Source organism: Castanea sativa, chromosome 8 (genome assembly GCF_040712315.1).
Source record: "Castanea sativa cultivar Marrone di Chiusa Pesio chromosome 8, ASM4071231v1".
In the NCBI taxonomy this organism is placed as follows: domain Eukaryota; kingdom Viridiplantae; phylum Streptophyta; class Magnoliopsida; order Fagales; family Fagaceae; genus Castanea; species Castanea sativa.
In genome coordinates this window covers 47761797-47905975 of record NC_134020.1, presented here as the reverse complement: position 1 = coordinate 47905975, position 144179 = coordinate 47761797, and the positions used below count along the sequence as shown (strand labels likewise).

The window sequence follows — 144179 nt, the reverse complement described above, 5'->3', positions numbered from 1 at the left end:
GGCAATAGGATTTTTTCGTTTGATTTTTTTTGGCTTCGGCTCACCTGATTTAGAGCTGTTTGGCTTCATGGTTGAGCCACGAACACGGCTATAATGATCTTGACTATCCATATCAACCTGGGGTGAATTATTTTCTGGATGAGCTTGGGGTTCTTGTTTTGGGACTAAGAGTGGGGGTGAATTATTTTCTGAAAGAACTTGGGGTTCTTGTTTTGGAACTAAGAGTGGGGGTGAATTATGTTCTGCATGAACTTGGGGTTCTTGTTTTGGGACTAACATTGGATGTGAATCATTTTCAAGAAGAAGTTGGGGTTCATGTTTTGGGACTAACATTGGGGGTGGATCATTTTCAGGAAAAATTTGGGGTTTTTGTTTTGGGATTAATACTGGAGGTGGATCATTTTCAGGAAGAAATTGGGGTTCTTGTTTTGGGACCAACACTGGGGTTGGATCATTTTCAGGAAGAGCCTGGGGTTCTTGTTTTGGTACTAACACTGGGGGTGAATGATTTTCAGGAAGAGCTTGGGATTCTTGTTTTGGGAATAACATTGGGTGTGAATCATTTTCTGGAAGAACTTGGGGTTCTTGTTTTGGGACTAACATTGGGGGTGAATCATTTTCTGGAAGAACTAGGGGTTCTCGTTTGGGAACTAACAATGGAGGTGAATTATTTTCAGGTAGAACGAGGGGTTCTCGCTTGGGCTCTAACAATGGGAAATTGAATCGGTTGCTAGTGAGGCTTCCATTGGTGCAAGATGATGATTGAGGACCAACATTTGACATGATTGAGAACTGATAAACCCTATGTGTGGAGCCGTTTGGATTTTCTTGTTTAGTCACAAGGCCAACCTTTAAGCAAGGCAAGAAGGGCTTTTTAAGCCCTTGAAAATGGACTGTTTGATTTGTCATATGCTTTGATTTGTTTGGACAAACCTGAGATGAGTTGAAGGTGGTACAAAAGTTGGGTTGCTGGTTTGTCATGGGGAAGTTGATACCTGCAATAGAGAAATTCAAAGAAATGGTATTAGAAATGGTACACAAGTTGTTGATTTTTACCTGAAAGATAGAGTTCAGTACCTTTTGGTGTTTGAAGAGGAAGATTTGGTTCACATACTTTCTTGTTTTTCGTCATGAAATTGACAACCGACCCAATTGTAGGTGTGGATGCAAGATGAATTTTAGTACTGCATGAAACAACCAATTCAGTTTCGCTGATAGGATTTTCAAAGTTATCTTCTGGTAGCTTGTTGATGGTATAGATCAATTGGTGGTTCATGGTGTTTGATATATTTGGTAGCTCAAATTCTTTTCCTATAGGAACATTGATGATATCGAACCATTCATCACTATATTGTTGTTGATCAATGTCCATTAGAGGGAGAAAAACTCTTCTGCCTCTTAGGGTAAAGGGGAGCTACACCGAGGAGAGAAAGGGGAGATGAGGCTTAGTTGTGGATGAGAACCACACCAATGCTAACATATATATATACACATTCAAGGTAGCAACACGCCAATGGCAATTCTGCCGTTATTTAGCGTTTTAATGGCTTCATATAATTTTTACCATACATAGAAGTAGGTTTTGCTGGCCTTATTCAAATGTATTCATGAATTTAAAAGGGATGAAAAAATATTTGGTAATTAATTTGTTACCATATCTAGGGTTGCCCAACATCCAACCAGACCTAATAAACCTACTAGACTCGAAGCCATCTAACCTAAAATTTGTCCAATCCAAGCGATGGTGTGGTTGACAACGGGTGTTGATCTACAAAAACTGATTTTATCAATTCAAGTAGCATGCGGGTTCTTCATGCAAAGACCCGATCCAACCATCACAAGCTATTCATGGTTGTCGCTTGTTGTCCTCCCCCACTCTCCATTGCTCTTCTCCATTAAAGTTTTCATCTTCATTAGATCCGTGAAGAACATCACCAAATTCAGCAAAAATCTACTAAATTTAATGAGATCTTCGCCAAATCTAGCAAAATATCATATTTGACCCATCAATCAAGTTTTTTTATTGGTTCGTAACCCATATTCCTCTAGTTGGCAATAGGTGAGTGTTTCTCAAACCCAATCCAATCGGGTAAAGCGTAGGTTTAGGGGAAATTGACTGGACCCAACCCATGGACACCCCTAACCATAACTTGGGCTCCTGAAATTCTAGTTTTAAATTCTTTAAAAATTGTCGCCCTCTTTAGCTCTATGCAATTCTCCTTACTAATTGATTTTTTTAATTTACTTTCTAAATTTTCTAAATTCACACTTTCATGATTTGAGTGAATTCTATTTATTAATTGACTTTCTTAATTAATTTCCTAAATTCACATTTTCATAATTTTGAATGGATTCTCTTTATTAATTTGCTTTCTTAATTTCATAAATTCAACACACTTGCTTAATTATTTTCTTTATTTTTTTTTTTCAAATAATGCTAGCTTGCTTAATTCCTGATTGAGCATTAAGCTAACTAAATTGTTAAATACATGACTCCCACTATGTAACTCTATAACATCAATATATACTTCCTTAATTTGTTTAGGAGTGTAGTGAGCCTTAAACCTAACTAGAACACAGAATGAGTCTACTTTAAAATAAGTCTATTACATAAAATTCTAATGTAGTAAAATTATGTATAGTGGTATTAGACACAGAATTGAATCTACAAGCTAAAAGTTGTTGCATTAATAACTTAAAAAGTGGTAAGTTATTAGATCAATAATAATATAATTTGCAATAACGTATGTATTTTTGATGCAATAGGGTTCTTAAAATATCTTATTATATTAAGAAAATTTATTAAAATAATTTAAGACAAATAAAGTGTTGTAATAACCAAATACTAATTATTTTGGCAATATAAAATTGAACAATTGAGAATTTATATTTTTAGCTCTCCTCCTCCTCTCTTTCAATGTCTTTCTCATCAATCCACACCTTGCTCAAAAGGGAGACATAAAACACAATCCTCTGCTTAAATACAACTGAAACAAAATCTCTACTCACATAAAACTAGAACAAAAGCAAAAACAAAACAAAATGAAAGAGTATCGATCTGAACCAATCTAGGTTGCTTGACCTTGGTGGTTGAGGGGACAAAAACATAACAGAGACATTGATGGAGGGGATGATATCCTAATAACGGCTTAAAATGTATACTTGTTATATATTTATGTGGACGTTATCTCCTTATTACTATGCTTCATTTGTATAATTAAGTCATGATTTGCATTAGTCTCTATTATTTATCTTTACATAATTTCTTGAATAATATGTCATTCATTGCGTGTAATTTTCTACTTTCAGGAAATCATGTAAAAAAAATGAGTTTATAAGAGTCTGTGAAAGAATGGAGGCCAAACTAACTAGAATTAAAGATGAGCTAAAGGATCATGTTTAAATGTCTAAGGGGGTGCAGCTGTAGTGCTTGGGTTGTCTACCATATTTAGAAACTTCAAATAAGGAAAGAAATCAAAGAGGCAAAATATGAAAAGGAAAAATTAGATTTAAGCACTAATCAGTATTTTGGTCGTATCTCTCTTCTCAAAAATCCAATTGACACAAGGTCATATGAGTTGGAACCATAACTTAAATATCTACAACTTTCCAGTTTTGGGTTTTTCAAAATTCTCAATTTTTGAAAGCCAAAATTAACTCACAATTTACTATTGTAAATCTGGACGAAAATTAAAATAGTAAAAGTTTTATTTTTTTTGGGACATTTTTTATGTTAGGGCTTTGAAGGGAGGCTATGTAGAACGAATTGGGCAAAGAAAACCTTGTATTTTTCTTTCTCTAATGGTAGCCTAAACTCTTTGTTAGAGCTAGGGGTTATGTTTCTTCTATATGGTATGAATATTCAATGTGTTTCTTTTTAGGATTTAATTTTATCAACAACATATTTGATTGTTCAATTAGATTTTTTTTGATGTATTAGTTCTTCTATACTTTCAATAAGTTCAATGATGTTTTTCTTATTGTTTAGATAAATTTCTAATAGTTTCAAATAGAAATTAGATTTCAAAGTGAATGAGTTTTTCTGAAAACTTATCTAACCGCATTATTAATCTAGGTTATCATGCGTTCTTTAATTGTCTCAGTTCAACCGAATCATAAATATTTAATTGTATAAGAATAATCAATTATGAAATAGATAATTTCTTATATCACAAAGAATTTCATATCGATATAGGGAAACACCCCGATGCCTTAATATTTACATTATTGAATTAAATCAGTTATCATTGTTATTCTTGTTTACAATTAGCAAGCAAAAATTATTCTTCATCTTCACCAATTTTTTTTTTAATTACATTATCTTTGAATTTACTCCGCTCCTTGTAGTTCGACCTCAATACTCCGAGAATTATATTGCTACAATCTCTTGCACTTGAGAGTGAGCAAGCATATCCACAAAGACCTGTGAAGTAGTCTGATTAGTTAAATAGTTTTAAAAATCTTGACAATTCTATAAGTGAAAGTGTTGATTAGTTAAATAATTGAAAACAACTTAAAAGAGCATTGACAATGTCAATAGTTTTTTTCTTTTAAAGAGAGTCTTAACCTTTAGCGTCTACTTTTGATGATAATTCTTTATCATCAGACCAAAATACTAATCGGTTTTTTATGTAGGCAGGGATTAAACTCTAAATCTTTTATTCAATCAACAAAAACTTTACTAGTTGAGCTAATTGAAACCCACAAAACAATGTCAATAGTTAATTTTCCTATTCAAGGACAAAAAAAATTTATGAAAAACTTTGAATAACACCTTCAAAGCTACACAATTTACCTTTGACATTATGTCAAAACTTAACACAATTTTTTTAAGCCTCATAAATCAAAAGTATTCGAAGTCATCATTTTCACAACTATACATTCAATATATTTCCGAAACATTATCTAGCGAAACTCTTCAAAGTAAACTTTCCATTAATTGCACTAACTTCTTGTGGATCATTATATGGTGCAACTCTCTCTTGAAAAAAAAAATAGTTTACCTCCAAATTGATTATGGAGAAAAATCCCCCCCGACCCACTATATATATATATGGAGGGTGCGTTTGGGAAGCGCAAAACACGTTTCCCACATTTGCGTATGGCTGATTCTTTTTTTTTTTTTTTAAGTCTAGCGCTTTTTGCATTCTTTTTTTTTTTTTCTTTTTTTTAAGTCTAGCGCTTTTTGCATTGTTCATGGGACATGAACAATGCAATCAAGCATATGCACAGTACTTTTAAGTATGAATAGTAATTTTTTATTTTTTTTATTGTTTTCAGTTTTCAGTTTTTAGCAAAATAAGCAATATTCAAATGCACACATAGAGTCATGTGACTTGTAAAAATAGTATACAATATTGATAGTTTTATAAATCGTCACATAATAGGCTGGAGAAAATTCTTCATAACCGGTAACTTTATCCCGAGCAAAAATACAATTAAATTCTTCAAATGACAATGCTCAGCTCTAAACCGGTTTTGACTTATCCACTCCAACTCTCTGTATGACAATTTATTAAACCAAAAAAGTTTAGTTTTAAACATGTTTGGAGCTATTTTGTTCCAATCTATTTAGTGACAATTGAATAGATCGTTTGTGTATAATACACACAAATTATCTCTTCTCATTGCTAAACAAAATTGGTTCTGAGTTTAGTCTTTCACACACATATACAATAAATTAAAATAAATAAAATAAAATTTAACATTGGTAATCTACATTCTTCTGAACTTTCAGGAAATGATGTCAACCTATAGCAAATTGAGCTTCTTAAATAATGTTAACGTGAAAGTGAATCTACACACTGTTTTTCTTGCTTTTGTTGTTGTAGTACATGTTTCAAAAGGTGAGTTTTTTTTTTTTTTTGGTTAAATAAAAAGTGAGTATTTCAATATTTATATCGTTAAATATCGGTTAAATAATTAAATTCATTCTAATAATTAAAATTTTTGGTTTAATTGGTTTTTTTTTTTTTTTTGAGAATCAATTGGTAATTTTTTTTATTTGAGAATCAATTGGTAATTTTTTTATTTTATTGTTAACAAAGAAATAGTATTAAATTTGAACGTGCTCCTTCTTATGCTAGACAAAACTGGTTCTGACTTCTGAGTTTGACTATACCTAATTGGAGATGAGTCTAATCTATCACCCACCAATACACAAAAAATAACTACTTCAATATTGTTAAAGGAAGGTGATTTACTGAATTGTTAAAATAATTACTTTAATCCAAAAGGGTTCCAATTTCCAAAAGGTGCAATATCGGACCTATATAATATTTATGCCGCGCTAACATCTGCGAGCAAACTAAGTCAATGAAACAATGCAAAAGTTTATATATATATATATATATATATATATATATATATATTATAAGTATCTATCTATATTATTAATAACAGGATTCTTGGTTTGATTTTTAATTTTTTGCGTATTAAAATACCCTTATACAAATTATTAAATTCTCTATAATATCTCTATCATTTAGTTAAATAGTTTTCAATTAAAAAACACAAATTGGTTAAAAGAGTAATTTTATTTTTCTTAAGTTTTAGGAATTTTCTTTTATCTTCCCCATTTAGCCTAAAACTTAAGACACTATCTCTATCTCATTTTTAAACATTATTCTACATTACCTTATCTTTTTCTTTAAAAAAAATACACACGATTATTTATATATCACTTTTAAACATTATAACAATAAATCAAGAAATCCAATAAATAAAAAAGAAAATTATTGTACAAGCAAAGCGCATGTGATGAGTTTAGTTATTAAATAAATAAAAAGACAAATATCTCAGGTAAAAAAAAGAAGAACTTGATATATTTGGATATGGTGTGTTGTTTAATCCATGTTCCAATTTGGATGCTAATTATATTTTTGTGTGAAATAGGATTAATTTCCATCAACTTGTGAAAATAAGGATAAGAGATTAGAGATGGAAATAGGGCGGGGCGGGTCGGGGCTGAAGGATGGGGTCTTCGTCCCCGCCCCGCATGGTTTTGTTTTGCCCCGTCCCCGCCCCACCCCACCTGACGGGAAAAACTTTCTCACCCCATCCTTGTCCCTTGGGGCCCCACAAAACCCAACCCCACCCCGTAAAATTCTACTTTTTGTTAACTTGCCCTACAACTAATACAATTTTTTTAATGAAACCTATTTCATTAATAAAAAATAAACTTGAAATTATAATTAAATTCATCCCATCAAAGCAAATCGATTTTTAGAAAAAATTGAAAAATATATCCAAGTGTTTAACTAGACAATCATAAATAAAAAATAAAAAACAAAAATCTCATAGTATAACACATAACAAAATAAATGCAAAGATTCACATTGAGTAGGATAAAATAAGCTAATATTGATATGTTTGTTAAATAGTAGGGCTTTTGGAAATAAAAAATTTACAATTATAACCATTAGCAATGCAGGGCGGGGCAAGGACGGGGAGGGGCGGGGCGGAGTGGGTCTAAAAGGTCTAAATCCATCCCCACCCCACCTCGCCCCGCCCCGTAGTGCAGGGCTAAAATCTTGCCCCATCCCTGGCCCACACATTTGTGTGGCGAGGAAAACCCACGCGGGCGAAGCGGCGAGGGGCGGCTTAAGCGGGGCGAGGCGGGGCAAGGAAAAATTGTCATCCCTATAAGAAACTATCCTTATAATTCAATCATATTATATGCTCTCCTTCACAAGAAGAATCAAATTCAAATCTCCTCTCTCCTAGATATTGTGTGTGTGTGTGTGTATTGAATTGTCCAAAAAAAAAAAAGATAAGAATTTTGAAAACGAAAAGATTTTAATTTTAATACTATCCACTTAATAAAGTTTTCCCTAAAAAGTATCTTTTTGTAGAGAAGATGGAAGAAATGAAACAAGATGGCATGACCTAGTATCAATATGAAACAATTTTTAATTCGTAACTATGGGCATGGCTCATGAGGCTATGATACATTTAATACCAATAATTATCGACATTTAACATTGCGTCCTCCTTTTTATAGTATGTCAATTTTCAAACCCTCCTTTTAATAGTTGGTGTTCCCCACAATTTTGTATGACCCACATACTATAAATGGGAGATGCATATCTTGATGCATGAGACACTTCTCATTTAATACGAAGAGGGAATTTCCAAGTTATAATATAAATTTGTGTTCCATGTAACTAATGCAGGCAAAGATATCAAATATGTCTTTCAAAAAAAAAGATATTAAATTTGTTTTATGAAATATTAATAATGGCACATGAAACATAAAAAAAAAAAAATTAATGACACATGATTAATGCTTTAATAAAAGACCTACCAAAATATCGTTTTGACCTCAAAAAGTAATGAGAATAATAATAAAAGATCTACCAAAATGAAATGGTTCTTATCTCATGAAAGATGAAACCTATAACCAGAGCCTTAATTCCATTGGAATATGGCATCAATATATTTCCATAAATTCTTTTTTGTGCCTCTTGATTACTTACCATATCAAGGCTCCATATATTGCAAGTGCAATTGTAACAGTCGCAAAGTTTCTATAGATGGCTACATTTATTGTCATAGGGCCTATAAGGCTATAATTACATGATCCCTGAGTTAGTGAACAAATAAATTATATTAAAGTTTTTTTTTTTTTTTTAGAGAGTTTCAACCAATAACATCCACTCCTGATAAGCGCTCTTTGTCATCAGACCAAAACACTAATCAGTTTTTGATATAGGCGGAGATTGAACTCCAGATCTCATATTCAACCATCAAAGACTTTACCTATTGATTTAACTGGAACCCACATATTAAAGTACATGTAATAAGTCATTAAATAATAGAAAGCCTAATTTAATTTGAATTTGTGCACACAAACACATAGTACATTTAATACCACAATAAATTTAAATACACAAGAAATTTTACGACTATTAAAATGGTAAGATGTGAATAGTGTAAATATAAGTGACATTGTATTAACTGCAATGAAAGTACTAGGGATACAAAAAAATTCACAATTTTTTTCACAGTTCATTACATGATGATTTGTAAGTGGTGAAGGTAAAATGGTGGGTCACACCTTCACGACTCACAAATTGTCACATGATGAGTTGTGGCAAAAGTTGTAGACTTTTTTGTGTCCCTAACATTGCTCAATTACAATCTACCACCTATGTGAAAAAAAAAACTGCTAAATTTGTTGTGTCTATGCATTATTTTTTAAAACAACAATTAAGAATTACTCAGCTATTATCCTAGAAAACGCATTGTATAATTGCAAAATTTTACAAGACTATAGTAATTTTGAATTAGAGATTAAAGATTAGACTTTGTAATATATCTACAATTATTAGGATAAAGAATTTAAAATATACATATCATTTAATTTTGAGGTATAAAACAAACACATCTATTGCCATTCATTGATGTATTATATTTTCATATATTATAATAAAGATGTAGGTCTAGTATGGTAGTCCTGATTACAAAATAATTATACTAAATTGAACACTATATGGATTTTCTTTGTTTAATATTTGTCCTTTTTTGAAGAAAAAAAAATGCATAGGATATTATTTGGTAGACTATGCAAAATTGGATTGCTTCATTTTAGTAAGAAAAATAAGATAATTTATTGACCTATTTATATACTTACTAATTCTTAACATAATTTTTGTTATTATTACATAATAAATTTTTAAATGGTGATTACATTTTGCAAAGGAATTATTAAAAGTTATATGAAAAGCTATAAAAGGCACAATTAGTTTTTTGGAACATTTGTGGGTTTCATTTAATTCAACTGGTAAATTCAATAATAGTTGAATAAAAGATATGGTGTTCAATCTCTGCCGAGCAACTGGCTTAAAACTCTCTATAAAAAATTTGGAACACAGTATTGCAATAAACTTTTGGGTAAATTACGATTTAAATCTCATAATTAATTTAAGAGTAGTTTCAAATAAACCTTGTAATTTCAAAAGTTTCAATTAAATCCTACACTTTCAATAACATTTCAATTCAAATCATAAATCCTTTTTTTCATGCTTAAACAAATGATGTCATGTAGGTTGGATTGAAATAATGTACATGTGTGAAATAATCATATAGAATTGTTTGTTTAAATAATTTCCATTAACGGTGTCACTTGTAAATAGGTGAATAATTTGAATTTAAATGTTTTATAAAGTGTAGGGTTTAACTTGAAACTTTAAAAAGTGTGGGGTTTAATTTGAAACTACCTCTAAACTATAGGTTTAAATTTCATTTGTCCTAAAATTTTCATTAAAGTTCGTATTAAACTAAAATAAGTTTTAGAATTCTAAGCAAACTTACATTAGTTTCAAATGGATTGTAAATAATTTCAAATTTGAGGAACGTTAAACATAAAATTAGATTGAGATTAAAATTTAATTTGAAACATTTGTTACAAATGGATTAACTTACTCATCCTTTTTTTAAGTTTCTACTCAGTTATTAGTTTAGACTTTAGACTAACTACCCTTAGAGTTAGTCATTCAAGCTTTCTATAGATGGAAGTGTACCAGCTATCCCAGCACTTACCATGGTAACTCTGCAAAAATTTGGCCTAAAACCAAGTGACATTGCATGCTAGGATTGCTCTATATATTAGAAACAATTTAATTTGTATAGGGTAAATTGATAACCGAAAAGTCCAAACCAACTAACCCTCATGCCCAAAGAAAGTTTAGTAAAACTTGTATTTGTCATAAAGCCTACAACGCCTCTGTACAAAAAGCATCAATACAGGTCATAAAATATTGACTCTAGACCAAATAACTGATAACGAGATAGTTTAACTCTAAACCGCTTTAAAGTTATCTTCCTCAAACCTATTACATAGCAGTTGGAAAGATTGTTCATGTGTAGTTTTAATTATATGAATTTTTAAATGAATATGTAACTTTTTAAAATTATATATATATATATATATATATATATATATATATATATATATATATATATATATATAATCTTATAAACCGCTACATAATGGGTTAGAAGAGAGTTTCAAGTTAGTTTGGAACTAAACACAAGTAGATCAAGTGACAATATATTAAGGTGATACAATCTCATTTAGAGCTCTTTTTTCTTTTAGTAGAATCCCATCAGAGCTCTTATAAATGAGGTTTAGTGCCAAACATTATGCTACAATTAAATGCAATTAAAGCATTTAATTATGGAGCCTTGTTAACATGTATCCTTGTTAAGGAATATTAAATGTTTAATTATGAATTACATTAAATATTCTTCAAATATATATTTCAACAATTCTTTTTAATATTTTGATAGTTACAATACTAAAAGATGGTATATTCGAACCTTAATTCTTTTAATAAAAAATGCAAACTATACCATTACACTACAAAACTATTGGCATATACACTTTATGTAAACAAATTCAAAGCAAGTGTATCAAAAAATATATATATATATATATATATATAAATTTTTTTTTTTTTTTTATATATAAGAGTACTATATAAATTGACTCTATTTTATGAAAAATATTTTAAAATTTTATTTTTTAACATATTAAATGCATCTTTACTTTTACCCTTAGTCCTTTAATTTACATGGTACTCATTATTAAAATTAATTACTTTTTCACCTCTTTGAGGATACACTCATTAAATCTCACAATGCAAAAGCCAATGCCAGCCCATGCATGGGCGTTAAAAGCTAGGCATTCGAAATGTGCAATTACTCCTTGCCATCTATTCTCAAAAGGCCAGATACGCTCATTGAAGAGGCAATGAACATTTTTTGGCCTTATTCGCTAGTCAAATATGCACTTTTTAACGTGGTCTTACTAACATGGCAAGGCCTAGTGAAACTTCTATCCCTCAAAAAGGTATCACTCCTCTTTATAAAAGGGAGTCCATTAACCCAATGTACATCACAACAAGGTAGCCCTTTTCACCATTCTTGCCAACCCTGAATTTCCTTCTCTCTCTCTCTCTCTCTCTCTCTCTCTCTCTCTCAACCATGTCGATGCACTTCAATTCTTCCCAGTCTAACCAAATTGGTTTAGGCTTTCAAAACAATTCCATTGATCATGGCCAATTGTTTTCACAACAATCGAATTTTGGCCTCAATAACCTTGTGCAGCAAGGTGGTGGACTCTTTAGTTCTCATCAGCTAATGGGTGGTACCAATAATGCTAATAACCCCTCCATTGGGCTTCACCAAAACCGTGAGTTCACTTCCCATGTGAACCAGCCAAGTGCTCCTGGTCTAGGCCAACTTGGTCTGGGTCAAAATGAAATGGTTCCCCATGTGAATCGGCCTAGTACTAATAGTCTAGGCCAACTTGGCCTGGGTCAACATGAGATGATTTCTCATGTGAATCAGCCAAGTACTAATAGTCTAGGCCAACTGGGTTTCGGCCAACTTGGTCTGTGTCCAACAGTGACTGAAGTGAGAAGAACCTATGTGACACCACAAAGGGTACAAGTCCATAGTGTTGTTGACTATTTTCCAGTCCAAAACCAAGCTCCTGTTGTTCATCAATCTGAGATGAGTATCGCTGAGTATAGGACAACTCAACTTCTAACTGCAAACTCAACTAGGGATCGTTTTTTCAGCCCTCCAAATCCAAATGATCTAATCCACATCCAAGGTCAACAACCCAACTTCCAAAGCCTGAATCGTTTTCCTATGTCCAACCAGCAGCAGGTGAATCATCCATTGATCACTGAGAGAGACCCTCAGGGTAATCATTTTCGAAACCCTTTTCAATACCAACACCCCAGTTATTATCAAAGTCACAGTCAGAAATTTAACCAATACCAAAACCCTAGCTACAATAATCCTAGCCTTATGCAAAACCAACCAGTTTTTGGTAGCAATGTGCAAAACCAATTCTATAACCCTAGTTATAATTTTCAAAACCAACCAAGGAAAGCTACACTCCAGCTTATTGAAGAAGATGAACATTCTGATCATAAGGGCAAAGTCAAAGAGGTTCTTGATGCTGAACCACTGAATTCATATGTGCCAAACACAATGGATCAAGATCCCAAGGAAAACCAACCACCAAATGATACCATTTCGCAAAACCAGTCAGCTGATACAGCAAATGCTGTTTCTGATGATTCTGATGACAATGATGATAATGAAAGTGAAGATGACGGCCGCATTCATAGCCTCCCTTGCAAGAAATATGGTCCATACACATGCCCAAAATGCAAGTCTGTGTTCAATACATCACAACTATTTGCAGCTCACGTGGGAACTCATTACAAGGATGAAAGTAGGGCTGAGAAGAGAAAAAGACAAATAGCCAAATACAGGAGGAAAAATCTGCGTCTTGTCCAGGTGGGTGATGCACTTACTGTAGTGCCTGTGTCCTTTGATTTACCACCAAGGAAAAATCGTCCCAAGCAAAAGAATGTGCCTAAGAAAGCAAAAATGGATTCTGAGGAGGTTGAAGATGAGGGAGCAAAAGTGGATTCCGTGGAGGATGAAGAGAAAGATGCAACAATGACTTCTAAGGAGGCTGAAGAGAAAGACAAGGCTGAGATGCAAGAACAGGTTGCACTTTCAGCATTACCAGACAAGAAGGGCATAATTGCTGTTGTAAAGGATGAGCCTTTGGAGCTGATGGATTAACCTCATTGATGTATTAGAGTTGTTCTCGGTGTTTGCCTATCTAGAACTTTATTTTGTTTATGCATTAGAGTTGTTCGAAAAATTATTAGATAATTATAAATGTGCATTCTCCCCTCTCACATGAATTGTGGATCTAAGCATGAATTTAATTAGTAAGACTCACAATTATGTGAGAGAATGGAATATATATTTATTGTACTCCAAAAGTACTAAATAATTTCCTGAGTTGTTCTTAGTGTTTGCCTGTTTAAAACTTTTTATTTATGCATTAGAGCTGTTCTTGGTGTTCAGCTATTTGAAACTTATGATGTGCTAAAGTTATGAACTCTAGAGAATTTAATAGAACATCTTTTAACTTTCTTGGAAAAAATATATATTTGTGTGTATAATTTGAATTGTGTTATAAATTCAATTGCTGTGTTTTTCTTGATAATTATGAACATTTCTTTTTCTAAGGGTAAATAAGAGGATTCGATGCTCTTCTAAGCATATCATAAGAAGAAAAGGTCGGTGAACATGAGTGGAATTGGCGCGAAAATAAACTTCCATAACCACATCATGGAAAAGTTCAAAAGAGAATAAATATGATTAATTAATAAAATTGGCAGCGCTAACAACCATTAGTTATATTTTCATTAAAATGAGAGAGAACCAAAAAAAAAGGGAAAAAGAGAAGAAAATAAATATGATTAGTTTATAAGATTGACTGGGCTAACGACCATTACTTATATCCTCCTTAAAAAAAAAAAAAAAAAAAAGAGAGAGAACAAAGAAAATCATATATATATATATTAGTACTCATTGTAATTAATTAATGACTATTTTGTTGTTTCTTCACAATCATAAACATTTATTTTCCTAATTATAAATAAGGGGATTTGTTCTTACAAGCATATTACTAGGGGAGGGAGCCGGGGAAGAGTTTTTTTTTTTTTTTTTTTTTTTGTGTGTGTGTTAACAAAGAGATTGTTGAACATAAGTGAAATTGACGTGAAAATAAACTTCCATAACCACGTCTTCAAAAAGTCTGAAAGAAGAAAACAAAGAGAATAAGTATAATTAATTAATAAAATTGGTGGTGTTAACCATCATTAATTATATATTTATAAAAAGGGGGGGAAATCAATGCCATCTTTTAAAAATAAGAGGAGGAAAGATTTTTTTTTTTTAAGTAAGAAAAATGCATTATAATTAAGTGGTGACTATTGTGTTGTTTCTTCACAATCATGAACATTTCATTTTCTTAGTATAAATAAGGGGATTCAATTTATAAGAATATTATAAGAAGAAAAGATTGTTGATTATGAGTGGAATTGGTTTGAAAATGAACTTCCATAACTATGTTATAAAAAATAGTCCAAGAGAGAAAAAAAATAGAATAAGTATGATTAATTAATAAAATTGGCGGCATTAACCATTATTAGTTGTATCTTCATTTAATAAAAAGGAAAAAATGAACCACAAAAAATCAATTTAAAAAAAAAACAATGCCATCTTGAGCCAATTTACCTGATTTTAAAATGAAAAGAGAGGAAACAGTTTTTCCTTTTCTTTTCTTTTAAAAGGGCATTGAAATTAAATAGAGACTATTGCGTTTTTTCTTGACAATCATGAAATTTCTTTTTCTAACTATAAATAAGGGTCCTCTAAAAACAACTATAAATAAGGGGATTCAATGCTCAGCATATTTTAAGAAGAAAAGATTATTGAACTTGAGGTGATTCATCATTCATAAAAGCATTATTCGTTCATAAGGGTCATTTTCTTTTTCAAGTCAACAATTCACCGTCGAAACTTGAAGCTTACAACAAACTGATTTCATTCTTTATTAGAACTGTTTGAACATGAGTGGAATTGACATGAAAAATGAACTTCCATTACCACGTCATTGAAAAGTCCGAATGAGAAAAAGAAAAATAATACTTATGATTAATAAATAAAATTGGCAGCATCAACCACTGTAAATTATATCTTCATTAAACGAGAAGGAGAAAAAACAGGGGAAAAATGGACTTTTGTTCTTATTTTGTAAAAAATCTAGCGCAATGTTCCTGTTTTGAATCTATTAAGCACCGTATTTTTATTTTGAAACTCAATTTTAAAAAAATTTAGTTACAAGTGGAACTCGATAGTTTAAAAACAGAGACACGGTGTTTAATAACTTCAAAATAGAAACATTATGCTAAATTTTTAAAAAAATAAAATAAAGGCAAAAGCCCATTTTTCCCCAAAAAAAAAAAAAAAAAAAACAGTGTTACTTGAGCAATTTTAGTTGCTTTTTAAAAAAATGAAAATAGGCAAAAGAAAATTTTTGAAGGCATTGTAATTAAATAGAGATTATTGTATTGTTTCTCAACTATCATGAACACTTATATTTGCAAGTGTAAACAAGGGGAATATTTGATCATTTGAACATGAGTGGAATTGGCGCAAAAATATATTTTGGTAAACACATCACGAAAAAGTTTAAAAGAGAAAAACAAAGAAAATAAGTGTGATTAATTAATAAAATTAGTTGCGTATGTTAACCATCTGCCATCATAAATTATGTGTGGACACTTTTTGTACTTCAAGAAAACTGATTTCGTACTCCTTGAAAACTTTATTTTGTCCCACATCGCCAAGAGCTTCTCCCACTTTCTCTCTTATAAGCCTGAGCTGAAAAGAGTAGTGTACCATCAGTTATTAAAGGAGAAAGTGGGAGAAGCTCTTGGCGATGTGGAACAAAAGAAAGTTTCCCTGGGTACAAAAAGTGTCCACACAAAACTGTACTAATTCTCTTTGGCAGAAAATTGTATTGAATTAACTTGATGCCTTACACAAAACCCACATTTGAGAGTTGAAAAATGATGGATTTGCCTCGCGGTATGTCAGCAATCGGGTCTATAAAATCAAGACTCGAGTAATGGATCAGTGAAGCGCTTCAAAACTCACTCGGTTGTCAAATGCCAAGGACTTTACTCAAGAATGGTTTTGATTTTGAGGATACTTTTGCTCCTATTTCTAAACTAAATTCAGTTAAATCATTACTTGCAGTTTCTAATAGCATGTTAATAGAAGCCACAGAAAAGTAACTCTAATAGGAAGCATGTTAAAATATAAAAATAATTATAAAAAAAAGGAGATGAAAGAGAGATAGAACACAAAGGATAAATTGTCTACGTCCACAACGGAAAGCCTTAAACGACTACATAATTACCATTGGACTCACTATATTACAATGTGATCATTTAAAGGTATTCATAGAATACTAACCCTTTGCTAATCCTAAACCAGGCCTAAAGTTAATACTACCAAACAAATAGAACAAGGATAATACAATCAGCTTCAATCAGCTGGACTCATATTTCTATCTACTACATCGATCACCAACCCCTCTTGAACCCAAATAAAACTTACAAATCAATAAAGTCTTAAAAACAAAAAAACAAAAAATCTTTGTTATATATATATATATATATATATATATATATATATATATATATATATATTTTTTTTTTTTTTTTTTTTTTTTTTTTTTTTTTTGAGGGACCCTGAAATGTCACTCTTATGTTCTAATATGTCAATGACCTTTCCAGGATGTGACTCTTTCCTCCAAAAAAATTCACTCTAATGCAAAACTGAGGAGATTCTAAGCAGCATTATATATATATATATATATATATATAGACACACACACACACACATATATATATATATATGTTCAAGCAATGCAACTTTTGTGAAGGGTGATATATAATGCTAAGATCATCACCCAAGGCCAGAATACCAAGAATGCTGGAAACCTCAGAAATTGCTGGTATTTGCCAAAAAAGTAAATCATCTTTCCTATCAGATTACAGATCTTCTCCAGATATATTCGCATATAGCTGCTTCGCAGTCCATGTTACTTCAGCTAGGCTTCTTAGAGGAGCTGCAATCTCATCTGCAATTGTCATCAAAAGAACTCTGCATTCTGCAACAGACCAAAAGTTTTATGCATTGACTAAAGCTGCACTACATTCTGCAAATAAGTCTGATAAATTCTTACATGATTCAAACTTAGAATCACATGCTCAGCAAATACCATGAAAAATATCACTTATCTCCAAAGTTTAACCTATTAGGAAATGGTACATTTATTTGTTTAACCATTATTCTAAAAAAGGTACAAATATGCCGTGTGTTCTTCTCAGCTAGAAACTTGGGACCTCACTAGCCACCACCTAGGAGAGATAAGTGGTGAAAAATAATATGATAAAAATGATTGTAAGCTAGTTGAGAGTAGGAAAAAAAAATTTCTTTAAGTTGGAGTGGGCAAATTACTGATCCAGATCAACCATTCTGGATTTAGAATCCTTAAGTGTGCCCATCTAGTTTGGATTATGCACAAGTTAATGCACCACAAGAATATGCATTGATATGGATGTGAACACACATATATGAATATGAATTTAACACCTAAATACACAGGAGAAAAAATAGCGTAATGCCTGTAAGATAAAAAATTAAAATTAAAAAAAAAAAAACATCATACAACAAGATCCTAAAATATTAGGACCCATTGACAAACTATATGACTGTAAAAGAAAGGACAAGGTGATCAATAGTTTCTTTCCTAATAACTGATGCTAAGAAGTACCTCTCAAAATAAATAGAAGGATTCCTAGAAGCAACTGTTGTGCACTTGGACACTAGCATCATTACAATAAATTGTGTATGAACAGATTCTTTTTTCTATTTCAGATGTAAGTTCAATTATAAAAATTATTTGTGATTATAAGGGGCTAACCTGAGATTTTGCTGAAATTGAGCAGACACATTGATGCAAGGATCTTATGCTCAATCTTCTCACCTTTCTCTAGACTTTCTTTCAGCCCAGAGATGAGAGATGAGAAGGCAGATAGCTGGAACTCAGCATCAGGTAGTGAAGGAAGTGCACAGCTCAACCATGCCATGGTTGTTAGGCAGACCCTTACCATGTCCAAATTTCCAGAGGCTAAACATTTAGAAATGGTGTCTAAGAGTGACTTTTTCCCATTACTAAGCAGTGCTACCGACAAGTTCCTCAACCACTCTTCATTCTCCTGCTCTTCATCATCCTATATTTGAATCAGAATACAAAAGAATACTATAAGTGACCATTTAAAAGATTGCAAGTTTATAAGTTTATTGCCATTTAAATATGTAATTCACAAGTTAAGGCTCAAGTTTACTATAAAATTTGACTTCTAATTAAATTTTAAGATTAAAGATTCTTCCAAATTTCTACAGTAGATCCAGTTTAATAATAGACTGTCAAAACAATTTTGTGCAGGTGGAGACATGTATAAGAGAAATACTATGTTGAAAGAAATGCCAAATCAGCTCTATTGCCTTCAAATTCATTTTTCCATTATAAACAAGAGTTCTCTCCTTCTCCCCCCACCATGGTGGATTACAAAGTCTTTCATTAAATTGGACGGCTATAAAGAACCATTTATAGGTTGATTTTGATATGCATTATAGCATGCACTTCATGACCAGTTTGAGATGAGAGAATAAGTTAACAATTTAGATCCAGCTTAACCTTACATAGGGGTCAAGATTTAGGAAATTTTATTTAATCTTATGGTAAAAATTACCTTCAACTGTAAAGAATATATGAAAAAACAGATAATAAGAAAACCTGGACAAGTATCATTAGCAATTAAAGAAAAACTGTACCCATGAAATAGTGTCATCGACTAATAAATTCTCATCTTCATTTTCAAGAGAATTCACTTCACAGCTATCTTCAAATCCCGTTTGCTTTAGGATCCAACTCTCTGTCAACAACTTCCCAGAGAATGAAAAACGCCCTCCTAAGATATGAAGTGCTCTGCAACACTTTTCTCGAACTTTCTTATTTACTAAGCTATCTTCAAGAGCCATTACAATGGCATCAATTGCCTCCTCTCTATATATGCTTTGTTTCTGAGGTTCTGCCTGCAACCACCCGGTTGTCTCAGCCAACATTTTTTTAAGCCCTCAGACACAGAAAATATCCACACAGTCCAACTATATATAGAGAGTATTTTCAGGTTCATATTAACTTGGCCAAAGTTTTCAGGTCAGAATCAAAGCAATTGACATAGAAATAAGAAAGAAATTGCAGAGAACAAAGATTAAACTTAGGGGAAAAAAAAAACCTCTGTGAACTATAGGAGCATACCAGAAGATCCAAGTGTAACAGAAGTACAGCAACCAGAGGCCTGTGCTCCTTTGGAGAACTCTGAAGATAAAAAAGTAGAATATGCAGGGTATTCACTATCCCTTCATTCAGCAAGCCACTCACAAATAAATTAGCATCTTTCCTCCTGCAATGACAAAGACCACATGCTTCAACAACCACTCCAAACTTGGCACGCATTAATTAGCACACAGGCAGAGCCCTAAAGAAGAGACCTAATAATATATCAGGTCAAAGTATGCGATGCCTTGTATCAATTAATATTTCAACTGAAATTTCTTTCATCAAATTTTTTTTTTTTACTGTTGTCAAAAGGTTTTAACTTCCAGAAAATACTTCTAGACTATGTGTATGTAATTTAAAACCAATTAAGGTCATGTAGTGCTATGTTTGTTTTTACTCAAGAACATTTCTAGGTACATGTTTCCCTACCATGTTATCAATTTCAACTTTTCATTCAATAACAATTCTACAAATTTGTTAAAACTTAATAGAAACTTTGAAACCAGGACAACTGATCAATTTTAGATTTATATGATCCTTAATTTCCATATTAAATGCATACTAAGAAATCTAATTCAGTCATTAGTCCATGTTTAGAACTTCCCTTTCAAATGTGTCTTTACTAAATCCCCATTGATGTTTCTTGTCATTACAGGAGCACAATAATCGTTGACATGATAAAATGGCAGTGCAAATCATAAAACAAGAAGGGGACATTTACATAACCAATAAGAAGCAAGGTGATAAAGAAGCAACCAAAAAGGCTCTGGCAAAATTGACTACCAACAATTAAAAGTTACACACCTTTCAAGGCAAACCAGTTCAGTTAACAATGACACTGCATTCGTTATCATCTTAACCTGCTTGCTCTGAAGTAGCTCCAGAAGACACCGTTTGTTAATATTTCTTGCTATCCGATTTCTGCAACTTGCATCTGCTTCAATACAATAGGACAATAGTGCTACTGCATGTGCTTTCTCCTCCATCTTTCCCAATTCGAACCTTTGAAGAAGAAAATGCAAGCCACCAAGTGATATAAGATGTTTGGCATTTGTTCTTTTCCCCTCTTCACTGAAAGCTGTGAGAAGCTGCTCTAATATGACAATAACAGTTTCATCCAAGTGTTTAAGACCATGTTCTCCTGAGTTTTCCATTACTTGAGAGGAAAAATCCAAGAGATGCCTACAATATTCCAATCTCCAATTGTCAATTACACGCTTCAGAACAAAATTGGTAAGTGGCACAGCAACATATTCCAAAGTTGTTCCTGTTACTGGACATGTTCTGTTTCCCTTATCAAACCATGCCTTGGCAGCCACTCGTTCAAAGGTTTGACCTGTCTGTAGGGTCACTGGATCTTCAAACAACTGTCCAGTAAGTGGGCAAATGAAGTCTTGAGGAATGCTTGAGAAAAAAGAAAGTTCATCAAAGTATTCATGGCTTTCTTGTAACTCTGTGCCAAGAAAATGAAAAAGTTAACAATGGATTAAAATTTTTAGTTTGAAAGGAGGATCTTTCCTAAAAAAGAGTACCTTTTAACTCACCCTGAAGAGAGGAACTTATTCTGATTGGCTGCCCTTAAAAGACAATAAGTTAATGAAGTAACTATCAGAAACTAAAAACTGAACAATGAGAACATAGCTATGAAATAGAAACGGTTGAGAATTCAGTACATTTACAACTGAGCAGGAAGTTGATGCCTCACTAGAATTGGAAAGAGAAGAAGCACAAAGATCAACAGAACATTCACTTTGTTGCAGTTCAAAAATAGATTTTGCTAGGCTTTTGAGTGTAAGCTCATCTATGTCTTTTGTGTGCGCTTCTGCATGAGGCATTTTGATATTGCCTGTGGTTTGCTGCCATATAGTAGAGTCACCAAATTCATCATCAAGATTACTTTTCGGTGAAGCACTCAACCCATGCAACATCCATCCTTCATCAGCCGCCGATGAGAGTTCAGTTTCCTACAAAAATGTAAAGCTTCTTGTGAGCATTAACTTACTCTGTCCGTGTATGTTTGAGAGAGACAGAGAGAGAGATCTTTCTTGCATGTAAAAAGAGAAGTGAAATTTGATGAGACGATCATTATTTGTTGAAGAAATATTATCTCATATCTGCCAATATAGCAGTTAGTAGACAGAGAACCAAGGATGCTGACATCTATCAATCATAGAATAACATGCAAAATGATTTATTATGTACCATCTTGACATTTAGGGAAAACTGCAATAGCCAAGCAACTGACAACAGAAATCAACCTAAAAATGACCAGAAACTAGCACAAAACTTTTCTGATGGGCAGACTTCATAATATCTTTCACTAATACAAAATTCCTGCAGTTCCTTTAGATTATTTGTGGCAAAATGGCAGGTAAGTATGCATCACGTGAAGCAGATTATAGTACAAGAGAAAATAAAAGGTAGCAATGCTAAACACTCCGAAAGCTGTTAAAGAAAAAGTCATAATTTTTTTACCAAAAAAACAAAAAGATATTCACATTTTAAAGTAGGCAAACGAGATACTCCTTAAATGTTGTTTTATGTGCTTGTTGAAAGGATCCATTCATAATTTCTTATTATCTAAAATAGAAATAATGTAAAGAAAAAGAATTAAAGACAATGGCGTTAAAAAAAGTCACTCACAGAAAGGAATGAATCATCCAGCACACTCTTGTATGAATCTTCTTCAAGATCTTGATCTGAATATTTAATTGCTTCAGAAGAGTACGTTAATGTTTCTTTAACGAGATCAGAATCGCCAATACTTCTTGTACAATCATCAATATTCTCTGCCTCCCCACTATCTTCAGCTTCATTAACTCCTGCTTTAGTGGAAGAGCTAAACACAGCATCATACAGTCTTTTGCTGACCATAGGCTGAGGAGAGAATGGACCCCTTGAACTAGATAACTCTGAAGAATGACTAAATGAACTTCCCTGCCGAGCTCCCCAAAGAGAGGCTGATGGGATGTCAATGGAAGGAACGGAAGGAGCTTCAACCCCTTCTGTGAGCCAATCCTTGTAGTAAACTGCAAACTGGTAAGTACCAGAATCCAGAATCTCATTATACACTTTTTCAAGAAGCTTCAGTTTCCTTGTCCTTCTTAGTGCATCTGCTAGAGAATCAGCTTCTTTGTTGTACCAATACTTCAAATGTGAAAGATGTGGAAGAAACAGATAGTCCCATAGTTCAGGCAACAATATTGTTCGTGCCTGAAAAGGTGAACCACAAAATACTTGCAAAAGATGCTGTGCTGAAAACCTGTCTTTCTTCTGTAATTTATATATTACACTCAGGTAGAGATGAGCACAAGCTGACAACTTTGCAGTAGGAATTTCAGATGTGAACCCATCCTTCAAATTATTTGAATTTAACCCCGAAATCGCACTCAGCTGAAACGAAGCCTTTTTCAAGTCCTTAGCACTTGAAGAGTCCTCAGCAGCTTTTTCTACTGTTTCAATTGCTTTCTCAAGGCAGGCTATGACTTTGCTCTCAGTACTTTGCCCTTGTTCAAGTTCAAAATTAATAAGGGAAGAGTAGCAGTTGTGTCGGAGCATTGTCCGAAAATCTTCATCATTTAGAAAGCGTTTGATATATCCATTTAGGATGGAAACTATGGCTTGGATAGCAACTTCATCAATAGCAGGTTCAGAAATTAGTTGTACATGATTATCTTTAAAGCTTTTACTATTCTCTGAACCCCTATTAGATCTGTTATAAGAGGTTGTGGGCTTTTTAATGCTTTTCTTCTTGTTAGCAATTAAACTCATATGTCCAAGCAGCTGTATTCTCAAATTGTAGTCATGCCTCTTGTCAACTTTTGTCTGCATACCTAACCTCTCTTTGTGTACTTCCTTTTCCCTGGCTCCAATAGAATGCTTATCTTTCCCTACCTCTGACCTATACATTTTATTGGAATATATATCCCTAAATCTCTCAGTATTATGCTTACCAACCTCATCTATTTCATTTCGTGGCATATCTTTTGATAAATTAGCACTAATTCCTTTACCTTTGTTTATATCTCTAAAAAGTCTCTCCCTAGTTTCTTTTGTCAATTTTTCGTCATTTTTCTCTTTTCTAACTGGATTATCCCTAGGTCTTGGATCCCTAACATCTTCACTTGATGATGATTCCCTTCTTGAACTGTATCGAGCTACATCAGACCTTGCGCTGACTGTCCTACTCCTATGATCCAATGTCAAATCACTCTTGACTGAATCTCGGAAAGTGTAGAATGACATACGTGCACCAACTGCATTGGAGGATGAACTTGACCTATTCATTGATCTTCTTTTAAACCCTTCCTCTGCAAGAAGCTCCTCCAAAGATGATGCCATTTCCACTGATATTAGAACCTCGACCTCTACACCAGATCCACTAGGAAAGATGAATGAATAGTACTATGAAAAATACATGCATACACACGTGAATTGATATTAAATCTCTTCTTTATATGAAAGAATGTTTATTAACCAAGAACATCCAGACAGGGTCAAATTTTGCTACCAAATGTAAGGAAGAAAAATATCATCTTGAAATTATTCATTTAAGACTAACTACAAGCAGATTTATTGCAATGAAGGTTTAATCCATCAAATGCTAAATTTACTTTGAAATTGCCATATAGCCTACCTATAATATCATTCATGTAATATGAAGCAAAGTTTTATGAATCCTGTACCTTAAACTTTAGAATTTGCATAATTTCATGAAAATTGGACGAAAATAATGAAGCTAGAGTCAACTGCATTAGCCAATTCTCCCTACTTTATTAGTTCCATGTTACAATTCAAAACCAAAACAACTTGAACATATTTAGAAGCCTATAATTGAACCTATTGAACTCAAATAATACCATATTCTCTCTGATTCGTCAATTTAGAACCAAAAAAAAAACAGAGAAAAAATGAAAGAAAAGAAAAGGAGTTATAGAGGCTAAATGTCCACTTTGTGAACTTTTTTCTTTTCTGCCATTTTGAGCTTCTTTTAACAACATAGTAAGGACCACAGAATTCAACTACTATTCATTAACATCCAGTAATTTCTTTCAACACAGATCCACTAAATCATTAGCATAGAAAACTATACAAATATACAACACACACCATGCCAAAAAAATGTCACTCGTATACCTTTTTAGCTCCTTTTTGTAAAGCAGTCCAGAGACAACAAAAGTTCACGCAAAACCCAATTCTTCAAATGCTAGCCAAGGCCATTTTTTTGTAGGAATATCCCTACTCAATGAAGTTTCCACTACAAAAACCTCAAAAACTCAAGCTGGGTATATTTTTTTCACAGCTGTGGATTTGATCGATGTTTCTTAGAGAAGAAACAAGGAATATGGAGGAATCTTGGGATACGAGAAAAAAAAGAAGAATGTAATGTTGGAGATGCTGGTGAGGAAAAGACATGAGAGAAGTATATAAAAGGACTGCAAAGGAAGGTAAAAGACAAAAACAAGTGGAGGAGAAAGTGATGGAGGTGGAGAATTGTAGCAATAGGGCAACATGGGGAGTGACAGTAGGTTATTATGGAGGGAGACAAATGAAAGTTGACAAATGAAAACTGTGTTTTGAAGAAATGGAGGTTTGGTGTGTGTGCTTTTTTCTGATTGTTTCAATGTCCAACTGTTGTTGCTTGTGTACGTGTTTTTGTTTTTGTTTTTGCACTTCAAAAAGGCTCTTTGGTGTTTCCAAACGTAACTGTTTCAACTGCCGTCCTTTCTCTCTCTCCCTCTCGAGTCTATGGTGGGTCTTTGAAAATTAAGGATTTAGTAGGAAGGGTGTCATTGTCATATTTTTCTACTACCATTCAAACTCTTGCAGTATTCCACAATTCCTAGCTATTTATAAGTATTCTATGACATTTGGCGTGGGTGGTGAGTTTAATATACTTAAGGACATGCCCTAAAGAAGGCCTCAAATTTCTCAACCACATTATCCTTCTTGCCAGCATCTTGGGTTATCTCATAGGATTCCTTCCTATAATAATCTGGTGCATGTGAAACAGGAAAACTAGTACGGCATATACTCGAATGAATAGTCAAATATTCAAAAGTCTTGACATTTTTGTTTGTAAATTAAAAAATTAAAAAAAAGGCTTATAAACAAATAAATAGTGGAATAGTTTTGAGAATATGGGGCCTAAGCCCAATCTCTCTGCTTAAGTAATTTGAATGGGATCAATGGAATTGTTCATTTTTTCCATTGTTCATTTTTTGAAGTGGCTGAATTTTCATTTAAACAGGATGAAAACTCAACCAATTTACTGTGGCCGATGTCTCAGCACCGTTTTTTTTTTTAATTATTTGTTAAGGTTACTTCACCAATTCACTTTTAATGAAAATCCAGCTACTTGAAAAGGCAAATTGGGCATATTTGGTATATATGTTTAAATACACGTTTTCAGTTTTTAAATAATATTACACGTATTTTTACTTACTTTTTCACTTATTTTTTCACTCGCACTTATTTTCAGAAAAACTAAAAACTGTTGTTTAAACACACATACCAAACGGGCCCAACTTCAAGGTTTTGTCGAATGTTAAGCTTTGTGGGGCTATTGGCCCAACCACTGCACCGCCTAGCATATTTATATATAGACAAAACTTAAGTACAGTATTTTAGGTGTTGTTCCTTAGATTTTTCTCTTAAGATTCAGCCATGTAACTACTTAAATAAAAAAATATACTTCCATCCTATGAGAAAAAATTCACATAGCAAAATCTTAAAAGAAGAACTTAAGAAACAGCACCTAAGTACTATACCTAAATCTTGCTCATTATATATGCATTATGAATTTTAGATGATTGTATGGTTGAGGTGGATAACGAACACCTGCTGTAAAAATAGAGCAAACTTCATTGATACATTGCTATAAACTTGGACACTAATATATCACTCAAATTCAATGTGGCAAATCTAAGACTACCTTGAGTTTGGAGCAAAGCATATAGAAGTGACCAAGAGCAAGAAACATAGTGAAGATATTGGAAATAGGTTGAAGTGGGAGAAGGTCGTGAGGGAGATAATGACTAATAAAGTGACAATTAATCTCAATATGCTCTTTACATTCATAAAAGACATTGTTGTCAGTGACTTAAATAGCACTATAATTATTACAATAAATCAAAGTGGCAATAAAACTAAGTACTCAATTTAAGTACCTTGGGCTGGCTCCACTAGTAGATAGGGGGAAAAGGAAAGCTTTTAACCGGATTAAAGACCAAGTGGGACGAAAAATCGCTGGGTGGAAGGGCAAATTGTTGTCCAGTGCAGGCCGAGAAGTCCTTATCAAAGCCGTTGCACAAGCAACTCCCACATACACAATAAGTGTGTTCAAGTTGCCCGAGTCACTATGTAAGGAACTAAACTCGTTGATGGGCAATTTTTGGTGGGGGCAGAAGGAGAAGGAGAGGAAAAGGGCTTGGGTTTATTGGGAGAAATTATGTACGACAAAGGCTGAGGGGGGCTTGGGTTTTAGGGACCTAAAGGCCTTCAACTTAGCCCTCTTAGCTAAACAAGGATGGAGAATTTTGAAAAATCCAAATTCTTTGGTGCATAGAGTGTACAAGGCAAAATACTTTGCATAGGCTTCTTTCCTACATGCTCAGCTGGGTCGAAGACCCTCCTATACTTGGCGGAGCATAATGGCAGCAAAAGAAATTATTGTAAAGGGATCTCGGTGGAATATTGGGAATGGACAACAGGTAAATATCTGGGATGATAAGTGGATCCCAAGACCAGAATCATTCAAAGCATTTAGCCCAAGGCAGCCCCATCAAGAAGCAGTGCTCGTCTCGGATTTGATTGATGCTGATAGAAGATGTTGGGATATTGCTAAGGTCAGGCGCTCTTTTCTCCCTCATGAAGCAAAAGTGGTGTTGGGAATCCCGATAAGCTCTCGCCTGCCTGAAGATTCTCTCATATGGGCATGGACCAAATACGGAATGTTTACAGTAAAGAGTGCTTATGTGGTTGCGCAAAAATGGTTAAAAGAAAGGAACTCCCGACTCGCCAGTGGTGGTAGCTCAGATAGTTCAAAGATGAGGTCCATCTGGAAGGTAATTTGGCAGCTGAGTTGTCCAAATAAAATAAAGCATTTTATGTGGAGAGCTTGCAAAAATATCCTCCCCACAAAGAATCGGCTTATGAATAGGGGAGTAGGGTGTGAAGATCAATGTGCTCTGTGTGGTCAAAGCGAGACTTCGGGCCATGTCCTGTGGGGCTGCAAGTTTGCAAAAGATGTATGGAGTGGAACTAAAATTAAACTCCCATGGTTGCAAGACCCACAAGGCGAGTTCATCGACGTTGTATGGGAGATAATGGAATCCCACCCGAAGGTTGATTGGACTAAATTCGCTGTGACTACGTGGAGCTTATGGAGTAATAGAAACTTGATTTCTCATGAGGGGAAATGTAAAAATAAAAAGGAATTGATTAGGTCTGTGGCTGACTATGTAGAAGAAATTAAGCAGGAGGAACAACCACAGTTGAGGCCCACTTCAAAGTCCATTCGTCCATGGCTCCCTCCTAGGCAAGAATGGTATAAAATTAACACAGATGGTGCTGATTTCAGTGAGTTTGGAAGCTGCGGCTGTGGTGTGGTGATAAGGAATGAAGATGGTCTAATTATGGGAGCAATGAGTAAAAAATGGGAGCTGCCGCTGGGTGCATTAGAGATTGAAGCTAAAGCAGTAGAAGAGGGGGTTCAGCTTGCTTGGGATCTCGGCCTTAAACGAATTATCATTGAGAGTGATTCTCAAATAGTGGTCAACTCAATTCGGGACCATCACTCAGCACCGAGTAGCATCCAAAAAGTCATAGAGGGCTTAAATGTGGATCTCCAATGTTTTGAAGAGTGGAATGTTTCTCATATTTGCAGAGGGTCAAATTCTGCAGCTCACATTATGGCAAGGCATGCCAAATTTGTAATAGATAGGGTCATATGGGTGGAGGATACCCCACCTATAATTGCTGCACTAGTGCAGCATGATGTTCTCTGTATGACTTCTTTCCGTATTAATTGAAATCTTAAGTTGAGAATCAAAAAAAAAAAAAATTTAAGGTGTTGACGATGAAAATATTTATGTTTATGAGGTAACGATGAAAATCAATCACCACCACAAAAGCCAATGACAACCAAAGTTGTCATCACAAAACTCCAAATTCATCACCTTAAATACACAAAGTCACTTCTACCCATAAATTTATAGATCAATATCTTTTAGAATTCTTAAGGTACTCTATCTTATATAATTCATTAAATCTTCATCCTCCGTTACCATTAAAATGTCCAAATTATGTCACACCATCCTTCCACTCACTTACCAATAAAATAATGCCTAAAAATAGTCATTGAACCAAAATTATTGATCTAGTTAAAAAATAATAATAATTAATCCATGGTAAAAAAGAAACTATAATTTACTAATTTTCTCTTCCTTCCATGGCAATCTCCTAGAACACTTTTCCATTTTCATTTCTCTCTATTTCTCTATCTCTTAGCCTCACCTCCCAATCATTGGTCCTCCCAAGCTCGATTCAGCCATTGCCTTTTCCTTGGAAAAGTGCCATGGCAATAATGAGAGAATTAGTGGTAAAGAAATTTTGGTCTAAATTATTTGTCATCTCAGAATCATTAGAATCCTTGATTCCAATGTGTTTCACAAGGAATGGTGATGTTATAATGGTGGTAAATCAAAAGAAATTCGTCATTTTTAATCTTAAGGAAAATACTCAAAGTTCCACAAAGAAAGAAAATATTCAGAGAGGTGCTTGGAAGTGCGAAGCAGAATCCAAAAGTGTTTGCTTAAGTGTTCTTAACAAAATATCAATAGACATGGTATTTTAATTCTTTATGCATTTCAGAAAACAAAGGCTTGGGGGATTTTTTTTTTTTTCCAAAATACATTTTTAGAGTTGTTGTGGGGGAGGATTTTTTTTTTTTCAATGAATTTTTTAAGCATTATTTTATTGTTAAGCCGGTGGAATAATGACATGGCACAATTTTCACATTTTATTATAAAAATGAGGGTGAGGAATTTTAAAAACTCTATACGGTAGAGCATCCTAAAATTTCTAAAAGATCTTGTACGTTTTTAGACCCCTTAAAACACCAGTTGTTTAACCTAGTTATTTAGCCAAGTGATTACTTAGATAAATTATTCAGATCTAGGTTAACACATTCAAACCATATCTTGTAAAAAGTGCAGAAAAGTAAATAATATGATAACCTAGGAAAACCAAACTAGTAAAAAACCTGGGGAGGATTTAACCTAACTATCCTCAAGGTAAAACAAATCCACTATGAAAGAATTGAAGTTTTACAAAAGGACTTAGACCACTAATATCCTAATGCTATCTTGAGTAGAAAACTTACTACCACGACCATGTGATAGCTCTGAGTCTACGAACTATTTCTTTCTTAGATCCACAACAGCCACAAGTACACCCATTTGTGTTTTTCTTTAAGTTCTTGAAACGGCAACTGAAGAGATCATTAAGTTCTCAACATCAATCTTGATCTTGATAACCTTAAGTATGTATGAAAGTAAACACCTCTAGATCTCACAAAAGATTCACACATACAGCATAACAACAACCTCTAAAACGTGGCTAGAGTTTTTCTTTTTATATGAGACATAAAACATTAAACCCTACACGTCAAACGAGCTTGAGCTGAGTTGAAAAATTTTGCAGAAAAATAATATGCACGAGCTTCAATCGATCGAGTCTAATTTTCGATCGATCGAGCCTTGCAGATTTAGTCCAATAAATCCTGCAATACACTCGATTTCAACTTTACAATAAACACACTTTGAGCAGCTTAAAACTAGGCTCTAAGTTTTGATCATAGTTTGCCAACATTACACATTAAAGTTCTAAAACATTTAGATCCTAAACTCTTAGAACCTAATAGATCTAAATCCTAAACTTACTACTAATCATTCTCGACTACCCTCCCTAAAACGTGGATTCAAATCCAAACTAACCATTAGATCTCTTAAATTCCAATTACTAAGGGTCTGTTTGGATTGAGGGAGATAGAGTAGAGTTGTTTGAAAATAAGCTAATTTTTTGCTAAATCTACTCTACTCTACTCTCTCTCCCATCTTCCTTGGGAACCTCAACAAGCACCACTAAATTTACCACTACTAGCCAAACCCATCAACGCCCCCCTCCACCCAAAATAAAAATGCCTTCATTGGCTACATACATATATGTAAATGCAATGAGAAAGAAATGAAGGGTTTTTTGTCCTCATTTTTAATTTGTGTAACTTTTCAAGAAGAGTATGCATGGAATTTTTTAGATATGATACTCTAAGTTTATAAGTCTAATTGTATCTTGCCTAGTCATTTTGTGATATAAATGTAGAAATTACTAGTGCTTTCTCGATTGTGACATTGCATATGGCACAAATTTTAATATATAAAATTTAAGAGCTTAGTAAAATTTCCTAACCACATATTAAAATTTGTATGTTACCCAACAATCAAATGTAATAATTTTCAAATAAGAGGGGGATTAAAATATATTGTATTATATATATATATATATATATATATATATATATATATATATATTTATGGTTTATGCATAATGCTCATTATATGATAAAATATTTGGGGAATTAATTTCAGTTACATTACATGCATTAAAAAGAGAAAAAATGTAAATTATTAAGATTAGTATAATAATAAAAATTAATGTATTGCTTGATTAATTCTACAAATATATGATTATTTAGAAAAACACAAGCACACAATTTTTTTGTTTTTGTTATATTATTGATTAGTGTATTACTAAATTTGCTTTTATCTTTTCTTTTTTTTATTTCAAATTTTTTAAAAGCAACTAAATCTAAGGAAGAATGTCATATTCCAATTGAATTATTTCTTATAAATTCTCGAGTAAATTGCAAATTACACCCTATTGAGAACCAAAATTTGATAAGAAAGCCTATTCCATGAAAAGTAAGAAAAGATCACGGGCCTTAACAAAAAAAGACTCAATTCATGAAGTTAAGAAGGACCATGAAGGCCCAAAGTCCCAAAAAAAAAAAAGGAAAAGAAATAATAATAATAATAAAAGAGGACCCATACTTGGTCAGGATAGAGGACATGCAGCAAGAAGAGGGATCTCAGTCAAACCGGAGGACATGCAGCAAGAAGAATCAACATCAAGGCTGTAAGACCTTGATGTGTCCTTTTGAAACCTTGAGAAGAGAACCTTAGCTGACACATGGGAAAGCCAAGGTATATGTTCAAATTTCTAGCAAAAACCATTAAAAATCCAACAAAACCAGGTATTATCTTTGTAACCAATGGTCCAAGCCCATGGGATCTCGAGTTGGTAGTAAGAGAGAGGTGGTTTAGTCAGTAGGGGAGTGATTTCTAGTGAAAGGAGAATCCTGACGATTTCCCTTAGTTCATATATTTGCTTGGAATGCATGAACCAACGGAAAACTCAGTTCCCCCATGTGCATGACACCTCCCCATAATTTCCTCTCAATTGTCACTTTTAATTAAAGCTGTCATTCAATGCATTGAACAACTCACCCACTCCTTTGACTTTTCAAGAAAGAATCTTCAATTTATAGTTAAAGCCAAATGCTCATTTTAAATTATAATTGCCTAATTAAGCTAAACCTCTGCCTAATGCACTTTTTTAGATTCCAGAAAACATGGTTTTACCTAGCAGATCAGGGACGTCCTTGCTCGGGGTACTAGACTATGTCCACTATAAAAGGAACATTAAGGCATAGCAGATGGGGAAAAATGGGGATTCAGATGGAGGGAAAAAATGAGAGTTCAAAGGTTCAAAATGATAATTCTTAGAGCTTTAATAGCCCACCAATGGAGAGAAAAAGGAACAAAATAAAAGAGCCAAAAAAGAGGAATTCGTCCCATATCCTTGAAATCATTCAAAATATCACTTAGCCTCCAAAGAAATATATACCAAAACATGCACACATCAGATATCACTCTCTCCCACAAAAATCCTACTCACTTGACTATCTTTAAAGGCATTGCCCAAGCAAAGCTACTTAGACTTGAGTTCCAAATCCCACAAGTCTTGTGCAAAAGTACTAAGTCTGTGAGAATTATGGCCAGGATCCTCATAGTTAACTCATTCTTATGAAATTCATTTACATATATGTATATGTATTAGAATGTATATCCTAATTTGAGGAACTAATAATTATTTGAAGACATGTATATTGTATAGTTGTTATAATGCAGGGCCTATAGAGGTAAAGGGAAAGGACAAAACTCCATTGCATAATAAGTGTGGAGAAAGATCATATAATTCAAAGAATCAACATTCTGGGTTCCATGGATTACAGGCCTAATACCCCTAAAAACCACGACATCCCGTTCAGGGTACAAGGACATCACATTCGAGGTACCACTACATCACGCTCAGGGAACCAAATGAATGAACTCTTTTGAATGTTCACACAATAAAAGATAAGTCTTAAATATTCTATTTCAATTTCCATCTCATTGTGAATATTATAAATAATAATTTTACTTATCTCGTAAGAGTAAAGGGTCATTTCATGACACTAAAACACTTATAAATAGTATTTTATTGCTTAGGAGGAAATCGCATTTTTGCCTTGAGGAGCTTTATGTGACTTGCGCACAAACCGGTTCATATAACGACCCCAATAGGCTGCAGAGAGTCGAACCTAGTCCAACCATCCATCCTTGGAGGCCTAGGATCTCTTGTCATTAATGGACTTGGGTACTTTCCAAAAAAGAAACCCATACACCCCTAAAATTTGAGGGTATTTAGATTTTATACCTTGGAATTTCAAATTTTAGATTTTACTCCTTGCAATTTGGGAGTATTTGAATTTTATACCCTAACATTTCAGAATTTGGATTTTACACTCCTAAAGTTTGGGGGTGTTTGGATTTTACACTCCTAAATTCAGAAATTTCAAAGTGTAAAATCCATACACCTCCAAATTTTAGGGGGCAAAATTCAAATTCTAAAACTACAGGATGTAAAATCCAATCATCTCAAACTTTTTTTTTTTTTTGAGAAAAAAAATCTCAACCTTTAGAGGTGTAATTTGCCATTTATCCTAAATTCTTAGTACCTTACATATATAAAATTAATGCATGAAAATAAATGCATTTATCCCCACAATAAATTAATACATCAACATAAATTTCTTTTCAAAATATAATTATTACATTACCTATATGTAATTAATACATTAAAATAAATGCATTTACCCTGCAATAAATTATACATTGAAATAAATACAAAGTTTTGCTAAGGTGGAGAGCTAAACGAAGAGTATTTCATTTTCCTTCACACGTGCGCACGCGAGAGTCTATGGCAGTTTCAACCATAAATATAATATACTACAACAAAATGTATTTTTGATGACGAAATTTTCATCACCAAAAGTCCTAATTTTCATCACCAATGACTTTTGGTGACGAAATTTGTTTTTTGGTGACGAAACTGGTTTCATCATGTATACCACATCGCCAAAAGGTTGACTAAATTAAAAAATAAAAAACATTTGGCGACAAAGCCTTTGCTATAGTGCTAAGTGTAACACAAAAATTGAGTGGAGTTGAATTCTAACATAAGAAATGTAATTAATGCCTTTAAAACTAAATTATTAAGAAATAAATATTTCCTCCAACTTATTATGTGGTGATTTTTTTATATAAAAAAATATTACGTGGCGGTTCGTAAAACCATCTACATGTTATTTAAATAAGTCATATGATTCAACAAATATGTTATATGACTTAAAATAGTGAAATACACATAGATAGTTTTATTTATCATTACGTAATGAGCTGAAGAAATTTTCTTCCAAATTGATTTAGAGTTAAGCCTTTTCCATTATTAATTATACCAGGGAAAAAAAGAAAGAGAAATAGTGATAATATTTTAATTATCCATTCAAGAAGTATGCCACAAGTCACTTACGAAGAAAACATATTGACATGGAAAATTGTGGTGAGAGTATTTCAATTCTCGTTTTATATATATATATATATATATATATAAAACATAACACACGATTCAATTAAGTCTAGAGTTTTGTGATTCAATTATATTGTTCAATTCACTTTTGAAATCCTATATGACAAAATAAATTATTGTATGATTAATTTATTCTTGTAAGCATCCAACTTTGTGTGGGTTTGTTGCAATGCATCAATTAAAAGTACTTTTAGTGATGGAGAGATTTTAATAAACACAAAAGTCATAACATGCATAAGTAAATTCGATTGAAAACTAAGGAAGAAATATTATCAACTAGGAACTTGCTTAAATCTACTTGAACTAAATCGAAGAGCACAATCTCAATAAAAGCTTGAAACTAATTGAAGATCATTTGAATACAAATTAAAGATCACTAAATTGCCCACAGGACGATGCACTAGTGTTCCAATCTTCTCATATGATGCACAAGTATCTTCCACATGGCATAGCCACCAAACCAACACATGTTATTGTTGCCAAGTCATGCGTGTCGTTCTTTCTATGCTACTAATTAAATATTAATAACATAGTATAAAACTATAAATATCCAATTTTTTGGCCTTAAAGCAACCACATCAGCTTGTTTTAAAGATTTTGTCTATTTTACACAAAAAACCTACTTTTAAGATTTTACACATTTACTTTTACAAAACACCCACATCAATTCATCTATCCTACCACCTCTATTAATTAAATAATCAATTTCCTCACTTTTTTTATTATTTCTCTCAACTACCTATACGCGTGCCTCTCTTCATTTCTGATTAATTTCTCTCTCTCTCTCTCTCTCTCGCTCTCTCTCTCTCTCTCCTTCTCTTCATTTCTCTTTCGCTCTCTCTCTCTCTCTCTCTCTCTCTCTACCTAGATCAACTCTCCCCCCTGATCAACTCTCCGATCCGCCCCGATCTGCTCTGAGCTCCGATCCACTCCGATATGCTCCGATCCAGTCGCTCCGAGCACCGATCCGAGCTCCAATCCACTCTGATACGCTCCGATCCACGCTCCGATCTGCTCTCCCTAGCTCTAATCCGAGCTCCAATCTACTCTCCCTAGCTCTGATCCGCTCTGATCCAAGCTCCGACCGCTCCGATCCATGCTCCGATCAAGCGCCGATCTGTGTTTGTATATCTATGTTTTTTTTTTTTTTGAGCAAGTGTCTGTGTTGATTTCCTGTGTGGATGTGTTTGTGTGTGGGTGTGTTTGTGTGCATCTGAGGAAAAAGAAGAGGATGAGGAGTTGAGTTTTAGCTGGGTTGGTTGAGCACGGAAAGGAGAGAGAAAAAAATGAGCGAACGAAAATGATAAAATAATGGTATAAACGAGCTACAGTAACCGTGTTAATATACACGGTTACTCTAGCTCGGGGATGAGTTTACAAAATTTTAGACATTTTTAAACCTACTGATGTGGGTGTTTTTTTCTCAAAATATGTAAAATTGGTAGTTATGTTTATTTTAGAAACTTTTACATCCACTTATGTGAATGCTATTAACCATTAAAATTATTTAATGATACAAACAAATCCATTGTTTTTTTTTTTGTAAATTGTTTGTCTAGAGCTCTTGGAGCTGGTGGCCCCAATATCAGGTTAAGAGTTTGTAACAACAAAACCTCATTACATTTCCCCCAATAAGCTAAGGTGTGAAATTTGTTGTTCATAGACTTTTTCTTTGAACCAAGTAATTCATAAATCTCATGAGGCCTTGAGAGGCAAAGGTGAGATTCCAACTTTAGAAATCAAACACCTCCTAGTATCAATATCATTGGGTTACTACTTTTTTTTTTTTCTTTTCGAAATGATCATTGGGAGATCCAATGGAATAATTAGGGCTATTGCATTGTGCAATACTCTCTAAATCATTCACAAAAGGTTCAACTTTCTTCATCTTTTACCTCTTATAACTTTTAACTTCTTCTACTTTTTAGACTTCATTGATCTAATGGCTGATATTAAAAATATTTTTTCTTAACTTTTGATCACAACCATTAAAAGAGTATTACATGGTGCAAATGATCCCAATCCATCATTGGGCTACTACTATGTTTTTTTAAAGATCATTGGGCTACTTGGGCTAGTACTTGAACCCCAATGCAAAAGTGAATTTAACGACCAAATTAAGAAAATAAAGAAGAAAAAAAAAACAGACTAAACCCAGCGCTGATTCCAGTTGCTGTAAACTTTGAACACCCACAATACACTCACATGGACTCGAGTCCTTCCCGAATGTCTGGCTTAAACCTCACCAAATTCACTTGGACCAAAAGATAGAAGGTTCATATACCCACACGCAAAAGTGGGCTCTTTGCCATGAACCGTGAAGAACAGATACTGAAGGTAATGCCCCCATGACCTGATGAAGGTCCTTCAAAGACTTTCTTTTGTGGGCTTAGTCATAGTGTTGGAACTTGGAACAATGTAAGGTGGCTCTATGTGTTTTCTTAGGCAGTTGAGTAAATTTCTAAAGGGAAATGCTGACTAATACTCTTAAGACATTGGTTATCAATCCATTTAAAGAAAGTTTTTATTGAAAAAAAATATATATATTTTAAAAATTATAAACCAATGCCCCCTAAGCTGCACGTAAGCATGACTCATTTAACAAACACACATTTGACTTTTGGGGACACAATGGGACAAAGCTGCTTGTAATGCATTTGGGCTCGCATGCATGGAGAAGGTATATGGTGTACCCGGCATATATGCCGGGTCACTCACACAATGGCGGGTCCCACACATTGTGGGGCTCGCCTCTGTGTGAGACATCTGGCATATATGCCGGGTACAGCATATAATTTTTGGCATGCAAGGCCAGGTGTTTGATGAGATTACTGTAGGTCTGGTTTCTAGAACAAGGAATTTGTTAACAAGCACTGATTTGGTGCTTGTTAAGGTGAAAAATAACAACCAAACAAAAAAAAAACGGTTAGAAAAAGTAAAAAAGAACATTATATAGTACTTTAAAAGTTAAAATTTTGACATAAAGGTAGATAAAGACAAAAACTTTTATTAGAAAAAAAATACAAAAATATTGCTATTAATGGGCACCTTGCGATGCCCGTTAATATAACTATTCTAGTCGTTCTTCTAGGAAGGAAGGAGGAAATATTTTTTTTCTTTTCTTTTTTGACTCTGGAGTTTTGTATCCTTGCTTTCGTATACGATAAAATCAAGGTTACAACAAAATGGTCTGGTCGTCATTTTGGTAGTTTTTGGTCCTGGTCACTAATCTCCGAATGTTGAAGATGTGACCCTTTGTGTAGTTTTCTTTCTTTGTCAATCAAGTATTTTATTCATAAAAAAAAAGTACGATAAAATCAGGTTTATAATAAAAATTCACAATAATTTTATAACACCTCTAATTTGTCTACTAACACACACCTGAGCCACCAAAATCTGCAATTTTTTTCCCTGGTAGGCAAATTAAGGAATGTTGTGAATTTTTATGGTGATCCTACCTTTATTGTTTTGTATTTGTGTGTGTTTTGATATCTCCGCAAAATTTAACCTAAGATCTATCTCAACCAAAGTCTAAGGTTGCATTTAGCATTTGTTTAAAAAGTTAGTTTTTTTTTTAATTTTTTTATTTAGCTTATTTTTGCTACTATTTAGATTATTTTTGTTACAATTCATGAGTCTTATTGAATTTTTTGATATTATTTATGGCCTCACTATACTATTTCAACTATATTTTAGCTTTATGTACAGTACTTTTAGTAAAAAAATTTCAATTTCAACTAAATAAAATATTCCCAAATGTATTTATTGGGTAATACCTACATACTTCAAAAAATGTTTCTCCAAAAAAAAAAAAAAAAAAAACACTCCAGAAGCACTGTTTTCTCCTCTCACGTGAGAGGTGGGCTCATGACCCATGTGTAGAGCCCAACCCTATATGTGAGAGAACTTAACATTGCTTCCAACTGTCTAAATAGATTTCCGTGTTTATTGGCCTTTGAAGCAAATATTTATCCTAGGAGTAATGGTGGAGACCGACCAATTGCACTTGTGATGGGTCCAGGTTGTGGCCCGTGGGTATACAGAATAGGTAAAGTAAAAAACTCGAAAAGACCATCCCTTGAAAATACATTCAGAAAGTAAAAAAAGGAATAATATTTTTAACTCCTTTAGATCTAGATATATCTTAGAAAAAAGGAAAAAAAAAAAGTGTTGTAGGATAACCTATAACAATAATAAAGCTATTCTTATCATTGTTATTGTTATCAATAGCTTTATAACAATAATAAAGCTTAAGCCACCACCGAAGGGTTGCAGTCAAATGGTGGGAGTTCCTTCAACCATTATCTTTGCATGTTGTGCCCACGTGGATAGCCCCAAGTAATTTCGGTGGTCTCACGCCATAAAGGTTGTGTTTGGTTGGGTGTAAAATATTTTTCGGGTGTAAAATAATTTCAGGTGAAAATATTTTCGGAAAAAGAAAATATTTTTAGGTGTTTGGTAGCATTTTAGAAAATACTTTAGAAAATATTTTCAGGTGTTTGGTTATAATCTTGAAAATATTATGGAAAATACATTTTCTACTTGTTACTCACATTTTCTCAGCTTCCAAACAAATATATAATATCATTTCTCAGCAGAGAAACACAAAAGAAAAAAAACCCAAAAAAAAAAACATAAATTCCAGGAGAGAAGAAGGAAGAGAGAGAGAGAGGCGAAATCACGATCGTACGATCGCGAAGGCGGTGCGATCAAGAAGGTGGCGCCAGTCAGTGCTAGGGTGCGATCTTACCGGCGCGTCTGGGGTTGGGACACGATCTCCTTAACTCTCTCTACTCTCTCTTCTTTCTCTCTGTCTCTCTCTCTTTGCGTGTCAGTGAGCTCGGAAATGGTTTGAAGTGAAAATTTCCACTTCAAACCATTTTCGGGTCAAACCCTTTATTTTTATGGTCAAATGAAATGCATTTCCGAAAATTCTATATTCCATGCGCAACCAAACACATGGTTTTACGGAAAATAATTTCTTGAAATGGTTTCAAGCCAAACAAACGAACCCAAAATCTGGGTTAAATTGAGCGACATCGTGCCATATGAGCATTTTTTTATTATAATAAATAATAATAATAATAATAATAATAATAAGTAATAAAGCCTAACACAAAAAATTTGGTGAATGTTTAGAAAAAGTTACGACCATAATATTTTTTACAACTTCTTATTATAATTGTGACGTATTAGAGTGTGATTAGTAAAAAAATAATAATAATGCATCTAACAATAAATATATAGTAATTAATTACTCATAACCTGCCACATCAAAATTATTATGATAAAAGATTTTGTAATCCTAAAATGGCTCTCCTTTATCCTATATTGTCAATTGTCTCAAATCACTCACATGATCAGTTTGCATCATATGTTTCACTTTTGCTTGAAAATGAGGTATTTCCAACTCATCAGAGGGAGAAAAAGGACAGTCATCCCACGTCCTCATTAGTCGTTAAACATTTAACATTCTATGCAGAAAGTGGACTCATGTTCTGATAACATGTCAGTAGCGATTACCCAATTTGAGTGGGCTCCACCCCCACGTCTATACCCAAAAAAGTGGGCTTTAGGACAAAACAAACCGACATTTATCACTTCTCCCTAGGATAATTGTAAACTCCTTTGGTCTAAAATACCCCTCATCTTTTTTTGGAATTACCAAACTGTCTGGTGCTATCTCGGTAAAAGAGCAGTAACGGTAGTAAAAACTTTAATAAAAGCAGCTGTTAGGAGTTACCGCACTCAGGTTGATTTTACTAAATTGTCCTTCTGGATGTTTGGTAGTTAGTTAGAGAGGTGGTAATTTGGGTGTTTTGATGAGGTTAGAATCGTCTATTAGGTCTTTTGAAAAACGGCTCTTTTTTCCCAATTTTTTAGCTTTGTATCTTTATGAATCTTTACCCTTTTTTCAAATTCGAACCGCCTGCCCTAGATGCCCTTGGATTGGTTAGTTTTTACAATATTACCATTTATATACGTTACAAACTGGAGGGATGTTTTTAATTATTATTATTATTATTTTTTGAAAAGTAATTATTATTATTTTGGAATGCGTGCTAATGGGACCTGTTTTGACAGGTTTATTATTTTTTTTTTGAAAGGGACAGGTTTGTCATTCTCATCCCATGACTTGAAGTCTAAAATTACTCAAAAGTATTTTTATTTTTACAATGATTAGGAATTAATTAGGTCTGTGAACTTTTGAATAGTACCAGGGCAATGCTTCTTTCTCATGCGTTGAGGCAAATGGAAAATTTGGAGGCATATTCATTATAGCTAAGTTTCCCAAGTTTATTCTTGATGATGTAATTTGTTTGGAAGATTTTCCTTCTTTACTCTAGAAATTATGTACTTTGATGTAAATGTTTATTTGTTGTGAATGATAATCTTTTTTTTCTTAAAAAAAAAGACTCAAACTATTTTCATTTTGAAAAATGTTAACAAATGCTCTAAGTGCATTAGTTTAAAAATTATTTTTAGAAATATTTTATAAAAAATAATAAAAAAATTAACTTTTTTAATAGCTTTTTATATTTCTTATGAAGGTAGTGTTAAAAATTTTCATGATATGATTTATTAACAATTGCACCAAAACCATTGGTTAATATAACCCTTTTACTTTTACAAAGTTTAGAACATGTACAAATACAACCTCATATTCATCTCATTAGTCAAAATTTTGAGAATAATTATTATGGTGAACTTTATATACTAGATCCTTTGATATTTTATGGTAGAATTTTTGATTGAATTAAACTACATGAATATATTGAGTTGTTGACTAATGGACAAAAAGAATGTTATCTTTTATAAATTCTCCTTAATCTTAGGTTGGTTTTTTATATCTAAAAACAACACACAAACCCAAAATTCATGTATCAATAAATGCAAATTGAATAATTTAATTTCTATGCATCTATTAAAAAAATAAAATAAGGTTACGCATTTGATTAGTTAAAGAGTCCCATGGCAGTCTTGTGATTTCCAAGAACAATCAGCCTCTTTTGTATACGGCGCCACTCCACAACACAACACACATGGAAGAGACCCCACTAAAATTAAAACAACAGTCTCTCTACCTCACTCACGCTAGTTTCACACTTCACTCAAAATACCAACAATAGTAACTTTCCTAAAAGACTTGTATCTCACTCTCTCTCTCTCTCTCTGCTGCTCATTAAGCTTTTCCTTCCTCGCTAAGTTGCTTAAACTTGCAGCGCTCTCTCTCACTCTTCATTCACTCTCTCTCTCTCTCTAGGGTTTCTGCTTCAACCACTGATTTCTCTCTATCTCTCTGTGAGCTGCTTATCTTTCTTCAAGCAATTTTTTCTACATTGTTGTTCTGTTTAGCTTTCTCAGCTTCATCACCTTTTCGTTGATTCTCTTTGTGATGTTGCAGATGTCAGATTCAGAGGCTTAGCCATCGCTCTCTCTTTCTCTCTCAACCATCTGGTAAGCAGAGAAGCAAGTTCTCTTCGCACTGTTTTTGTTTGCTTTGATTGAAGCTTCACTGTTTATTAGATTTGTGCTTTTGTGTACAAGGTGTTTGGATTCTGAGATTCTGGTCGGATTTGGCCGGAGAACATGGCGTCGTCGTCGTCGGCGTCGACTTCGGCGAGAGGCGGAGGAGGCTCCGATCAACCTTCGCAGCCGCAGCAGAGGAGGCTTATGCGGACGCAGACTGCCGGAAACCTTGGGGAAACGATCTTCGACAGTGAGGTTGTGCCGTCTTCGCTTCAAGAAATCGCTCCGATTCTTCGTGTTGCCAATGAAGTCGAAAAGAGCAACGCTAGAGTTGCTTATCTCTGTAAGTTACAAGCTCCATTGCTCTTAGAATAGTAAAAAAGCTACGGTTTTTGTTCGCAGTATAATATTCTGTGTTGAGTGGTTGTGACCCTTGTGGTACTTGCTCTGCATGTTGTTTTGTGTAATGAATTTGAGCTAGAGCTCAAGCCATTAGTGGCTATACCATATTATCTTATTCAAAGTAGACAATCTAGTAAATAACACTTTTTTCCTAATAAATTGACAAGTGTGGTTGAGTTAAAAGTTTGAGTTTTCTGTGCATCTAAATTTATGTGTGTGTGTGTGTGTGTATCTAAATTGTGCACTATCTTAAGCCATAAGTACAATAGATGTGAAACAATTTAAAGTTCAACTAGTGAGCGTTTTTCTCTAAATGTGGAAATGCTTTTAAAGGAAAGGCCTACCAATGACTAACTCATCATCAGAGTTTGTTGTTATATTGCATAAATTTTGGTGCCAAATTGAAGATGCTTGTTTTCCCTAATATTGTGTTATGCTATCTAATTGAATACGCCATTGCTTCTTTTGATTTGTGAAACTTGAACATGTTGTTGATGAGTTAAGGTGTATTGGTTGAACACGTGTTGAATTGTTAACAATGAACTTGGATAGAGTTTGTATAGCTACCAAATTCCAAAGTGATTGTTAACAAGCTAAAAGTTAGGCCTTACAAATGAGGGAGAAGACATCTAGATTTGAAATTAAAAAATCTCTGTAGATGGGTGCCTCATAATTGTCTCTAATAACATGAATGACTTCTCCACTAAGTTGATGTTTCTAGGAATTAATCACGCAAAAGCAAATAATTTCCACTTTTTGGCAGTGACAAGTCATTAGTCTATAATTATAAATGGGATCTTGGGGGTTTGGAAAATGACCACTTTTAATTAAGTTCTGTTGGGTAAAAGGCTATGGATTAATGGATGCATGGCACGGAAGGAGATCATCTTTAGAGATGGGCTGTTGGTTGAAATACAGGGAAGATTGAAGTCAATAGTCAAAGAGGATTGTAAGATCGTATGGCTATGGGTGGTGCCATTGGTTGTAGAAGACCTATTATTTGGATGGAGGAATTGGTTTGGGAGTACTATTCAGAAGTTTGGAATTTTTCTCTGTTATGTTTGATGTTGATAGTGTGAAAAGGATGGAATAGCTGTATTTTTGAGGATCGAGTGATCTCTTGATCAGCTCAACTCCTTGTTGATTTATACTTTGTTTTGTTTGGTCTCACCCTTGGGGTTTTACACATTGTATTCCATTTTTTGAGATCCAAGACTGGCTTTTTATTTAATTTATTTTGGTATGATTTTTTTCAAATAGTTTGTGTTCAACATTGTGAACATGAAGTAATTTTTTACTTTAATACAATTACTTATAAAAAAAGATCATATGGCTGTAATATTTGGCGAAGCATATGGGCGGGGTGGGAGACAGTGAGGGGCTTGTTAGCTGCATTCATTTTGTGGTGAGGTTTTGGCATGCATTGGGTCTGGGAATCAACCTATAAAAGTTGCATTTCCTGGATTTTGCTCAATTGCAGTAAACAAAGATGCTTCTATTTGTTCCAATGTGGTGATGTTGAATGATGGGGACTCGATCTTGGAATATTTGCTTCGTTTGGGCTTTAAGTGATTAGGAATTGAAATCTATGGAATAATTAATTGATACTTTGTATTCCAAGGGTAGAGGGTCCAAATTGTTTGAGTTGTAGGTTGACCAACAATGGTCAATTGGATGTTTGTTCTATGGTAGTCAAAGGCAAGTCGGGTGCTCACCTAGGTGCCCAGGCAAGGTGCCACTAAGGTACCTCTAAGGCTCTAAGGTGACTGCCCAAAAACATGAAAAATACACTAAGGTGAGCCACTCAGTGTGTATTTTGCTAAGCTTGTTGTAAAACAAAATGTTAAATTATTAATTTACAGAAGTTTGTTATAAAACCTACCGTTAAATTTAATAATTTATAAGAGCTTGTTTAAAACTTATTGTTAGATTAATTAATTAATAATAAGATTATTATGAAACCGATTGTTAGAATAATTAATAGAGCCTAATTTGTTTTAAGCCTATTTTAAGATCAGTTAATAGACCTAATTTCTTTATAAAAAACATGTCAAAAACACTTTATTATAATAGTTCAATACATTGTATAGATATGCTTTTAGTACTATGTATATAATAACTATATTTAGAATTTGGCACCTTACTTTAATCGGGCTTGCGCCTTTTTGTTGCCTTCCATCTTAGGTGATACAAGGCCTTGGCGCCCTAAGGTCACCTTTGACTACCTTGTTTGTTCCTGTTATGAGGTTCCAAGAGGCTCTACTGGAGTGTGTTTTCCTTGGAAGAATGTTTAATTTTGTTAGAATATATTAGGATATGCCTATAAATAAGTAGACCATAATTTTGGAGAATACCATGGGCTACTGTGGTTTAAAGGTTCTAGGGTTGTTGTACTAGGCCTAATGTATATACCCTATGTTGGGTTCCTTGTAATAGAACATCCGATAAAGCAAAGATTTAGCTGGCTTACACTTCCTTCGGCTTGTTGCTGACTTTCAGGTGAAGCCACGTTACTTTGTTTTCTTATGCTCTCAAGCTTTCTCCCACTACACTAGTTTATCTTCTTTCTATATCAACTTGGTATTAGAATTTCAATTTCCGTTCCTCATCAGCCTTCATGGTCTCTGTCAACTTTAGAGCCTACAACCAAGATCTGGATCCATGGGGATTTCATCTGTGCTTAGGCTTGTTACATATGTATATTATCCTTCCCTTATTGTTGTTTCAGTGTTGCACATGCCCTTGATCACCTTCTCAGTCTCAATCCTGCAATTCCTTGTAGCTTCATGCACTGATTCTTTTATTAAATTCACCATCCACGTATCTTATCTTTGCTTAGAGTCCTCACAAGCTAGTGTGCCTTTCCTACTATAGGTCCTTGTTCCACACAGTTTACGCGTTAGAGACATGCCTGCTTGTGCTCTTGTGATAGAGCTCATTCCGTTGTCATATCGAGCCTTTGAATTCATGCATCTTCTCAGTGTTTTTCTTTGCCTAAGCAGCATACCAATGCTCTTTGAGACCATTTTTGCACAACCTTGGCTATATAGTCTCTCTGTGCATCATGTGCTTCACAGACTTCTTCCTCTTCAACAATGATCTTTTTAGGCATTTTTTGCTTATTCCTAGATCATTTGATGGGCATTGAATATGATCCTTCCAAATTCAAGTTTTTTTCAAGCCTTCGCCTTGAGTTTGGGAGATGTTAGAATATATACGGAAATTCACATAAATAAGTAGACCATGGTTTGGTAGAATACCATTATCATGGGCTACTGTGGTTTTAGGGTTATCATATTAAGTCTAACATGTGTGTATCTATATTGTAATAGAAAATTCAATATGTTAAAGATGTAACCGCTTAGGCTTTCCACTGTGGACCTTGGCCATTAGGCTGAACCACATTAATTTTCTTACTTTCGCTTTTGCTCTCTCTAGATTTTTCTTTCTACATCATTGGTATGTGTTTGTTTGTTTGTTTTTTTTCCCCCTATTTTAACTGCTTTAATAAAGCTCCTAGGAAGTAAAATTTTTTGTGTGGACATCTGTGTGGGATAAAATTTGGGTAAAATGCTATAATACCCCCTTGAACGTTGGGCCAGAATTAAACTAACCCTTTGTTATTCTAATTTGAAATCTTTAATCCCTAAAAGCTTAGATAAATGACCAAATTGGTCCCTTTGATAGATTTGCATCCATCACAAGTGCATGTGATATCATTCTAATAAAAAATTGTTTTAAAATCAAAATGTAATAAAATTTTTTTTTTAAGTTTTTAAATTTTTATTTTTTATAATTCTATTTTACACAGGAATTAGAAATTTCAATATTTGAACAATGGATGCAGTTTTATTTCAAATTTGCATTGGTGGACTGGTGTTGCGCACGTATATTTAATGGTGAGAATGTAGTTCACCTTTATTTTGGGCATCCTAATGTAGCTAGGGAGATCTGTTCTTGATTTTAGACTATTTTTGAGGTCCATTAGGCGATGCCAAAGACCATGGCAGAGCTGTTCTTTGAAAATCTAGTTTGGAAATCATGGTAGTTATCTAGTGTGGATATTGCTGCTTAGGTTTAATGTGGACTGTTTGGAGTGAGAGGAATAATTGCACTTTTAGTTACGTGATGAAGAATTCAGTTAGAGAGATGAAATATTTGTTTGTGGTGGATCTTTGTTTGGGTGGTCTTGTTGCATAGGAATTCATGGTAATGCATTCACTTGTGGATTTTATAGATTCTCTTATTTTACATTATAAATTCTTTGAACTATTCTTTAGAATAATTTTGTGTATGCACACCCTATGTACATAAATGTATTATTTATGTACTTGTATTAGTTATCAAAATAGTAGTAATCTTTATAATAATTTGTGTATATTTTCTCAATCAGAGTATTATTTATTTAAAAATAATAATCAAAGTATTATTTATTTAAAAATAATAATTATTATTTTTGTTATCATTTTTTCATCATTATTGTTTTTGGCATGTTCGACAATCTTGTTTGAGATGCAGTTGTCATCATCATCATCATCATTATTATTACTTTCTTGAGGCATATTTCTTTTCAATTTTCATTATGCATTCCAGTAGCCTGACATTTATCTCATCTGTTATGGCTTTGATGTAGGCCGATTTTATGCCTTTGAGAAAGCTCATAGGTTGGATCCCACTTCTAGCGGACGTGGTGTTCGCCAATTTAAAACTGCTCTCCTTCAGCGTCTTGAAAGGGTATGTTCTTATCAAATGCATGCCAAGATTTGTTTTTGGGGTGCATAAAATGAGAATTATGCACCCATTTGTAGAAGTAAGACAATAATGCTTGTATGGATTTTGGTGCCCTTTTAAAAATATATTAGAGGTTTAAATCAAGTACAAGCTTTTATCTAGACCTTCTGAATGCTTTGCAGCTATTGTAATTAGGGAAACTATATGTATATTAATGATAACCTGTTTGAGGGTTTCCTACGTAGAGGGGGGGGTGTGGGTTGTGAAGTGGCTTTTCATTTTGATCCGAAATGGTGACAACACATTTATGACTAGAAGGCAATACAACTGTACCAGAATTAGCTTATGGTAGGCTCAGATAGACCTTGCTATTTGATTCTTTTGTTGGATTTTATAACAGCCTTCAGTAAGATTTATGATTGCTTATATCTATTATGTTCTGTGTGTGTGGGGTTTCTGGTTAGTTTAAACCATGTAAGCTTTGTCTATTTCTTAACCTTTTTCTAACTCTTTCAGGAGAATGATCCAACGTTAATGGGAAGGGTAAAAAAAAGTGATGCACGTGAAATGCAGAGTTTTTATCAGCATTACTATAAAAAATACATCCAGGCTTTGCAAAATGCTGCTGATAAAGCTGATCGGTGAGTTCTATGGAAAATATTCAATCTTTAGGTGATATGCTTGGAAATTGCTTCTGTCAATACTTTCCTTGATTGCCAACTTTCTGTTTTTATCCAGTGCACAGCTTACAAAGGCATACCAAACTGCTAATGTTCTCTTTGAAGTTTTGAAGGCTGTGAATATGACACAATCTATGGAACTTGATCGTGAGGTAAAACTATGTTACACTTCTTGAACTGTGATATATAAAGCTGTTGTTTTATGGTGGATGTTGCATATATGCCTGATAATGATTGACATTTGATAAGATTTTGGACGTTCAAGATAAAGTTGCTGAAAAGACAGAGTATTATGTTCCTTACAATATTCTCCCTCTTGATCCTGATAGTGCAAATCAGGCAATTATGAGATATCCTGAGGTAGTTTTGCAATTTTCATACTTTTTGGTATCCTTCAGTACAATGAATTTTTTCTGTACCATGAAATATTGCTTTCATCATCTTGATTTGCAGATCCAAGCTGCTGTTTTGGCTCTGCGTAACACTAGAGGCCTACCTTGGCCGAAGGACTACCAGAAGAAGAAAGACGAAGACATTCTGGATTGGCTTCAGGCAATGTTTGGGTTTCAGGTGATATAAGTAAATGGAACTGTATCCTTATTTTTCCAGTGCAGTTGGGTTGGTCATGATATTTTTTAGAAATAAGCTTCTTTAAATGATTAAATGCTAACTGTATTTATAATCTTAACCCATATTTTCATGTTCATGGATTATGTTAATAAAAATGCAGAAGCATAATGTTTCAAATCAAAGGGAGCACCTGGTCTTATTGCTTGCAAATGTGCACATACGACAGTTTCCAAAGCCTGATCAACAACCCAAGGTTTGTCCTCAATCAGAGATTTAGTCTAAGTGGATATAGTTTTGTTTCTTAATTTGCTTTCACCTACTTCTGTTTCTTATTTTCTATCCCCTACAGAACAATGATTTGTACTATGTGGTAATGCTATTTGTTTTAACTCAACAACATTTAATGCAAAGCTACTGGATTGTACTTTTGGGAGGACTTGTTCACTTTTGGTTATGTTTACATAGGAGCAATTCCACCTGCACCACATCCATTATCATTGCAATAAAGCAGCCCCTTGTGAATATTACCAATAACCTTCTTTACCACAGCCTCCACCACTCCTACTTCCAGCATTGATGGTACCAAGTTGGGGATGCTGCACCAATCATTTAGGTTTTCCAGGACTGATTACACCAGGCTCAGGACACTGCACCAATCCTTTAGGTGTTCCAGCATTTCTGATGCCACTACAGTTGCCCCCCCCCCCCCCCCCACCCCCACCTCTCTCTTCCTGTTTTGTACAGACAGTAGGTTTTTAAAAAAAAAAAAAAAGTTTATGCTCCTTGCAGAAGTACTTTTACACTTTACTGAGAATGATAACTTATTATTATTAGAAAACTTATATATACGATTCTATTCTTGAAATATGCTGACACCAAATTGTTAAAAATAGGAACAGTATCTTCAGTCTGCACAGGTGAAAAGTATAAAAATAATATTTCTAGACTTAGAAGTTCCTCTTTTATCTGCTCATAACATACTTGTGCATATTTTTTATTTAGTTGGATGAGCGTGCATTGACAGAAGTAATGAAGAAACTTTTCAAGAACTACAAAAAATGGTGCAAGTACTTGGGTCGCAAAAGTAGCCTTTGGTAAGCCTTCTCATATTGATATCATTGACTACGATAGTAGCTGTTCACTTACTGATGGATGAGGCTTATCCAGAAAAAAGAAAAAACGTGGCGGCTTATGTTCTAAATTCATATACCTGTTTGTATCTTATATGCTAGTTTGTATCTCAAGAAGTGCTTGTTCTGCAGCTTGTTTAGTAATTTCTACTCTTTTTTGGTTGGGCAGGATTCAAGTGAAGCAATAAGCTTCAGTTTCAATCTTTATCATATTTACTGCTTTAAATGTTCTAAAATTGCAGGTTACCAACAATACAGCAAGAAGTGCAACAGCGTAAACTACTGTACATGGGTCTATATCTGCTAATATGGGGGGAAGCTGCAAATTTAAGATTCATGCCAGAATGCCTTTGCTATATTTATCATCATGTATGTTTCAGATGGTTAATTCTTAATTACCTCCCCCACCCCCCCAAAAAAAAAAACACGCGCGCGCGTGCGCCCACCCACCAATTCCATCCCCATGAAGTTTTAACATTTTGATTTGTTTGAGTCTCTGTGTTCATCATTATGAACATGATGGAATTCTTCTTATTAATAAAGCTTAATCATAAATAAAAAAATCCCATCCCCAAGCAGCTTGTTGAAATTTAAAGATTGAGCTTTATCTCTGTGCCGATGAGTTGTGTAGTGCTTATAGTGTTAAGACAGTAAAACTTTTGTTCTAAATTGGCATCTTTTCATCATTTATGAGTTGTAACATGGAAACTTTTAGCCACTTACTGCAGCTTCTTGTTGTGATGTTCCTTTTCTTTTATTGAACCAAAATACAATAATGTGAAACATTTGTGTAGCTATGATTTAGTTTCAATGCTTTTGGCCTCTTACAATTAGTTAGACAAAACTAACTCTATGCTTTCATGGACATAATCTGCCTTAATGATCTGATTGGTACTTATTTGTTTTGCTATTTTTAGATGGCTTTTGAATTGTATGGTATGCTAGCTGGGAATGTCAGTCCCATGACAGGAGAGAATGTAAAGCCAGCCTACGGAGGTGAAAAAGAGGCGTTTCTGACAAAAGTTGTAACTCCAATATATAAAGTGATTGCTAAGGTGCAGTGACTTGTTTCCATTTTGGGAGCCCAATAAATTTGAGCGTTTTTCATTTTGGTTATATCTCGTCATCTTTTGTGATTTCTTTGCTTTACAGGAAGCTGAGAGAAGCAAAAAGGGGAGATCAAAACATTCACAATGGAGGAACTATGATGACATAAATGAATACTTCTGGTAATTTCCATTTACTTGTTATGATTTATTTCTTTGTTACCTATATTATATCATGACTAATTGTCTTATATATCCATAGGTCTGTTGATTGTTTTCGGTTGGGCTGGCCGATGCGTGCAGATGCTGAATTTTTTTGTTTGTCCACAGAACAGATTCGCCAGAACAATGGGGTAAGCTGTGATGGTTATTTTCTTTTCTTCTTTTATTATTTTTTTTCCATTCTTTTTTTAAAGTTTGGCTATTGTTGTCCTTCAAGGCTCTGACCATTCCTAGAGAAATAAAATAAAATAAAATATGTTTATTGGGGATAGTCTTATTTCTATATATCAAGTTGATATAATGTAAAATTACTAAATTTGTCTGGGAGAATTTTTGCAACTTGGAGCTTGTTTGGATATCCCAATATTGATCATTAGCAGACAGTTGTTATCTTCCCCCGCCCCTCAGTGAAAAGGAAAAAAAAAAGCCTATGTTTTCTAATTTTCAATATTCCTCAGGCTGGTACGATTTTAAAAGTAAAATTACAAAAACCAACACTTAATCTTTTTGAATCATACAAGCTAGTGTTTATGCAATGTGTATCACATTCATTATTTTTTGAAAAGTAATAATGGCGAAGTAATGATGATTTGTGGGATGGCAAGTGCCTTCCACCAAAAGCAATACGGCATAGGTTTGATTCTGGCCTGTCCAAAAAAATTTAGAGGTAAGGCTGCCGATCAGTCACCTCTTGCAGACCCCATAAATGTGGGAATTTTGTGCACTGAGTATATTTGTGATCATAGCTTCTGATTGTCTTATCTATGAGAAAGTAAATATTTGTCTTCTATACACTGCATACTGCTGTTTGACTAGAAAGATATTTACTTCCTCAGCAGAGCCTAAACCAGGAAAACAAAGCTAGTAAAGATAGATGGGTGGGAAAAGTTAATTTTGTTGAGATAAGGTCATTTTGGCATATTTTCAGAAGCTTCGACCGTATGTGGAGCTTTTTCATTCTATGCTTACAGGTACTGATTTTTGCATCACAATACTTTTATCTGTCAAATTATTCTTTTATATCTTCAATTATATGAAATAGTGTTGAAGTTGGCCCATTTTATCAGGCTATGATCATTGTTGCTTGGAATGGCACGGGGGAACCAACTGCAATCTTTAGTTCTGATGTATTCAAGAAAGTATTGAGTGTCTTTATAACTGCCGCAATTTTGAAGCTAGGGCAAGGTGGGTAACTCCCAGTTCCAAACAGTTTAAGCTAGATTTACATGGTCAAAGCATTTAAATACAAAATTATGTAAAAGTTCAACATCTTCTGTTTTTCATCCTCTTTCTATCAAAGTACATTTATTTTTGCCCGTGATAGCTATTGACCATTAATATGATCTATGGTGACTTATGGTATGGCTGTTGGTTGTAACTTTCAATCACTAAGCTATAAAGGAGCTGTTCAAGAGGTATGAAGTTAAATGCTCAAGAGTTGCTATAGCCACAAACTATTTTACAACATTATTGATGCGACAAATTCTTACCGGTTCTCATCTGGGCCCACCACTAACATCACTTTTTTACTTATTAATAATCACTCACCACATTAGTAATTTGTAATATAGTTTGTGGCTTTAACATTTTCCAATACTCAATATCTGTGTGCAAATAAAAATTTGAAGGATTAACAGTCAAGTTGTCAGCAGCCTTCTTTTGCTAGTAAATATTTTGAGCTCTCAATTAGAAAGTAGTACAAACCAAACTACACATATTTGGATCTGTTTTTTTGGTGGCTCATTTGGAATTGTAAGAATATTGAGTCCATTCAATTCTATCTTGTAGTTGGTAAATCATTGAACCAATTTGAGACAGGGTGCGGCACTAGCCAACAAAGGGGATTCCTGTGCACTTGTATACTTGGGTGATTCTTTTTCTGATTTATATAATCTTATTACTTAAAAAAAAAAAAAAAACTAAGACAATCAAGCTAAAGCTTTGCTTGAGACAAAATGAGAGAGTCTTATCCCTAAGATAAGCAAGGCCAGTGAGCTCTTGCTCAAAGTTTAGGGACTCAACTTTTTTGTTCACCGAAAGTGATTTCCAACTAGTGAAGTATACTTTTGGATTTTGTTCTCTTTAATCAGGGATAGACAGAGAAACTATCCTCATGTTTAGTTACTTTTGTTGGGAATGTCCAGAGTATACATTCTACATTGCAAGTCAGGATGGAAAGTTCAACTGCTGTCATACATCCAGTTCGGTAACTGTTGCTTGAGGATGTCTATTAAGCTATTATAAAATATGCAATTAGAATTCTTTTACTCGGATATTGAGTTGTTGGCTAAATTTTTAATGTTTTGAGACGTTAAAAGAAATCTAATTTTTGCAGCATATGGCCAGAATATTATTACTTTCAGAAATGATCCTGTTCCTTGTACCAAGTTGAAACTGTTACTTCATCATTTCACTTTTGGCTTGTGCAGCTGTCCTTGATGTAATTCTTGGTTGGAAAGCACAGCGGAGTATGTCATTCCATGTTAAACTAAGATACATCTTCAAAGTGGTTTCAGCTGCTACCTGGGTGATAGTTCTGCCAGTTACATATGCTTACACTTGGGAGAATCCTCCTGGATTTGCTCAAACTATCAAAAGTTGGTTCGGAAATAATTCAAGTTCACCCTCGTTGTTTATTTTGGCTGTCATTATGTATCTGTCACCGAATATGCTGGCTGCAATATTGTTTCTCTTCCCCTTCATTCGTCGGTTCCTTGAGAGGTCAAACTATAAGATTGTGATGCTCATGATGTGGTGGTCACAGGTGTGCAGCATTGCCCTTTCCTTCTTCTTCTTCTTCTTCTATTTATTATTATTATTATTATTTGGTATGATCAAGCCCTTTTTTGGAGGTGTTCAAACTGAAACAAAAGTAGTTCTGACTTTTTGTTTGTCTGCTTGTATATATGATGGTTCATTTGTATGTATGCCTTGTATGTTTGCAGCCTCGGCTCTATGTTGGGAGGGGAATGCATGAGAGCACATTTTCTCTTTTCAAGTAAGAAACAAGTGTTCATTGGATGGGTGGAATAGTTGCTTTAAATATTTTAGTGATTCACAATATCTGATATCTGATAAATCTTTTTTAAAACTTGCAGGTACACAATGTTTTGGGTTCTTCTTATAGTGACAAAGTTGGCGTTTAGTTACTATATAGAGGTACTTTGTACATGTGGAAACTCTAGTTGCTTTTATGTGCCATTACTGAGTAAATTAATATGAACTACAAAAAAATAATGGCATGAACAAACTAATGCAAAGACCAGAAGGACAATAGATTGGGGATGTGACAAAGCTGTAATTTGTGTAAAGCCTTCTTTTTGTTTGTTAATAGGCAATGATTTAGTCACTATTTGTGTTCTCATGGTCCATGTTTTGTTACAGATAAAGCCTCTAGTGGCTCCAACAAAAGCTATTATGGAGGTTCGAATAACTACTTTTCAGTGGCATGAGTTTTTCCCCCGTGGTAATACACATGGATACGTGGCTTGTAGTTAAATATTTGTTTCATAAAAAAAAATAGTTTGTGATGTGCTCATTTGCTTTGCAGCAAAGAACAATATTGGAGTCGTGATTGCACTCTGGGCCCCAATTATTCTTGTATGGGTTCTGTCATTTGTTTTCCACTCTCTCTCTCTCTCTCTCTCTCTCTCTCTCTCTCTATATATATATATATATATATATATGTTTGTTGCTTGTCACAGCCTAATGTAACTTCTGGGGCACCTATATTTTCTAGGTCTATTTTATGGATGCCCAGATTTGGTATGCAATATTCTCTACATTATTTGGAGGTATTTATGGTGCATTTCGTCGCCTTGGAGAGGTTAGTGGATCATTTCCTAACTCTAAAAAATAATTCTATAAATTTTTTGGTCTTAATCTTTTTGCTGGGCATGGTCATCAAGCTTGAAATAGGCTTGATGCCAAAAATACTAACCTTTCATTCTGACAATGTGGTAGTTGTGAACGAAGGATTCTCTTTTCATAAAGTTTCACTAGATGTTCCAGCTGGAAATTCAGAAATATTCTTAAAACCTTAACCTACTCTGTAATTTTATTCCATGTCATGAAATTAACATTTGAACTGTTTATATTTCCTAAAAAATCATATTTGAAGTTCTATAAGTTTTCTTCATCTTAGAGATTGCGTTAATTGGAAGATGCTAGGTTCATGTTCTTGTAGACTGACATTTCTGCTCTCCAAACGTGTCATGATATTCCCAACATGGAAGAGCAGGGACTTATTCATTAAAAGTATCACTTATTATGCATCAGCTCTTGCCCCTCTCCCTAACCATGTAGAAAAAATTTCAATACTTTTGGTGGTGTTAGAAATATAACCTGTGATTGGATGTCTTAGTTCTTGTTGCAAAAATCTCTCTTAAATCACATTATCATGCTTGTAAGTAGTTTTGGTTGTTTGCTTTTGTTTTGTTATTGTTTGTTGTGCATTTGAAAGTAATTTTGTTCATATTTTTTCTTGTTTAATTTTATTTTGAATTAAATTTTTTACTCAAAAAAAAAAATTGAAATTTATCATTGTCATTTCTTTGCCTTTGAATACAAAATCCCTTTAGATTGACATAAAAAGAACTATCACATTTGTTCAGTATCTGAGTGATCTGTTGTTTGCTTTGACGGATACTTTTGCTGCCAGATTCGGACACTAGGAATGCTTCGATCTCGTTTTCAATCACTGCCTGCTGCTTTCAATGCCAGTTTGATTCCAGAGGAAAAGACTGAGCCAAAGAAGAAAGGACTGAAAGCTACTTTCTCTTTTTCTAGCAAATTTGTTCCGGTGAACTATTTATAATTTCATCTCAAAATTTTTGTACCTCTTGTAACTTAAAAATATTGCCCTTCCCTTGAGTTTTGCTTATCAGGCTACTTCTACAGATTACATCTAACAAAGGGAAAGAGGCAGCAAGATTTGCTCAGTTGTGGAACAAGATAATCACTAGTTTTAGGGAAGAAGATCTTATAAGTAATAGGTATCTGGAGTGTTTTTCTGTAGTTATTCTTTATCTCGTTCTTCTCAAACCTATTGGTTTCTTTGACAGTATTTACTTTGTCTTGGATGTCTGCTCTTACTTTAATTCTGTTTGCAGTAATGTACTGACCTTGTTCTAATTTTCAGGGAAATGGATCTTTTGCTGGTTCCTTATTGGGCTGACCGTGAGCTGGACCTTATACAATGGCCTCCATTTTTACTTGCTAGCAAGGTTTGTTTCACCACCTTTCCGTTGAAAATTTTGAAATATTCATGTTGAGGTAGATATAAAAATCTGTTGAAAATTTTGAAATCTTTATGTTGATATGTTTATGAATCTCTCTGTCTGTGTCTGCTCTCTAGATCCCCATAGCATTAGATATGGCTAAGGACAGCAATGGTAAGGATGGGGAGCTAAAGAAGAGAATCGCAAATGACAATTACATGTCTTGTGCTGTTCGTGAGTCCTATGCATTATTTAAGAACATTATCAAGTTCTTGGTTCAAGGGAATCGCGAGAAGAGGTTAGTTTCTCTGCAATGTAACTAGAAGAAAAAATACTGATGAACAGTTTCCTCTACTATCCTTGGACAGATTTGGTAGGGTCTGACTGCAAATACAGTATCCTGACATATTCCTGGTGTTTCTCTTGATTGGGTCTTTTCAGGATCATAGAGAAGATATTTTCTGAGGTTGATCCCTTAATAGCCAATGATTCAATAATACGCGAGTACAAAATGAGTGCTCTCCCCAGCCTCTATGACCTCTTTGTTAAGCTTATCAAATATTTGGTAATATTCGAAATATTGTTTGGTATGATCTTTTCAGTCAATAACTCTAGGATTGATAGGGAGTCCTAACCAAGTCAGCCTGATTTTTGCAGTTAGATAATAAGCAGGAAGACAGGGATCAAGTTGTGATTCTTTTCCAGGACATGCTGGAAGTTGTGACAAGAGACATAATGATGGAGGACCCGGACCAGGACCAAATATCCAGGTGCTGCATCTTGATATGAATGTCTGCTCTAAAATACATCTACGTTTAAATATGTAACTTAAGCATTTTCAATTTTTCTTGGAATAGTTCTCAATTTTTTTTTCTTGAATAGTTGGTCAGAGTCAAGCCACCCTGGACCTGAGCATGAGGGGATGAACAACCTTGAAACTAAATATCAGTTATTTGCATCTGAAGGCGCTATCAATTTCCCAATTAAGCCAGTAACAGAAGCTTGGAAGGAGAAAGTGTGTAATTGTTACCAATATGTTATAAATGGAAGTTTCATATTAATCTCATATGTATACTTATAAACCTCTTCACTTATTTTATTTGCAGATCAAACGGCTTTATTTACTGCTTACTACAAAGGAATCTGCCATGGATGTGCCATCCAACTTAGAGGCGAGACGGCGTATGTCATTCTTCTCAAATTCATTGTTTATGGATATGCCTTTGGCCCCCAAAGTTCGCAATATGCTCTCTTTCTCGTAAGTTTTTTTCCTGATTAATTTTGACAGTTGCTCGTGTATTGCATTGTTCCTGTTGACAAATCTTAATGTTTCAAAAGCCTTTCTTTGCCAGTTTACAATTTAACTTTTTCAATTCTCTGTTAATTACCTTCTATAATAAGTACAGATAATTTTATTGCCAATAAGCTCTAGGTCCATTGTGCACTCCTTGTCTTATAATAATAAAAGTTGAGGGTATGGTCGTGGGTTCAAGACCCACTGAGTGTGTGTGCAACTTACCAAAATAAATAAATCTTATTAATGAAAAAACATAGCGACGTAGGTATACTGATTGTATACAAAAAAACCCTACCCTTGGTAACAATTACAAGCACAGTATCTCTAAATTGGTATATAATATCATTAACAAGTTTGGGACATAGTATTGTAAGTAGTAGTTGTTGATTTGTTATAATATATGCTTCTGATTTAATAATTTTTCCTGTAGAGTTTTAACACCATACTACACTGAGGAAGTTCTCTTCTCCTTGCGTGATTTGGAAGAACCAAATGAAGATGGCGTTTCAATCCTCTTCTACTTGCAAAAAATTTTTCCAGGTTTATTTCATGCTCCCATTATTGGCCTTGCAATGAGATGTTAAATTTTTGTGTTGTTTCTGTCTCTACATATTGGTCTAGGGTTCATACTAATATGCAAATATGAATATACAGATGAATGGAACAACTTTCTTGAGCGAGTGAATATGGATAATGAAGACAATATGATGAAGGTCGTGCATCCAGAAGAACTTAAAAGATCTGATTCAGAACTTAAAAGATCTGATGAGTCAGAAGAACTTAAAAGATCTGAGTTAGAAGAACTTAAAAGATCTGCTGCATTAGAAGACCAACTTCGCCTTTGGGCATCTTTTAGAGGCCAAACTTTGACTAGAACAGGTACTCTCTCTCTCTCTTTGTTTATAAATTACCAATTTTCCCAAAAGCTTAAGCTAGGAAATAATGAATTCAATCACTTAACCATAATTCTAATACTCTCTCCTATATGAGGGCCCAAACTCCCCCATATCAAGTGGGACTCAACACGTAGGATTTAAACATTTTAAATGGGAGGTAGAGTCGATATAGGGATCAAACTTAGAATATCTTGCTTTGATACCATGACAGATTTCCAATTGTCCCAAAAGCATAAACTGGAAATGGTGAATTTAAATTAATCATACTTAACAGTCTCTTGTGTGTGTTTTTTCTTATAAGTAATATAAGTTTTATTGAATAAAAAGTACATCCTGTTCACAATGGGGAACCCATTGTACTTGAAATAAAAACAAACAAATCAAAGAGCAGAACTAACAGAATTAAGAAATCAGAAATGGTAATACAATGCATAAAATCCCAAACATGAGACCACTCAAATAAGGTCCCAACTAGCAGAGATTTCAAAAGATCTACAGGTATCTCAGAATCTTCAAATGCATGGGTATTGTGTTCCCTCCAAATTAACGACATTGGACAAGATGGTACCATATTCCAAACATTTGAATAACATTTTCCCAAACAATTCCTCCATGCAAAGAGAAGAGAATCAACTGCCTTTGGCAGCACCCACTGAATCCCAAATATCAGAAAAACTTCACTCCATAAAGCACGAGCAAACACTCTCTTGTGTGTCACTTATCCTTGCTTCTAACACTCGTGTGTGTCTGCGCATATGCGCTCCATGCTGGGAATTTTATCTTTTCCACTCTAAATTGTATTTGAATTTTGACTAAATATTTTTACATATGCCAGTAAGAGGTATGATGTACTACCGGAAAGCTTTGGAGCTTCAGGCCTTCCTTGATATGGCAAAAGATGAAGGTACATATACATTTTAGTGATCATGGTACAATTGATTGTTCTGTTTTGTGATATTTTATACTTGTTTTTAAATTTTTATACAAGAAAAGATATACTTTCAAGTTAGATGTCTTGATACTAAGTGGCTTTTCTTTTCTTGGTTTGACTGTTGTATCTTCAGATTTAATGGAAGGCTATAAAGCTGTAGAATTAAATTTAGAGGACCACTCGAAGGGGGAAAGGTCTCTCTGGGCTCAATGCCAAGCTGTTTCTGATATGAAATTCACTTATGTGGTATCATGCCAGCAATATGGAATTCACAAGCGATCTGGTGATCCTCGCGCACAGGACATCTTGAGGCTCATGACAACGTATTTGTCCCAACTTCATATTTTGAACTCCTAATTGTCTTAACTTTCTATTGATGGATATATTTCCATTTGGCAGCTACCCATCACTTCGTGTGGCATACATTGATGAGCTAGAGGAACCCAACAAAGACAATTCCAAAAAGGTCAATGAGAAGGCTTATTATTCCTGTCTAGTGAAGGCTGCTTTGCCAAATTCTAATTCTTCGGATCCTGCACAGAATTTGGACCAGGTAAAAGTTCATTTGATCTGTTGCATACTAAAGATTTGGGGATTTATCACATAATGCATGCCATCTAAAACTTATTTTACTCATAAAATAGCATGCCTCAAGTTTGACGTAGTGCACTTGTAAGTGTTAAGGACTTTTGCAAATGCATTTTCATTACTTATAAATATATATATATATATATATATATATATATATATATATAATAAAAACAAAAAAGAATTTTGCAAATGCTTTTGCCTGGTCAGTAATCCCCTTGCCCTCTTTGTCGATGATACTTTTGGCAATTTAAATGGAAGTAGTTGATTACACAAGTGAGATGACCTAAGCTACGAAAACAAGCCAACCCCATTAAAGGTGTCTATGTTGGCTCCAGTATATCCATGTGTACGTATAACATAACAGGTTGTGGTCCTCTCTCACTTGCTCGCTAGCACAGTTTAAGGGATGGGAGTAAATGGTGTGAAAATTTGCTCCCCAGAAGAATGAATTCTTGTTGCTTACCAAAAAAAAAGAATGAACAACCATCTTATGTGTATGCAGTAGTCCTTGTGCCAGCCAAATGTGTGGAGATAAAATGTTTAGTGAGTGGTTGGGAGAAGCATTTGACTTTTGTGCAGATAACTCTTTTTTATAAATTCATTTTCTTTTCACTCTCTAAAAAATTTCAAACTCATTTACACTATGAATTTAATTTCAATTTGTGTGTGTGTGTAGCTTCACAAACTCTCTTTAGTCTTTATCAATCTCCCAAATCAAAATATATTCGACTTGATTGTCTCAATGTCCATGCAGATTATATATAAAATAAAACTTCCTGGACCAGCAATCTTAGGTGAAGGAAAGCCAGAAAATCAGAACCATGCCATTATATTTACACGTGGTGAAGGCTTGCAAACAATAGATATGAACCAGGTATATTTATTGTTAAATCTAAATAAACATCCTACCTTCTCCCTGAACATATACCAGTTGGTTAAAAGTGTCTATTTCTTAGGATAACTACATGGAGGAAGCATTAAAAATGAGGAATTTGCTTCAAGAGTTTCTTAAAAAGCATGATGGTGTGAGGTACCCTACAATTCTTGGGCTTAGGGAACATATATTTACGGGAAGGTTGGTACCTTAATGTTGTTATCAGATGAGCCGTTTGTCTTTGGAATTAATTATGTGATATTATGTATCACTAACTATTCTATCACTTTTTGGTGCAGTGTTTCTTCTCTTGCTTGGTTCATGTCAAATCAAGAAACCAGTTTTGTGACAATTGGGCAGAGACTATTGGCCAACCCTCTGAAGTAAGTCATCATTGCACCGAATTTCTTCAAACGTGACATAGAAATAAAAGTTCAGGGTGCCACCAGTAGCCTTGTAGCCCAGTGGCATTTGACCTCTACTTGTGGGGTTTAAGCTCTGTTTGGTTGCGTGGATAGAAAACTAGGAGTATAATAGGTCTTTGGTACAGTGGATGAAAAAGTGGATAGAAGGAAAATAAATATAAATTTGCTTTGTTTGGTTGAAGAAAAACAAAAGGGAAAAGTAGTTTTTATGAATTTGCTGTTATGTCTCTATTACATGACAACTGCTACGTCCACACAACATTTCACAACAGATTCGCAACAAATCTTAGGTGGTAGGTTGTTACTAGTTCTATTTTGAACCTACCATTGAAATTACTTTTTTGCCTATAAATAAGTGTCAGCAACAATTTAGGATTTATTTTGTGAAAGTGTTGTGGACATTGCATTTCTCCTAATATAGTATTACATAGGAAATGAATTTGCTACAACATGTATAAAAAGTTGTTCCTTATCCTCCTTTTACTTATCAACATATATATATATATATATATATATATATATATATATATTAGGTACTTTGAGTCAATGGGGTCATATCTGGGGTTTTTTGCAATGTCTTTCTATTTCTTTTTTTCTTCAATATGTTAGCTTAAGTTCTTGAGTTATATGTATTTGTTTCATGTTCAGTCAATCTTTTTCAATAAAGTCCTATTAGCTATCAATGTGTGTGTGTGTGTGTGTAATTGAAAATAATGAAACATAAAAAATATAATTAAAAAAAAAACTACAATTTTGTTATCTCACAAAAATAATTGAAAACAAAATAAAGAATTAATACAAAAAAAAAAAGGGGTAATTACACTATCCTCCCTTGAGGTTTGGGGAGATGACACTCCACCCAATACCTGAAGGGAAAAAACACTTGACATCCATTTGACCAAAATACACTTTAATTAAAAATGTGAAGTTTAGAAATGTTGTGTACTAACTTGTTCTTTGTTCAAGGTTAGGTTTCCAAAACTGCCCTCCATTTTAGAATTAAAATCCATTGTTTTGAAATTTTAATTAAAGTGTATTTTAAAATATTAAGTATGACTTTTGCTTATATTTTTCTTTCTTTTTTCAACGAGTTGTGGAGAGATTTGCCATTGCAAGTCTTTTGGTGCTTGATAAACTTTGCATTTTTATTCTAAATTTATCAATTATGCATTTACTAACCATAGATAAACTTTTGTAAAGAGATTCTTATAGAAATTTAGAATATTTTGTTATTAATATAAACAGAAGTGTTAATTTCTTCAAACCTTAAGGGAGGCGAGTGTTTTCTCCCTTCAAGTTTGGGGTGTAGTGTCATTCCCCCAAACCTCAAGGGAGGGGAGTGTAATTACCGTAAGAATAAAAGATAAATGAAAAAGGAAAGAAGGAAATATAAAATAAAAATAATCTTAGAAGGATGGGGCTTTTCCATTTGCTGCCAAGTGTATACACAGTGTGTATATGAGGAAGAGGTCCACATTCACCTTTCTTTGCGTTTGTACTATCCTATTTGTAATTAGTTTTTCAGCACAAAAATTACAGCCCACAAAACGTTGCCTTCTTATATACTGCAAGGACAAAAGAGTACAGCTGTGCAGCACTTAAGAGGTGAATGCAGTGGTGCAGAAATTGACACACCCAAAAAGTGGCCTCTGCAACTTTTGCCTTCAAAGCCTCTGGGGGCTTGACAGAGATGAAGGCAAGGGGAGGGGATGACATAACTATTCTAAGAACAACAGTATGGCCTCTGTTTGCAGTTGCATCTCAAATCCATTCTAATATTCTTTTTTTTTTCCTGAAATTTTTTGAGTTGTGTTTGGTAACCGAGAAAGCGAAGGAAAAGAATGAAAGTGAGCAGTCAGAGGGCAAATTAGTAGTTTTATTCTCAGCCCATACTTTCACTCCTCATTTATCGCCATTTCAGACAGATTAGAATTTGTGGTCCCTGGCAGTGAATTTGTGGTCCCTTCCCCATTTTCTATCCTGAATTTCCTTCATACCAAACGGAGAAAAATATCAATCTTCTCATCACTTCCCTTCCCCCATTTTCGTTCCTAATTTCACCCAAACCAAACAGACTGTTAGGTTTGGGGTTTGAACCCCCTAATTTACGGCTACAACTACAACAATATTAAGCCTTAGTCCAAAAATTTTGAACCAGAGTGACGACTCAATTCTGATTGTTTGATGATATTTGGAGTCTAATGCCTTTTTCCTTTGCCTGCCCCACCCCCACAGGGGGGGGGGGGGGGGGTGGGGGTGTCATTACTTGTAAATCCAGTTGTCAATTCTTAGATATACTTGATCAACTCATCAAAGTATGAGAGAAACCAAGTCCTGCACAGCTGTAGTTCTAGGTTGATATTTTAACTTCAGTTTACTAAAATTTTGAAAAAGAGGAAGTTCTTTGAAAATTTGGTGTATTGTGCAAATGCAAATTAAGGGCATTTAGGAAATTACCATGGTTTCTGCAGAAATGCAGTTGAGTGTGAGGGTTTAGCCTTTCAGATAATACTCCATGTCAGCATGGCACAATGAGTATGTTCTTTCTTTCTTTCATTATTCCCCATAATGTTTGTCTTGAAATGTGTGTTTCTTCAATGAGTAATGAACGTATAAAATGCGATACGGGATGTTTTACTGCTACTTAAAGTTCAAACTTAGCACTTTTTATGTTTTACCCAGACTGAAATTTTTTGTTCCAACCTCTCTGGGAACTGGATTGATGGCCCTTGCAAAAAGGTTGATACATAATATTGTGAATGCTCAGAAATAGAGCTATTGGAGTCACCAGTGTTTTCAATAAACTATTGCAAGTGTTATTAAAAAAATAAAAATTTTGGGGGGTTGAGAGAGATGTACAGTCATTTTCGTTGTCTATATGTGGATCTGCAAGGGCACTTATACCATCTTGTGTTTTTATGCGCGTGTGTGCTTGTGTTTCCAGATACATGTTTATTGCACTTAACTTCTGCTCTTGTTTCTCTACATCTAGGGTCCGATTCCACTATGGTCATCCGGATGTGTTTGATAGGCTCTTTCACCTTACTAGAGGGGGTGTCAGTAAAGCATCCAAGGTTATTAATTTGAGTGAAGACATTTTTGCTGGTATGCTGTTATAAAATGCTTTCTCCTTTAATTTTGTTGGTCTATGTGCATGATTTTGGCTTTACCCAACTTATATTATGACTGCACGTACAGGCTTCAATTCTACTCTTCGCGAAGGCAATGTTACCCATCATGAGTACATACAAGTCGGGAAGGGGAGGGATGTGGGCCTGAACCAGATTTCTATGTTTGAGGCAAAGATAGCTAATGGCAATGGAGAACAGACATTGAGTCGAGATATATACCGGCTTGGACACCGTTTTGACTTTTTCCGAATGTTATCATGTTATTTCACCACAATTGGTTTCTACTTCAGTACTCTGGTATGTTCAAATGAACTATTAACGATTTTCAGCTTTTTGAAATATTATGTAGTTAACTGAAGAATTTGAATCTTATTTTCTTCTGGCAGATCACTGTGCTCACTGTGTATGTGTTCCTTTATGGTCGCCTTTATCTTGTCCTGAGTGGGCTTGAAGAAGGCCTGAGTACTCAACCAGCTATTCGAGATAACAAGCCTCTTCAAGTGGCTCTTGCTTCCCAATCTTTTGTTCAAATTGGATTTTTGATGGCCCTGCCTATGTTGATGGAAATAGGGTTGGAAAGGGGTTTCCGAACTGCATTAAGTGAATTTATATTGATGCAATTGCAACTGGCCCCTGTATTTTTCACATTCTCTCTTGGGACAAAGACCCACTACTATGGAAGGACATTACTTCATGGGGGTGCAAAATATAGGCCCACAGGTCGAGGGTTTGTGGTGTTCCATGCCAAGTTTGCTGACAATTATAGACTATACTCCCGGAGTCACTTTGTCAAGGGAATTGAGCTCATGATCTTGCTTCTTGTGTACCAAATCTTTGGTCATACTTATAGAAGTGCTGTTGCCTATGTCTTGATCACTATATCTATGTGGTTTATGGTGGGTACCTGGCTTTTTGCCCCCTTTCTTTTCAACCCTTCTGGTTTCGAGTGGCAAAAGATTGTAGACGATTGGACCGATTGGAATAAGTGGGTGAGCAACCGAGGAGGTATAGGTGTGCCATCAGAAAAAAGTTGGGAATCATGGTGGGAAGAGGAACAAGAGCATCTTCGTCATTCTGGAAAGCGTGGTGTCATAGCTGAAATATTGTTATCCTTACGATTCTTTATATATCAATATGGACTTGTCTATCATTTGAACATTACAAAAAACACTAAAAGTTTTTTGGTAAGGATTGTGTCCTAGTATTTTATCAAATTTTAGTAGAATTTCAACAGTGAAATCATATCTTATCTTTTCACTTGGTCACAGGTCTATGGAATATCTTGGCTGGTGATCTTGCTAATATTGTTTGTTATGAAGGTAACTGCTAACTTCTTCATGTATTTCCCTGTCACATGTTACATTATGCACAGCATAAATAATTTCTTTCTCCATACAACAATTCACTTTCTTCTTTTTAAGTAATCTTATCAGGGGCTAGCATTACACTTTTTTTGTTACTACAGTTCAGGTGTTTACCAATTTTGAATTCAAGTATATGTCTTCTGTAAATTGATTTAAATAATTAGAGAATTGAGCTAGTTAATATATTTTACATACACTTGTCCCTTCTTTTATGGAGAAAGAGGGAGGACGGGTCAAGTTTGCCTTGGTAAATTAATATATTTGACTCAATCAAGCTGATTAAATGTTCAAAGACTGACAGCCTGATGCAAATTAGAGGACATTTTTTTGTTTGTTTTTAATGTCAGTCTGCAGCTTTCTTGTAAGACAGTGCATTTTTCCATTGCTCTGTTTGTTTTCACCTTATTGCAGTTTAAGAATACTGTTATGTCTCTCTGAGTCAACCAAAAGAGGTTAAGTAGATGTGTTTCAAACTTCAATTTTGATTTCCTTTCAAAAGTTCTGTTGCATGTTTCAAATTTATGGACTTTTTTGGTTTGTTTTTAATGTCTGTCTGCAGCTTTCGTGAAAGACGATGCATCTTTTCCATTGCTCTGTTTGTTTTCACCTTATCACAGTTTAAGAATACTGTTATGTCTCTCTATGAGTCAATTCCTTTCAAAAGTTCTGTTATATGTTTCAATATTTTTATATGAATTGGCACTGCTGAAGAGTTACTTTTTTTCTTCTTTTTTGTGGTGGTAGACTGTCTCTGTTGGGCGGCGGAGGTTCAGTGCCAATTTTCAACTCGTGTTCCGGCTAATCAAAGGAATGATTTTCCTAACTTTTGTCTCCATTCTGGTCACTTTGATTGCCCTCCCTCACATGACAGTCCAAGACATCATTGTTTGCATTCTGGCCTTTATGCCAACTGGTTGGGGGCTCATTCTGGTAAGTTAATGTTTCTATTGTCACCTTTACTTCTGTTTTCCAACCACAGTATGTTGAAACAGACTTGAAATGTGGGTGTTTGTATGTGTGTCAAACTTGAAATATTGAGTGTCAAAGTTGAAATATGGGTTTTTTAATCCCACAAGATACCTGCTCTGGTTGGGTGATGTGATTGCCTAAAATATTGGCGATTCAGTCCCTCTCTCTCTCTCTCTCTCTCTCTCTCTCGTGCAGTCATGCTATTTATAAATGAAAATTTGCTTAAAATAAATCTTTTACTCTGCTTTTTTGCTTTTTGAAAATCATATCTTTAAAGGTGATTTGACCTAATGTTGTGATTCATCTTAGCTTTATTGTTCTCCCACCTTATAAGGTTCATGTCCAGTATATATGGGCATATTGTACTACACTGCAAGGATAATGATGTGAGAATTGCATCATGTGCGGGGTTCAAGGAATATCCCAATGGTTCCAGCACCTTTTATGGTGCTTGGGCACTGGGGTTCAAACCCCATCTGGTGGCCCCCTCTGCTATTTACCTATCTACAACAACAAAAAAATTGCATCACGTGTTTGTGTTTCTTTGTTTTGTATGCTTAATTTCACATGGTTTTTTTATCCTTAATTGCACCAGATTGCGCAAGCCTGCAAGCCTCTTGTTCACCGGGCTGGGTTCTGGGGTTCAGTTCGGACACTTGCTCGTGGTTATGAGATTGTAATGGGTTTGCTGCTGTTCACTCCGGTTGCATTCCTGGCCTGGTTTCCTTTTGTTTCAGAATTCCAAACTCGTATGCTCTTTAACCAAGCATTCAGCAGAGGTCTACAGATTTCTCGTATTCTAGGCGGCGGCCAACGAAAGGATCGTTCATCACGCAACAAGGAGTAATTTTACTGACTGCAGCAGGGGCTATGTTTATGCTAATCCCACAATTCTTATTACACTCTGGCAGACTTATTTACTGTTTATACATATTATAAGCTGTTGTAATTATGGTGCTAATAGGGCTGCGTTAGTGCATCTTTGTATATTCTATTTGACTCAAGTTCTGCCAGCTCCTGTGTCCCCATCAAAAAGCATTTTACTAATTATGATAATTGGGTTTTATAACTTGGAATGACTTTTCTGATAGATAGAAAACACGCAACTGATTTTACAAGTTATCTGAACAATGGGGAACCTTTTTCGTTTTCCCCTGTATTTGTGTATATGCAAAAAAATGTGACACATCTCTCACTTGGGGTGGACAAGCATGGAACCCACTACTTGTGAAAGGGATGTTAGACATGTTTACACGTGTCCGAATGAGGCAAACAACATTAGTAATTACTTTAATAAACTTTGCTTTTAAGACATTATTTTATTGAAAGGATTACTTGCCTCACTCCCATGTAATGTATTTTCCATCCGGTCGTGTTAGAATAGTACTAGAAGGATCAATTTAGAGATTCCTATTGTGTTTGAACAACAATTTCTCTAAAAGAGGTTTGTCTTTTTGTAGGCTCATGGAATGGTACAAACATACAGTTTTCTATATCTGTACGGCAATAAAATGTACAAATTATAGTGGTGGTAGGCTATACTGCGTGGATGGTACAGCAGGCCTAATACAAGCATACAACAGTAAGAGATCTATATCATAGATTTGAGGGGACTAATGAGTTTTGGGATAACTATGAAGCATAAAAAATTCAATTGGCTTTTATTCAGCAAAAAAAAAAAAAAATCAATTGGCTTTTTCTTTTCTTTTTTCCATTTTCTTTTTTTATGGGTAGTGGCTATAGGAGCCCTACAAAAATGAAGCAGGCCAGCAGAAGATAGTTGCCATCTTCTCTGTTGATTGGGGAAGGAAACAAGTTTGCATATATTCTAGCATTGTATTCATTGGTCATTGTCAAGCTAATCAGGTTTAGTTTCAAATGGGGCTTCCAAATTGAGAGAAACATGCTCACTCAGCTCCTCGTTGAATCTTCATTGGCCACCCTCACTCCTTCCTGAACAGGTAGCTTTCAAAGAGAAGTTCTTTTGCAAACAATGACCACTGATGTTATCTCAAGTTGAAAAACCAGGTTTACCATTACGGTACGGTACCACAATTTCCCTAGACAATAATCTTATGTCATGGCCTTCATGGATCAACTCCCTACCAATTTCCCTAGACAATAATCTTATGTCATGGCCCTCATGGATCAACTCCCAAGTTGAGCAACGTCGCAAAATCGACTGAAATTATTTATCTAGATCATCGCTCGGATTATTTGGGATGCTGCAACGTCCGCTACAAATGATGATGTTAGTCCTGTAGGCATTGCTCACCAAAGACAAAGACACAATGATGGGCTTGTTGGCGATTGCTGTCAGAAAATGGGCTAGTGGAGAAATATAAGTACTCTTTTATCTTAAAGTGAAATTGAGAGGATCTTGTTCCAAATGTGAGGGGTAAAAATGTTTAAGACACAGTACAAAACATTGGCATGAGGATCCGAAGTTGGGGTGAAAAAATAACAACAATTCTATCAAGACAAGCTCATCAAGTGACTTAATCAGGGTTGTACAAATAAGACTATCATGACCCCTCTATTCAAAAAGTCGGTCAAACCACAGTTAATCAATATCTATAAATTAACTCTAGACAGCAAAATTCAAAAAACTGTTCTCCATTAGTAATCACTTAAATCTTCGTTAGTAATTAGGGATGACAATGGGGCGTGGCCGAAGGATGGGATCTTCGTCCCCGCCCCGCATGACGGGGAAAACTTTCTCACCCCATCCCCGCCCCTTGGGGCCCCGTCAAGCCCCACCTCCACTCTATAAACTCTACTTTTTGTTAATTTGCCCTACAATTAATACAATTTTTTTAATCTTATTTCATTAATAAAAATATACTTGAAATTACCACTAAATTTAACTCATCAAATCAAATCAATTTTTTGAAAAAATTGAATAATATATCCAAGTGTTTAATAAGACAATAAAATAAAATAAAAAAATCTCATAGTATAACACATAACAAAATAAAGGCAAAGAACTACATTGGATATAATAAAATAAACTAATATTGATATGTTATTTAAATAGTAAGGTTTTAGAGTATAAAAAATTTACAATTACAACTATTAGCAACGCGGGCAGGAACGAGGAGGGGCGGGGAGAGGCAGGGTGAGTCTAAAAAGTTTAAACCCATCCCTGCCCCGCCCCGTGGTGCGGGCCTAAAATCTTGTCCCATCCCCGCCCTATCACCTTTGTAAGGCGGGGAAAACCCGCGCGGGGCAAAGCGAGGAGGGGCAACTTAAGTGGGGCGAGACAAAATTGTCATCCCTATTAGTAATCTCTCAAAATGACTTCATAAATCTTTTGAAAAGGTATGCCCGTGTAAATATCCTCAAATTATTTTTTCCCCTCTACAAATAAAAACACGAAGTCTAATTTAAGCATCAAAGCATGGGTAATTGGTACAACACTAGTGCCCTTTGGTTGGCTCTTGTTATAGGTATCCATTATTCATGTTAATCATGCAACCATATTATTCATCGATTAACATCTATTGTAGGAGCAAGGATAATTTTCTTATGAAAAAATTGTTGTATGGGTCAAACTCGATTAATGGACACTCGGCAGAACATTATCACGCAAAGCAACCAAAATGATCCATCGAGAGTAGTTACATTGGTACAACAAGTGAGAAATGTGACACAAAATGTACATCAACCGGTACAACAAAACTGATACTCAATTAAGAGATTTCTCTCTCATGACGGTCCATTTTCGCATAACATCAACAAAGGAGAACATGATACATAGTAAAAGAATGATGAGTTAAAAACTCGTCATGATAAAGCCAAGAGCCAAACAAAGAATTGATCATACAAAATGTTATGTCAATTGATAAATTAATTGCATAAGTAGACTAATGAGCTAGAGATGTTTGCATACTAAGACGTGCAATTTAAAAAAATAAAATAAAATAAAAAATTTATGCCAAGTTAGACAAGCTATGAAAAGGGAAGACTCTTGCAGTTGTGGAGACTTGGTATAAAAACATATATACATTTCATTCCTGACATAAGTAACCCTTACCACCAAAATTTAAAATGCCATGATTGCAGGGCCTTTTTTTGTGTGGTTGAGATGCTAAAATAGTTTTTGAGTTATTTTAGCATCTTTATTGTAAGTGCTCTTAGAAGCGTTTAATTGTACTAATAACCCTTTTGACCACTTGGAAATATGTAAGACACTAATCCATCTACCTGATATTTCAAACAAGATCATGTGTAGAGTAGAGCTTTCTTGACTAAACTAAAAGGTTCAACAAAAATATGGTTCAATGTGTTGAAAGCCTATTCTTTGCTAAGATTAGCAAATTATTTGTGAGTCACTTCATTGTTGGGTGGAGACTGGAGACACATGAGGCCAACTACTTACCTCGTAAATGTTAACCAAAATAAGGGATTACGTGGTTAAGCCATTAAGTAACAATTTGATTTTTTAGTAATTATAAATTTTACATGATATAATAAAGTTTAAAATCTCATTTTACATCGCTTTAAAAAATCTAATTTTACTTAATTAAAGATACATTAGTTAAAGGAGAAAAGTAATTAATTTTAAACAAGAAAGACATTAGTAAACCGAAGAAAAATGATATGATTTTTATTTATTTTTACAATAAAAGGAACTAATATATATTATGAAAGAGTTATTTTTGTTAGAATTGATAGAGTTTCAACTTTATGGATTATGGAGCTCCAGAGACAGTCAACCGGGTAGATTCTTGGTCCCTGCTTCACCATCTCAACACCCAATATGACTTGTCGTGGGTCTATATTAGCGATTTCAATGAAATCACAAGATTGGAAGAGAAGTCTGGGGGTGTTTTAAGGCCTGATAAGCAAATGCAAGACTTTAGAGATTGTCTTGATTTTTGTGGTTTAAAGGACATCGAGTTTACTAGTCTGTCGTTCACCTGGTGTAATAATAGATTTGATGGTCCTTTAGTGTGGGTCAGGTTGGATAGAGCCATTGCCTCAACTGAGTGGATGATCGAGTTCCCATCTGTTCGCTTGCATCATCTGTCCGGATTCTCTTCAAACCATAAGCCTATTTGGCTCTGCTCTAATGATGTGCACTGTCGGTTTTATCACCCCCAAAGGCCCTTCAGCTTCGAAGAGATGTGGATAAAGGATGAGAGGTGTGAAGGGGTGGTCCATGCCGCTTGGGCCTTGAGGCTGGAGGGTGACCCTATGAGGAAAGTCCTGCAAAAGGTGAGTAATTGTCAAACCCAATTGAAATCCTGAAATAAGAATGTGTTTGGTAATATTAGATTATCTCTAGCTCGCAAAAGAAAATTGTTGGCTAAGGCGGAGTCTGACGCTATTACAAGGCAAGGCACCAGTCAGGTCAAAGAACTCAAGGAGGAAATTAATAAATTGATGGACTTAGAAGATTGTGTGTGGAATCAGAGAGCAAAAACAGACTGGCTCCGATATGGTGACCAGAATTCAAAATACTTCCATTGCCATGCAACTAAAAGGAGCGAGAGAAATTTCATTTTAGGCCTTAAAGATGACCACGATCTCTATGTGGTGGATGAGGATAGAATTGGTGATTTGCTTAATAGTTTCTACTCTTCTTTATTTTCCTTTTCAAGCCCCACTGTGTTTGATGAAGTTCTTAAAGGTGTGGAGACTCACGTTACTCAGGAAATGAATGAGGAATTGATCCGATCCTTTGAGGCCTCTAACGTTCAAGCAGCTCTCTCGCAAATGAAAGCCAATACAACCCCTGGCCCAGATGGACTTCCTCCCCTATTCTACAAACAATATTGGTCAAAATTTGGCTCTGATGTCTCTGATGTAGTCCTGGATGTACTAAATTCAGGTATACTCCCTCAAGACCTCAATCACACTTTCCTTACCTTTATTCCTAAGAATAAAATTCTGAGGCAGGTAACGGATTTTAGGCCAATTAGTTTGAGTAATGTGTTATATAAGCTTATTGCGAAGGTGCTTGCTAATCATTTGAAAAAATTTATTCCTCAGTTGATTTCGAAAACCCAGAGCATTTTCTTAACAGGTCGTCTTATAACTGATAATATTTTGATAGTTCATGAGATCCTACACTACTGAAGGCCAAGCAAACTAGTAAGATGGGGCTGATGGCTTTGAAGCTCAATATGAGCAAAGCTTTCGACCGTGTTGAATGAGTTTTCTTGGAAAAAATCATGGCAAAAATGGGTTTCAACAGTAGATGGATTTCACTTACTCTATCCTTCTAAATGGGAAACCATATTGGCTTATTTCACCACTGAGGGGCCTCCGCCAAGGTGACCCTCTGTCACCATATCTGTTCTTGCTAGTCATTGAAGGGCTGCATGGGCTCCTGAAGAAAGCTGAAAATAAGGGCAGTTTAAGAGGTGTCTCCCTTTGCCGACTGGCCCCCGGATATCTCATTTGATATTTGTTGATGATAGCCTCATCCTCTGTAGAGCCACCATCTCAGAATGCCAAAAAATCCAATCAATCCTTCAAATTTATGAAAATGCTTCGTGCCAAAATATCAACGGGGGTAAGACCGATCTGTTCTTGAGCTCTAATATGTCAGCTTAGACTCAAGAAGAAATTAAAGTTCTCTTGGTTGTCCCAGCTATCCAAAGGTATGAGCTGTACTCGGGCCACCCTTTGGTTGGGCTAAAAGGAAATCATTTAGTATGGTAAAGGAGAGAATTTGGAAGAAGCTAAAAGGTTGGAAAGAAAAGTTATTGTCTCAAGCTGGCGGAGAGATCTTGATTAAGGCAATGGTCCAGGAGATCTCCACCTATACCATGTCGTGCTTCAAACTTCCGAAAAGGCTTATCAACGAAATTGAAGCCTTGATTAGGAAATTTTGGTGGGGTTATAGTGGGGAACAAAAACAAATCCATTGGGTCAATTGGGAGAAACTATGCCTCCTAAAAAGCAAATGGGGGATGGGCTTTAGAGAGCTAAGCAGATTTAATGACTCCTTCCTCGCTAAGTAAGTGTGGTGTCTAATGAACGATGAAGAGTCTCTGTTTCATAGGGTCTTTAAGGAAAATTTTTTCCGAATTGCTCAATTATGGAGGCAAATAGCTAAAGCAAAAGGTCTTACGCATGGAAGAGCATAGCCCAAGCCAAATGGGTTATTGAATTGGGCTCGGTTTGGAGTGTTGGGGATGGTAAGTCCATAAAGGCAAGAGGTGATAAATGGTTACCAAGCCTCCACTGCAGTTGTGTTGTTTCCCGGCCCTTTTCCCTCAACCAGACTCAAATGTTAGTGCCTTAATTGATGAAGAGTCCCACTCATGGAACACGAACTTGATTCAGCAAGAATTCCTAGCACATGAAGCTAGAATCATTTCTGGTATCCCCTTGAGCATTCACAACCTCCCATATAAGCAGGTTTGGTTTCCCTCAAACTAGGGTGTGTTTACCACTCACAATGCATATAAACTATTATCTTTGTCTGAGAGACTGTCCCTCCCAAATTGTTCAAACCCTGGAAGGCGTAGGCAATTGTGGAATGGAATTTGGTCTTTACAGGTACCTCTCAAGATTAAGCATCTAATGTGGAAGGCAGCAAACGAGGCAATCCCAACTTTATACAATCTGTGGAGACGTCAAGTGGTCCAATCAGTTTCTTGCCCTGGTTCTAAATCTGCTTGTGAAGATACTATCCACACATTGTAGGGCTGCCCTACTCTCAGGATCATTTGGGAAGCTGATGAGATGAGTAAAAAACTACTCAAATATAAGTCTACCAAATTTGCGGACCTGTTGGAAATGGTTTTCAGGGTTAAAGGTAGCCAGGATATGGACCTTCTGGCTGTGATCTTCTGGATGATATAGGAGAAAAGAAATTTTGACCGCATAAGGGGCAGCTCTTACAGCCATCAGGACAATTGCCTCAGGGCCCTGCGGTTCCTCCATGATTTCTCAGTAGCCCAATTACCTCACCAAATCCATCATCTTCCTGTTCTAGCCTGTAGGGTTAGGTGGATCCCTCCAATTTTCCCGCTTTACAAGGTGAATTTTGATGGGGCGATCTTCAAAGAAATAGGGGCTACTGGTTTGGGAGTGGTCATTTGAGATTTGGAGGGTAGTGTGATTGGTGCATTGGCTGAAAGAATTCCCCTTCCCCCTCTCTGTGGCTATGGTGGAAGCTCTTGCTTGAAGAAAAGTAGTCATGTTTGCAAAGGAATTAAGTATTTTTGATGCTACATTTGAGGGCGATACAAAGATTGTAACTAATGCTCTGCGTGATGGAGGGTCAAACCATCTTGAATATGACGATGTCATTATTGACTCCCTTATGCTAGCTAGTGGCTTACGCCTTTGTAACTTCGCTCATGTAAAACAACTACGCAATTTAGTCACCCATTTCCTTGCCAGAAAGTCCAAATTTGGTAATGAGCTTCAGGTTTGGATTGAATCCGTTCCTGATGATATAACTCCTCTTGTAGCTTGTGATGTATTATAATTTCCGTTTTTATTAATCTAGCAGGCTTTCAAGTTTGGTTTCTCAAAAAAAAAAAAAAACTTTATGGATTATGGTGATTATTCTTTTATTAAGCTAATATGCCAATTGATTTTTGACATAGGTAGGGTTTGAATTCTAAATTTTGTTGTTTGACAATAAGAAAAATAGATACACTAACCAAACTACGCTACACTTTGTCTCACCCCCAGAGCATATAGATCAACCTAATCAATGAAAACTTGCACTGAACTCACCCATCCTTTTAGGCACAGGGACATAAGAACCAATTCAATTGCTTTTTTTTTTTTTTTTTTTTTTATATAGAAATTATGCCTCTAGCAAGATAGGGGCAACCCTCACTTTTCCTCTCACTTCAACGATTCTCATATGTGGTTAATGGCGGAGCTAGAAAATTTTGTCAAGTGGGACCAAGCCAAATGTATTATTGTATTATGTTAGCTTTAACCCTCTATATAAATGCGTATGATTTTATTTTTGGAAAACAACAAAAATCTTTTGCTAAAGAGATTTACTTATATATTTTTATTAACTTATACTTTAAATGTTCCTAAAATTAATGACTTATATATGACAAAAAAATCAATATTAAAATGAAAAATAAAGGAGACAATAATAAATTAAAGAGCATTTATACTTTTTTTTTAAAATGAAAGGGGGACATCACTTAAAATTTACTCAATATTTTAAAGATAAAATTTAGTAACAAAATTGGTTGTAGCCTAAAGTTACAACCTTACTCAATAAAATAAACATTGTTACATATTTTGAAAATCTACTCGTTGAATTGCATGTTCTTTACATTCTTAATACATATGTCAAATGTTGTATCAATCATATATTATTTGTTATATGATTTATAAATTTATATTTTTTGCATAATTTTAAACTACAAAAATTTGCAATTTAAACTATTTATTGATGACATAACTATTGATCTTTAATTTTCTAAAAGTTTTTGCAAGTATGGAGGATACAAGAAGAATATGTAATCCAATGGTGGGTTTGTAAAAAATCACCTCCAATAAAAAGATATTGAGTAAGGTTATAATTTAAGGCTACAACTAATTTTGTAGTTAAACTTTATTCATATTTTAAACTTTTATCATTAAATAGAGGAAAAATGGGTATTTTTGAAAAATCCAGGAAGGGCCATGGCCCTCCTACCACCCCCCCCCCCCCCTCTCTCCTGTCTATGCATAGGGTTATTTTCTATCTGCTTTTGGTTCTTGATAGAGGAGAGAGCTTAAGATAGATAAGCAAGGAGATGCAATTGATTAGTTATTACTTTATTTTTTTTTGAGAAATGATTAGTTATTACTTAGTAGCTGGGTTTTTTCTTTTTTGAATCTCTATCCTAGTAGGAAAGGGAAAGCAAGCACAGATAGAAAAAAAATGTATTAAATATAGCTCACGATACCTTTTTTTTTTTTTTTTTTTTGGTTGATAAAAAACTAGTTAAGCAAACAAAAATTCAAAAGAGTTATATTTATTTTTTTTGTATATATATATTTTTGGGAATATTTTTATGCAACTTTTAGGGCTCTATTTGAAATTCGCTTTATTTTGCTGAAATTAAAATTTTTTTATTAAAAATATTATAGATAAAAGTAAAAGTTAGCTGAAATAATACAGTGAGACTCATGAATAGTATTAAAAATTACAATAAACTCATAAATAATAGCAAAAATAAACTAAATAGTAAAATAAATTATAAAAAAATAAGTTACCCAAACAGATCTATAAAAATTATTTTATAATTAAATTTATCAAAAGCCAGTCCTAAGTTAAACAAATAGTCGCGCCGGTTCCTTTCAAAATAAAGAATAAAAAAAAGTTGCGCCGGTTTTCGCGTACACAAAGGGGTTTCTTCTCCGCGTCAATGAGACCAAAAAACCCAAACTAAAAAAAAAAAAAAAAAAATGCCGTGTTCTACCGGCTGTAACCGGTAATTCCGGTATCTTTGAAATGCACTAGATTCGAGCGCTCTTTCCTTGTTTCTATCTTCCTTTCCTTTTCTCTCATTTTCATTTCATCTCCTTTCCCTCTCTCCCAGCTTTCTTTCTTTTCAGCTTTCACAGCTAAAAACAACCTTTTCAGCTCTGATCCGAGTCGGAGACCGATTCGGATTCCGATTCCGATTCAACTCGGACTCTCTTTTCTCTAGGCTCTTCTTCTCCCAAATCAGGTACGCACTTCCATTTTTACTTGATCTCCCGTTTGGTTCCCGAGAAAAAAAAAATATGCAGGTTTTTTGAGATCCTTAGGGTTTTGAATGTCTAAATGTGGAATGTAGGGTTTTTTGTTTGAATTTATTGTGGTATCGGAGGCTCTGTTGGTTGTGTTTTTTTAATAATTTACGTGGTTTAGGATTCAGATTCTACTATTTTTCGTTTACATTTTTTTTTTTTTGGTTTGTTTCAAATTTTAGAAGAATTGTTTAAGGAATTTGTATAGAGAGCTTCTTTAATGTTTAAAACTGTGCTAACTGATTCAATATGACTTGTTTTGTTGGCAAAAATAAAGAGCTAACTATTTAAGTTGAGCTTAGAAGTTATATATAATAGTTGATTCAGAACAATTTTCTGCGTTGAGAAGAAAATAGTTGCTGTTTAAGTCTAGCTTGAAAGTTTATGTATGTATGTATGTGTGTGTGTATGTATATATATTGTTGTGTTGAGAAGAAAAGAGTTACTATTTAACGGGTGCCTTAGGGCATTTGTTAATGGGTCATTTTAGGAAAGTTTTGATACTACTTTCATGCGAATATTAAAAGCTGTAAAAAAAAATTCAGTTGCATTTTCCTTTTCTCATAAAAAGCTTCTAAAGATATTTCTCAAACCAATGCTCTTAGGGTATCCGTTAACTTTTTTCATATGTATATATATAAAAAGAGAGAGAGAGAGAGAGAGAGAGAGAGAGAAAAGATGCACACGTAACTAACTGGTGGGTCTTGAACCCAACAACCTCACCCTCCACCTTGCTCTTATGTCATTTGACCTAGAGCTCTTTGGCAAGAAAATTTTTGATTGTAGTTTTGCTTGAATGGAATCTCTCTCGGTGATTATTGGTGTCTGTATATTTCAGCACTAATGATTTGTTGAGAAAAATTGTGGCATGGTTGTTTTGATTGTTTCTTAATTTTTTGGGTGATGTATTTTTTATATATTAACAGGGTGCCCTTAGGGCATTTGTTAATGGACCATTTTAGGAAAGTTTGGATACCACTTTCTTGGGAATTATAAAAAGTTGTAAAAAAAAAATCAGTTTCCTTTTCCTTTTCCTTTTCCCATAAAACGTTTCTAAAAATATTTCCCAAACCAATGCCCTTAGGGCATCCGTTATCTTTTTGCTCGTGTCCTTTGACCTAGAGCTCTTTGGCAAGAAAAATTTTGATTTTAGTTTTGCTTGAATGGAATCTCTCTCAGTGATTATTGGTGTTTGTATATTTCAGCACTAATGATTTGTTGAGAAAACTTGTGGCATGGTTTTTTTGAATATTTATTAATATTTTTGGGTGATGTATGTTTTATAGAAAATGTCTCGAGCTGAGGAACTGTGGGAGCGGTTAGTCCGTGCTGCCTTAAGGAGGGAAAGGACAGGGACAGATGCATTTGGGCATCCTGTTACTGGAATTGCTGGATATGTTCCATCTTCATTAGCAAACAATAGAGATATTGATGAAATTCTGAGAGCTGCAGATGAAATTCAAGATGAAGATCCCAATGTTTCTAGAATCTGTATGAAATTTTTATTTCTTGAAAGATCATCGTTTATTTTTTTCTTTGGTTTTATCATCCTTTTATTTAATATATTTTTGCATACACTTGGGTCTCCTGTTGCCAGGTGCATTTCTAGATTACAAATGTTTAGTGGCTTTCATATACTCTGAAACTTTTTATGGGCCTGTATTTTATGCATGCGCGATATTGAAGATGCAAATTTTGCTACTTTATTTGTGTGCACTAGTAGAAAAGACATGTAACTATAATAAGGAGAGGAGTTCTACTTTGATAAATTATTATAACAAGTTGATATGTGAGCTGCACTGTCACACCATGTGACACATGACCTCACTGTCCCTCTATACTTTCATCGTTGGGAGTTGGAGTCAGTGAATTCCTTTCTAGACCTTATTTACTCACTGTTGTTTAGGGAGGTGGGGTTGGTAGGATGAGATGGAGTTTGATTGGAGTTTTAAGTTTGATGTTCACTCTTATTACCTATCCAAAAAAAAGTTTGATGTTCACTCTTATTACAAGGCTATTTGTGGTACCATTGTTAATTCATTCCTTTGGAAGAGTATATGGTGTCATTTAAAAAAAAAAATAAAGAAAGAAGAATATGGTGTGTCAAGGCCCTAAAGAAGGTGTCTTTTTTTTTTTGTGGACAACAACTTTGGGTAAGAATGTAGGAATTGGTTTGGAAAGCATTTGTTTCTCCATTTTGATGTTGTTTATGTTTTGTGGAGTGAAAATTTTAAGATGCTTAGGTTTCAATGGATGATCCATCGACAGTAGCAGAGTTGCTATTTGGTTGTAGGATTTGGTTTGGGAAGCAGTATTCAAATGTTTGGAATCTTAGTCTGTTATGCTTGATGTGGATAGTATAGTAGGAATGGAATGACCATACTTTTGAGGACATTGAGAGACCTCTTGATTAATTGAAATCCTTTGTGATTTTTCCTTGTTTGATTAGTCCTGTGCATGGAGTTTTACTCATTGTAATTCCATTTTTGAGTTCCTAGACTCACTTTGTTCTTTTTTTAATTTTTTAGGATACTTTGTTTTCATCATTGTGAACATGAAGTAATCTTTTACTTGAATAAAACTTTACTACTTACCAAAAAAAAGAAGTTGTTCTAGCTCGTATCTTAACCATTGAGTCTTATTGTCCCTTTATCTCTATTTCTACTTTTACTAAACATACATTCCACGCGCTTTGTTTTCGTCCTAATTTATTTCGATAAGTAATAAGTTCTATTAAGAAAAAATGCAACAAGTTTCAAAGGCATATAATAGATGTGCATCACAACTTAGCTTTGAGATTACGATGATATGTAAGCTCCAATAAGTTGGAAACAGTAAAGAGCATTCTGTTCACACCCATCAAAAGTTCTAGAATTTCTCTCTTCAAAAGCACCACAAGCCCCAGGCCTTAGACAGGTTTACCATTGTTTTTTTTTTTTACTAGAGATGTTGGAGGGTGGTAGAAGTTGATGTGTTGGTTGTTTTGAAGAGTTCCACAAGTATTGTAAATTTGAAAACTCTCTTAATGCATCTTTTATTGCATTAATTCCAAAGAAGATGAATGCTACCAATGTGAGGGACTTAGTTTGGTCTGGAGTGTTTAGAAGATTTTGGCCAAGGTGTTGGCCAATAGGTTGAAAGGGGTTTTGGATAAACTTATCTTTGAATCACAAAATTCGTTTGTGGGAGGAAGGCAGGTTTTGGATTCAGTGCTTATTACTAATGAGTGTGTGGATGCTAGGATAAAGTCATACCCTTGCCATTATTCTATAAGTTGGATATAGGAAAAACCTATGATCATGTTAATTGGGAGGCTATTCTCTATCTCTTGGAGAGAATGGGTTTTGGTGAAAAGGAGAAGTTGGATTCATACTTGCATTTCCACAATACAATTTTCTATCTTGGTGAATCATTCTCCTTGTGGTTTTTTTAGCTTTTCTAGGGGATTAAGACAGGGGAATCCATTATCTCTTTCGCTCTTTACTCTGGTTAAGGAGGTTCTCAGTAGTATGTTGAGGAGAATGGGGGAGGGAGGTCTTGTCAAAGACTCAAAGGCTTTACGCTATAGCCGTGTGGATTCTTCCATCTTTGTTCGTCAATGTCATGGCTGTTGCCTCATCCTTCTTTTATTCTTGACAATAGTTGGGAATACTGATTGGGGGGGGGGAGGGTTGTCTATTTCCTATGTAGCACGGGTGCGTTTCCGGATTTGGGCGCAGGTGCGAGAGCGGGTGCGAGACTCGGCAATTTTTGAAAAAATAGGGTGTGGGTGCGGTGATTAAAAAATTATCAAAAATATTTTTATTTATATTTTTAATATATTTTTACTATTAAAATATTTTTTTAAAACACGTTAGATTCACAAAACAAAGAAAAAAGAAATCAAGAAACACAAAACAAAACACAAAACAAAAAAGAATGTCCTGCACTCTCACCTAATCATGCCAGATATCAGCAATATCAGATAAAATGACCAAAACAGCCACATGACTTTGGGTGCAACTAGGGGGTCCAATAGAATACAAAACAAAGGGCATTTTGGGTAGTCAAAGTTTATATTAAAACTCAAAGTAGCAGTTCCCATAAAAAAAAAAAAGAGTAGCAGACCTAGTACGTTGAATGGCTATCTCTTGTGCGTTTCAACTCAACGATGAGGCTTAGGTTTTAGTTTTTGGACAGCAAATGCTTTGGTTTTAGGTTTTTGTTGTTGCAATGCATGATCCAAGGCCGATTTCGGCAGTTTCGGCCGCCGGCCAGTACATTCCGAACCAGGCCGTATCAGGTCATATCGGCCGAATCGGAACGTACTGGCCGGCGGCCAAAATTGGCCTTGGATCATGCATTGCACCAACAGATACGACCTGATTTTGGCTGAATCGGCTTGGTTCGGTGCGAATCGGCGAGAGTCGAAGCCAAGTCGGCGTGAATCCCAAAAAAAAAAAAAAAAACTGAGACGCGGCATCGACGCGCGGGCAGCGGTGTTGCTCGCGCATCAGACGTGGGTGCGGCACCCATTTTGCCACACTCGTGCTTCATAGTCTATTTCACACTTATTGTTTGTTGTGGATACTATCTTGTTTTGTGATGTTGACATTGAACAGATTTTGTACATTCAGATGTTGCTGTCTTGTTTTGAGGTAGTGATTGGGTTAAAAGTTAATTGGAGAATGTGGTTGAATTCGATTTGATTTTGTATTGTAAGGTAGGGTCTTTGCCAATGACCTACCTTGGTATGCCATTGGGGGCTTCTTTTAACTCAACGACAATTTGGAATCCTATTTGGGGAAATTCAAATGTCGATTAGCTGATTGGAAGAGGCTTTACTTTTCAAAAAGGGGAGGCTGAAGTTATTGAAGAGTACGCTTTTGAGCCTACCTACTTATTATTTGTCATTGCTCACCATTACTACTTGTGTGACCAATAGGAACTAGAGGTTGCGAAGGAATTTCTTGCGGGGTGGTTTAGGTGAGGAGTTCAAACATCATTTGGTTGGATGAGATACGATGTGTACTTTTATGTCTAGTGGAGCACTGGGGATTTAGAAGCTTACTCCTTTTAATCACTCTTTGTTAGGCAAGTGGTTGTGGTGATTTCAGATGGAGGAAACTTGTTTATGGAGGCGGTTAATGACTGTGAAGTATGGGGAAGAATGGGGTGGATGGTGTACTAAACCTGTTTGAAGCACTCATGATTGTGGGTTGTGAAGGAGTATTACAATGGGTGGGGTAGTTTCTTACCATACATTTGGTTTGATGTGGGTTCTGGAAAATGGATCCGATTTGGGCAGGCTGTTGGTGCTGAGAACAGCCTTTGCAGATGTTGATCCTATTCTATTTTAAAATTCTGTGAATACGAAAGCTTCAGTTGAGTCCTTATCAGCTCCTTATTAGAGAGATAGGAGGAGGTGGGGAGGAGTTGGGATGTGAGGTTCATGAGAAATTTTAATGATTGGGAGGGGTTTCATTCCTCCAAGTTCTACACTTCTAGTGTACTTGGTTGGTTTTTTTTTTTAATAAAATTTCTTACTTATCAAAAAAAAAAAAAGTCCCCATTAGGGAGGGGGTAATCAGTATTTTAATGTTAAATTTTATTTTTTTATGAGGCATTACAGGGCTCATCCCTTGTGTCTTTCCCTTGGAAAGCCATATGGAGGGTGAAGGCTCTTTGGAGAGTTTCCTTTTTTGTGTGGACATCTGCTTGGGGAGGGGGGGGGGTGGGGTGGGGGTATCTTCTCAAGAATAGATACTCCATTTTGAGTTGGTTTTGTATGTGCTGATGCAGTGGGGAGATGGTAGACCGTATTTTGTTATGTTGGAGTGTGGTGTTTGAGTTGTGGAGTTTTGTTTGTAGTTCCTTTGGGATATAGTGGGTATTATCAGCCAAGGTCATTGAGCTATCATGTGGGTGGCAGAATTGGGGAGGGAAAGAAATTTGGAATCATGTCCATTATATTTGTTGTGGACTTTATGGAGGGAAAGAAATTGATGTAATTTCAAAGTTGTGAAAACCGCAAGGAGTCAATTGCTAGCCATCTTCACCAGTTCCTTATACAAGTGGTCTTATGCATTGGGCTTTATGGATAGCAATGCCATTGAGTCATTCATAGAGCCATTATCTTTGTAGATAATTCTTTTAGTTCCTTATATGAGTGGTCTTATGCATTGGGCTTTATGGATAGCAATTCCATTGAGTCATTCATAGAGCCATTATCTTTTTTTTTGATAGGTAATAAAGATATATATTCAAGAACACTACCTTATATAGAAAAACATAAGGCAGAGAGAAAAATACAAAGGGAAGAGCGAGAGAAAAAAGATCAAGAAAGAAAACGAAACTAAGTACACATGAGAGAGCTAAGAAACACAGGGAGAGAATCACTAGAGGTGAGTCCCCAAGCCCTAGGCCATTCAAACAAAGTGCCACTGAAAGAGGCCAAAAGCTGGTCATCTGAACTTTTCATGTTCTCGAATGTCCTCCTATTTCGTTCCCTCTAAAGACACCACATCAAGCATAATGAAGCTAAATTCCAAATGCTAGACAAATGCTTTCCAGGCCAATTCCACCAACCGAATAGGGTATCTGCAACTGAACCAGGCAAGACCCAAGAAAACCCAAAAGATCTAAACACTAAACTCCACAACCGATGAGCCTTCCCACAATGTAGTAACAAATGATCCGTCGTTTCCCTATTATTGCGGCACGTGATACACCAGTCTACAAAATCCAACCCTCTACTTCTCAAATTATCACCTGTAAGGATCCTATCCCATACAGCAGTCCACACAAAGAAGGAAACACGCCGAGGAGCCTTAACCTTCCAAACACCTTTCCAAGAAAATATAATGGGAAATGAGCTTCTCAACTTATTGTAAAACAAATGAATATCAAAGTCCCCATTCTTTGTCAACTTCCATCGCATACAATCACCGTTCTCAATAGGAGGAAGATTAGAGCCCAAGGTACGGAGAAAATCATCCACGCCACTCATTTCCCAATCATTTGGTCTCCGAGTAAAGTGGACATTCCAACTTCTCCTCTCCTCTATCCCCAACCGTTCAAGAGAAGAGGCCACCGATGCATCTTTATTGGATGCAATCCCATACACACTTGGAAAAGTCAATTGAAGAGGAGAATCCCCACCCCATTGATCTGTCCATAGCTTCACCCTATCCCCCACCCCTACCTCAAAGTGAATATTCTTGCTAAAATGCGGATACTTCTCCACAAGCCACAAGCCACAAGCCACACCCATGCACCCCTCTACCTAGCTTGGATGTCCAACCCCCCCATTCTTCCCCAAACTTGAGGGCTACCACCCTTCTCCAAAGCCTTGTCTCCTCAATCCCAAACCGCCATAACCACTTCCCTAGTAAGGCTTTATTAAAAGTAGTTAATTTCCTTACTTCTAACCCACCATATTGCAAAGGTGCACACACTTTGTCCCATCCCACCAAATGAAACTTGGAGTCCCCCCACAAGAAATCCCTTTGCAACCTCTCAATTTTATTGGCCACATGCGTAGGGATGGTAAAAAGAGACAAAAAAATAAGTGGGGAGACTAGATAATGTGCTTTTAAGTAACGTTAGTCTTCCACCTTTTGACAAATACAACTTCTTCCAGCCGGCCAATTTACGCTCAATTTTCTCCAAAATAAGATTCCAAATAGTAGGGGACTTCTCACGCTCAATATTCTCTTCATAGAGCCATTATCTTTGTAGATGATTCTTTCCATTGTAATTATTTTGGCTTCTTTGTGTCGTTTTTACATGAAGTATCCTCTTTCCAATAAAATTATTCTTTTATATATATATATATATATATATAAAAGAAAGCAAGTAAATCTATAACCTTTCCAAATCTCACTATTGTGGTGTCTCCCAAATCAGTCTTGCCAACAAGCAACTAAATTTATAACCTTCCTTGGCATCACCCAGGGTAAAGGAAGGTATTACTGATCTATTTCATATTGCACGAAATCAAGTGTCTGTGGCGGGGGGGTTAATGGCACTATGTTATGGGATGCCACATTCATTAGGCCATTTCAGGATTAGGAGTTGGAGATAGTGTTGTTAAAAGCGCGCTTAAGCGCATGGGCTTTGAGGCTTTTTCCCTCTAAAGCGATTTGCTCTCACAAAAGTGCGCCTTAGGCGTGTTTTTTAGTGTTTTTTTATTAAGCGCAAAGCGTGCTTTTTTGAGCTCTTTGTAATTAAAAAAAAAAAAAAATCCTGATTTGATTTTTACCCATTAGATCTAAATATGTTTGAAATAAGCCATTGATTTAATATATAAAAACTAATAGTGTGGTGTGCTACCATTAACCTAAGCCTACTTCTTTAGATATTTTTGACCTTTTGGACCACGACCACACAAACAAACACTCAATTCAGACAATTATGATCATCCCTTGCTTAATGAGGATGATGATTATGTAGGTTAGGATTGCATTGCATATTTGCATTGATTTTGTCAGGCTGAGATATTTTGTTAGGTAAAGATAACATTACTTAACCTTCTAGTACTTTTTAGCCTTTACCTTTTTGGTTCTAAACTTCTATTTTGATTCTACGATTTTTTGTAATCATAGCCATCAAATATCATATTTGCATATATTTTGTAAAGCACAAGAGAATTATGTAAATGTTATATAAATTATATAAAATGTTTCCAAAAGTGTTGGACTGTGGTAAAGGAAGATGTTATGGCTTTTTTTGTGGATTTTCATAGAACTTGCATCTTTGAAAAATCTCTTAATGCCACTTTTTTATGTCTGATTCCTAAGAAGACGAATGCTATTAGCATTAAGGACTTTTGTTCTATTAGCCTTGTGGGTAGTTTGTATAAGCTACTATCAAGTGTTGGCATATTTGGACAAGGGAGTTTTTTGTGTCAGCGGTTATGCGTTTGTCTAATGGGTGGCTTCATTGGGACATTTGGTTCTGTCTTCCACCACAAGATTGGGAGTCAGAATCGTTTGATCTTTTTTGGATGGTGCTTTATTCCACGAATGTGTGGGGTGTTGGTGATGAAAAACTTTTCTGGAAGCCAGCAATTAGGAGAGGTTTTGAGGTTCGAGGCTTCTATCACTTTTTATCTCCTTCTTCTGTCATTGATTTTCCTTGGAAAATGGTGTGGCAATCAAAGGTTCCTCCTAGAGTAGAAAAGAGTGACAGAAGAAGGAGATAAACAGTGATAGAAGCCTCGAACCTCAAAAGTACGCTTTCTAGTCTTCCGACTTACTTTCTATCGTTATTCACAATTCCTACTCATGTGGCTAATAAAATTGAAAAGTTGCAAAGGGATTTCCTATGGGGAGATAGCAAGATTCATTTGGTAGGATGTGATAAAGTTTGTGCGCCTATAGCAAATGGTGGCTTAGGGATAAGGAAACTCACTATCTTTAATAAGGCTTTATTGGGGAAATGGTTGTGGCGGTTTGGAAAGGAAGAGGGTCGGTTATGGAGACGGGTAGTAGCTTCAAAATAAGGGGAAGATAGGGGGGGATGGACCTCAAAGCTGGGTAGGGGAGCTCATGGGTGTGGTTTGTGGAGAAGTATCCGCATGGGTTGGGAGGATTTCAGCAAAAATTGTCAGTTTGTGGTTGAGTTGGGGAATAGGGTGAGGTTTTGGCAGGATGAGTGGTATGGGGATCAATCTTTTCAATTGGTTTTTCCAAGGCTGTATGTCATTGCCATTGATAAGGAGGCTTCTGTTGAAGCTTCTTTGCCTAGGCAAGGGGTGGAGGATAGAAGATTTTGGAATGTTCGTTTTAGCAGATTTTTTAATGATTGGGAGATGGATGAAGGGCTGCAGTTTCTTCGTATATTGGGTGCTATAACCCCTCCTATGGATGTTGGAGACCGGATGAGATGGAAATTGAAGCCTAATGGGGCTTTTGACATCCGGTCGTACCATAACAAATTAAGAAATTCTCCTTCAACTATCTTTCCTTGGAAAGCTATTTGGAGAGTAAAGGCCCCTAGGCGAGTTTCTTTTTTTGTTTGGTGTGTAGCTTGGAATAAGATTCTAACGGGAGACAATTTGAGATTGAGGAGATTGGATTTTGTGGATTGGTGCATTATGTGCCGTCATTGTGGAGAGACGGTAGATCACTTACTTCTTCATTGTGAGGTGGCCTATTGGTTTTGGAGCTTTGTTTTTATAACTTTTTGGCTTGGCTTAGGTTATGCCTAGATTGATTCCAGACTTGTTTTTTGGATGGTGGAATTGGCTGGGGAAGCATTCGTCTCAGATCTGGAATTTAGTCCCGTTGTGCATCCTATGGTGTATTTGGAAGGAGCGGAATCGGAGGACTTTTGAGGATTTGGATAGCACTAGTGATCAGTTGCTTGCTTCTTTTAGTGGAACTCTTTTTGATTGGTCTCGGGCGTGGGGACTCACGTCTAGTGATTCCCTCCCTTCTTCTCTTTGCTCCATTTTCCTATTGTAATTTCTTTGTTGTTTGGTTTTCTCTCTTGTTTCTCTTTGTTTTCTTTTTCTTGTATTTTCTGGGTTGTTTTGTGTTTTTTAGGCATAGAGTAGCCTTTCGTATATATATCATTCTTACTTTAAAAAAAAAAAGAGTAACATTCTTTTCTTGGACTGCTGCCTTAGGTAAGATCTTAACTACAGATAATCTTTGGAAGAGGCATATTGCAGTGTTAGAGTGGTGCTTTATGTGTAAAAGGTGTGGGAAATCGATGGATCATCTTTTTTTCCATTGTCCTATAGCATATGAGTTGTGATCCATGGTTTTTTGTTTGTTTGGTATACATTGGGTTATGCCTTATAAAGTTAGTGAGTTGTTAGCTTCTTAGCAGGGGAAGTTTGGTAGACATCAAAATATAGGTTTATGGAGGTTTGTGCCACATCGTTTGTTTTGGTGCTTATGGCAGGAGCAGAATGCTTGATGCTTTGAGGATTGTGAACGATGTACTCTTGACATTAAGTTTTTCTTTTTCCGTACTCTCTTTGAGTGGAGTTTAGTTTTGCCTTCCTATGCTTGTTTTTCTCTCTCCGATCTTATTGATTGTTGTAATCTGGGTTCTTGATTTGTGCCACTATAGTACACTTTTAGTGTATTTGGTTGGTTTTTTTTAAAAAAATTTCTTACGTTAATTATGAAAAAAAAAAAAAAGTGTTGGCACATAGGCTTCTTTGTGTTTTGGAGAGGATGCGTTTTGGAGAGAAGTGGGGGAGGTGGATGAAGTTTTGTGTTTCTACCGTCCGATTTTCAGTTCTTGTTAATAGCTCTCTAGTGGGTTTTTTTGGTAGTACTCGGGGCCTTTGCCAAGGGGACTCTTTGTTTCCTCTTTTCCCGTTGGTCTGTTGGTGATGAAAATTTTGAGTAGGTTGTTGAAAAGAACAGAAGAGGGAGGCTTTCTTAGGGGTTTTCAAGCGAATTCCCATTCACAAGGAGGTTTACATATTTCTCATCTTTTTTTTGCTGATGACACTATCCTTTTTTGTGATGCAACGGGGGAACAACTCTATATATTCAGATGGTGATGATTTTCTTTGATGCTGTCATAGGCTTGAAAGTTAATATTGGTAAGAGTGAGATTGTTCCAGTGGGGGTGGTAGGGAGTTTGGATACTCCAGCTAGTGTCTTAGGTTGCAATGTTGGTAGGCTGCCCATGATTTACTTGGGTATGCCTCTTGGAGCTCCTTTTAAGGATTCATCAATTTGGAATCCTATTATAGAAAAAATGGAGTAGAAGCTTTCTGGTTGGAAATGTTTATATTTGTCGAAAGGGGGTTGATTAACTTTGTTGAAAAGCACCCTTTCAAGCTTTCCAACCTATTTCTTATCCTTGGTTACTATCCCTCCAGTTGTGGCGGATAGATTAGAAAGGATCTAGACAAATTTCCTGTGGGGTAGTTCTAAGGAAGCTTTCTATCCACTTGTTGCTTGGAATAAGGTGTGTAGGCTAGTTGAAATAGGAGGTTTGGGGATAATGAGGTTTGGTTTATTTAATCAAGCCCTGCTTGGACAATGGTTATGACGTTTCGGAAGTGAAACCAATCATTTATGGCGTTAGGTTATAGCTACCAAATATGGGGAGTCTTGGTGGAGGTTGGTGCACTAGAGTTAGTAGAGGTGCTCAGGGATGAGGAATGTGGAAGAATATTAGGAAAGGTGTTGAGAGTTTCTTTGGTCATGTGTTGTATGTGGCAGAAGAGGGTCTTCATATTCAATTCTGGTATGATCTTTGGTATGGGCACATTCCCTTAAAGGATCTTTACTTTGATCTTTTCTCTTGTGCTATAGGTAATGAAGCTTGGATTTCTGAGTTGATTAGTATTTCACCAGATGGTGGTAGTAGGACTTGGAATATTCGATTCCACAGGGCTCTTGATGATTGGGAGGAGGAGAGAGTGTTTGCTTTTTACAAGCTTCTTTATTCCAATATGCCTAGGGTTAGAGGGGGATAGATGGTTGTTTTGGAAGTTAACTGGAATGGTGTTTTGATGTGCTCTCTTTCTATAATTTCTTATATGCTCCTCCTACCTTTCCTTTCCTGTGGAAATGTATTTGGAGTAGTAAGGTACCTAAAAGAGTGTCTTTCTTTCTATGGACTGCAGCTCAAGATAGTATTCTTACTATTGGCAACTTTGTAAAAAAGAACTTGTCTTTGGTTAATTGGTGTTGCTTGTGTCGTTGCGATGGAGAAACAGTGGATTATTTCATTGCAAGTTCGCACACGCCTTGTGGAGTGAAGTGTTTTTGATGTTTAATTTGTAGTGGGTGATGCCAAGGACAGTTGTTTCTCTTCTTTTGGCATGGGAGAATTATTTGGGGTTACACTCTTTTTCGATTCTAGCGTGTTTGATGTGGCTAATTTGGAGGGAACGAAATACACGCACTTTTGAGGATGTTGAGAAATCTATTGATTTTTTGAAGTCTTTGCTAGTTGGGACATTGTTTGGGTGGTCTCGACTTTGGGGTTTTACACAATGTATTTCCATTTTTCATTTCGTGTGTTCTATTTCTATTTGATTTGTTTGTATTTGTTTTTAGTACATTATGTTTATCATTGTGGACATGACATACTTTTTTTAATAAAAATATCTATTACCTATCAAAAAAGATATTAACTGATCACTTGATTGTTGTATTGACCATTAATAATTTTGTTAAAATTTATTATTTTAAATGTGCGCTTCACATCGATCAGGCGTGCACTTGTGCTTTGCACCTAGGCTCTTGGATGCCTTTGTGCTTAAGTGCACTTAGCGCTTTTAACAACACTGGTTGGAGATGGTGCAATTTTTTTTAGCCTCCTATGTTGGGGGAGGAGAAGATCAGATAGGTAGGCTTCCTTATTATATTATTGTATTTTTTGATAACGTAGGTAACCTTACCTAAAAAAAAAAAAGATAATGTAGTTAACCTTTCTAAAGAAGAGCTTGTTGGACTTGCCTTTACCGAGTAGAACTTATGGGCAACTGACCTTGCTTCCATAAAGCCTCTCTCTCCCTACCAAACCGCAATAGCCACTTCCTCAATAAGGCCTTACCAAACGGTCTCAAGCTCTTAACAGCCAGCCCACTTTGGTAGGGTTTGCAAATTTTGTCCCAATTAAAAAATTTAGAGTTCTCCTCTAACACCTCCCCCCCACACCTTTCAAAAAAAAAAAAAAAAAAACTCGTGGCCTTTACATACAATTAGGTACATTTGCAGGAATAGGAAACAAAGACAAGAAATATGTTGGTAAATTGGATTGTTATTTTAAATCAAAGTGAGTCTACCTCCCTTAGACAATTAGAGTTGCTTCCAACCTTTAAGCATTGAAACTGGGCAGACATTCTATTGCTGAAAATGGTACCAAACCAATATGGGGTATTTGGAAAGAGCTTCTTAGGATGAGTCCGGTGTTAAATATTGGGAAAAAAACATTTAGATTCAGTGTTCCTACAACCAGGCTATTTGAATCTTGATGGGATTTAAGTTGCTTGAAGAATTTATAATTTTAGGGTTGTTAATTGTGGGGAAAAATAGAGGATTGAGGTTTTGGTTATTAGCTAATGGTAGATTGAGTTAGGATTTGATAGGTGAAAACCAAGTCTGCTTGCTGGTTTAAAATGTGGATTACTTGTCTTCTCTTCTCTTATTGAGCTCTTAGATTTATGTTCTTGTTGTTTATCTAGCCTCACTCGGTACACTGCCTGTGTACCCAGAGGATAGCCTGTATTTTTAGCCCTTTTTTTAATATAAAAAAATAAAGTTTTTCATTATTGATAAGACAGTGGATTACTTGCAGAAAATAAGAAGGCAAGAATTAGTAGAAGGATTGATGCTAGGCTCGCACCTAGATCTGCTGAGCATTGCACAGGCTTTCCTTGGCATAACATGTTGAGTTTTGGTTGAATTGAACAATTCTCAAGAAAGAGCACAGTTGTTCCAAAACTTTTATAAATGAGCAATGCACTTAAAGTATGGAAAGATAATATAGGACTTATACTGACTAGTCTAAGATTTCTTTAGATTCGAACTGGGCTCCAGATTTAGACCATAATCTTAAGTAACTTTGGCCTCCAAGCTTGTTTTTCTGAGCACTTCTCACATCTCACATTGTGTGTCAAGTGTGGGTAAAATTACTCCTCAAATCAAAGAAAATCGAAATTAAATAAACCAACAACATAAATAAAGTGAAGAAACATTGCAGTAGGACCTGTGTTAACTAGACTGAAACTTTATAAGGTTCAAAGTAGGCCCAACATTGCTTTCAGACCATAATTATGAACAGTTTTGGCCTTCAAGCATGCTTGTTCGTGACATTATCACAATTGTTTTTTGGATAAGAAATTTTATTGTGAAAGACTTCTTCATGTACAGAGGAATTTGGACCTTCATGTGATATCACTTATTAGAACAAAGAGAATAACCATCAAATCCTGTTCCTCATCATCATTGTTACCACAGTGCTGCCTATCACTAGGGTTATCAACCTTGATCACTTTTATCATGCACCATGACCTCATCCTTGAACTGCACATCACCACCCAGATTCCTAATCCCATATAATGTAACTCTGCTACCATCACTTTCTCCTTATGCAAAACTGATCTCTCTATTTGCAAATGCCAACCAAATAAGTTAAATACCAGCATCGGTCCAAGTTTCCACTGGTCCTTGGATCTACAAGCCCAAAACCATCGTGGACATTTGGCCACCTCTATCATAACTCTTGATTCCAGATCTGGTTGTGGCTGGGGCTGGTGGCGATGCAGTGATGGTGAGGCCCCGAAGGGAAAGGTGGTTGGTTTTTGTTAATGCTGAAATTTTGATGGGAAAAATGGGGTACAAACTTGGGGCACTAGATTGGATGGAATCTCTTGTGAAGCAGCTATTCTGCCTTTGTTTGTGCAATCAAACAGCAAATATTTTATTTGTTTTTTCTTTGGACTACCTATTTTATCTGGCTTATTGTTTTGTGTGTTAAATATGTTCTATAATGTTCATGGAAACCTTTAGATATGTATGAAGTTGCTAAGTTTCTGTTGGTTATCTGCAGTATGTGAGCATGCTTATTCACTGGCTCAAAATCTGGATCCTAATAGTGAAGGAAGAGGTGTCTTACAATTCAAGACAGGACTGATGTCAGTCATCAAGGTATGCGTTTAGTTTGCAATGGTAAATTTTGTTTTTGACAACTAACTTTTTGCATTATGGGCAAGAAGCTGTAAATTTTGTGGGTAGACTTGTATGTTTGTGCATGTGGCAATAGCACTAGTCCTTTATCTCACCTTTTGCATATCAGTGATTAACATATTGAATAAATTTTCTTAGATATTACTTGGAGAAAAAATGATGTTAGATATTCAAAATTTTGACTGAGTTTGGACACTATATTTGTTCATCTTTCTTTTGGAATTTGATGGAGAATCCACGTGTAAATCATTAATTTATGGATGCACACTCACATATTATGCTTGTATCTGTTCATTGTACAAATGTACAGAGGCTATTAGAGATTGCAAATTCCATTGTTCTTAGCATATTTTGAAGATGTTAGGTTTTTACTTTGTTCTTAAATTTGGAACTTTAACCTTTACTAGCAATTCTGTTATTGTGGGACTTGTATATTAATTTTAATGTAATGTGCAATATTTGGTCTCTTTGGGCAATTTTTCAGCAAAAACTGGCCAAGAAGGAGGTTGGAACCATAGATAGAAGTCGAGACATTGAGCGCTTGCAAGAGTTTTACAAACTGTATAGAGAGAATAATAGTGTAGACAAGCTACGAGAGGAAGAAATAAAGTTGAGGGAGTCTGGTGCTTTCAGTGGAAACCTTGGCGAGTATGTTTCTGAACTAGCAAATAAACATATTAATCATATAAAATTAAGCTATGCTCTTGAACTATTCTTTTTCCTACTTCTCTTTGAATGTAAATATATCTTGTCCTGAATCCCTGCATTTGAAAATTTTTTTTGATAGATTTTTAGTGGGGGAGGGTGGTTTGAACTTTGGATATCTTTGTTGAAAACATTGGTAAATGCCATTTGACCAAAAGGTCATTTTCACTTCTCTTTGAAAACCTTGCTAATAGTCACTTTCACCTCTCTTTGAATATTTAGCTTTTAGTTGTATTTTTTTTTTCTTTTTCCTGTTAAAGGTGTCCTCATTGTGGACATTTGACAACATCTGTCATAATTTTTGATTCCAGATCTGGTTGCAACATATATGATATGATATGATATTCATGATATTTATCAGTTTTGGTCAATGCACATCATTTTAATTTGAAACACAAAATATATACCTGAAAAATTGAAATGATATAGAGATTCATTGGAAGTGTTTAATATGGCATATAAAAAGCCATATGTTAAACTTTGAAAATACACATATACATGCTTGCATATATGTGTGTGTGCATGTGCATGTGCGTGTGCCAACATCTACTGCTTCTTAGTAAATTTTAGTACTGAATGCAATTTGATATAAATAAGTATTTGAATTGGTTTGCCCTTGTGGTACACTTCCTGTGTACTTGGGGGATAGCATGTTTTTTTCAATCATTAAAGTTGATTTTTACCCATAGAAAAGGTATTTGAATCAGTTTGAATGGTATGAACTACGTAGTTTACTAGACAATACCTCGCTGGCATTGTTGAATTGGTTTGGTGAGTCATACTGTGGAGGAAGGGTGGAGTTCGGATGTATGGTTCCATTGTGGTTTGAAAGATTGGGAGATGGAGTTGGTGGGGCCTTTTGTCACATCTTGGAGTCACAAAACCCTTTAATTAAGGATAGGGATAGGATGAGTTGGTGTTTGAGGTTGAAGTGGGATTTTGACATATAATCCTTTTATGGTGCTTTGCCTCTTGCATGAGGATAAATTGCTTAGTCCATTAGCAGTGAACAGCCCCTAGATTATCCGGTAATTGGTTATGATGGATGGGATTAGTTGCTCGTAGGAATTTGATTAACAGTGAGGATTGTTGTATAGTATGCTCTACGATGTGCAACTGATATGAGTGGTTTGCCTATGCGATAAAAAAAAGTCCATTTATGCATGGTGCTTTGAGGGGATCTAGCTCTATTACTTTTCCAAGGAAAAACATTTGGGGCGTGAAGGCTCCATGATGTGTCTTTATTGTTTGGACAGCTGCATGGGGGAAGATTCTCATAGGTGATTATTTGAGGATAAAGGGGCTCTACTATTATTGTTGCTGCCTCTGTCGGTGTAGTGGGGAGAGTGTTGATCAGCTCTTGTTGCATTGTGGGGAGGTTTCTCGGTTATGGAGTTTTGCTTTTAGATCGTTTGATGTTACTTGGGTTTTACCCAAGAGGGTTATTGATTTATTGGTTGATTGGAGAAACTGGTTGGGAAAGCACTCTTCGAATATTTGGAATTTTGTACCACATTGTGTGATGTGGATTATTTGGAGGGATTGAAATAATCACATATTTGAAGATTTGGTGCTTACTAGGGATAAACTCCTAGCTTTATTTGCAGGAACCTTGTTTGATTGGTCTCATGCATGGGGATTTTCCTCTAGGGAATCCATTCTGCTGTTTTTAGATTCCCTTTCTTCTTGTACATAATTTTCTGTTTTCTTTTTTGTTGCTTGTACATATCTTCTCTTCCTACTTCATTTCTTTAATGTAGCTGTTTTCTCTTAATATAATTTTTCTTGCTAATATATGAAAAAAGTTTCTTAACGAATTAACATATATACAAACCTGAATAACCATGCTCTTCAAAAAAAAAAAAAAAAAAAAAAAAGAGAGAGAGAGAGAGAGGAGAAAAATGAAAATGAACAGAAAGTCCTTGTGAAAAATGAAAATATGTGTGTGTTCGTTTATATATATATGTTTATGTCGATTATCTACATCTACTGCTTCCTTGTAAATAGTAGTATTGAATTCCGTTTGTTATGAATAAGTTTTTGAAACGGTTTGAATGCTATGAAGAACAACCAGGAGGAACTACTGTAGTTAACTAGAAAACTCCTCCCTTGCATTATTAAAAGTTTCTTAACAAATTATTCTTCTTGTCAACATATATGGTTATATACAAACCCCTCTTCGAAAAAAGAGAAGGAGAAAAAATGGAAATGAACAAAAATTCATTCTGAAAACCCATCTCCTGGTTCGATGAATGTGAACCATAGGTTTTTTCCCTTAGCTCTTGTAGAAGCTGTAGAATTAGTCTTTCTCTACGTCTAACTTATTTGGGTTCTTGGATCTTAAGAATCTTAGATAATTTATTTTGTAATTTTCTTTTGGCAGATCCTTTGTATACTTCCCATGTACTAGGGTTGCGCCTCTTTTGCCCTTTTTCAATGAATTTGATTACTTGTGAAGCTGCACAAGCAGTATTATGTTGGGCATTTAGAGTTAAGTATATGATTGTTTGTTCTTTGTTGTACTCAGTTTTTAACATGTCCATTGTGAATTGACTGATACAGGATGTGCTATATGCCAAAGAGTACCCCCCCCACCCTCTCTTCATTTCCTTGTTTGCTACTCATAACCCATTTCTCTGACTCCAAGGCCTATCTTTTATACATATTGATTCTTTTAGTTTATATCCATATATGTTTGTTTTGCAGCTCATGATTCTATAATGCTGAAAATCATGTTTTTCCTTCCTCTGTTTTCCATATTGTTCTTGTGACTTACTAATTCTCAATTTCAGGTTGGAACGGAAAACAGTTAAAAGGAAAAGAGTATTTGCAACTTTAAAAGTTTTAGGGACAGTGCTGGAACAGTTGACTAAGGAAATTCCTGAAGAGGTTGGACATCTTCTCAGTTGTGTATTGCCATAGATCTGGGTTGTGGTCGCCCCAGAAACATTGATATATATTCTACCCATTGAATCACATGTGTAGATATGGCCTATGTTTTGTAAATTGTAATGTGTTGGTTGACTTTCTTTCTTGCAATTTCTTTCGTTTTCTAGGCAACCAAATGATCTAAGTCTTCTAGTATTATTGCTTAATTCTCAAATTTTATGTTTGTCTTTATTGTCTTGGTTGTCTGAACTTCTTTTTATTTTTGATAAATTTTAATTTGAACCTCTTAGTAAATTTATTTTCCTTAATCTGTTTGGATTGTGAAAAAATGGTAGAAAATGAGAGAAAAAAATCATATTCTCAACAATCTGAGACTTGACCAACACCTGACCATCCATCTGATAGTTCACAGGTGGTTGCACTGGAGTTGTCGGTCGGCAGTGGGTGAAGGCAACCTTCACCTGACGGCCCTGACTGGATTGGTCAAGTGGTGGTTTACTTGAGCCCAACTGACCTGTGAACACCTCTAGAAAGAAGAAGTGCTGATTAGATGGACAGTAATGTTGGTTTCTTGGAGGGTTTCTTCCTTTCTTTATGTTGATGGGGATAACACTAGACTCTTGTTTTTTGAGGTGTTAATGTGAGCAAATCGTAATAAATTGAGGTTGACCAGGGGGGTCCCTCGTGTAAGATCATTTGGTAGCATGTTGTAATTTTGTTGTGTAACAAACTAACAGGTGGGACTCCTGTTAGATACAATTATTGTTCTTGCTTTGACTTCTACTTTGTGATTGTTATTTTTCTGTGGTGTTTGTTGCATCCTCTATGTTCATAAAGATCACTAGAAGTATGCTGATATGTTAATAATATAATTATCTTAATATGATCTGATAATTATCTTATTTAACAGGGGGTTCCTTGTGTAATATCATTTGATAACATGTTGTATTGTTATTGTATAACATACTAACAGGTGGGACTCCTTTAGATACAATTTTTGTTTTTGCTTTGACTTCTACCATGTGATTCTTATTTTTCTTTGGTATTTGTTACAGCCTTTATGTTCATAAAAATCACTATAAATATGTTTATAAGCATATAACATAATTATCTTATCTGATTTTAATGTGACTTTTTTTTTTTTGAGTTTTTGACCCCGAGGGGAGGAGGAATGGGAAATTTGAATTAGTGATCTCCACTTCATGATTTTTGGTTCCTGGCAAATTGTGGTACCCTTTGGGTTGATTTTTATGTGCCTTTATATATGATTGCTTTCCTCTGCAGCTTAAACGGGTGATGGAAGCTGATGCAGAAATGACAGAAGATTTAATGGCTTATAACATTATCCCGTTGGATGGCCATACCTTGACAAATGTCATTGAGAATATGTCCGAGGTTAGTTTTTTGCCTAATGTGTAAGTCTCAAGTTCATTTTTGGTGACTTCTGCCATTTATTAACATAAGGAACTAATTCCAGGTGAAAGCAGCAGTGTCAGCTTTAAAGTATCACAGGGGTCTAGCAAAATTGCCTGTGGATTTTCCTATTCCTGCAACAAGGAATTCTGATATGCTTGATTTTCTGCACTATACATTTGGATTTCAGGTCTGTACTTGGTTGAAATATTTGTATAGTAATAGGTGTCTTTGCCTCATGGACCAAGCCTTTGGGCTGTGTTATGTTGGTGGGGCTTTTCTATGTGATGCATACATGGATTAGGTGTCTTGCTGCTGTTTTTGATGTGATTTCTTTTTTCTATCATCTGGGGGTTTTGTGACATTGGATGGAGTTGAATCCTGAAAAGTTTCAAGGTTATATCAAAATGAGTTTAGTGTCAAATCAGTTCTTAATCTGGGTTACTTTTTTGGGAGTAGAAGCCTTTTTGTCTGGAAAGGCAGTTCACGTGACTTTTGGAACCCATTCCATGAGGCGAATTATCAGCCTCCAATGGTGATTCATATGTACAAGTCAGCTGTGTTCTTGTGGATTGGAGGCTCATGATTATTACTGGATTTTTGAGTTTCCTTTTGCATGTGAATTCTTTTGGTTCTGAATGCTGGTTGCACAGAATGTTAGTCTTTTCCTTGTGAATGGGCACATTTAGAGTGCAAATCTTGAGTTTGATCTTTCAGTTAGAGTCTGCCAATAAGGTTTTTGGAAAGTGTATTATTTATATATTTATGATTATTGTTATTGCTGTTGTTGTAGAGTTTTGGTTGTTGGGTGTATAATGTTATACAGTTAGGGAAGGTTCCCCCTTTTTCATGGTCTTCTTCCTCTTATGTCCATGTCTTGGGTTTGGAAATTCTCCTTGTCTTTGTTTGTTATATTAATATATTTGGTTTTGTACTCTTATAAGTTGTTCTTGCATCTAATGCTTGAAGTTTATGGTTATCAGAAGGACAATGTTTCTAACCAGCGGGAACATATAATTCATCTCCTTGCAAATGAGCAATCTCGGCTTGGTATTCCTGAAGAATCTGAACCGGTAAATCTCAAATCTTTCTTGTCAAATAATTGCATTGATTAGGGATGCTGTATTAGATGTTCATTAATTACCTAGAGGAGGCATATAGCTTCCATGGATCTTTCTACGACTCTTTGGAAATTGAGAATGTACTTACTTTTTTATTTTTTAGTATTAGCGATAGTCCTGAAAAAATGCAAGTGCATGCACTGAAGTATATGATAAGTACACCAGAGGAAACCCCAAAAGAATACACAATGGGAAAAATAAAACTTTATTCTTAAAAATTTGTTTGCAAAATTGCAAGAAGGTTAAGAAGTGGAAGAGGGAAAACTTGACAATGAAGAGCGATATGAATAAGGAAACTTGCAATTGGATTCATGTGTATTATGACAGTTTGGTTCTCAGTGTTGGTAAATGGTTCTCTGATTTTTTATTATAACTTGAGGTCCGTAAGGCAAGTTGACCCCCTTTTGTCTTAAGGCCTTAAAGCAGTATTCTGAAGTTTTACTATCTTGTAACATAAATGTAAATTGTGGAGTTTCTATGTATGTGAAATAGATGGCATATATTACAGTTTGGTATTTTTCTTTATTGTTGGTTGGTCGAATTGTTTATTTATTATTATCTTTATAGACATTTTTATCCATAAAATCATGATATTTTCCTTGGTTTTGCTTCAGATATTGGATGAGGCTGCTGTGCAGGAGGTATTTCTTAAGTCCCTTGACAATTACATTAAATGGTGTAACTACTTGTGCATCCAGCCAGTTTGGAGCAGGTATAGATTCTTAAAATATATTTGTTACTCCTTGTGGCTCTTAAATGAATTAATTCTTGTTAATGATATTTGGTGATTGAGAGTTACGGAATGAATATGGTTTTTTTGCAGCTTGGAAGCTGTTAACAAGGAAAAGAAATTACTATTTGTTTCTTTGTACTTTCTGATATGGGGCGAAGCAGCCAACATTAGATTTCTTCCAGAATGTTTGTGCTACATATTTCATCATGTAAGTTAATCCAGGAGTGATTGATTCATTAAATTTCTTGTTGGACTTATTATTAAACTTTTGTTTTTAATATTCTAGCCTTGCTTGTTGATTGCTGTCTTTTGGAGTTTTTCTTCCTCCCCAAAACCCCAACACAAAATTTCTTGTTGGCTTAGTATTAAGCTCTTGTTTTTAATATTTTAGCCTAGCTTGCTGATTGTTTTCTATTGAGGGAGTCGTCCTTTCCCCCTGGCCAACAGAAAAAAAAAAAAACCCAACACACACACTCGAAAGTTGGTCCAGATTTCTAGTGTTTCTTCCACGGTTTCAGGGCAACTAATTTTATGCAATTTAAGCATCTTTTTATTATTATTTAAAATTATTGTTATTATTTTAATGTTTTGTATATTTGCTGAACTTTATGTAAATAATTGTCTGAGTTTTCTCTTTTTTCCTCTTTAAAAGTTGGTCCAAGTCTCTAGTCTTGTGCAGGAACTTAAAATTTAGTGCAGTCACTTGTGTAGGCAGTCACTGGCATTGAATTTTTACAGGGCTGCTTATTTTTGTTGTTTTGGGGGTGGGGATTTTAAGATAAATTAAATTCAGTGTCTCACGGTTTTTCCATGCATCTCTGCTGTGAAATATCAATTACTTGGTTCTAAGTTTGTATCTTTAGTTGCTTTTTTCTCTTTTTTAACCCTTCTTTTGCTTCTTCTTGTTATCCAAACTAGTCTGTGGTTTACCATTTTATAGATTATGTTATTTGAAATTTATGACACATGTCTTTTCACTTTTCTTCAAATTTCTACGTACCTTTTTCACCTTACTTCACTCATTCTTTTACTCTTGAATTTCATGTCCAGATGGCAAGGGAAATGGATGAGATTTTGAGGCAGCAGATTGCACAGCCAGCTATGAGTTGCAATTCTGAAAATGGTGTGTCATTTCTTGATCAAGTCATCTCTCCTTTGTATGAGGTTGTCTCTGCGGTATGTATCTTTTTATTCTTTTTGTTAACATAAAAATTTGATATTACGTTGTTTGCTATGCATTTAGTAACCTGGTGTGTGTGGGACGGAGGGACTGCATTGTGGGATGATGATGTTGGACAATGCTTTATGCTTGATTAGATCTTTCTTTGATAGATATCATTGGGCTAAAGCCTTTAAGCTTTAGGGTTTATGATTGAGTGGGTTAGTTTAAGATCTTGGAATGGGATAAAGGTGAGATTGACTGTTTTAAGGTGTTTGAGGCTTTCATTGAGCTATCAGAGTTTGTTCCCTTAGTGATGTAGTAAGATTTGTAGTGTCGCGCATGATTTTAAGATTTTGACCTATATATCGATCAGTATTTATTTTATTGTTTCCAAGGAGTTGAAAGCAGATTCCTGATGTTCATTTTGCCTCAACTTAATCTGTTGAAAGCTTTTGTTATATAGGCTGGTGATTGTTGTTTGAAATCTTGGTACTTCAAGAATATATGTCTTTAGTGGGTGAACTTGTCTTGTCATGGATATTTTCTCCAATTTCAGTGTTTTGTTGTTGACTTGTGCGCAAATTTGCACAGGAAGCTGCTAACAATGATAATGGACGAGCGCCTCATTCTTCCTGGAGAAACTATGATGATTTTAATGAGTACTTCTGGTGTGATTCTTGAAACATTTTTGTTACATAATTTTTTTTTTTATATCTTTATGGCAGACCTTAATTCCATTTTTTTTAAGAAAATTTTATTTATTTATTTATAAATTTCTGGTCAGGTCACTTAATTGCTTTGAACTTAGTTGGCCATGGCGTAAAACTTCGTCATTTTTCCAGAAGCCACAACGGAGATCAAAGGTTAGCTGATCTAATTGTTTTAATGGTTGGGAATTGGTTGACTATTTTTATGACATTTGAGGGGGAATTTCATAATAATAGTTAAGGGATTTGTTGACTATCTTCAGTCTTAATGGCAGTTTTGAATCGCTTTCATTTATTTGTAATTCTTTGATTGCAATTCTTAGGATATCTTGTTTTTTCTGTTGTTCAAGAGGTAATTTTTATTGAATAAAATCATTTATACAAAAAAAAGTTAAGTTTTTTGATGTGGTTTTATTGAAGAGAGGGAGGAACACATGCTTGTGCCCACAAATTAGAAGTTAATTCTATCTTGCTTTCGGTAATTTTGCTTTTGGAATTTGAATTTTAGTCTCAATACGAGTTGAACCCTTAGGATTTAAATTTTTAGTATCTTATTGTGCCTTGTGAATTTCTTTGCATAATTTTTATGCTCCTTTTGTTACAGAACATGCTTGCATGTAGTGGAAGTCTGCGACGTGGGAAAACTTCATTTGTTGAGCACCGGACATTTCTTCATCTTTATCATAGTTTTCACCGACTCTGGATCTTTCTTGCTATGATGTTTCAGGTTTGCATGTCCATATTGAATACTCAATTTCAATACATAATCTCTCTTTTGTGAACTGAAACATTTGTTAACTTGCTGAGATTGCCGTCAATACCCTGCAAACTCTTGCGTTTAATTTTCAAATCCCCATTGTTATTAATTTTTGTTTTTGTTTTCTATAAAATTCTCTACCACCCCTTACATTGTTTCCTACTCACTAGGAAATATTTGGGCGTATATTACTTGTAATGCAAAATATTCTTCCTCTCACCTTTCTTATTGCTACCAATTCCTCATCCTGGTCCTTTTCTTATTCAACAACATTTTGAATTTTGATTTTCTTCTTTTATCTATTGATGAATAGTTCGGTTAAAAGCAACTGTTATTTATGACAATGCACAGACTGTTTTCTTTAACATATTTTCCTTTATATATATATATATATATATTTCAGGCTCTCACAATCCTTGCATTCAATGATCGACATTTTAATGCCAAAATGTTACGGGAAGTTCTTAGTGTTGGTCCAACATTTGTGGTGATGAAGTTCTTTGAGAGTAAGTTTCTCTTTATGCAAAATATGTTGTGGGTGATTTGTTTTGTTAGTCCTCTTAAGTTGTACATAAATAGCGTTGGTGAAAGTGACAAGTGCACTTAAGCTGAAAGGCCTTTTGGGCCCAAGGCGCAGAGTGCAAAGAGCAAAGTACAAGCACCCGTTTGATTGAAATAAAGCTTACATTTATAAGAAATAATGAAGTGAATTTGAAGACAGTAGTTAATGGATGATATGACAATTAAGTAATCAACTAATGATATAAATTCAAATTTAACATTTTTTGTATATAGTTTTATTGTGCTTTAGAAAATATACACAACTGCTATCAAAATGAGTTACATGGTTGAATTAAAATATTGATATGGGAAGCGTAAAGTACTATTTATTTTAAATCTTGAGTCCATTATATATTTTTGGTCTTAGTAGTTTATTTAGGTTATTAGTATTTTGTTAAATTCCTAGAGAATTGTTTATTTTTGTAATTCAATAATTGGGATTTCCCTAGTCATTAGATTAGGTTTCCTAAGTCAATTAGAATTAGAATTTGAATTAGGGTTTTCCTATGTCAATTAGTATTACTACTAAGCCTATATAAGCACAATATTGTACTCCTATGGAGAGGGACAATTTCTCTTGAAATTCTATGGCCTAATGCTGACTTTAATGAACTTCGGGCTATTAGTATTTTATTAAATTCCTAAAATCAAGGTTATTTTTGTAATTCAGTTATTGAGATTTAGCTAGTCATTTAGATTAGGTTTCCTAAGTCAATTAAAATTAGGGTTTTCATATGTCAGTTAGAATTAGGGTTTAGTTCTAATAAGTCTATGTAAGCACAATATTGTAGTCCTTTGGAGAAGGATTGTTTTGATTATAAATAAAAATTTCCTTGAAAATTTTCCTATGTTGTGTTGTTGACTCCAACGAACCCTAGGTGCTAAGTCTTACGTCAAAAAGGACTTATATGCCAACATAAGCAAGAAATGTTTTCATCATTATTGTCGTCATGTAGCCCTTATCATCTTCCTTATCTAAATTAATGGTCTCTCCTCATTGGGAGTATGTTGTGAACTGGAACCTGAACCTAAACCGGTCGCTCTTCCCAGTTACCTTGTTCTTGATCTCATGTTGAATCTTTCTTTCAACTCAAGTAGGTCTAGCTCAAAACTATTGTGTGTGTGATTGTGTGGTCCCTTAGGCTTTTTTTTTTTTTTTTGGTTTTCTTTTAAAATTTTTACTCAGAGATTGGAAGGTGGGTTATGTGTATCATACACACCATAAGAATGATCTTTGTATACCAATTTAAGGGACCATATTAATAGCATCCAAATTGATAACTTTTGTAAGTGATTTTTTTCTTAAAATAAAAAATAAAAAGTGTGCTTTTCTAAAGGTGCTTTGCTTTAAGAGAAAACAGAGCTTAAGGCTTGGCACTTTAAGCAAGCTTTTACCAACATTGTACCAAACTAATGTACGTTATTTCCTTATTGTTTGCCACCTTAAAAATACTATTAAATTCTAAAGTTCCACTTGTTCATTTAGGTGTTTTGGACATTCTTATGATGTATGGTGCATATTCTACATCGCGACGCATGGCTGTTTCTCGAATTTTTCTCCGTTTTATATGGTTTGGTGTTGCTTCAGTCTTCATATGTGTCCTTTATGTGTAAGTTTTTCTTCCACAACATTGCTTGGTGGTTTTGTTTCTCAACTAATTTCTTTGTTGGTCATTGGTAACCTCTCTGGTTCTTTGTGCTCTTGTACAGGAAAGCTCTCCAGGAAGAGAGTAAACCCAACGCAGATTCAGTTCTTTTCAGACTGTATTATATTGTAATCGGCATCTATGCTGGCATCCAGTTTTTCATTAGTTTCCTCATGCGAATACCTGCCTTCCACCTTCTAACTAATCAATGTGATCGCTGGCCTTTAATACGCTTTGTGAAGTGGATGCGTCAGGTTTTATTTCTCTTCTCTTGTAATTTATTTATACTCTTGACTCCTGGATTTGTGGTTTCCATTTGCTTTCTTTATATTCATTTGTTTATTTTTTTTGCCATCAAAGGAACGGTATTATGTTGGACGTGGCATGTATGAGAGGACTACTGATTTTATCAAGTAATCCCTAATCCTAACTGCCCCACTTCTCTCTCTCTCTCTCTCTCTCTCTCTCTCTCTCTCTCTCTCCACACACACACACACACACACACATATATAAGGGCAAACCTTAGGTTGTGTTCGTTTGGTGCTGTTCATCAGGTTCCCCATTTTAAATTCAAACACATGGTTGCATTGACAAATGAAGCATAAGTAGTGTTATATTTTCCAAGGGCAATTAGATTCAATGTAGCTTTATGTGTTTGAATTTAATTGATGAACCTAATGTACTACACCCAAGGAATTGTCCCTATATAAAACTCATTAAGAAGAATTGCAAATTGCTTTCTTCTCTTTGAGCTGCTAGTTTGTTTGTCCATCCCTTTCTCTTAGTCTGGTTGAAACATAATCAAATATTGAGAATGAAGTTAAATAGCAAGGAAGAAACTTCATAGGAGAAAAGAGAAATTATAGTTTATTGTAACTGTTTTGGCATTTCTTCTTTAGGGGGTTAGTAAAAGTAAAAAAGAAGAGGATTCCTATAAAAGATAAAGTACAAGAACCATTGAAATTGCTTAGAAATTTCTTCTTGATTTTGGAAAAATATATTAATCCTATTCTTACAAATAGTGAAAAAACTGGAAAACAATAACAAAGGCTATCAAAAATTGAAAAAATAACTGTCAATATTAGATTCCTTTGGGCCACAAATATGTATACTGGTAGCTTTTTAAATTTATTTTGGAAAATATGAGATAGTTTAATAACTTACATTGTTAATTTTACAGGTATATGTTCTTTTGGCTTCTTGTTTTGTGTGGAAAGTTTTCGTTTGCCTACTTTCTCCAGGTTAGTGACATATAGTATTTTATTTGTTTTTTGGATTGAATTTCATCTTATTTAGGCCTGAATTTTTTGTTTTGTTGGCTGCTGCAGATCCAGCCATTGGTGAAACCCACAAGGGCCATAGTAGATATGAATGATCTGTCATATTCTTGGCATGATTTAGTATCTAAGAGTAAGCCCCCTTCACAAATTTAAGATTCATAGATTATGCTCTGGGCGGGGCTATATTTTTTCTTAATTTGTTGTATCAACTTTTTATTTTGTTTGAATGTCTTTTGGCTTCCTCATGAACAAATCTAAGCTCTTTTTGCTCTCTTTTTTGGGTACTATATATGATGGACTTTGTTAGTACTACGTTTGTAGATGCCTCCTGTATTTTTCTCTTTCCACCCCCAAAACTTTCTGCTTCAGTTGTTTGATTGAATAAATAAGCGATACTCTTATATGTTTCCATAGTGTGATGGTGGACTGCCTATCATTTTAGATAAGTAATGATATTTTATTTAAAAGCTCAATAAGCCTGGTTACAAAAATAATGCATGAGATAAAGTGGATCTGTATTGTTGGTAGACTCAAGTTTCTAAACGTGATGACTTCATTTTGGTCAATTGAAAAAAAGGAAAGAAAAGAGGAAGTTCTGATATTGGCTTCCTTTAATTGATTGTCACATCATGTAAGGCTTTCTTTTAACCGGTTACTTGGCTTTTGACTGAAGGTTTGATTGCTTTGTGGTCTTGTCATATCTTTGAATTGTGTGATGTGATCTAGTTCTCTCTGCCATTATGTGTGCTCTGTGCAGATTGACCATATATGGATATTTGGGCTAGGGCTTGGGGACTCACATCTAGTGATTCTCTTCCTTTATTCCTTAGCTCTCTCCTTCTTTGTTCTTAGTGTTTCTCTTCCTTTTTGTTTTTGTTTGTGTTTTTCTCTCTCTTATGTATGCTTGTTTTGCTAGTGCTTCTTTGCATTTAGCAGTTTTTGGAATATACTTTTTTCTTACCTATCAAAAAAAAAATTGTTTAATTTTCCTCAATGATGCTTCTGGCTCTTTATGCTGCTTTCTTTTGATGCAGATAACCATAACACATTGGCAGTTGCTAGCTTATGGGGTCCAGTGGTTGCTGTAAGTTGTGATTCATGTTTTTCTTGGATTCTGCAAATGCTACAATATTTTTTTAATTTAATTTTTTAGTTCTTTCCACTAAAGTAATCTAATATGGGTTGTGTGATTTAATATGGTTTTCTTTTCATTCCTTTTTCTTTATGTGATTCAATATATTTTTATGAAACAATTTGGTTCCAAAAGTCTTCCACCTTAAGTGAAAAACACCATGTGATCATTGGAGTTGCATGGATACTGGTAGAAAGATTTCATATCCTTATTGGAGGATACTTGTTACACTATTAAATTGTTATTTAATGCTTATTTTCAAGGGGAACACTTGTATCTTATATAGAAAGTCTGGGATCAACCTTGTACTTACTTTAAAAGCCTTTGTTGGTGGGTTAGTCAATTAGAGAGGAGAAAATTGGTGAATTGATTTTGATATAGGACTATGTTTGACTTTTTAGTTTGAATAGTATTTGGGAGGGGTTGGGGAAGGGAGAGTTGGAGCTCCAGAGTTACCTCCCTTGTAAATCATCTTAAATCCATTTTGCCATGAATTTGTCCATTTTTAAGAGCTCGATTCTGCTACTAAGTGGTTTGTTGAAGAGTCTAATTTTTTTTTTTTTTTTTTTTTTTTTTTTTACCCTTAATGGAATACTTTAGAATTTATAATATTAATAAGTACTAATGACTCCCACATATCTTTGGATAGTGGGAAGGTACTAATCATCTGATCCAAGAAATTTTGTGGGATGTGTTATATTTGTCTAGTTAAATGATTAAATACACTATATTCCAATAGCTTAAGCTTTTGGGACAATCGGTAATTTAATATGGTAATAGAGCAAGACGTCCTAAGTTCGATTTTTGTCTCTTCCACTCTACCTCTCATTTAAATTCTCACGTGTTAGGCCTCACCTATTATAAGAGGAATTTGGGCCCCAACGTGAGGGGGAGTGTTAGAATTGTGTGGTTAAATGATTAAAATTTACTAAATTTTAATAGCTTAAACTTTTGGGACAATCGATAATTTAACTGGATGTATAACATAACAAACCACAAATAAGTACCTTGCAAAAATGAAAAATTAACTAACATAAAAAAATGTTGTTAGGTAAGGAGCACACCCAAAATGATGTCCCACCCTCTCTAGTGTTTGGATAAAATATGTCAAGTGGAGAGTTATGATTTATAGAAGCTCAATTGTTGCAGTTGGTCTCAATTTTTGATTTCTGTTACTGAGTGATGCTCTTTTTTTCTTTTCTTTTTTTTTTTCTTTTTACACTCTCCCTCTCACTCACATGCAAACGCGCGCGCGCGCACACATACACATGCACATGGCTGCATGAACTCATTTTTGATCTAATTATTTTTATTTTTCTTGGTACAGATCTACCTCTTAGACATCTATTTGTTTTACACTGTTGTATCTGCTGTTTGGGGATTCTTGCTAGGGGCGAGAGATCGTCTTGGCGAGGTATGTCATATTTGTCAGATCCCATTGGATTCTTTTTAATAATGTCTTATGCACGTGGAAGCTAAATACCTTATGGTTTTTCTTCACGTGTACATGTTATTTATTTACCATCAATCCGTATTCCGTACCATAATGTTATGGAACTCTCCCTGTTAGTGTTTTGCTTGAGATGAAGCTCTGTATTGTTTCCTTTTTTCTTTAATACCCCCTAGATGAATGAGAGGAAAAAATGGAACGAAGTGTGATGAAATATTTAAGTGAAGGATAGACAGGTAAAATCTTTTTGGCTTTCCTTCACATGTTGACTTTCTACCATCAATCTGTACTATTTTTATGAAACTCTTACTTAGTGCCATGCTTGCAATGGAACTATTACTATTACTATGAAGCATGGTGAAATATTTAAAGGAAGGATAGGTGAAACCAAATTCTGATGAAAATGTAAAACTTCCTTTGATGGTGGTTCCCTGCAACTATCAGTTACGACCGCGGGGGGGGAGGGGGGGGAGAATGTTTCTGGAGTTTCAAATTGCAAATATCATTATCCACTGCACATGGTTGCTTTCTCTATATCCCTCCCTGATGTGACTGCTAAAAAAACATTTCTTAAAAGCCACCCCAAAAAAGCATACCTTTTGTCATGATTTACACCTCCAATTAAGTGCTTTAAATGTCAACCTTTTTCTGTCATGATCTTCAGATTAGGTCACTGGAAGCCCTTCACAAACTTTTTGAGCAATTTCCCGGAGCTTTTATGAACAATCTTCACGTTCCTCTACCCAACAGGTTGAGTTTATTTGTTATTTGTTTGTTTCCCCTCAATAAATGTTGGTACAGTTCTCTGTGGACCAATATGTGTGTGTGTTTCTGTTGCTTTGTTTTGTTTTGTATCTGAATACAACATGTCTTTTGCAGGACTCGTCGCTCTTCTTCCAGCCAGGTGAGCCATCCATCAAAATTATCCCCTTCCCCCTAAAAATGCTTTTGTCAATAGTCTTCAGGGTAGAAACTGTATAAATTTATATTATAGAATAATTAACTTTTTCTTTTTATAAAGGTAATACATTTGATTGAAAAAGAAGGCTCTACGTCATGTACATGGGATGTATACCTGATGTAGTCCTAAAGAATTACAAAGAATAAAGGATAATTTACACTGACCCCCCTCGAGGTTTGGAGAAATATTAGAAACCTTATTTCATAAATGACATTCCATCCCTTGAGGTTTTAATACACACACACACACACCCCCTATGGCCATTTATGTTGCATTGCCGGTTGAGTCAAAATATACAATTTTCCAATTAAGAAAATAGGTTTGAAGTTGGGACACCAAACACATCCATTGCCAGGCTCAAAGAGCTCAAGAAATATTCAAATATTAAATTTTGTGATATATAAGTAGAGGCTGCCTACAATAATTCAAAAGATGTTATTTATAAGAACCTTTAGTAAATCTTGAATCATAACCCTTTGTGTTATATATAACAATTAGATATGAACCATCCAACATTATTAAAATTCAAATGCTCGTCACATTACTTTTTATAATACTTAAGGCATAAAATGACATTGAACATCTATAATACATATGATATGTGCATTGTTGATTGGTGCTGTACATGCAATCATAATGGAGGGACCACCGACCTTTCGTCAATTCATTGTGACTATGTGTATGATTTATGGTCCATGATGTTTGGCATGCAATGGGTCATGATGTGGAGGGAATTGGGAAGGGGGTTATGGAAGACAGTACTATATTGTTGATATATGGGGGGCCATGCCTTATTGTGTTTTGTGGACCATTTGGAAAGAGAGAAACCTCCGTAATTTTGATGGGGCTGGAGTTCATTTGTGGAAATAAAATTGTATTTTCTAAATTTTTGTAGTTTTGATTGACTCTTTGTTGTATCCTTAGTTCACTGCCTTTGAACTTGGGGTTCTTGTTCATTCTGTTTATTTTCAAGGAAGCATTACTACTTTTGAAAAAAAAAAAAAGAAGAAGATGCTTTTTCACTTTTTGTTGATTTATTCTAATGTTTCCGTATAAGTGTTTAAAAAGCTCACATTTTTTCCATATTATTGTTATATTTATATTTTTTATAATTTGGTACTTAGAATTATAAATAGTGTTAAATTATGTTAGTTTAAACTAATTTTCAAAAAAATAAAATGTTAGTTTAAACTAATTGGAACTTAATTTTTTTTTTTTTCATAAAGCAACCAAACACTAAAAAAATTTTAATTAAATTAGGTTTGATCTTCTCTAAACAATTTCTAATTAAATTAGTCTAATTCTTTTTTTACTGTTTTACAAATTCTCTAACTTTTCTTTTTATTTATTAATACTTACTAATTAAACATGAATCATATATAATTGGTTTTTTTTGGGGTCTAATTTTCCTATATGCTACCTGAATTAGTGATTTGTCTATAAATATATGTAAAACTGAAGACGTTTGAATTTTGGTTGACCTCAAAATATATTGCCACCTAAACTTTTGAAGCCTCACAATTTCACAAATCAGTATTTTAATGTAGATTTTAATTTATTTTAAAAGGCTCTTAGATTCTTACTAAGTCATTTTCTCTTTAAATGATAGAATAGATGGTTCTATATGCAAATACAATCATAATAAATGTCTATCAATAATTGCCATAATTATTGAATTTCGTATTTAAAAAAAAAAATAAAAGAGCAAAAAAATTATTTTTTGCTAAACTTTCCCGTGCATTGCATGTTACTGACTTGTAATATATATAAAATGGAAGCTTTTGACTCTTTGTTGACTTCTAATCTTGAACCTAAGCTTTTGAAAGTTCTCATATTTCCACGTCATCATCATAATAAAAATTTTTAGTTTGCTTTTAGAGTTACTAATACTGTTAAAACTATATTAGGTTAAACTAAAGATATATTTATTTAATCTAACTACAACTCATCATCTTTTCTCATGATGCAACTCAAATTTTTTTTTTTTGGGTACAAATTCTCGAATTGAAATTTTATTTATTATTACTTATTAATTAAGCATGTATCATATATAATTAATTGTTGTCAAACTTTCCTGTGCATTGCAAAGGTTAGTAACTAGCAGCATAGAAAATTAACCCTTTGTTTGGATGGAGGGCAAGGAAAGGGGAGGTACCTCCCCCTCCATCTACTACATTCCGCTACTTGGCCTTCTTAGCTTTAGGCTTAGATGCTCCTGCATCAACAAATTATGAATGATGACTTCACTTGAACAACCAAGCTTCCACAGTTCCACTTCTTCAAATGTGTAGTGATTTCTCTTTCCATGGAGTCCACTGCATACGTAAATTGGATGGATGTTTTCCAAATCAGTTCCTCCATCAATAAAATGGACCAAGAATTCTCTTAGGCATTAGCTAATGAACTCCAAACAATGACAAGATAGAAGTCCACAATTCATGTGACATTACAATGCAACAATGCATGGTCCACAGTCTTGTCACTGTGTTTACACTTGCAACAAAGGGTGTATGTTGGGAAATGTGAGGGATGTGGTTGAGTTTAGGTTTCTAAAAGAAAAGCCCGGGTGGCAGTAAGTGGTGGAGCTCATAACTGCTAGGTAGAGTTGGCGGAATTGGTTAGGGTGGGGCTGACATATAAATTGTAATAGAGAGATCATGTAGCATCTCGGTTCTGGTCCTGTATATTTGCAGGCCCTAAAGGATAGTCATTGACTTTAATGTTATAGAATAATTACCTTTTCCTTGGGTGGAGTGCGAGGGAATAATTAATGCTGACAAGGATGTTCATTTTTCATAAATTGGAGCTCAGAACTATTGTGGTAGGATCTGTCCTGCAAGTGATGAAATTGTTTTTGCGAGAATAGAGTGTATATGATTTAGAGTTATTGAATAATGTTTGAGAATATAATTTCTGCCAAACTAATAATGCTTTGTATTTGAAGGATGTGGAGAAGAACAAGGTTGATGCTGCTCGATTTGCTCCCTTTTGGAATGAGATCATTAAAAATCTAAGGGAAGAAGATTATATTACTAACTTGTGAGTACTAAAAATTTACTCAATTTGTTATTGCTTAGACAGCTCACAATTCTTTTAGTTTTTATTTAAATACCTGTGTGTGCCGTCTACTTGTTGCTCTTTTCTGATGCCTGTTGTTTCACTTTTTTGGTTAGCGAAATGGAGTTGCTTCTTATGCCAAAAAATTCTGGAGATCTGCCCATGGTTCAGATGCCCCTTTTTCTTCTTGCTAGCAAGGTCATTTAGTTGGTTTAAAATTTTTCTTAATTTTTTCTTAATCTGATTCTTGTTATGAGTATCTACAACTGCAGTTCATATACAAATGCTTTAATGTAATTGAGTTTGATTCAATATAATTTTGTAGATATTTCTATATAAAGATATTGCTGTAATATAATTATGTAGATATTTCTGGCTAAAGATATTGCTGTGGAGAATAGAGATCCACAAGATGAGCTCTGGGAAAGGATCTCAAGGGATGACTATATGAAGTATGCTGTTCAGGAGTGCTATCACACAATTAAGCTTATCTTGACTGAAATATTGGATGGTGAAGGGAGGATGTGGTTAGTTTTTATAAAAATTCTCTGTAGATTATAATATTATTATTTGATCTGAAACATGACTCATGAATGAAGGTTGGAATCGAAGGCTTTGTTTTGTAACTATCTCATTTTGTTTCAGGGTTGAAAGGATATATGCAGATATTCAAAAAAGTATTGAAGACAGGAATATTCATGTTGACTTTCAACTCAATAAGCTGCCACTTGTGATTTCCAGAGTCACTGCACTAACAGGAATTTTGGTTCGTATTAATGATATTATCTATATTGTTGATTTAATTGATGCAAATTCTAAGGCAAACAACTGTTTACCTTTAAAGGTATTTGCTATATATTTTCTTTCCTTTCTGGGGAATATTGTTGCCCCTCTTGGACCCTTATGCTAATGTTCTGGTTTAGTTTGATATGGGTCATATGGCTTTCATGTTATTCATTCTTAATTTCAAATAGGGGTTTGTGGTATAATCCATTTGTATTTTGAGTGAATTATGAATTAAGGTGCCCATGGTAAGTGATGCAAACTGTTTGAATTAATTTGGTTCTTTAAAGTTCTAATTGAATATGTATCTGTTTGTTATTGTAACTTGTAAAAAAATCTGTTTGCCATTGTTGCTGTCTTTTAATGTGAATTCGAATAATCAACAGTTGGCATGAAGCAATGCTAAATATTGTTAGTATTTTTTTTCCTGAAAAAGACAAGGATTCCGCTTTACTTGAGATAAATGCGTTTTCATTGTTGGTGTACCGCTTTACAAGGATTTTGTTTGGTAATGTAGTGATGAGTCTGATTCTACTATGGGTCCCATTTGGTGTAGTATTTCCCATAGGGGGGGGATGTAAAGAAATGACAAGAGGCTTGAAAATGCTGATATACTATACATGATTTTTCTTCTTATTTAGTGTCTGTTTGGGAACTACTTATTCAACTGAAACTGAAAACTCTTTACTGAAAGTATTGTAGATAAAGTTAAAAGCTAGCTGAAATAGTACGGTGAGACCTATAAATAGAACCAAAAAATGCAACGGGACCCATGAATAGTAGCAAAAATAAGCTAAATAATAAAAAAAGCTGGCTTTTTCAACCAATGCCAAACACAACCTTAGTGTTTCTTAAGCAACTACATTTAGAATTTGTGTTGTGGAGTTTTCTTCTTCTAACCCTCTTAGTATGATTTGATTGAAAAGATTTTTAATTGGGATGGTTGAAAGGTTCCAAGATCATGTGCAAGATTAAACTCCCTTTGTTTGAAAGTCAGATAACTGTTTTGTTTCAGGGGTTAGAGGGCCGACCAATACTTGTGTACAGTAATCTCTCCTAAGCCCTAAGCTTTTTCTCAAATTGGGTAGAGGGTGATGCCGTGTGTTTAAAACCCTGTGTAACTTACTAATATAAAAACACTAGTAATATTCTTCTGACACAATCAAATATGTTTTCTTCGGATTTTCTTTATTTGGTACTTGATATTAATATGTATTGCTTTTCCAGACCTTTTTCCTATGATCAAACTTTTGGCTGGGAATTGCCTTGACACTGGATATCACCCATGTTTTTTGAAATGTACAGAAAGGGGCAGAAACACCAGAGATGGAAAAAGGTGCTGTTAAGGCTGTTCAAGATCTGTATGATGTTGTGCGGCATGATGTCCTTTCTATTGACATGAGGTATGTTAAATTTGATGGTGTAGGCTTATGTGTCCAACTCATTTATTTTTCTTTTTCTTGAATATATAATTTAGTAAATGTATATTTTAGGGAGCACTATGAAACCTGGAATATATTGTCAAAAGCAAGGACTGAAGGTCGTCTTTTTACAAAATTGAAGTGGCCCAAAGATGCGGAGTTGGTATGTTCAGGGAGATTTATCTTCTTTCTTTTTTAGCCCCCAATTTTCTTTTCTAAATGAGCGTCTGCTCTCACTTTTGGATGAGATTGATTAATTTTGGGATATGCAGAGAGCACTAGTTAAAAGATTGTATTCATTGTTGACTATCAAAGATTCGGCTGCGAATATTCCAAAAAATCTTGAGGCCAGGCGTAGGCTGGAGTTCTTTACAAATTCCCTTTTCATGGAGATGCCAAAACCTAAGCCAGTGCGTAAGACATTGTCATTCAGGTCATACCATTTCTTTCATTGATCTCCTTTTACTTTTATTGTTACCAATACTTTTGCTTGGTGAATCTAGCACCCTTATCACTTTCCACATGTATTTGCAGTGTGTTCACTCCATATTATTCTGAGACTGTGCTTTATAGCGTGACTGAACTCCAAAAGAAAAATGAGGATGGGATATCGGTTTTATTTTATCTCCAGAAAATATATCCAGGTACTTCCTTCTTAACTCTGCTTTATTTGATTCCTCATTTTCTATGGTTTTTTCTTCTTTGGAACCTAGTTAGTATCAAGTTTGGGAATCTGAAATAACTTTTCTGTTAGACCAATAAAAGAAGAAAACAGGTTATTGTCATTATTATTTTCTAATTAAGTGTATTATCTGTATCTTGGGTTTACATGATACGGCATATAGTAGCATCATGCGTGTGCTTGAGAGGACTAATTAATATTTTTTGGTTTTGCGGTATGTTTATTAGAAGATTTAAGACATGCATGTGCTCGAGAGTAAATTGAGTAATAGATTTTTATATTTCCATTTGGTATGAAATACTTTTTCTAATTATGAACTTATGTTGCTTATATATCTCATTATTGATATTTGCACTTGAAATTGTAATCCTTCAGGTGCTGTTTAGTATATATGTGTTGTATTCAGACTGATACCTTCTTTTGCTAGTAAAGTTATTTTACTTATCAAAATTGCAAATCTGTCATTATTATTTTCTGACCATATATATTTTCATTAATTTTTTGAATATAAAATGTCCATATACATTACCAGTTTATTTTTAACAACCATGTATTTGGCAACTTGTATGCCAAGGAGTTGTGGTGTGATAGGGAAAATCAAGTATTAAGAGGATGCTTGGCAAGAAAAAGTGCTCATCTTCCATAATATATCCTGTATTCCTGTGAAGTCATGGGGATTAGTCTGGAAATATATTATCAAGGAACTTTCTGGGACTTAGCTATTAATGTCTTTTGCGTATACTTTTTAAGCTATTATATTGGCATTGAGAGTTGGAAGGCTCTAGATGTTTATAAAAAATAGAAAGAAAAAGAAAAGCAAATGGTGACTCTTGCGATTAAAGTTAAATATTGAGTCCTGACTCAAGAGTGTTTTGTTGGTGTCAATAGTATGTTAAAAAAACCATGCCTTTTGATCTCAAGGGTGGGACAATATAGTTCTACCTTCTAGAGTTGCAGTAAATAGATAGCAAGAATTTCTTCATCTCTTTCATTAGCCGTTATAAAGGCACTTTTGACCCTTGAAACGTACACGGTCAAGTTTTCATGGTTGTCTCTTGACTGGTGGATGTGGTTGGAATCCTCACTTTTGGAAGCCTTTCCAAGATTTGGAGTTGGAAGCAGTGGATAGTTTTTTTTTTTGGATACTCTTTCCTCCTTCAATGCCAAGGTAAAGTCTTTTTTTCATGGAGATTATCAAAGAGTGTAAAGTTCAAGGTGCGTTCATCTATGAACATCTCAGAGGACATACGGGAGTTCACTTTCCATATTTGGTGTGTAATGGTACCTCATAAGAACCTTTCTTTGTTTGTACAGCATCTTTGGGTAAATTCTGACAGTGGATAATCTTTGTAAAGCTATCTTAGGATTGTTGATTGGTTTTGCATGGGTAAGAGTAATGAGAGTGTTGATCATCTTCTGTTGCACTGTTCCTTGGAAATGGGCTTGTGATCGTTTCTGTTTACTCTTTGGCTTCTCTTTGGTCACGCTGAGGACATTGATCTAGTTTTTTGATTGTTGACAAACTTCTCTAATTAACTAATAGGCAGGCTATTGCACTGATCAGCTATCAACCTTATCAACTAACTAACTTTCTGTTACAAGTAAAAGGAACTACATATCATACAACATAAGCACTAATAAAAAGCTACTTATCAACTAACAATTTTATTAACTAACTGACTTTCCTTCAAATTTGTTTCTGCTTCAGGAAAAAGATAATGAAAGTTAATACTTTTTCCATCCTAAAATGATTGTTTTTTTTCTCCACTTGTCCCAAATATTTCACCTATCCTTAAAATAAATTATTCTCTTGTATTATCAAAATATAGGGGTAATTTTGGAAGAACTATATTATACAAAAAATTTTGGTGTCATTATAGTTGATGGAGGAAAATGGTGAAAAAGAAAGCCACTTTAGAAAGCTAAGTTGCTTAGAGAAAATAAAGAATGAACTAGCTCTTCAAGAGACACACTCTTAGAATAATACCTCATAGGTAGAGATTTCTTGGATTCAAATTCGACTAGTTACAATGAGAGCAGCCTTGCTTATTTATAGTTACATAAGCAAGCTGCTGAGTTAGTTACAAGAACCTACCGTGTGGCTGCCATGTGATTGGCCTAAGCCTAACAAACTTCTCTAACTAATTGATTGGTTATTGCACTTATCAACTAACTAACTTTATGTTACCAGTAAAATGAACTACTTATTATACTACATAAGCACTAGAAAACAGCTAGCTTTCAAAATGAACTGCATCAACAGTTCATGCTTTTTGAAAACCGTGCCTTTGTCAAAGAAGGAACTCATTTGGGAATGGAGTTAGTTGTTGTACTGCACCTATTAGAAATTTTTCGTAGTACTGCAACCATATTTCCTGTCTGCTAAATATTGATATTGCATTATTTTTTATTTAAATTCTGTGTTATAACTTGGGGTGCTATCTAGTATATGGAATTAATTCCTTATGGCCCTTAATATTTTTTTATTGCACTGTTTTGATCCTCTGGCTTAAATATTAACAGTAATCATATTTCGATACAGATGAATGGAGGAACTTCCTTGCTCGAATTGGTCGGGATGAAAATACGCCGGACTATCTTATTTGGGATAGTCCCACTGAGACCCTTGAACTTCGATTTTGGGCCTCCTACAGGGGACAAACATTGGCCAGAACTGGTAGATGATTCTTTTTTCCCCCAGTTCTCTCTCTCTCTCTCTGCAATATTCTTTTGTTTAATCTTGAAAATTGTCTACTTGCCATATTTCTATTATTATTATTATTATATGTTTATTTCATATTAATTTCTTATGTTGAAGTCTGGGACAAGTATCAATTTTGGTGGAGAGAGCAATTTATACATGGATATTTGGTGCATGAAGCCTTTTTATATTTTATTTTAAAATGCAAATAATGTATTATGTCGTAATTGACTGGGGCAAGCATTTGAACGCTCTGAGCTGCCTAAAGAAATGTTAGTAGTTTGTTTGTTTGATATTTTCAGGACATTTCTTGGTTTCTATATATTATCAAAATGAGTGTTGGATTCTTGTACCTTTTACTCCAATATATGTATGCATGTTTTTCCCAATCCATTGATAGCTTTCTACTAAATTTTTAAATGATTTGTGTTTTGCAGTTCGTGGGATGATGTACTATAGAAAAGCTCTTATGCTACAGACTTATTTAGAAAGGACAACTTCCGAAGGTTAGGGACTAATATCTATTTTCTTATTTCTTGATCTGTTCTATCCTGCATGCTCAGTTATCTCATCATGTATTGGCAATATCAGATTTGGAGGCTGCAGTTTCTAGTAATGATGCAACTGAAACTCAAGGTTTTGAGCTATCTCCTGAAGCACGGGCCCAGGCAGATCTTAAGTTTACATATGTTGTTACATGTCAAATATATGGAAAACAGAAAGAGGAACAAAAACCTGAGGCTGCTGATATTGCATTGCTTATGCAAAGGTGACTTTTTCCTTATGCAAAGAAAAGAAACCTGGATTCTCTTGAATTTGTTTTTGATATGTTAGTCTTCAAAATCTTGATTATAATAGTTTTATCTGCTGGAAAATGCTTTAGATAATTACTCTCTAGATATCTGATTTCATTTTTTCTTTTGTATGTTAGGAATGAAGCTCTTCGAGTTGCTTTTATCGATGTTGTTGAAACTTCAAAAGATGGAAAAGCTCACACAGAATTCTACTCAAAGCTTGTGAAGGCTGATATCAATGGGAAAGATAAGGTTCAGTTACTTGTTCTTTTTTCCATTAATGTTTGCGCTGGCTATTAGCCATTACCCATTTCTGGTTTCAGTTAGTGTTAACTGATGGGCTTTTAGTAGATAAAACTGGACGTGGACACTCCTGCATGCGTGTTGTCATTATGTTCTAAGAGATTTTTTTTTTATTAAAAGTAAAAAATCTTTGATTTTATCCATGTTTTTATATATTTTGATAATTAGTTATTTATTTTGAAAACCTCAAATATACCTAAAGATATATATCAATGAATTGTAGTATCTCTACTGTTTTGTGTCCTGATTTGTCAAGAATTGCTGTGTCTTGTACCATGTCTTGTTTTTTAGCATCTAAGTAGGACTAAAACAAAGTATATGGAATGTGAGTTTGGTAAAAGTAGAAACAAAGATAATTCATAAATATGGAGAAATTGAAGAGGATATGAATCATAGGATAAGAGCATGGTGGATGCAGTGAAAAAATGCATAAGGAGTGTTGCAATCATAGAATACCTATTAAGTTAATAGAAAAATTTTATAAGACTAGTTAAACTCTATGGTATTGAATGTTGGGCTGTTAGAAGGGAACATGCTCATGAAGAGAGTGTAGGTGAAATGGGAATGTTATGATGGATATGTGGATATACTAGAAAGATTGGATTCAGAATGATGAAATTTTCTTAAAGATAGGGGTGACCTTTATTGATGAAAAGATAAGGGAGAGTCACTTGAGATGGTCTGGTCATAAGTAGAGGAGTGCAATCAATGCTCCCGTGAAGAAGAGTGAATTGATTCAAGTTGAGGAAACAAACAAAGAGGAAAAACTACAAAAATTGGCATGACCTTTATAATTACTCTACTCTACTAATGTTATTTTAGTTTTTCCTACTTTTTTTTTACCTATTAAAAAGAAAGGAGGAAAACCAAAATAACATTAGTAGAATTAGTAAAAAAGGCCATGCCAATTAAGGTGCTAATAGAGAGCAAAACTTTGGATAGGATAGGACGGAAAATAATACATTTGGTTGCTTCTAACTAGTTTTTTAGGATTCATAGTTGATCTCAAAATTTTCGGACTAAGGTTTGGTTGTTGTATGATTAAAAAAATTTGCTTTGATCTTTTTACCTCAAATTTATTTTTTTAATTACTCCGCCCCCCCCCCCCCCCCCTCCTTTTTTTTTCTCTAGTCTCCCCTTTGGGTAGGGTGGCTTTGGGTCGACTCAGTATAGTCAAAGGCAAGCCGGACGCTTGCCTAGGCGCCTGAGTAAGGCGAGGCACCTCAAAGGCTCCAAGGCGAGGTGCCTTTAGTGAGGCGCTCACCTTTAGAGCCTTGGCGAGCAAGGCGATAGCCTTAAGCAGTGAAAAAGGCGCGAAGGCAAGGGCCTCAATTTTTTTTTTTAGAAGTTTGTTGTGAAACCTATTTTTGGACTATTAATTTCAAAAGGCGTGTTATAAAACCTATTGTTAGTTAAATTAATTTACAAATTTGTTTTGTAAGACTTATTGTTATATAGAAGTTTATTGTAAAATGTATTGTTAGAACTAACTAATAGAGCCTAAACCATGTTAATCCTATTTTGAAATAATTTGATAGACCTAATTTCTTCATGCTACACATTGATAAACACTTCATTGTAATATTATAATACACTACATACATATGATTTAAGTTCTATATGTATAATAAATATATTAAGAATTTGGCGCCTCGCTTTACTTGGGTTAGCGCCTTTTTGTTGCCTCATGCCTCGGGTGATACAAGGCCTTGGCGCCTTAAGGTCGCCTTTTGCCTTTGACTACCTTGGGTCGACTTGCAATTCCTTTGTTGATTGATGATCTGAATTATCCATCCATTTAAGACCAACGATACAATTATTGTGTTGATGAAAAAGGGTAGATGATGTAATTTTACTCAATTCAGTTAAATCGAAGGTTTTTGTCAATTTTTCTGATACCTCAGGGTATTGGGTGCATATGTTCTCTTGAAATTTTAGTGTAACATTTCCACCCCCTCTTTGTTTACCTAAACTCTTGTCAAAGATGTAATATTGTTGAGCTTATTGTTGTAGTACCTAAGTTATGCTTTTATGACTTTATCTTTTTCCTAGTCTTGAATAAATTTAAAGTTTTAAAATGAGCTACCTGTTTGTCCTCTTATTGATGTTAATTTATTTTTCTGATGACCCTTTTTTATGTTTGCTTTTCTCATTTTGTAGGAGATATACTCCATAAAATTGCCTGGAAATCCAAAACTTGGTGAAGGAAAACCAGAGAACCAAAACCATGCAATCATATTTACTCGTGGAAATGCAGTTCAGACAATTGACATGAATCAGGTGATTAATTGGTTGTATCCCTTTAACATTTGGTCAATTAAATTAAGTATGAATATGGAAAAAGTTTATTGTTTTTTTTGATAAATAACGTAAGAATATTATTATTAATAATAAAGAAAATGCCAAGACGAGTACATTGGGGATGTACTATGGGTGCAAAAATCAAGAAACAAAAGAACAACGGTCAAGAAAAATAGAAAAGGAAGAACAAGAAAAATGAGAAAAAACCACACTCCATTCAAAGAGAGTGTGTAAGAAAAAAGACTTAATCTCCAGCAAAGATCGTTCACAGCCCTCAAAACTTCTAGCATTCCTTTCTTGCCAAATGCACCAAATCAAGCAGTGAGGTACTAATCTCCAAACATCAATGTGACAATGTCGCGCAAACTTTCCTTGCCAAGCCTCAAACACCTCAATAACAGTACAAGGCATAACCCACTGAATACCAAACAAACAGAAAACCAAAGACCACAACTCCCAAGCTATGGTGCAATGAAGTAGAAGATGATCCACCGACTCCCCACACCTCTTACACATAAAGCACCAGTCAAGAACTATCACTCGTCTTTTACGAAGGTTGTTTGTTGTGAAGATCTTACCTAAGGAAGCAGACCAAGAAAAGAAGGCTACCCTTGGAGGCGCCTTCGATTGCCATATCATTTTCCATGGAAAGGAAACAAGATTATGAGGGTAGAAGGAACTGTAATAACTCCTAACCTCAAATCTTGTATTCCTTGCAGACTTCCAACAAATCTTATCTGGACCAAACCCTCTCACTGACGAGGAATAGACTAGCCCCATAAACCGGTCAAAGGCTTCCTCTTCCCAATCTTGTGGTGGACGACGAAATTGCACATTCCAGTGAAACCTCCCAGCAGACCAACCCATAACTTCAGCCACTGAGGAGTCTTTGGACCTACTAAGACAATAAAGCTTCGGAAAGGCCTCTTGGAGAGTACAATCCCCACACCACACATGCTTCCAAAATTTTACTCTAGTACCATCCCCCACATCATAAACAAGAAGTTTAGAGAAGTTCAACCAATCACTTCTAATATATCTCCACAAGCTGACCCCATAAGGACTTGTCACCTTCTTCGTACACCAACCACCTCACATGTTCCCATATTTTGCCTCTATAACCCTCTTCCATAAAGCATCAGTCTCGGTACCATACCTCCACAACCATTTACCTAATAAGGCAGAATTAAAATTACTCGACTGTCTTATACCCAACCCCCCATCCTGCAAAGGCCTACAAACCTTGGCCCAATTAACTAAATGAAATTTAGGTTCACCACCAATCCCATCCCACAAAAAAGTTTATTGTTGGAGTCTCATGTTACAAGTGGATTGAAAAGATGAGTTTTATTTGTTTCTCAATACATACCTGAAAATGAAATTGCAGGTAGATAACTGACATGGTTAACTATGCTAGTTTTAATAAATAATTGTATATATGGCTGCCTTTGATTTTCTGACATGCTTCATCCTGTCTTTTGATTTTCACTTAGGGTTCGGTTGGGTTGAAAAAAAAACCCCTAAACCCGACCCTTGCACATCCTTATATGTATTCGTATTTGAGAGGAGTTGTTGTGCCACTAAGGTCAGCAGTCAGCCAGTAGAGAACTTTCCTCAATTTTGTTTCTCTTGGAAGGTTTATGATGCTTTGAAGTTGTTATCACTTTTATGTTAAATATACCATGCTAAGCAGGGCTCATTACCTGCGGGGTCTGCTAAGAGTTCGATCTTGCACATTTTTGAGATTATGGTCAACACACTTCCCACATTTTTACTCCACTTTTAACTCTTCTACAGAATAGTATTACTGTCGTAATATGATTAATTGCAAAGATATATAGTTAATCCAGAGCCATGTTGATATAACTACAAGTGGGGTCCAAAGGGATATATTTGTTACAGCTGTGACCTTTCCTTTTTTGAGGGATGCAACCACAGATGTTACATCTAACTTTTATTTATTCATACACCAGAAAATTCATACACCAGCAAGTGTGTTCGATGGTGTACCATAAATCTCTCTTGCACAAATTGGAACTAGCTCACTTGTTGATTTTGTGGTGATTTCTATTTTAATCCCTTACCTGTCGGGTTGAGTATATTATATGCCATGTGCATCCAGTTTTTAGCAGAGATATAAAACACACATACTGTTTTGAAGTCTTCACAGATAGTTATCTGACTATATTACCAATACCTTAAGGAACTGTCTTCTGAAACACTTGATCTGAAATGAGGCTCATGTAGGACAAATTAGGGATTTGTCTACTATTAGTTGTGGTGGGTTTAGGGTGAGGAGAGAAGAAGAATAATTAGAGAGAAATAAGGGTTGTTCCGGGGCTGTGTGAACAGTATCTATGAACAGTAACTTTAGGGGGAAAAATGAGGAAAAGAAATAGAATAGAGAAGGAGAAAGAACCAACAAAGGCCAACGTGCCTATTGCTCAAAGCGCATAATTTTATGAATCAACTCATTTTACTTTGAATGCATTGAGCACAATATGTAGAAGGACTCTTACTTGTACTAGTAGCGATAGGACTCCTAGTAAACTAGGACTACTAGTTTGATTGGTAAAATAAAACCTAATTAATACTAACTTGCACCCAAAAAAAATAAATTAGAGATGCTTAGAATACCCTAGAAGATCCTAGACTCAACTAAATTACCAAAATACCCATAATTCGTAGGAATTGAGGAAATTACAGATTTGCACTTAAATATAAAATTGACCATAACTAATAAAATAAAAACCAAAATTAAAAAATATTTTAACCCTAAAAGATTCATACTTAGACCATTAAAATGACACGACTTTCACTTCAATTGAACTTCACACAAGGACCCAATAAATCAATTCTTGAATAGGAAAATTTGCAAAGTAATAGCATATTAATCTTCCCTAACTTCATTAATGGCACAACTTTGTTCCAATGCAATAATTTTGTTGGTTCAAATATTTAGGTCCTTTTAATCCTTCTTCTATGCTTTTAAAAGATAATAATTGGAGTTTAATATCTTATATTACATTGTTTTTGGACAAAATTCAAACTAAAATTAATTAATAGCTTATATTACGTTGTTTTGGACAAAACTCAAACTAAAATTAAAAACAGAGAATACTGAGAGGCTTTCTTTCTTCGGAGTGGTGTTGACGCTCCTAAGGTTCCTTTGGTGGAATGGGCTAAGGTTTGTATGCCAATGTAGAATGGTGGTTTAGGGATTCAACGGCTGAGAAGATTTAATTATGCTTTGTTAGGCAAATGGTTGTGAAGATATGGAATGGAGAGAGATGCCCTTTGGAGGAAGGTCATTGAGGCTAAATATGGGGATGAAGTGGGTGGTTGGTGTACCAAACCAGTGTTAGGGACTTATGGTGTTAGTGTGCGGAAATCCATTAAAAGTGGTTGGCTGGACTTTTCTAAATTTCTTCGGTTTAATGCGGGTGATGTTTCTAGGATAAAGTTCTAGGAGGATGTATGGTGTAGGGATTGTTCTATTAAGGAAGCATTTCCAGAATTGTATGGTATTAGTCGGACAAGGGAGTTTTTTGTGTTAGAGGTTATGCGTTTCTCTAATGGGAGGCTTCATCGGGACATTTGGTTTCATCGTCCACCACAAGATTGGTAGTTAGAACCGTTTGATCTTTATTGGGTGGTGCTTTATTCTACGAATGTGCGGAGTGTTGGTGATGACAAACTTTGCTGGAAGCCAACAATGAGGAGAGGTTTTAAGGTTCGAGGCTTCTATCACTCTTTATCTCCTTCTGTCATTGATTTTCCTTGGAAAATGGTGTGGTAATCTCCTAGAGTAACATTCTTTTCTTGGACTACTGCCTTAGGTAAGATCTTAACCATGGATAATTTTTGAAAGAGGCATATTGCAGTGCTAGAGTGGTATTTTATGTGTAAAAGGTGTGGGGAATTGATGGATCATCTTCTTCTTCATTGTCCTATAGCATATGAGTTGTGGTCTATGGTTTTTTGTTTGTTTGGTATAAATTGGGTTATGCCGTATAAAGTTAGTGAGTTGTTAGCTTCTTGGTAGGGGAAGTTTGGTAGACATCAAAATATAGGTTAATGGAGGTTTGTGCCACATTGCTTGTTTTGGTGCTTATGGCGGGAGTGGAATGCTAGATGCTTTGCGGATTGTGAATGGTCTATTCTTGACATTAAGTTTTTCTTTTTCCGTGCTCTCCTTGAGTGGAGTTTAGTTTTGCCTTTCTATTCTTGTTTTTCTCTCCCCAATCTTATTGATTGTTGTAATCTAAGTTCTTGATTTGTGTCATTGTAGTACACTTCCAATGTACTTGGTTGGGTTTTTTAAATAAAATTTCTTACGTTACTTATCAAAAAAAAGCAAAAGAAAAATTAAAAACAGTGTACATAGTTCACAAGCAGCCCCACTTCTACAGGATTTGGGAGCAGTGGTTGGTAGGTAGCTTTACCCCAATTTAATATCTTATATGTATCACTGAGTTTTTGGACAAAATTAAATTAAAAGTACAAACATTTCATCACATTTTAATTTCCACTGATAAAAGTGTACTCCTAGTGTACCCCAGCATTTCACATTCAAAAGTTGCACACATTCTTCGTTCCACAGTGTTCCACATTTTATGTAACTTTGGTTTTAACTTTCTAGTATCTGTTTCTTTTAATTTTGGTTTCCTATAAGCAGTTTATGATTTTGCCTTATTCCTCATCTGTCATGCTTATTATGAAGCTCTATCTGCATTACTTCGCATTTGTGTCTATTTAATTTATTTATTTTACTGGCTCTGATTGGTTGTAATGTTACTTAATATTTTTTACTTTAGGATAATTATTTCGAGGAGGCGTTGAAGATGAGAAATCTTCTTGAAGAATTTGGTTCTGATCATGGTATTCGTCCTCCTACTATTCTTGGTGTGAGGGAACATGTATTTACTGGAAGGTAGATTTTCATTGAATCCTTGTTTGTTTTAAATTTCTTGGTAGTTTTTCTTTTTCTTAATATTTACTTTCTTTTAATTATTTTTATCAACGTACAGTGTCTCTTCTCTAGCTTCATTCATGTCAAATCAGGAGGGTAGTTTCGTGACTATGGGTCAACGTGTTTTGGCAAATCCATTAAAGTAAGTTCATTTGAATTATGCTGGATGGCTCCCTGTATATCCTAAGTTCATTTTTTTGTTATTAACATCCTAATTATTATTCAGGATCCGTATGCATTATGGCCATCCAGATGTTTTTGACAGAGTTTTCCACATAACGAGGGGTGGTATTAGCAAGGCCTCTCGTGTTATCAATATTAGTGAAGATATCTTTGCAGGTATTACTCTCTTCTTTTATAAATAAGCTGTTGTACTTGTTTAGTTCCATTTATTTTGTCATTGTGATGTTTCTCATTTAACACTAGTGATGAGTAAAATCAATCATTTCAAGGATGTTATCAACTATTTTAAGGGTGAAATGGTCACTTAACTGTTGTATGGGAGACATTTGGTCTGCTAAGCCTTCTCATTATGTCGGACAGTCAAACCTTGATTGTGTTGAGCTTCCATTGCATAGGCTGAAGCACTTCTATATCAGATTGCATATTGCTGGATGCTACATTAGTTAAATCACTTATCATTCTTTTGGTAATTGCCATGACATTGGACAGATTTAGAAATCTGCATATGGATACTTATGGTGAGCTCCTCTTTTCACTTGTGCCAGGACTGGCCCCTTCGCACTTCTTGATTTTAACCCTTCTAGAAAAGGGGGAAAAGAGGACTTCAAGTTGAACTAGACCTGATATTTTTAACATTTTAAATGAAAGGTATAAGGGAGACAAGGATCAAATATAGGATCTCGTGCCACTAATACCATGATAAATTATAGATTTTCCCAAAAGCTTAAAGTGTTAGGAAATGGTGAATTCTAATCGTTTAACTGTAATTGCTTAGATATTTTTCTTCCTAGCACCCTGGTAGGCTTTGATTTATTCAGTTATGGTGTTAAAATGCAGGATTCAATTCAACTTTACGCCAAGGAAATATTACTCATCATGAGTATATCCAGGTAGATACGCTGATTTCCTCACTTGATGCATAAATGGCATGTAAATTTTCTAATACAATTTTACAGGTCGGAAAAGGAAGAGATGTTGGGCTCAATCAGATTGCTGTATTTGAAGGGAAGGTTGCTGGTGGTAATGGCGAACAAGTTCTTAGTCGTGATGTATACAGGCTTGGGCAGCTCCTTGATTTCTTTAGGATGATGTCATTTTACTATACCTCCGTCGGATACTACTTTTGTACTATGGTATTGCTATTTGTGCATTATGTCAACCATGGCTTACTATTGTTGTAATTAGTGTTGGTTGGGCGTATTGAAGTTTAAAATGGTTAATGTGATTTTTAAATGCAAATTGAGCTCCATAGTTTCTTAGAACTCCTATTTTTTAATTTTAATTTTTTTGTTTAACCAACTTGTTTTCACAAATACTTAATTTCCTTTAGCATTATGCTTTTCAGTTTTCGCTTTCTTTTTTTTTCTTTGTTTTTGATTTTTTTTTTCATTAGAGAAGCAATGTGGTGGAATTTGGAAAAGAAGGGAAGTTGTCTATAGTACATTAGTGTAATAGTACAAGAACTAGTTAAGGTATTACAAGCAGGTTTCTTATCATAATAGGTTACTTTTTTTTTTTGGGCTGGAATCATAATAGGTTACATTAAAGATCAAGTCCTTGTCTCATTGCATTAGAGTTTTTCTAGATCGGTTTAGGATGAGATCACGTGTATGGCTTTTGGATTTTTGCAAATGATATTGTGTTAGTTGATGGGACTAGAGCGCAGGTTACTCCAAGTTGAAATTTTAGAGCATTGCTTCTCGATCTGAAAGATTTAGGATTGACTAGCAGGAAAAATATACAAGTGTCTTATCCCTATTAGTTCATGAGGATCTATAGCAATGCTAATTTATTAGGGATGGGTTATGATTCAGTTGAGTTGAGTAAAGATAACTGGTCAAGTTGAAACTGTTTATAATTTGTGTACCGTGTGCTATCTTTTTCATCTGTGAAACGAATATTTTGTTACGCACAAAATATTTAGAAATTCTTCAACATTATACAATGAAGATTTGACGTTCTTATTGCCCATTGCTTCATACTCAAAAGTGAAAAAAGAAAAAGAAAAAAGTAAGCCAAAGAGGCATTTACATCAAAGCAAGATAGCTGCATTCAGATAATGAATTGAAAGTTCCATGATACTTATATCATATGTAGGGTAATTTTACTGATCTCTAATAAAGTCCTTTTTTTTTGTTCGTGCAGCTAACGGTTCTGACTGTATACGCTTTCCTTTATGGGAAGGCATATTTGGTATGTTGGATTTTATTCATCTCTTGTGACAACTCTATTGTGCTTTATTTTCTCTAAAATTATGCCGTGCTTCTCTCTGTATGACCTGTGTGTTCAATTGCTACAATTTTTATTTGAAGTAGTAACATCATCAAAAAGGTGCAAAAAGATGCACAACCCTTGTAGACAGTGTTTTTTTTTTTTTTTTTTTCTTTATAAGTAATGAATAATTTTATTAATAAAAACAAAACTAAGTACACTAGGGATGTACTCTGAGAATTACGAAGAGCTCTCAATCTAAAATGCTCAACCAATTCTAAAAGAGAAAAACAAGAAGGATGAAAAGCAACACTCCAATCTAACAAGGTACGGAGGAGGAAGACTTTAACATGAAGGATTGTTCACAACCCTCAGAACTTCATGCATTCTGTTCTTGCCAAAGGCACCTCATGATGCAATGTGGCACAACCTTCCAAAAGGCAATATTTCTATGCCTTCCAAAAGATTGCTGCCAAGCTACGAAAAAATTGATAACTGTCTTTGGCATAACCCATTGGAGCCCAAATAAACAAAACACCGTTGTCCAAAGCTCGTAAGCTATTGGACAATGAAGAAGAAGATGGTTCATAGACTCCCCACACCTTTTACACATGCATCACCAATCCAATACAATAATACCTCTTTTCCAGAGATTGTCAGTGGATAAAATCTTCCCTAGAGAAGCAGCCCAAGAAAAAAAAAGGCCACCCTAGGTGGGAACTTTGAATGCCACGCCAATTTTCACAGGAAAGAAGTGCCATTAGAAGCGGATAGGGAGTAATAATTAACTATGAACCTCAAATACCCTGCTCTTGGCAGGTATCCAACAGGAATAGCAAAAAAGAAAAGATAAGTTACAGAAAATTCAAGTTATCCAAGAACTCTAGCAAGTTCGAGGTAGAAAACACAATGAAGGCTGAAGTCCACACACATACATAGTCTTCAAATATAAGAGATTCAACTTCATTGAATGTGACTTGTTCCCTCAAAACAGTATTCCTTTCTGTCCAAATACACCATTAGCACAATGGAATAGCTTCCCAAGTTTCTTCATTGATTCTCTTGAAAAATTGTCCTTTCCAACAAGATAACATATCTATCATTGAACTAGACATTACTCACAAGACACCAAACAAACAAAATACTAGTGACCACAATTCCCAATCCAATGCACAATTTAGGAAGTGATGATAATAAGTCTATCACATATGCTACTCTTTGTTGGCATAAGAACAATGCTTGGTATACATAAATATTTTATGAAAATATACTTTGTTGTATTGTGTCTTTTCTAGTCTACTAAGAAAATATTTTATATGCCAATGCTAGAAGGATATGCATGCTTAAGGGATTCCTGTTTCAATCTTATATGGTGATTATATTGCTTCTTTTCATACATATGTATAGCATATTCTGATGTTGAAGCATTGTGTACCATCTGGACCTTGGCACAAATTACTAAGGGGTTGGGTGGGCTGGTACTACTTGCTCAATCTCTCTCTCTCTCTCTCTCTCAGATAGATTTTGTGGTTGATTTTTATTCTCAATTAGGTTTTAGGTAACTGTGATATGATTGTGTTGCAGGCACTCTCTGGAGTTGGTGAATCCATTGAAGTGAGAGCTCAGATATTGGAGAACACTGCCCTGAGTGCTGCTTTAAACACACAGTTCCTCTTTCAAATTGGTATTTTCACTGCCGTGCCAATGATTTTGGGTTTCATCTTGGAGCAGGGTTTCTTAAAGGTTAGTGCTTATCCTACATGTATTTATTTGTCCTTTTAAAACTTGTACTGCAACGTGTGTATGTTTTCATATATCATTTGTATATATTTACAATTATATTTCATTATATTATGAAAGATTCTCAGCTGTTTTCTGCATCATGCAGCACAGCTGTAAGTGCAATATTTTTGTGTTCTTGTGCTGAAATCAATCTTTTATATGTTATAAGTGTGATTTTGAACTATATCCCTACCATAGGCTAGAAACTTTGTTTATGCCCCTGATATTTGCACGGTCTTGGCATCAAGTGATCTTGTATACACTTACATGGAAAGGTAGTGGGGAAATTAAAATCTAATTGTTGGGTCTATTTCTTCTGGGGCTGTATTTCTGAGTTTTATGTCCATATTGTCCAACAAATACATTGCAATTAGGTAGAGTGAGTTTGAATAATAGATGAATTGTGTCACTATTAGTTGCTCTGTCTCATCTGAGCTCCAGAAAATGGTCTGATTGTGTATCTTCAAAGTCTTGATAATCAATGTATTCTATAGGTTTTAGGAGAGCTGTATGTTGGAAAGCATAGCAGAGTCTTCAAGCATAGGTCTTAACATTAGAATAGGATTGAATTTGATTATCTTTCCAATTTGGTGTGTGTATAAAATATCAAATAATTTAGGTTATAAAGTATGCAGTTGCAATCTTATAAGTTTCCTTGTTTGATTTATTTTGATTCTGAGTGAAATTTAATGAATAATATTACTTTTTTTTTTGAAGTAGGCTAAAATAAATATATGTAAATGAATAGCAAAATTAATTTGAACAAATAAATAAATAAAATAATGTCTTACTGAATTGTCACTGTTTAGATGATTGTCGCTAATACAGATAAAGTGTAGCCTGAATGATGTTGTGTTATGTTTAGATTGCCCAAAAATAAAAAGTTTGTTTATTAAGTGGACATTCTGTTTGAAGACGGACTTAGCCTTCTGCTAAGTGTTTTGTTTTTCTACTCTTAGTTGGATTAATATTTTTTACCTTTTTTTTTTTTTCCAACTTTACCATCACTGCTGCAGGCCATTGTCAGTTTTGTCACAATGCAGTTTCAGCTTTGTACCATATTCTTTACATTCTCTCTGGGCACAAGAACTCATTACTTTGGCCGGACTATTCTTCATGGTGGTGCTGGGGTTTGTTCCAGCTCTCTTTTCATGTTCAGTTATTTTATGGTGAATTTAATAGTTAAATTAACTTTTATTTCTCAACAGTACAAAGCAACTGGTAGGGGATTTGTCGTCCGCCATATCAAATTTGCCGAGAACTATAGGCTTTACTCCCGCAGTCATTTTGTTAAAGGGTGTGGCTCTGTCTCTGTCTCTGTGTGTGTGTTTATTTGTTTTGTGGCAGTGCATTGTCATATACTGGCAGTTCTATCCAAGAGACTTGGGAGATTTTTAAATTTTATGTAGTAATTATATTTTTGAGCATGTATTTTTGTCAATAATATGCCAGCATTTCTCCTTAGTAATAGGGAAAGACTTAAAATGGAACTAAAAGAGGTAGAGGAAGACTATAACACGAGTAGAAGTAGTCAGAAGGAAATGCTAATTCAGGAGCCGACAGGAAGTATAATTTTGTATGGTATAGAATGATGGAGAGGTATACATGTGGCTGACGCTAATTAGACTTTTGAGGATCCATAATTGACCAAAAAATTCTAGGGCTAAGGTTTTGTTGTTGATGGTTTATTTTGGCTTCAATTTTATTTTTTAGAAACCATAACTATGTTGGAATTTATGCAATTTCTATTTTTCCATTTTTTCTACAAAGTGTGCATACACAAATTGGAATGTCCAATGATGTTCATCCTCTTGTCTTCAGATTTGAAGTTGTGCTTTTGTTGATAGTGTACCTAGCATATGGATATAATGATGGTGCAATTGGGTACATTCTTCTTTCAATTAGCAGTTGGTTTATGGCTATTTCGTGGCTTTTTGCTCCCTATTTGTTCAATCCCTCTGGGTTTGAGTGGCAGAAGTAAGTGTTTTTTTTCATCTTTTCTGAAATTGAAGTCTACTCCACTTTATTGACAAAAATATATGTTGTTCTTTTAGAGTTGTAGAGGATTTCAAAGATTGGACCAATTGGCTTCTTTACAGAGGTGGAATTGGAGTGAAGGGAGAAGAAAGCTGGGAAGCTTGGTGGGATGAAGAGCTGGTATTGCATCTGTTCTTGGATTTATTTTGTGTTTGATATCCAAGCTGGGAAGCTTGGATTTACTTTTCTTTTTTCATTGGTAGTAATTTCTCTCTAATGCCAATAAGCTCTAGCTCAAATGACCCAAAAGTTTCTTCAACTCATGATTCCAGGTCAAATTCACCTGTGTACCGGATGTGTGCGTGAAATGGTGTGTAATTAACACTGCCCATATATTGCACACCAAAGGTGTGCGATGGTCACTTCACAAGTATAAGTGCTTGCGGAGTGTGGGGGTCAAGGGCCAGGGTTCAAAACTCCAGGAGGGAGCTTCACACACATATACACTTAGATTAAGCTAAAGTAGAATTCTATCTTGTAAAAATAAAAAAAAATAAAAAAACCACAAACTCACATATCAAATAGCTTCAAAAAAAATTGGGAAAAATCATTGAAAACTTTAGAGAGTCCAGCGACTCAGATTATATGGTTGTCGGATTTTGGTGATTGTGTTGAAACTGCTATAAGCACACCTCTGTCATCTGACGAGGATCTCTAGATTGCTTTAATGCATTTTTAGGGTTGGATCAGGATGCCCTGATACCAAGTTGAGTTGTAAAATATGAAGGATTATGGTTAAGAGAGAAGAAAAAGGAAGAGGAAAATAGAGAGATAGAGAGACAGAATGGGTTTATGGCTTAATCAATCATTCTTTCACCTTTGCACATATTTATATTAAAGTGATATGCCTAGATTACAAGAATACCCCTATGCTATTGTTAAATTATAACAATCTAATATAAAAATAACTAGAGTAAGTCTAGCAAGATTTTAGTATTCTCATTATGCATTGATTGGATTGGACGAATTATTAGAGTGATTTGATGAGCCAATGAACTTTAGCTGAAATGGCATCTCTTCCACTTGTAAGAGGTTGGTAGAGGGTTAGGTCTTACAAGATCCATTGATGATTGACTAACTTACAGATAAAATTAATAAATAATCTTATTGTGATTAGATGGGAGGGATAAAAAATGAAGAGATAGAAGAAAAGTAAGAGTTCCTTTTTGGACCTTTTAACTTTAATACTCTTGTACTCTGTTTCTCCCAAATGCTTAAGCCTTTGAGGCAATTTATATCAATCACAAACACACTAACACCAAACATAAGCTATACGCTTGTGGGTAAAGAGAGCTTGCAGTAGCTTAAATATTTGTTATAAGGTTAAGCTTAAAAAAATTTTCCAGGAAAGGAACATGCAGGATTGTCATTACTAACTTATGTATTGAGTGTATGATTGGCATTAGCTTTTTTAGCTTTTTGTTGAAAGAGTGCTAACATATACTTGTACTTTGAAAAAGTGAGAAAAAAATAAGGTTTTAAAAATTGTATATAAAGCTAAAAGCTAATCAAAGAAGCTGGACACAAGCGGACACTAAAATTTAACTAAATAATAGGATTTCTGGTAAAAGATCTTCAGGTAGTTGTAAATTCTTAAACAAAGTTTTATTTATTTATTTTGGTTTGTATTAACTTCTTTCGGTCGACTACACCTGTTGTGAACATTTCAGTGGGGTCATTTGTCCTGTCTGAGCACCAGTCACTATGATGCTACTCAGGCTCTTGTACATGTTGTGCCTTCTTGACCACTGAACTCATATGCTTTTTTATTATGTGTCATCATTATTTTGCTGCCACATTTTTTTCCCCCTTTGGTTGATCCAAATATATTGAATCTACAGATACATATTCGGACATTGGGAGGAAGAATAGCCGAAACTATTCTGAGTCTAAGATTTTTTATCTTCCAGTATGGCATTGTATACAAGCTGCATTTGCAAGGATCAGATACATCATTGACGGTAACGGCTCTCTTCATTAGTTGATATAGTTTTCACTGCTTCTCTCTTTCACTGGCATCTTATGAGCCTGCTTTTGGCAGTTAATTTTATTGTAAAATGCAATTTGTAAATCTTTTGTCATTTGTCAACTAACTGTTCTACATCCTCCATACTGTTTAATATTTGATACGCCTTTAAAATTTAGAATTTGGACATAATTGAGACATTTAAGAGTTCATATGTCATTGTTTGTGTATATCTGTAGGTGTATGGCCTGTCATGGATCGTGCTAGCTGTGCTCATAATTCTTTTCAAGGTTTGGAATAAAACTTATAACTCGAATGCTGGACTTCCTACTTTCAAATTTATGTTATCTGTGATTTGAACTCTTCATTTCATCTTTGGTTTTACAGGTTTTCACATTCAGCCAAAAGATCTCAGTCAATTTCCAGCTTTTGTTGCGCTTCATCCAAGGCCTCTCCTTCTTGTTGGCAATTGCTGGTTTAGCCGTTGCAGTTGCTTTAACAAATTTGTCAATCCCTGACATATTTGCATGCATCTTAGCATTTGTTCCCACTGGATGGGGACTTCTTTCTGTAAGTTTAAGTTATCTCTGTCTATTATTTTCATTTATCTAAACCTCCCTCTCTCTCTCTCTCTCTCTCTGGTAAGAAAAATCAATGTTTTGGGCAGAATCAGAATTCCAAAGCTATGTTTGAATGTTTTATATTCCTGTGGTTTACTTAAATCAGACAGTGTGTAATGCTGGTCACCTAATGCATTTTAATATTGTTAATTTTCCCGATTATAAGGGTATCTTCCAATTTTTTTGGGTTTTTGTGACTCCAGACTCATTTCTACACAAATCTGGCCCATGCAATTTGCTACCAATTTCTAAGCTTCCATCATTTGTTTGGAGAGTTGTAATTGTTTTCTATTTTTCATTAGATAATATTAGTGCCACCAGTTTTTTTTTACACACATTAACATGGAATTATACTATGATTTGCAGATTGCTGCAGCTTGGAAGCCAATTGTGAAAAAGGTGGGATTATGGAAATCAATTCGTTCACTTGCACGTTTATATGATGCAGGGATGGGGATGCTGATATTCATTCCTGTTGCTTTCTCTTCATGGTTTCCGTTTGTATCAACATTCCAAACCCGCCTCATGTTTAACCAGGCTTTCAGCCGGGGGTTGGAAATCTCTCTTATCCTTGCTGGAAACAACCCCAACACCGAGTTATGATGACCACCTCTGATCCTGTACATATATTATAATTGTAAAAAGGGGGGGGGGGGGGGGGGGAATTCTGTCTCAAAGTTCCTTGTCAAATTTTTTTGATGTAGTAAACCCTAATGTGCATGTATTTGGTATAGCTTGCGTAGAGGAATTTGAATAATGGTAATATATATCACTTCATTTTGGTCATTCAAGAGTGCACAGTTTGCACTGTGTCTGCATGATATTGCTGACATTTACACGCTTTGGTGGCTATATCTAAAACGTTTAATGTTCCGTTTGGTTGTTAACAAAATCCTGTGGGGTTGTAGAGAAGTGAAGCGGTTAAAAAACTAATCTCAATGTTTACCACAATTTTTGCAAGGAATTAATCTCAATGTTTTACGCATGGTACTATTAAAATAGTAATTGAAATTTGTTGGAAACTATTTCTTTCATGGAAAATGGTTGATAGTGGTGTCTATTCCTTTTTCTTGATGATAACATAACTTGCTAAAATGATGGAAGAGTTATATTTTTCTTGCCAATCGGACAAGCTCAGGATATTGTGTGATGACTGAACTCTGAAGGCCAAAATGAAACTGATTTTGATTCAACTAAGAATGAAACTGAATGGAAACTAATCTAAGTATGTTTAAATCAAACAGATTTAGCAAGGTGAAGTAGAATATTTTAGTTAAATGGAATTTTCAAATAAACAAGACTACTAGGGGACAATGAATATTTAGGTATGTAATGTGCAGTTTAATCTATTTGAGTACTTTCTCTAAAATTTTTAAAAAATAAATCAATCAATAATAAATAATAATATATATATATATATATATTTTAAAAGAGAGAATCTGTTGTCTTGGGACGAATTTTGATTTAAATAAGTTCTTGTCTCGTTAGAAACTATAGTTCAATTCTGCTACAGGGCTGTTTTAGCTTAAAATCTTAGTAAATCTCCACTGCCATTCTTATCTTATATTAAGATGTAACTTTTTAGTAAATCTCCACTGCCAAGTTCTTCCCTAATTCAGCAGTCATGGAAGCCACAACTCCAGCTAATGCATCCTATGCATGGAGGAGCTTAATGCATGGGAGGGAAGTCATCAGGAGAGGTGGAGCTTGGAGAATTGGGTTGGGGAAATCAATCCATATCTGGGGTGATAATTGGCTGCCTACAAGGCATAGAGCAAAGATAATTACTCCCATCGGGCCTGGGGTGACACAGCTATGGTTAGTGAGCTCATAGATCCAGTGAATAGGAATTGGAGAGCTGAAGTAATTGGCAGAATGTTTTTTGAGAGTGAGGCAGCAGTTATAGAGTATACCTCTGTGTAGGACCATTCAAGACGATGTCCTGATCTGGCCATTCAACCCGGATGGTGAATATTCAGTTAAGTCCGAATATAAGTTCTTGTGGGAGGAAGCTTTGAGACGTTATGCTGGTCAGTCTGAACCTGAAGTGTTGCAACCCTTGTGGAACAAGATCTGGGGTCTTAAAGTGCCAAATAAGGTCAGAACACTTTGTATGGAAAGCAGGCAAGAATTCCCTGCCTACTAAGGTGAACTTAGTGCGGCGTAAAGTGCTCACTGATGGGCTGTGTGACAGGTGTAAACAGAGGCCGGAAGATGTTGTTCATGCACTATATGGCTGCCTGACCCTTGATGACTTATGGAAGCAAACAAAATGGAGCAATGGCACACTTAAAGATTTCACTTCTTTCCTTGATCTCTTTGATTTCATCCTTGCAGGTAGCAGCGAAGTGGAGTTATTTGCGTCAGTCACTTGGAATCTATGGAATCGGCGAAACAACCTCAGGCTTGGAAAACCAACAATCCCCTTTGATAAGGTGCTGGAGCACTCTCGAGAGCAGCAATTAGAGTCCCACTCCAGTACCTCACTCATCCCAACTAGCAGACAGCAACAAGCCACATCGTGGACTAAACCGGACCAACAGTGGGTTAAAGTAAATTTTGATGGAGCCACTTTTGCCGCTGACAACAAAGCTGGACTGGGAGTGGTAATTCGGAATGATGCAGACCTTGTTATGGTGTCCCTATCACAGCAAATCCCCTTGCCATCTACAGTTATTGAGGTAGAAGTAATAGCAGCAAGGAGGGTAGTAGAACTTGTTTTGGAATGTGGCTTTCATAGCATCATCTTGAAAGGTGATTCTGAGGTTCTATACAAAGCTCTGCAGCAGGGGACTAGATGCCTGGCACACTATGGCCATCTCATAGCAGATATACAGTTTCTTATTTCACACTTCAATGCTTTTAAATTATCTGTTGTGCGTAGACGTTGTAATAAGCTCGCTCATGCTTTAGCAAGACGAGCAACAACCCCCCAACCCCCCATTTATGTTTGTTTAGATGGAAAATATACCACCAGACTTTTCATCTGTATTCCAGGCTGATTTCAATAGCCTTCTTTAATAATAAAAACAGATTTTTTGGTATAAAAAAATGTTACTTTTTAAATTTTCACCCTTTTATGTACAATAATGTTTTTATAGGGGCGAACCTCCCTATTTTTGAAGTTCTAACATGCTAGTGAAAGGCAAATGTTTGTTTTCTTCTTTATTTTCTTTATTTTTATATTTTTTTTGTCATCAACGTAGCAATTAATAAGTTGATTAAAAAGGAAATTTACTTCAACGACATTAGGGACTGATACAATATTTTTCTTTGTGAGGAAAAGGAAAACGGTTTCGTTGAAAAGATCAAAAGTCAAAACATTCTTTTGGACAAAGGTAACGTGTAGCAACACAAATTCACAATTCACAACCAAAAGAAAATCTTTCTTTTGCGTGAACTTGGTGAGTTGGAAATATACCGCCGGAAGTTGCTTGTGGAATGCTTTCCCTTGCATCTCGATCTGTGCGTTGTAGATCAATGAATAGATTAGTCAAACAGGTCACAATCAGATCGGGTTGATCAAGTTACGAGTCAGATCGGGTTTAGCTCATAAATAGGTTATCTTCATCAGGTTGCAAGAAAAAATAAATAATATAATCATATGGTGATGATATCATTTTTTTCCCATAAAAAAAAAATGATATCACCATAAAACGAACAAAAAAAATACTATATATACATACACACACTTAAGTTTACCATAAATACTATTTACTCAAAAAAAAAAAAGTTTACCATAAATAGTAAATGTTTATCTAAAAAAAAAAACTAAATATTTTAAACCAGTGTTAAAAATTGATTTAAAAACAACTATGGTTATAGAAATACTTAAGAGATTGCATGCCATAATAGAGTTTTCAAAAAATTGACGGTACTCTTTCCACCAAGAGAGAACATCTAACTTTACATATTACCTTTAAATAAATATAAAAAAACATTTTTTAAATTAAAAAAAAATCCCTTATTTAAAGAATGATTGGGTACGGGTTGACCATTTCCAACTTGATATTTCCATGGGTTGGGTACGAATTAACTTGTTTTTTCTACTAGTCGAGTTTGTTAGTCATATTTTTGTAATTGGCTAATCCTTTGACAAAATACACTTTAATTGCAATTGAGTAGATCTAAGATGAGTTTAATACTTCAAGAAACATGTTGTTCAAGTTAAGTATTAAACACATGAAAATTGATTCAAGAAACAAGTGAAGAAAAACTGCTCATTCATTCTCAACAGACAACTCGACAGATAGCTACTATCAAGACTTAATTCAAAACTCGTTAGATAGCTCGACACCACCTCGATCTATCGAGGATTACGATTTCAAAAATTTCAAATGTGAAATCCAGCCTAAACTTGTGTATATGTAGGGTTTCTTTTCTCACAACTCTAGACATATGTAAGACATATTTTAAAAGCTGTCATATACGGATTCAGTGACTAAGTGCTTAATTTCTTTGTAAGAAGTTACTGCGTTTGTACGTTGTTGGGTTTTGTAACCAAGTGTTTCTTGATCTTCATTGTTGATGAAATGAAGAACTTTGTAATCAACAACAACCATTCAAGTTGCTGGAGTTAGTCACGTACTAAGATCCGTGCAAAGGAGTTAGTCACAAATTGGGAGTTAGTCACAAATTGGAGGTTTGTGCATCAAAGGAAAGAAGGCTATTATAAGATCAAGTCCAATTAGGTATTGTATTGGAGCAAAGGTTCAACTGTAGGTTGATATTTTGAGATAGACCAGGGTAGTTGGTAAGATTCCTTATACTTGTAACTGTTTGATTATTGATTAATGGATTCTTGGGAGTGGTGATCTTAAAATCACCCAGTGGGATTTTTGCCTCACAAGATTTTCCCCATTTGTCAACAAATCATCGTGTCAAATTTATTTTTCACTGCATTTAGTTTTTTTTTGTGATTTGTTGATGCCTCCACGATTTGCATGCAATTAAATCTAATTAATCAATTTGGGTAATTGAATTAATTAACCATGGTCAAGTTATCTTAACCTAAAAGAGTTAACGGGTTTAGGTCTACTTTTGTCAAGTTTATCTATAAATGATGAAGTTTTAAGACCTTTACCTTCTTATATCCCTTTTAATTTGTACTTGTCAATTTAAATGAGATTGGAATTTTTAAACTTTAGACACGCATAAGGTCTTTTAATCTTTTTTTTGGTAAGTAAGAATGATATATATACGAAAGGCTACTCTATGCAAGAAAAGCACAGAGCAAACTAGAAAAAAACAAGAAAGAAAAAAGAAAACAGGGAAAATACAAAAAAAAAAAAAAACTAAATAACAAATTAATTACAAAAGAGGAAGAGAGCTCAGAAAAGAAGAGAGATAATTACTAGTCATGAGTTCCTAAGCCCCAAACCAATCAAAAAGAGTTCCATTGAAAAATGCAAGTATCTGATCCTCGGAACTATCTAAATCTTCAAAAGTCCGTCGATTTCTCTCCTTCCAAAGCACCATAGAATGCACAACAGAACTAAATTCCAGATCTGAAATGAATGCTTCCCTAACCAATTCCACCAGTTAAAAAGCATATCTAGAATCAATCTAGGTATGACCCATAAGACTCCAAAAGTTCTAAAAGCAAAACTCTATAACCAATACGCAATCTCTTAATGAAGAAGTACGTGGTCCGCCATCTCCCCAAAGTGTCGACACATAATGCACAAATCCATAAGATCCAAGCCCCTCAATCTTAGATTATCACCCGTTAGGATCTTATTCCAAGCTACACACCAAACAAAGAAAAAAACACGTCTAGGAACCTTAACTCTCCATATACCTTTCCAAGAAAAGACAATTAAGGGAGAATTCCACAATTTATTATAATAAGACCGGATGTCAAAATCCCCATTAGGCTTCAACTTCCATCTTAACTGATCTCCAACATCCATTGGAGGGGTATTGACTCCCAAGATACGAAGAAAATGCAGCCCTTCACCCATCTCCCAATCATTGAATTCCTAAACAAAACAAATTTTCCAAATTCTTCTATCCTCCTCCCCTTGCCTTGCCAAAGAAGCTTCAATAGAGACCTCCTTATCAATAGCAATACTGTGGGGAGTAGAAAGACCCTGATGGGAATATGGGCCGTTGGGCCATGCTAAGGAAGGCCGACCTGCTCTTGGGTTTAGAACTTGTCAGTACTACGGGTCGGCCCATACGCCGAGGATCCGAGGATCCAGCCGAGGGTGAATTTTCCTTCGGATGGACATCGGAGAACCTAGGACTTCATGGTAAAGGTTAGGGAATGACACGGTCAAGACTATTGGTTAAAGGGGGTGAACCCTTGAATATTCTAGAAGCACTGATGTTAGAGAAATACCAAGGATAAAGGCTGCCACCTCCCCATTAAAGACCCTGCACCTACCACCCTGGCCGCATTAATGGGGAAGTGACACCTGAACAGTGGAAGGGAAACTTCTGGTTACTATTCAAAGGCACTGAGAACAGAAATATCTAGGCTAAGGGGGAGTTGGGGCAACACGTGTACAAGGTATCAAAAAGAAGAGTATTTAAGGAGCAACCTAGAACTAAAAAGGGGGACGGAATTTTTTGTAATCGAAAAGAAAAGAAAAAGAAAAGAAAGAGATAATATAAGAACAACTCTCGGCTTACGTCCGAGGAGGCTGATTTACAATATTCATTGTTGTTTCCAAGTATTTGCAATCTTTAGCTTGTCATTTAATCCTCAAACACTTCTAACCTGGGTTTCAAGCCCACACTCTACAAATTCGTATTGTTTAAGGCTCATTGGGCCTGAGCCCATAACTGTTCTTGGGCCAGGTGCAATCGTGCACTTACAATTGTCGCCGTCTGTGGGAATCTAGTCTAGAAGAGGTAGGGATATTATGGCAGGCTTAGGCTCTCACCATGCAGAGTCACAGGGATCATAACCGGAAGATCATTTCGAACGTCTTGAACATCGAAGGGATCGTGAAGGGAGTGTCCATACAGAATACCCGGGCGTTAGCCACACTCATGGCGGGGGTAGCACCACCTACGAGGAGGGTTCTAAATCAATGCAGAAGCAAATCAATCGTTTGAAGAGAAAGTTACGCCGTGCTAAACGTAAGTTTTCACCGTCCTCGTCTAATTCTTCCTTGGAGAAGGATAGGGGAGGCGGCTACAGCTCAAGGTCGCGCTCCCCCACCAGTGCAACGTCCTCCGGTGAGGAGGACGACCAGCCAACCCGCAGACGTAAGAAGCTTCGTTCTAGGGGCTTAGGCAACGATACTATGAGTAGGGCGTTGCACCAACTCTCTAAATCTCCGTTTTCACGGAGGATTGAGAGGGGGAGGCTTCCCAGGAGGTTCACCCAGCCCACCTTTACCATCTATAATGGCCGGACTGATCCGGTGGAGCACGTGAGTCACTTCAACCAGAGGATGGCAGTGCACTCTCACAATGAGACTCTGATGTGTAAAGTTTTTCCCTCCAGTTTGGGACCTGTGGCTATGAGATGGTTTAACGGTCTCAAATCGGGGTCTGTAGGCTCATTCGGGGAGCTAACTAGGGCATTCGCTTCGCGGTTCATTATGTGTAGCAGAGTCCCTCGGCCATTGGACTCGCTGCCATCCATGGCCATGAAGGAAGGGGAGACACTGAAAGCATACTCCGACCGATACTGGGAGATGTTTAATGAAATAGATGGCAACTTTGATGAGGTGGCGCTTAATACCTTTAAGGTGGGTCTTCCTACTGACCACGACCTAAGAAAGTCTTTGACAAAAAAGCCCGTCCGCAGCGTACGCCGCCTTATGGATCGTATTGATGAGTACAAAAGGGTAGAGGAAGACCAGCAGCAGGGGAAGGGAAAGGAGAAGGTTATCCCGCAGGAGAGAAGGGATTTCAGGTCGGACAGATATCACAACAACAAGCCGAGGAGGGATTACTTCGGACAATCCGGCTCGGCAGCACCTCAGGCTATAAATACTGTGTTCCGAGAACCAGTGCATCAGTTATTAGAAAAATTTCGTAAAGAGCCCTTCTTCAGATGGCCCGGCAAGATGGCAGGGGACCCTGCGAAAAGAAATCAAAACCTCTTTTGTTAGTACCATCAGGATGTGGGCCACACTACCGAGAACTGTCGGACCCTGTGGAACCATCTGGAGCAGCTCGTCAGTGAGAGAAAGTTAAAGCAGCACTTGTGTCAGCCCACTGGGCAGGTCAGTCAAGTTGGCTCAAACAACCAGAGGAATAGTTCATCTCGGCCAGCATTGGGAACAATTAATGTTATCTTCGCTGCACCTGGTAGGACCGGCTCAGGTCCCACGAGGGTGATGGCGGTTTCCCATCCTCAGGTCGAGGATGTGGGTTGCAGGCCGAAGAGATTGAAGGGCACTTTACCCGTCTTGGGTTTCTCCGAGGAGGATAAGGTAGGGACTATTCAGCCCCATGACGATGCTCTTATGGTTACCCTTAGGATAGGGAATTATGATGTGAGAAGGGTGATGATAGATCAGGGCAGCGGTGCAGATATCATGTACCCTGATCTATTTAAGGGGCTCCGGTTGGAGTTGGAAGATCTAACTCCTTACGACTCCCCACTTATAAGCTTCGAAGGGAGAGCCGTCGTACCGAAGGGACAGATCCGTTTACCCGTTCAATCCGGCACAGAAACGGTTGAGGTGGATTTCATTGTGGTTGACGCGTACTCTCCATATACAGCCAT

At 35.1% G+C, this 144179-nt stretch overlaps 4 protein-coding genes across 7 annotated transcripts; 3 read left to right on the top strand and 1 right to left on the bottom strand.

Moving 5' to 3' along the window:
- Positions 1 to 17108: 17108 nt before the first annotated feature.
- LOC142606450 (putative E3 ubiquitin-protein ligase LIN-1) lies at positions 17109 to 24148 on the bottom strand. The gene is made up of 8 exons (XM_075777799.1): positions 22451 to 24148; positions 21481 to 21771; positions 21352 to 21379; positions 20612 to 21260; positions 19787 to 19931; positions 19300 to 19560; positions 18386 to 18695; positions 17109 to 17569 (listed from the first exon to the last, which is right to left on the bottom strand). Exons 1-8 carry the CDS (start codon positions 24146 to 24148, stop codon positions 17451 to 17453), a joined length of 3501 nt encoding a protein of 1166 aa, XP_075633914.1. The 3' UTR covers positions 17109 to 17450.
- A 17838-nt stretch (positions 24149 to 41986) lies between these two features.
- On the top strand, positions 41987 to 67854 carry LOC142608236 (callose synthase 3). 3 transcript variants are annotated; one of them, XM_075779966.1, is made up of 44 exons: positions 41987 to 42139; positions 42243 to 42295; positions 42386 to 42650; positions 47343 to 47443; positions 47957 to 48081; positions 48179 to 48272; positions 48370 to 48480; positions 48574 to 48690; positions 48851 to 48943; positions 49693 to 49784; positions 50063 to 50189; positions 50738 to 50875; positions 50973 to 51049; positions 51129 to 51219; positions 51928 to 52059; positions 52156 to 52273; positions 53518 to 53852; positions 54034 to 54086; positions 54187 to 54247; positions 54473 to 54554; positions 54639 to 54688; positions 54828 to 54914; positions 55749 to 55889; positions 55988 to 56082; positions 56229 to 56313; positions 56445 to 56605; positions 56749 to 56872; positions 56965 to 57077; positions 57190 to 57322; positions 57414 to 57565; positions 58035 to 58144; positions 58259 to 58483; positions 59336 to 59404; positions 59565 to 59754; positions 59831 to 59984; positions 60777 to 60896; positions 60979 to 61097; positions 61196 to 61279; positions 64314 to 64426; positions 64520 to 64749; positions 64839 to 65636; positions 65721 to 65771; positions 66561 to 66746; positions 67381 to 67854. In XM_075779966.1, the coding sequence occupies exons 3-44, from the start codon at positions 42428 to 42430 to the stop codon at positions 67630 to 67632; spliced, it is 6012 nt and encodes a 2003-aa protein (XP_075636081.1). In that variant the 5' UTR covers positions 41987 to 42139; positions 42243 to 42295; positions 42386 to 42427; the 3' UTR covers positions 67633 to 67854. The 3 variants fall into 3 exon arrangements, with proteins under 3 accessions (XP_075636081.1, XP_075636079.1, XP_075636080.1); XM_075779964.1 differs by having other exon boundaries at positions 51925 to 52059; XM_075779965.1 differs by having other exon boundaries at positions 41998 to 42139; positions 42365 to 42650; positions 51925 to 52059.
- Positions 67855 to 71474: 3620 nt separating this feature from the next.
- LOC142606449 (uncharacterized) lies at positions 71475 to 74606 on the top strand. Its single transcript, XM_075777798.1, has 4 exons — positions 71475 to 71932; positions 72065 to 72621; positions 74023 to 74159; positions 74448 to 74606. The coding sequence occupies exons 1-4, from the start codon at positions 71475 to 71477 to the stop codon at positions 74604 to 74606; spliced, it is 1311 nt and encodes a 436-aa protein (XP_075633913.1).
- A 2642-nt stretch (positions 74607 to 77248) lies between these two features.
- LOC142606674 (callose synthase 9) lies at positions 77249 to 136273 on the top strand. 2 transcript variants are annotated; one of them, XM_075778010.1, is made up of 52 exons: positions 77249 to 77443; positions 78791 to 78995; positions 93021 to 93118; positions 93642 to 93805; positions 96655 to 96751; positions 98036 to 98146; positions 98229 to 98354; positions 99148 to 99237; positions 99900 to 99997; positions 100109 to 100226; positions 101069 to 101194; positions 101772 to 101848; positions 101965 to 102043; positions 102492 to 102614; positions 103048 to 103150; positions 104692 to 104815; positions 104916 to 105105; positions 105212 to 105264; positions 106032 to 106092; positions 106180 to 106261; positions 107166 to 107215; positions 108591 to 108677; positions 109378 to 109463; positions 109593 to 109617; positions 112619 to 112713; positions 112848 to 112929; positions 113098 to 113258; positions 113377 to 113497; positions 114820 to 114917; positions 115008 to 115098; positions 115208 to 115368; positions 115470 to 115579; positions 118160 to 118294; positions 118756 to 118824; positions 118910 to 119087; positions 119250 to 119364; positions 121576 to 121695; positions 126534 to 126649; positions 126747 to 126830; positions 126915 to 127027; positions 127709 to 127761; positions 127828 to 128004; positions 129017 to 129064; positions 130667 to 130825; positions 131881 to 131994; positions 132073 to 132161; positions 132686 to 132841; positions 132919 to 133021; positions 134743 to 134862; positions 135107 to 135157; positions 135255 to 135437; positions 135854 to 136273. In XM_075778010.1, the coding sequence occupies exons 2-52, from the start codon at positions 78794 to 78796 to the stop codon at positions 136088 to 136090; spliced, it is 5709 nt and encodes a 1902-aa protein (XP_075634125.1). In that variant the 5' UTR covers positions 77249 to 77443; positions 78791 to 78793; the 3' UTR covers positions 136091 to 136273. The 2 variants fall into 2 exon arrangements, with proteins under 2 accessions (XP_075634125.1, XP_075634126.1); XM_075778011.1 differs by lacking the exons at positions 130667 to 130825; positions 131881 to 131994; positions 132073 to 132161; ... (4 more) ...; positions 135255 to 135437; positions 135854 to 136273 and adding an exon at positions 130490 to 130618.
- The last annotated feature ends 7906 nt before the right edge of the window (positions 136274 to 144179 follow it).

Excerpts from the sequence above, each read along its gene's own strand:
- LOC142606450 (XM_075777799.1), bottom strand. The coding sequence starts at position 24,148 with ATGGCATCATCTTTGGAGGAGCTTCTTGCAGAGGAAGGGTTTAAAAGA. Across the intron at positions 21,772-22,450 it reads TGGATGATTCATTCCTTTCT|GAAACTGAACTCTCATCGGC; the intron begins GTGAGTGACTTT and ends ACATTTTTGTAG. Across the intron at positions 19,932-20,611 it reads GAACTGGTTTGCCTTGAAAG|GAGGAAAGATGCTAATTTAT; the intron begins GTGTGTAACTTT and ends TTGTCATTGCAG.
- LOC142608236 (XM_075779964.1), top strand. The coding sequence starts at position 42,428 with ATGGCGTCGTCGTCGTCGGCGTCGACTTCGGCGAGAGGCGGAGGAGGC. Across the intron at positions 48,481-48,573 it reads CAATTATGAGATATCCTGAG|ATCCAAGCTGCTGTTTTGGC; the intron begins GTAGTTTTGCAA and ends CTTGATTTGCAG. Across the intron at positions 58,484-59,335 it reads CCAAACTTTGACTAGAACAG|TAAGAGGTATGATGTACTAC; the intron begins GTACTCTCTCTC and ends TACATATGCCAG.
- LOC142606449 (XM_075777798.1), top strand. The coding sequence starts at position 71,475 with ATGGATTATGGAGCTCCAGAGACAGTCAACCGGGTAGATTCTTGGTCC. Across the intron at positions 72,622-74,022 it reads CCTGGATGTACTAAATTCAG|ACTCAAATGTTAGTGCCTTA; the intron begins GTATACTCCCTC and ends TCCCTCAACCAG. Across the intron at positions 74,160-74,447 it reads ACAACCTCCCATATAAGCAG|GGCTGCCCTACTCTCAGGAT; the intron begins GTTTGGTTTCCC and ends CACACATTGTAG.
- LOC142606674 (XM_075778010.1), top strand. The coding sequence starts at position 78,794 with ATGTCTCGAGCTGAGGAACTGTGGGAGCGGTTAGTCCGTGCTGCCTTA. Across the intron at positions 109,464-109,592 it reads CACGTTCCTCTACCCAACAG|GACTCGTCGCTCTTCTTCCA; the intron begins GTTGAGTTTATT and ends TGTCTTTTGCAG. Across the intron at positions 115,580-118,159 it reads TCTCCAGAAAATATATCCAG|ATGAATGGAGGAACTTCCTT; the intron begins GTACTTCCTTCT and ends ATTTCGATACAG.